General features: G+C 39.4%; 3 protein-coding genes across 6 annotated transcripts; all 3 read left to right on the forward strand.

Moving 5' to 3' along the window:
* Nucleotides 1-4,386: 4,386 nt before the first annotated feature.
* On the forward strand, nucleotides 4,387-45,131 carry rapgef4a (Rap guanine nucleotide exchange factor 4a). 4 transcript variants are annotated; one of them, XM_031743184.2, is made up of 31 exons: nucleotides 4,387-4,582; nucleotides 9,207-9,349; nucleotides 9,444-9,532; nucleotides 10,051-10,197; nucleotides 25,176-25,248; nucleotides 28,234-28,295; nucleotides 29,265-29,315; nucleotides 29,389-29,495; nucleotides 31,035-31,156; nucleotides 31,255-31,438; nucleotides 31,518-31,602; nucleotides 32,093-32,153; nucleotides 32,290-32,366; nucleotides 32,484-32,630; nucleotides 33,633-33,748; nucleotides 34,667-34,752; nucleotides 35,123-35,201; nucleotides 35,326-35,476; nucleotides 36,358-36,446; nucleotides 36,600-36,630; nucleotides 36,722-36,800; nucleotides 38,371-38,517; nucleotides 41,620-41,717; nucleotides 41,945-42,070; nucleotides 42,207-42,385; nucleotides 42,462-42,552; nucleotides 42,638-42,688; nucleotides 42,791-42,878; nucleotides 42,997-43,061; nucleotides 43,170-43,224; nucleotides 44,443-45,131. In XM_031743184.2, the coding sequence occupies exons 1-31, from the start codon at nucleotides 4,515-4,517 to the stop codon at nucleotides 44,568-44,570; spliced, it is 3,075 nt and encodes a 1,024-aa protein (XP_031599044.1). In that variant the 5' UTR covers nucleotides 4,387-4,514; the 3' UTR covers nucleotides 44,571-45,131. The 4 variants fall into 4 exon arrangements, with proteins under 4 accessions (XP_031599044.1, XP_039456496.1, XP_039456497.1 ...); XM_039600562.1 differs by lacking the exons at nucleotides 4,387-4,582; nucleotides 9,207-9,349; nucleotides 9,444-9,532; nucleotides 10,051-10,197 and adding an exon at nucleotides 11,130-11,288; XM_039600563.1 differs by lacking the exons at nucleotides 4,387-4,582; nucleotides 9,207-9,349; nucleotides 9,444-9,532; nucleotides 10,051-10,197 and adding an exon at nucleotides 11,642-11,815.
* A 2,572-nt stretch (nucleotides 45,132-47,703) lies between these two features.
* zak (sterile alpha motif and leucine zipper containing kinase AZK) lies at nucleotides 47,704-77,208 on the forward strand. Its single transcript, XM_031743177.2, has 21 exons — nucleotides 47,704-47,777; nucleotides 50,032-50,249; nucleotides 51,710-51,899; nucleotides 54,122-54,209; nucleotides 57,962-58,063; nucleotides 59,595-59,660; nucleotides 59,751-59,779; nucleotides 60,654-60,791; nucleotides 64,910-64,996; nucleotides 65,900-65,974; nucleotides 66,051-66,157; nucleotides 68,169-68,304; nucleotides 72,938-72,982; nucleotides 73,077-73,107; nucleotides 73,220-73,359; nucleotides 73,467-73,529; nucleotides 73,614-73,703; nucleotides 75,564-75,680; nucleotides 75,821-75,895; nucleotides 75,997-76,147; nucleotides 76,243-77,208. Exons 3-21 carry the CDS (start codon nucleotides 51,741-51,743, stop codon nucleotides 76,956-76,958), a joined length of 2,415 nt encoding a protein of 804 aa, XP_031599037.1. The 5' UTR covers nucleotides 47,704-47,777; nucleotides 50,032-50,249; nucleotides 51,710-51,740; the 3' UTR covers nucleotides 76,959-77,208.
* A 734-nt stretch (nucleotides 77,209-77,942) lies between these two features.
* cdca7a (cell division cycle associated 7a) lies at nucleotides 77,943-81,763 on the forward strand. Its single transcript, XM_031743310.2, has 10 exons — nucleotides 77,943-78,095; nucleotides 78,802-78,942; nucleotides 79,027-79,149; nucleotides 79,237-79,440; nucleotides 79,520-79,591; nucleotides 79,676-79,867; nucleotides 79,976-80,104; nucleotides 80,208-80,357; nucleotides 80,440-80,576; nucleotides 80,667-81,763. Exons 1-10 carry the CDS (start codon nucleotides 77,961-77,963, stop codon nucleotides 80,698-80,700), a joined length of 1,317 nt encoding a protein of 438 aa, XP_031599170.2. The 5' UTR covers nucleotides 77,943-77,960; the 3' UTR covers nucleotides 80,701-81,763.
* The last annotated feature ends 35,958 nt before the right edge of the window (nucleotides 81,764-117,721 follow it).

The raw sequence follows: 117,721 nt of genomic DNA on the forward strand, positions 1-117,721 counted from the left end.
TGTTCAGTAAAAATTAAATAAATAAATAAATAAATAAATATAAGCCTGTAACTTAGGTACCAAGGTATCTGAGCATCAGGTGAAAAGAAAAGAAAATAATTACAGAGGTACACAAATGGTTTTCTTTACAATATTGACAGCACAGACGGTATCGCTGCACCGAGGCTTGGTATTTCTTTCTATGAGGTACTTTGTTGCCAGGGTAACTGAAGTAAAGCAATGGGCTTTTTATTATGTGGCTTGTCATAACAAAGCCCAATTTTCTCATGGCTATTATGAAAATGTTCCCACTTTGATATGTTGGAAATGTCATCCACTATACAGGGATGAGAGGCATGCTGCAGTCAGTTAAAACAGCCATGTGTACTCAGACAGTTTGCTTCAGTGTTTTGGACTTGACTGTATACAGTCTGTAATTGATCAGGTCCACAATCTATAGGAAAAAAAAAGATTTTGTTGCCATTTTGCATCTTTACACCATCACAGTGATTTTAAATCAGACAATTAAAACGTGATTTAAGTGCAGAATTTCAGCTTAAATTAAAGGGGTTTAACTTAAACCGTTTAGGTGGTAGCCATTTCTATGCACAGACCTCCATTGACAGACCCCCAAAATTACACAAATATTAAATAAATAAGGGATTGTTTTAAATACATGTCCTAACATTTCCAGTCAATGACTGCGTGAAGTCCAGAATCTATGGATTTCACTAAATGTTGTGTTTCCTCCCTTGAAATGCTCCATTAGGCCTTTTGTAAAGCCACCTTTGGATGCTGCTTGTTTGTGGGTGTCTTTGCATTTTGTGTTAAATGTCTGAACAGCATGCTCCATTGGGTTAGATCAGGTGACTGCTATTGCTATTGGTTTATTTTTGCATCACTTTGGATCTCATATTGAAGATGCCAGTGGAAAACTGAACAACAGGTCTCACCTAACCATGGAGCTGCTTTTCAGTCAATTTTCCAACTAATTTTGGTCTTCTGAAAATGGGGGAACTCTGAAAATAAAGTCTGTAAAAACCTATAAATCAAAACTGAAAGTTTGCACTTCAATCACATCTTGATTGTTTGATTTTAAATAATCTGTGGTGGTTCACAGAAGCAAAACTACAAAAGCTGCATCACTGTCTAAATACTTATGAACATTAATGTGATTACGACCAATCACAGGTCACCCCTATGCCCTCCACCTCACCTTTGCAACAGTATCCTTCAGCAGAGAAGTGCCACTTTGTGCTGACTCACCTCATTCAAGCAACAAAGCTGCTTCTATTTACAGCTCTCGGTGTAAGTTCAACAGCTCTAAAAATGAAATGACTGTAAAATTCAAAGCAACAGTTTGATCATAACACGAACACTGGGACATACTGATATATGAGACTGCACTGATTTTACCTGCATGTGCCTAAAAATTGCAATAGCAGAAACTGACCCCCATTGCTGAAAAAAATAATGAGTGACCGCACTGTAAAATGTAATATTGTGTTTAATTAAAAATATTAAATAGGCTGAACTCAATTTTTATCAATTTGTTATTAGAACTCAATTTAAATAAGTTACCAGTACTTTTTTATGCAAAAACGCTGATAAACTCCATTTATTTAAGTTGTCTTAACTTAGAAAAACTAAGTAAGCTGGAAGTTTTGCTTCTCAGTGCGGAAGGATGAAAGATGTGTTTTGAAAATGCCACGTGACTACCGTCCTCCTCCCTCTCGGATCAGTCCGCATGTTCACGGTGCATTTTTTTATGGAATATGTTGAGCAAACCTGGAGAAGCGTCAGCTCAAGATATTATTGTTGTCATTGCTGTGGATCTTTACCTGATACACTGACTTGGTGAGTAAATGTTTACTCTTATTCAAGCTGATTTTGTGGCTTCTCTTAGTTAGCACCAGGTTTAAAATCTTGCTAGCTAGTTAGCGTTAGCCTAGCGTTGCTGCTGCCGCTGTGCTCATGTTACTTAAAAATTAACACCACAGCCTTAAAAACCTTACATAAAACTATGTGGTGAAATTTTCTGTTGATTGTTTGAAATAAATAAGTGAGATAAGAGCCCAGACAAAATTCTTCGGGAGGTGCAGCCGTTAGGGGTGGGGTAGGTGTGGATGTGGGGGGTGGATAACAGAGCGCTCCGAAAACGTGGAAGCACTTTTGCAAATATGTGATATTTTGATAAATTAAGTAGATATTTGAGCATTACATAGCTACATTGTCGCCTGAAAATATCTTAAAAGGTTATTTTGTGAACCAGAAAGGGTAGTCTGGGGGAAAGGAGGATCGCATTTGTCGGCCACGGTTGTCGGAGCCTGTGCGTACTTGTAAGCGCGGCAATGGCGGAGGAGCGCGGCTGAAAAACTTATTACTTTTTCTGGGTCACAAAATAAACTTTTGGGCTCACGTTTTCGGAGACGTCTGTTTTTTTTTTTTTTTTTTCATGCTTTGTGGCAGCTTTAGAACATCTGTTGCGTCTATTAATGTCAAATCTAGCCTTTATTTAACAACATAAGCAAACTCTATGTTACAATGATTGCACAGCCATTAAGGATCAAATCAGTTTCTGAAAAATGTTCTGTTTTTTCTCCCTCTGCTTGCTTCTTACTGTCTTTGAGGCTCGGGACCAGCACTCCTGCTGTTGGACAGAAAGACATCAGTAAGTATTTTGGTTTTCCAATATATTAGCAACTGTCAGTGACATTTATATTAATCAGGCTGAACTTTAATCATACTTTAGATCAGCCTGTTTTACTTATTGTTTTATTTGTGCTTTGGTTTGGGGAAGTTGTTTCTTTACTGATCTTTTCCTGTCTTCTGTTATTAGACTTGAGATATGACTGCACTGTGCTGTTGCTGGTGACTCCAGTTAATTCTACAAGACATGCTGTGTAAGTAAACAAACAACAACAGTTTGGTCTGCATTTCTTGAAAGATCACATCCCCCAAACTTAGTTTAGAGGGTCTACACTGTATATAGTGAAGTCTGCAAGTTTCTGTTTTGTGCCCAAAATCATTTTGCACATCATTAGAATGAAAGTTATTGGCCATGTTTGCATAGCCCTTTTTTAAAATGATGCTTTCATGACATTATTGTGTGTTGGGTGGTGGTCAGGGCTATGCAGACTGACAAGTGGGACATTGAATGTCACCTCTCCGGTGGGGAGGGAGCCTGAGATCGTCTAAATTGGAGTCTGTTCTATACCAAATGCAGAAAAAAATGTTTTAAGAAAGCAATTAAGTTCATGTTCCAAAAAATCTGATTGTTTGCTTGCAGGACACCAGGAGAGATGAGTCCTCCGTCACAGATGGTGTGGTCAGTGAAGATGGTCGCCTGCAGGTTCAAGCTCATTGCATCTCCAACCCACATCCACTGCCACTGTACTTAAGGGAAGTTAAAGACTTTCTTCTGCACCTACATTTGGATCACCTCGATCCATGACAGTCATTCAGGCAGTAATGCCTGGACTGGAAACAAGCATCCTTAAAATAATACAACATTCCAGCTCCTGTGTTGGAATGGAAAACAAATGTGTTGTTTAAATTAGAGACTGCACTTGTGACAGAACAATAAATATTTTATTTTGATTATATAAGTAATGTAAGTACAGAACAAACTTGTGGTAGGCGTAAACTTATTTTCAGAATAATTACATCTGAGACTTTGTTTCATTGTAAGATTATAATTGTTTGTTGTTCAGCAGAACAGTGTCCAGTATGTTGGCTGTTATACTTTGTTGTGTTTGAAAATAAAAGTTGGGCTGATTTTAACATCATTACAAAAAGTGTTGTTAATTATTTTTAATCATATTCAGGTTACCACAAATTGTTTTTTCATTTAGTTGAACTTAACATGTTTGTCAGTAGGTAAACAATTAGTATTGTACAGTCAGAGATATCAAGTTATTGTTAATACTGCAGACTTGCAACGTATAAGTTGTCCTAACAGTCGTCTTAAGTAAGCTTTACTTAGTTTTTTTGAGGCAACGAGTTTCCATAATTTTTTTGAGTTCTGGGAACTTACAAGGCTGTACAGTGTACTCAAAATGAGTAAGTTGCCCTAACTTGGTCATCTTACGTAAACTTGATCCAATTTTTTTGAGTTCTGGGAACAAATGAGCTTGTACAGAGTACTCAAAATAAATAAGTTGTCCTAACTTAGTCATTTTTAGCTAAGCTTTACTCAATTTTTTTGAGGCAACGAGTTTCCATAATTTTTTTGAGTTCTGGGAACTAATTAGATTTTACAGTGCGAGCTCTGTTTTTCCCTCAGCCACATCTCTGCTGAAAACTGTTGCCGTCCTCAGTTTGAGATTTTCTTTCATAACAACCTAGCTTTTCACTATGGCTGCATAAAACCCGTCAGTGTGGGCTGTTTTTCGTCCACGCTGCTCCCGCCCAGGTAAGCAGGGACAGCGAGGACTGTCAGGAGTGAGTGAGTGAAGGCAGATGAAGCGCTGCTGTCGTTGGTCCAGCCCTCTCCTCCGCATTAGCAGCAGCAGCAGCAGCAGCAGGATCGCAAGATGGTAGCAGCGCACACTTCTTCACATTCCTCGGAATCTGCCGAGTGGATGATTTGTCTGGATAAGAGGTATTTACTTTATACCATTTCCCCCGACCCATCTCAGGCTAGTGTAAGAGCGATGAATTAACGAGGAAATAACGCGATTTGGATTTTATCCTGTAAGGAACTTGGGCGTTGTGTTTCAGTGGCTGCATTTAAACATTCAAATAAACGGAATTAGGACGTCGTGAGTCCGATCACAGCTTGAGTTAGTGCATCCCTGGACGCGCCAAGGTTACCGTTCCTACAGCCTCTGACCTCACTGTTGGCTAAAGGAGTCACGCACTGTGATCCACTTAGCTGTAGAGTTGGGGAAAGCAAAGGCATCAGCTTCAGACTGGGATTTATTAATTATGTCAAATTACTTGCCAATTACTTGGCTCTATGATGCATTCTACTTGCTTCAATTGCTCACTATCTCGGATTATTGTAATAATCAACAGGAAACTGCTTTCTGTGACTACTGGAAGATCAAAGATCAAATACTGATATCATTATAATAAGACATTAAAAGATATTTAATATGTGTCATGGATAGTTAGTTATAATGTATAGCACTTTGTTATTTGAGAGAAATTTGTTCTGCAACTTTTGGCGTGAGCAGTAATGAAATTGCTGAATGCAGGTGGGCATAGAGGATTATTGTAAGGGTGGCCAAGCTATGACCATTAACTATATTGGAGTGCTACAGCTAGCAAAAAGCTTTTTCCTGCTTGGCATGATGCTGCAGGAAAAACAGTCAACTTTTCAATCTTGTGCTCTTTTGACTTGATTATGCAAACATGGCAGCCATGTACAAGTATTACTGAGGACTCATATAAAGTACTGCTTCTTTCTGCTGCTCCCTTATTCACAAACAGTCGCCACAGCAGGTAACTCTGCGTGTTTAACCTCATAGATTTTTTTGACTCTTTCTATCTTCTGCTGGATCAAACAGGGATCTTTCACTTGTTAGGTGAATGTGTTAACCTCTACACTATGAAGTCAGAAAAACTGCAGCCAGGCTGGCTTCACCATTTGTTGTGTTGATGGTTTTGTCAGAGAGGTGTGGCCCTTTAGTCTGTTTTGGCCACGGCCACCCCGACCACCCCATGGTTCTGCCCCTGCTATCAGAAGAGAATAAAGCAGCTGTGTTAAGGACCTGCAATGTTAGATTTTCATGATCTATCTATCTATCTATCTATCTATCTATCTATCTATCTATCTATCTATCTATCTATCTATCTATCTATCTATCTATCTATCTATCTATCTATCTATCTATCTATCTATCTATCTATCTATCTATCTATCTATCTATCTATCTATCTATCTATCTATCTATCTATCTATCTATCTATCTATCTATCTATCTATCTATCTATCTATCTATCTATCTATCTATCTATCTATCTATCTATCTATCTATCTATCTATCTATCTGTCTTTTAATTCTTCCTGCATGTTTTTTTTACATTCTTTTTTACATTTACATGCTTAAACAGTTTGGCCAATATGCAAGTATATACTGGATGCAGCTCAGGTGTTAGTGGGTTGCTTACTATTGATCCACAGGATGATGACAATAAGGGGTGCAGCATATATCAAAAGGTCCAAAGTACAACAGCTACACACAGCAAAGTGACGCAGGGTGCCAGACGTGTTTACACAGTAATATCCTCCGCTTGCTTGTAGAAGCCACCTGTGTCCCTCAAGTCAAATGGTTCTTGGGTGACTCACCTTTTCCAAACAGCAAACAGCATCCATGAGTCACCCTATCATTCATTTGACACTTTTACATTGAAATTCAGTGGATGATAGACATCTAAGTTTATCCAAACTGTTTGACTATTTGACAGTTTGGAAAAGACTGGTGAATACGAAAAGCAGTTGTTTCATTTCCTTAGCTAAGCTCACAGAAAGATTACATCTCGCTCATCAATATGCCCATTATTTGACATCTCAGGTTGGATTACTTGTCATTAGGTTCATCATTGTTTGCATTGTACAAACTGTAACAAGCTTGCATGATGAAAATAATCGGTTCTCACTTGCACGTCAAACTGGCACTTTCTGCTTTTTTTCTGTTCTTTCTGTTTTTTTCATCTAGGTCAGTTTTCAAACAGACACTGGCTTTGAAAGTCAGGCTCCCACACATCTCGCTCTTTCTCTCAGTCTCTCTTTCTCTTGCCTTGTCCTGATTATGATAATGCAGGGTAGAAAAACAGAATACATTCAAAGTGGCTGCACTGCTGAACATAGGGTCTTATCAAGGAGTACGTACAATTATAGAGGCATAATGTGAGGTTAAAGGTTTCCAGGGAATACATGATGAAAAGTCTTTTATTTTGCAAGCTGTTACTCAGTGTATTGTAAAACTATAGAGCAGTGCATTTTTAAAAAACAAAAGCACAAAGGTTGTTTCCATCTTTGAATTATTGATAATGTTTGGTTTCACTTTTTTAAAAAGCTGGACCTTGTTTCAAAGGTGATGTAAGCTGCAGTTCATCCACCCACAAGTTACATCAGAGACTCTGGACTGAGTGTAACAAAAGTGAGACAGGCACAGAACAGAGAGGTAAAAATTCAGTGCAGGGATTAGTGCAATAACAAATGATATACAGAAACAAATAGTCTCAGTTTGAACATGTCATTAAAAATGGAGCAAGAGTCAAAACTGGGTCAGGCTTTTCAATTCAAATAAAAGGACAAAAGAAATTTTTACTCTGTCTGTGCAACTTTGGAAATAAAACCTTTCTTATTGCTGCAATGCAACTCACGAATGCAGCAGCCATGCACACTGGGAAATTGACAGTTATTGTTTGAGAGGAACGAAATTATTGGTTCAACAAAAATCTGACTGTAGTGTAAACAAATTGTTCTAACTGAGACAGATGCGAGAGATCGTCTCAAACAAAATTTGGTGTGCTTTTATTAAAGAGGACATATTCTGTTAATTGCTGTATTTTTATTCCGGGACTCAGTTAAAGTAGGTTTGCATGATCCACAGCTCAAAATAACCCATATTTACAATACCATGCAAGAGTCTTGAGACTTTCTTTTAATTTTTAAGGTGCTCTTGAGCAATGTTCTCCAACATCCAAACAAGATCTTTCAAGAAACCTGGAAAACTATTCCCAAAGACTACTTAATGAGGCTGTATTGAAGAATAAAGGTGGTCATACCAAATATTGACTTTCAAGTTTGTTAAATAGCAGTACAGTGTGAGAATTTAATGGTGTCTTCTGCAGAGCCTCATATTTCAGAGTTCCAAGTAAACTTTACTTAAAAAAAGGTTCAGTTGCTTTGAATGATGCGGGCTCTGCAGCTCTGCAGTCAGCTTTTCATGTAGATTTTTAGTTAAGATAAGATAAGATAAGATAAGATAATTCTTTATTGTCATTGCACAGTCATACATAGTACAGTAGTACAATGAAATTGGAAAAACTGTCCTACGTCGGTACTACATATAACACAACACGACACGATATGACACATCACAACGCAACACAAACAACACAACACAGTATATTAACTTAGAAATAAAAAAGAAGAATAAGTGTTATGTGTATTGCACACTGTTATTATTGCACATTAATTATTATTGCACCTTGTTATAAATATAAATATTACTATTGTTATTGTTTTAAACATTGTTACCTCCCCCTAAAAAAAGTCCAGGCAGGTAGCCAATCAGGTCAGCTATTTGCATTGATTAGGGCTATTGCCCTGTTGTAAAAGCTGTCCTTGAGTCTGTTTGTTCGGGACCTCAGCAGCCTGAACCTCCTGCCAGACGGCAGCAGCTTAAACACCCGGTGTCCTGGGTGTGTACAGTCTCGTAGGATGCTGCGTGCCCTCTTGAGACAGCGAGTGCTGTACAGGTCCTTCAGGGAGGGAAGAGGATGTCCAATGATTTTTGGGCCATATTGATGACCCTCTGGAGTGCCTTTCTGTGTGCTGTGGTGCAGCTGGAGAACCATACACCGATGCAATATGTCAGCACACTTTCAATGGAGCAGCGGTAGAAGACGGTCAGCAGCTCCTTCTTCAGGTCCATTTTTCTGAGGATTCTCAGAAAGTGGAGACGCTGTTGGGCCTTCTTTAAGACCGCAGAGGTGTTAGAGCTCCATTGGAGGTCTGTGTCTATGTGCACACCCAGAAACTTGAAACTGGAGACCCTTTCCACGCACTCCCGTTGATGCTGACAGGCTGCAGCTCGGACTTCCTCCTTCTGAAGTCAACTACCAGTTCTTTTGTCTTGGTGGTATTGAGGTCCAGGTTGTTATCTACACACCAATCTGACAGCCTCTGAACTTCAGCTCTGTACTCCGTCTCATCTCCCCCTGAGATGAGCCCCACCACGGTGGTATCATCTGCAAACTTGATGACTGCGTTGTCTGGGTGGGTACTAACACAGTCATGTGTGTACAGAGTGTACAGTAGGGGACTCAGTACACAGCCTTGTGGAGAGCCGGTGTTGAGGCTGAGGGCTGAGGAAAGATGAGGCCCCACTCTAACTCTCTGTACACGGTCTGACAGGAAGTCTCTGATCCAGCGGCAGGTGGTAGAAGGAAGTCCGATTTCCAGCAGTTTAACTATTAGTCTGTCCGGGAGTATCGTATTGAAAGTATCGTATTAACTGTACATCATGCTGTTCTTTTTATTTCTCCAGACCAGCAGAGCGCTCGGGGGCAGATGTTGACATAATCCTGGCACGGCTGAAAAATGTGAAGGCCTTTGAGAGATTTCACCCCAGTTTGCTGCAGCAGATATGCCTGTGCGGATTTTACGAGTGCTTGGAGAAAGGCATCACCTGTAGGTGAAAATGCGAGCTCTGAAACTAATCTGAGGACAAGACGGTGCATCCATTTTTATTTTATTTTCTCAAACTGTTTTTTTTTTTTTTCAGTATTTCGACAAGGAGATATTGGCACGTGCTGGTATGCTGTTCTCTCAGGTTCACTGGATGTAAAGGTGTCCGAGACATCAAGTTATCAGGTATAATTTCACAAGAATTACATAAAACCCCAGATTAAAATGAAGGCTGATGAAGTAATTGATAATTAGAAGAAATTGCTCTCTTCTTTCATGCGTATCACACAAGATCACACTCATCTTAATCAATCTTAGCTAAATACACTAATGCTCCAAATTTGCACCCAAACCTGAATTACTCTTTCTGTGAAGATCTCGGTAATTTTGTAAGCAAAGCTCCACCTAAAATTCATCACACTTGAAAAATAAAAGTTAGATGAGGGAAAATTACTGACTATTTGTTAACACTGGAACTTTGCACACCTTGTCTGGGTGCTTATTGGAGTGATATGTTTGTATCTTGTTGAGTGTATGGAGTGCTCAGGAGTTCTCCTTTAACCTTTGAGAGTTGTACGATCAGCATAAATTCATTTGCTAAGAATATTACATTTGAACTTCACAGCATTCTAGTTGAAAGTTTTTAATCCCAATGAAGGAATGATCTATGAGGAATGTGTGTGATGTTGGTGTATCTCATGTAGGATGCTGTTACTATATGCACACTGGGGACGGGAACGGCCTTTGGGGAGTCAATCCTGGATAACACTCCCCGACATGCTACCATCATTACACGGGAATTCAGTGAGCTCCTACGCATCGAGCAGAGGGAGTTCAGGTCTCTGTGGGAGGTATGTGCCTCATTTTGCTCCATCTATACTTGTGGCAGAATACAGAAATTATCTGGGTCATTACGATTTGTGGCACATCTCAGACATCAAAGTCTCAGAGTAAGGTTTGAAAATGCTATGGAATAAATGTGTCCATAGGAACTAACTTCTCTCATTTTAGTGATAAACAGAAAATTCAGACCGCTTTTGATCGTTTGAAGACAAAGCAGCGCCTTATCAGCTGTGTGGGTAGCTCAAAGGCAGCACACGCTGCTTTCCAGTTATCATTTAATTTGTGAGTAACTGAGGGGGCTGCTTAAAGTCAGAGAACAGCCACCTGTCCTAGCCTGTTCTTGTTGCAGCTGAAATGTTAAATCTGAAAACTGTGACGAATTGAGCTGAGCGCTCTCCAGAGCGTAGGTGGTGCATAACCAGAGTGTTATACACCACCTGTGGATCAGTGAAGGTTGGGTTATGAATTTATTGTTGGGCCTCTGGAGGAAAAATCTGTCCAATTCTTTTACTGTAACCTTCTGCTAGTGCTCCGTCTGATTTTGACTTGTGAGTGGTTGGTTTATCCCTTTTGACCACTAGATGGAAGTGTAGCTCTGAGGAGAAACTCTCTCTCCAGCCTTGTGTTTTCACTCACACTAGCATCATTTCAGCAGTCATTCAGTGTAAGTATAAAACTGGGCATTAACATTCAGTATTAATAAAAATAAAATGTTTAAATACTTGTAAGAAATGACTTTGTTGTGTAAATTAAAGACAAACATAATGTTTATGGACCGCTTCAGTCAGAAATATCTCACTCATCTTTCTGTCTCCTGCTGCTGTGGGCTGGTGGGTGCCGTGCTGTGTAGAAGTTCCTCTCGTCTCTCACCTCCCCCTCAACTGGGCTGGGTTCCTGAGAGAGAGACAGCCCATTTCCTTTGGGACCAAAGGGCATCGGCGGGTTAAGTTATGGGCTGTGTGTCTGTTCCAGCACACTGGCCATCAGAAGCTGTGTGTGGCTGGATACTTTAATTTGGCTGTGTGTATGCCGTGGATCACGTGGAAGTTCAACGGGGATACACATTTCACCTCTGCCCCCGGGCGACCTCTTCAGTTCGGTTCGTCTCAAATTAGATTTTCCAGCTTCTGTGTCTGGTGTCCAGATTGTCTTATCTCACTCTTGGATCTTTCTGGTCTTGTTTGTTACTTAATATAAAGACTCACTGCAAAGTGATGGTGAAGATGCTGTTTGGCGCATGAAGATAAACAGATACTATTTTTTCGAGGCTTCTGATTTTTTAAAATTAATGAGTGTCTATATTTGGAAAGAGTTTCCCACAGCTCCAGTTTCAAACTCAGGTTTAAGTTCAAGGTTTGTGAAGGGCGTCACACCCACGATAGATACATTCCTTAGATAATGGCACTGAAATGCTTTCTGCTCAACCTTGGTCCTCTTTGTTGCTTGTGTGACGGTCCATTTTTGTATTTTCTAACTAATAATATTACAGTATAAGTGTTTAAATCTAACTTTAAGACTTGGGCTTGTAAGTATTATTTTGCAGCATCACAGGTACAGCTGTTAAAAGGCAAGGATCTTACCAGGCACTTTTCTAAGTCCTCCAGTGCTCGTTATGGTTTTAATGTGGTAAGTTTGCATATGTAATTTTGAGGCTTTTTGAAATTTTCTCAAGGTAATTGGTATTTTTGTGTAGGAAAAAATGCATAATGGGTAGTTTAAAGTTGAAGCTCTCTAAATGAGATATGTCCTACGCTGAGATGTCTCCCGTCCTTGCAGTGTTTCTTGTACAGAACTTCATCTAAAAAAAAGAAAAGAGATTTACAGCATTAGCATCAATACATGGATCTTCTATTGTTAGATGTGCTGAGTTAGCCAGCCTGTACCTGAGCAGCACTGCGGTCAAAATTCACACAATCGAGACAGATAATCATTTCAGTATTTTGCACTTTGTTGGTGATGCAAACAGCTCACCAGAATGTTCTTCCAGGTGTTTGTGCTTATTTTTTCTGCCTAGTTTTACTGCAGTGCTGAACGATTGTTTAAGGTGTATCTTGTTACTGGTGGCATCAGACATCAGACTGTGTGAGCCACTTCTGATGTGCTGTGGTGACTCTAAGTTTCCTGCCTGTCTTGATGGTTGCTTTTGCAGATAAAGCTTAGCTGCTTCACAGGGTCTTAATTTAAGCTGAATTGCATTCTGCGGTGCATGATGAATGTTAAGCTGCATGAGGTCAGTGTTCTTACTGCTTTCAGCCCCTGAAAGATTGGGTGAAAAGAAGAATACAGCTTGATTACAGCTAATGTAAGGAGATGGGAAAAGAGTGATGCTAAAGGAAATATATTACCTGCTCCGGTCTGAGCCAAAGGAAGCATTTAAACAAAGCTACACGCCTCCTCCTTCACCACCACCTCCTCCACCACCTCCTCCTCCCTACAACACAGAACTGTCCCCTTGCCTTTGGCCAAGCAGTCTTAGAAAATGTGAATGTGAAAATGCAAGAGTGAGAACAACACTAGCTTTATTTATGATTATACTTGTGAATAATTCAGTGTATTTTTTGATGTAGGTGTTTCAGTTTTCTGTATGGAATTACACATAAATAAAACAATTACAGAGAGGTGACAAATTGGATAAACCTAACATAGTAAATGCATTTAGGAAAATACTTTGACATGCCTTAGCATGTTGATTCTTCAAGTCTCCGGAAGTCACTTGGAGTTATAAAGGACACTCACCATTCACCATTTTTCCATTAGAAGTGGAAAAATTCTTTAATTCTTTGTGGAATAGATTCAACAGGGTGCTGGAAACATTCTTCAGAGATTCTGGTCCATATTGACATGATAGCATCACAAGGTTACATCAGCTTTGTTGGCTTAACATCTACCATTACATGGCACGTTATCCTGCCCAAAAACCACTCATACAAGGCATAATGGATCCATGCTTTCATGTTGTTTACACCAAATTTTTACCCTGCCACCCACTTCAGCAGAACTCGACACAGTGTGCCAATTTTGGCTTCAGTTGTCTGTTTACAGCTGACAGGTGTGGCACCTGGTATGGTCTTCTGCTGCTGTGGCTCATCTGCTTCAGTGTTTCATGTGTTGAACATTCAGGGATGCTCCTCTGTATCCCTTCGTTGTAATGATTCGTTGTTTGTATTACTCTTGCCTTCGTCTCAGCTTGAAGCAATCCGTCCATTCTTCTCTAACCTCTGATATCAACAAGAGTTCTCCTAGAGAACTGCTGCTCAGTGACTGGATATTTTCTCTCTTTCAGACCATTCTCTGTAAATCTTAGAGATTGTTGTGAAGGAAAAGAAGATCAGCAGTTTCTGAAACTCTCAGACCAAGTCGTCTAGGACCAACAACTGTGACACGTTTAGTGTCACTTGACCCACCTTTCGCCCCCATCCTTGACCATGTCTACATTCGCAAATCTAATGAGTTGCCTCCAAATTTGAAAGTTGCAGTAAGGAGCAGTTGAACAGATATACCTAATAAAGTGGCTGGTAAATATATATTATCTCAATTGGTGTTTTGATCATGGTTGTCTTGTGAAATGGTCTTTCAGATGATGATAAATTACGTCAACATTTGGTCCACAGGGGGTCAAAGGTTCAGGTTTTGTCACCAGTCCATATAAATAAATATGTTTTCTACACAGAGCTGATGTTAACAAGACACTTTGCTCCATATTTGTTCCTTAAAATGTTGTATGTCTTGGTGTATGACAGCTATGCATACTAAAGCCTGAGCGCTCATGCATGCAATTTTAATATTTATGTTCTTATGCTGAATCGTCCGAGCACCGAGAGCGCCTTTCATGTAGCTCGGCACGTGACAGAAGCTGTCCGTGTGCTTGTTTGTTTAACACAGCAGACATGAGCCAAGCTCAGCACACACAGGGAGGCTGACTGAAGCTTAGATGGCCTGGTCATCAGCTTACTCTTTACTTTGTTTCCTGCTTCCGATGGCCACTGTGATTGAAACAACACAATAGTGATTTGTGCTTGTTGGGTGGCAAGGCGGCTCTATTACAATCACATCAGCCTGCGGCAGCCCGGACGGGAGGCTTTATTATCTTCTATCAGATCTGACAAAGGGAGTTTTATAGGCATGTGTACACTCCACGTATAGTATATTGAGTAACATGGAATTACAGATGCTTATATCTGTAGTGTTTTCATGCTTGGGGCAGGACTGTTGGTCGCTGAGCCTAGCAGGGAGGTTGGTATGTCAGTATCATCTGTCTATAGAAGCAACCCGGTGTGCAGCCCGTGGAAAACAGTGATGAATAGGAAGTGGCAGGGATGCAACATGCCCTCTAGGGTCTGAGGACTGGGTAAGGGGGAGGTTGGAAAAATGAGGCCACATATATCCTCTGATAGGAGCAGTCGGCGGATACGTGCAACGAAAGGGCAGGAAGATTGTATCAAAATCGTATAATTGCCTTATCTCCGCCCAGAGTTGTTACATCATCATAAGCCTGCAACATGAACTTCTGTAAAATAAAACAGCACCCGTGAAGCTACAGCTGCCCTTGCTGATTTTTATAATCCTATTCAGCCAGACTAGAAGAATTGCTCCATGGATAGCAATGTGGCTGACTGACTCATCACAGTCATTGTGTCAAGAGGATGAACCCTGTTGACTTTGTTGACACACGTTTATTTATTTTTACGGCAAAAAGATTTGTACAGCCTTGCAATAATTCAGGAGCTGTCTGTTGTTATGTTTCTTGTGAAGTTTGGAGATCATTATATAGACTCACAACTATGATAACACTGCCGGCATGGCTGCTTATTTTTATTAATTCACGAAAACAGAGCCAGATTGCACGGCAGATTAATGCAACCAGTGTCCCCAAACTCAGTTAAGCTTGCAAGTTAAAGCACATAGTCATGCAGATGAAATTTGTGACATGAGGGGAAAATAAGGAAGATGACATATCTTCTTCTTCCACTGTCTTTAGTAGCTACAAAATATAATTAATGCTCGCCTGTTCAGTACAAGCCTGTATTAATTCAAATTCAAGATTGTCAAATCAAAATATGATTTCATTTGCAAAATTCTCTTGAAGTTGTTGCAGAATCTAAGCCCCTTTTTGTTCTCTCGGCTGGATGTGACAGGCTGTCAGATTTGACAGTGACACACACACCTACACCTGTGTGATCAGTGTTTCAGCACCTTCTCTCATTAGTAATCCCCTTTTTCTTCCTATATCAATAGCTGTGGAAACTGAATAACTATTTAAAATTGTAGGTATTTTCATATTGTCTTATGTTGAGAAATTAGAATGTAAATGACAAAATACTTAATAAATAAGTAAAGTGACTCTCAGTTGTCTTTGATGGATTAAGAGAGATAAGACATGTGATGTAGCAATTAATAATTAAAATATTTTTAAAATAAAAATAAACATCTGTTAGATGACACTTGGTGTAGTATTTTGTTTTCTGGCTTCTTTTACTTTCTACTTTTTCACTGTGCTGATGATATATTCTTTGTATACACTCCCTGGCCATGTCATTAGTTATACCTTGCTTCATTAGTTAATGGGGACTCTCTTTTACCTTCAGAAGTGCTTTAAATATTTGTAGCATAGATTCATCAAAGTGCTGGAAACATTCTTCAGAGATTTTGATCTATATTGGCATCATAGCATCACACAGTTGCTGCAGATTTGTCATTTGCACAATTTGAATACAGATAACTCTATGTCGTGTTTGCGTCAATCAATCTCAGCTATCCTGTAGGCTCAAAATGTGCCCTAAAGAATATAAGGCAGGATGGATCTGTGCTTCGATGTTGTTCATGACAAATTCTGACCAAACCCTACAGGAGACATCCCAGATTGGGAGCTTCTAAAAATACGATTTAAACTTCAGCAGGTCATCTTAACCGTGTTTTTGAGTTTCTGCCATGTGGTTGACTGATCAGATATTTGTGTTAATGAGTAATTGAGCAGGTGTATCTAATGAAGTGGCCAGTGAGCATATACGTTAAACACTTAATAGTGTGAATAATGACCTCCAGGAATTCAATACGGCTGTCTTGTGGCTCTGATAAGTAACAAAGTCAGAGATAAGATTCAGATTTTCTCTGTTCTTGAAAGGGACATTAGACATCAGTGTTAATGTTTATAGGGTTTAATGGACAATTGATAATGAATTTAAATCTTTATGTATCTCTACTACCGGAAATATGAAGTTAGTATTGGGTTATTTTGATAAGTTACACCGGGAAATACACAAAACAACATTTTGTTTCCTTTTTGAAAAAACACAACACAACTGATTGGTTCGGTGTCTGTGCTGCACAATTTTTATGTACTTCTTCAGCCTTTTATAAGAAACACATAAGTTCTGGAAATGCAATAAAAACAACTCAACAACAACCATAAAAAGCCAGAATACAAAAATGTGTGGTGTTTTAACTCTGTTTTAACTGCATAAAGCTGTAGTTTTATGACACAGCGCAGCTGTACTGAATCATATTCTGTTTAAAGATTGGCACAATTTTTCAGTGGAAAATTAAAGTGCACTAAACTGGAAACACCGAACTATTTTATAGTACTTAGTATTGGGTGTAGCTCAGCAGCCTATGCTACTACTTCAACATGTACTAGCTATGTATTTTTAATTAAAGTTTTTCTTCTATATTGTGTTCATAGATTCTTGGTATTCTACAGTATTTTTCAATTATTTCACTGTTTAATTTCTTAATATTGATCAAGCAAAGATTGAAGTATATTGAAATATATACTTCAGTATATACTGGGAGATATCAAGCACCTGACAAACTAGAAGCAGGGTGGTACTTTTCCAGGTATAACACAACATAATGTGCAAAGCCACAAGACTTTTTCTGTCTTCAGACCCAAACATCCAAATATCCATTTTTAGACTTTACTTGAAATTAAAATCAAACCACAATTCGGCTTTGATTGGCACATCTGCAGTTCATTGCAGTCAGTTTTATCTTCCTGATCATTAGTCTTCACATCCTGACTGTGACTGGCCTCACTTCGCTTTTGCTCTTGCTTTATGAAGGTGGCCATGCTGAAAATGAGCAGTATTGTGTGAATAGATAAGCTTGAGCTTGTGACAGAGAGAGGGAGAGAGAGGGAGAGAGGGAGAGATTGAGCATGCTCTCCCGTGTGCTCAGTGACTGGAGTTGAGTAATCACCTAGCAACTGCTGCTCAGAAGAAGTCAGCAGCTGACTGGCACACTGCTGAGCTCTCCGGCTGACACGGTCTGCTCGCACTGCTCTGAGAGCAGTTTGAGGGCGTTGCTGGATCCTGCTGGACCATGCTGACTGTGACCTGCGACTGACTGCGTGATACCCTGGAAATCTTAAAATCGGACATACATGCTTGGAGTGTTTGCCAACATCTGGACTAAGAGAGCGTTGCGAAGCTTTCAGTAGCAAGCTGCATGGGACTCTGGTAGCATCTTTAGGTAACATTTTGCAAAACTTTCCAGCAATCAAATTGATTTGTTGCATTTGAAACAAATAGTAGAAAAAATGCTTCATAGAAATTTATCTTTCTAGTTGCAGGATAGTTACCTTGTAATTACCAGGGCAAATTTAGATATATGAGGATAACCTGAATGTTCAGTTTAAAAGTTGAAATTTACTTTTTTCAGTCCTGCCTCATGGTTTGAATTTAGTTTGGAAGAAAATCTATTACTGCAGAAATGAAGCTCTTGGGAGGGTCTTCCCTAAATTGTTTCCCTTTAACTCAAAGCATCCCTATAAATGTTCAGAATAACGGCTGAATACTTTCAGAACAGTTTGCACTACATTTGCTTATGTAATCTCTCGTGAATTATTCAAAATACAGTCGTGCATTCATGCACGGTGATGCTCACAACGCAGTAACGTACTCAAGCGTGAAAAACCGTGAAGGAACTTGAACTGAGACTGCACTGAGATGACTCGGTTAATAGCTTCACTGATCTGCTGTTATGACATAGATAATGCAAAACTTATCTGTCATCTCTTTAAAGTATACCAGCTTTGTGCATCAGTTGCTTATTTTGCAATTTTCATATCACAGTGAGAGTTTTTTCAGTTGTTTAATGTGTATGGAAAAACATAAAATGACATATCATAAGAGAAGAGGGTTAAGAGATGTATAAGAGCACATCCAGGCTTATTCATTTGATCTTTCAGATGCCACAATACTTACACGCTCCTAGCTAACGTGACGCTTATAGCATTACGTGGCTCGTCTGTCAGTTTGAACCGTGTTTTTGGATGGTTGTGACCTTTTCTGGTTGAATCCTTCCTAAGAAATTAAGATGAGCAAACGGAACTGAAAATTTTGGCTCTTTAAAAAAAAGTCAGACTGTCAATGTTTCTTACTGCACAACAAGCAATCACCAAGGATGATATTAGATATTACACTTACACAAAATAACAAAAAAATAAAAGTAGTGATCCTCTCTGAGAGATTATGATGCAAAATTAATTTAAAAATCTTGACTTCACTATTGTTAATCTGTGGCATCGCTCAGAAGTGCAAGATTACCTTTTCTGTTGAAATTTGGTCACTTTTAATCTCTATAGAGTGAAGGTGGAAAATGAAGTGTGCAAACATTACATTTGAACCTTTTGTTTTCAGAAATTTCAAGAACATTGTTTTTTATTATTTATAATTCTTTGAACTTTATCATCTGTTCTGGGTTCAGCTTTGAAGATGCTACTTCAAATGAGTAAATTAATATTTTTAAAGCATGTTTATACCTCATTTCTATACTTCAGGTTGAAAAGGGGACATTTTTAAGCTGCTCTTGAACTCTTTAGATCTATTATCTATAGTTCTGCTTTTACTCCGAGCTTTCGACTCCAACAATTCAATTCAATTCAATTCAATTCAATTCAATTCAATTCAATTCAATTCAATTCAATTCAATTCAATTCAATTTTATTTATATAGCGCCAAATCACAACAAAAGTCGCCTCAAGGCGCTTCATAGGTACAACAATGAGCTCTTTCTCATTGTAATTTGTGAAGTATTTATGAAATACAGAGTTTTTGCACAAAGGTAAAAGCCAAACTTAACAGTAAGTAAAATGCAATTGTAAAAATGAATAGAAAAAAATGGATGAAAAAAATATTCCCATGTTGAATTTACACCACAGTGTCTTGGATGAAAGTCCTTATTACACCATGTTTGATTTTTATGTCCAAAACTGTAAATAATTGTAAATAATAATTTCATGACTGTGTTGGTCTGATCTACTATCAGTTTAAACAGCACCATCCTTAGTTTTGAAGTATTTGTAAAACTACTGATCTGCTTTAAGTTCATGAATTTAGTCATGGAAATAACACAGTCATTCATTTGGATAAAGGGTTGAATCAAAAACTGTGGGCTGACTAATTCATTGTGCTTGCTGACTTAATGACAAACTGTGAAGGATAATTTGATTTGCATATCTTATTTGGTCTTTCTAATTGATGCTTTGCACATTATGCTGTCAGAATCAGCTCAAGTACAAGTGTGGATGTTATTTTCTGAGCTGCCTGTGAGTCCTAATACGGACTCTGTGTTAAAAACTTGAACCAGTACATTCTCCCTTTCTAAAGATACTTTCACACAACCATCATCAGGGTTCACAGAAAATGGACTTAAAAGACAAAAACATCCAGTGAGCAGCTATTCTCTGGGTAAAAATGCCTTGGTGATGTCACAGCTCAAAGGCGAATTGATAAACTGCTTACAGCTGTTATAACACTTGCCAGCAACACTGGTTACAACCAGCGTATGCAGAACATCATCTCTGAAAGCACAACACATTAAACCATGAAGCAGGAGTACGTCAGTAGAAAACCAGACCAGGGTGCCGCTCCAGTCAGCTAAGAACAGGAAACTAAGGTTACAGTTCATACAAGGTTACCAAACTTGGACCTTAGAAGATTAGAAAAACATTTCTGCGACAACATTTGGATAGTTTGATCATAATTTGTTATAAACAACATGAAAGGTGGTTCATGTTCATGTTGTGGTGTAATTGCTGTGGATAGTGTAGTGCTGTATGCGCCCCTGAGTGCCAATCAAGCATCATTTAAAGGCCAAAGCCTACCTGAGTATTGTTAGTGACCAAGTTGTCACAGTTGAAAAATTTCTGGATCCAAGTTACCTACCAAAGTTAAGAACTTTAATTATAATAAATGGTCAAAAAGGCTGATTCTAAGTTGGCTCTAAACTCAGTATTAGGAGTAAGGTAACGTCTGAGAGGCACAGTTAGACCTGGCAGGTATGGCTGAATAGGGTTACTGCGAGTTTGGTGAGTTTGATGAGTCTGGCAGACCACAGAGCAGCAGATGCTGTTGCTATTTTATTGAGAAATAAATATCTGAATTAGCATTTGAGAGGAGCATTCCAGGCACATTTAGACATCTTAATAAACAAGCCTCATAAAATGTTAGTGCGTAATGTCAGAAATGACTTTTGTGCCAAATCTACTTATCAAAGTAATTGTAGTATAGCTGTAGTTTTAACCAGTCTAGCTGATCTGCGAGCTGATTTGATGCTCTAATAATCTTCTAATCTGGATGAAAGCGATAAAGGCCAGTGAGTGACTAATCAGACTGATTCATTTTAGTTAAGCAGCAGTTTGACATTTCAGGAAGTACGCCTCGACGAGATTGTTGCCTCTCTAATGTCTGGCTTATAAATGCTAATTTTCTCCAGAAGATACCGACTAGATTGTTTTATGTTGTGTGTTTATACATTAAAAATATAACTGTCTAACTATTCGTTTAACTTGTTACAAAGGAATAAGAAATGTCAATTTTGAATGTTCCCTTTGCAGTATGGTAAACAAATCTGCATGAAGCTTTACTATTTCTTAAAAGAGCGTAAACATGAGAGTATGGATTTATAAAAGCAAAACCACAACTAACTGTTATCACTATTTGATGCATTTACAAAAAAGAAAAAATACATTTATTAAATAAAAGAAAATAATATACATTTTGAACTAATTTTCTCATCTGAGACTTTTATGAAAAAATGAATATGTTTTTCATTTAATATACCATCAAAACAGAAGAAACTGAGTGAAGAATGATGATAAAAAAATGGCATCCAAGTGAGAAACTTCTTTTTTAATGACTTAAAAGATTTTATTATTACATGCCTGATGTTTTAAAATAAAATAAACACAGTTTTTATACAGGCAAAAGGTTAGACAGTCCTGAGGTTACAGTGAGCTGGTATTAAAACAATTCCCTACGGAAAATATTGTGTTGTGTGTCACAAGAGTCAGAGACGTCATTACGAATAAAATGGAAACTGATTGCTTTTTACACACCTGACAGCGGTCCTAATCCCCCTCGAAAACAACGCTCCCATCCCGCCTGCTGCATTCAGTCCCTCAGGGAGCAGGGCTTTATTGGCTCAGAGGGATTGAGTTCATTTGTTCATGCGTGCCTCAGTGTAAGTGCTCCTCCCTAATCCTAAATCCTTTAATTGTCAGCTGAGATTGATAGAATTGGTGGACTCTGACTGAATTACTGCTTTTGTATTGATTAATTAAAAATGAAATATCTTGTTTCGCATGTTCACAGCAGGCACATTATCAAAATCAGAGCTTGGAGACCTTATATCTTTCAGTATCTTGGTGAGCAACAAGTCAAGTTACAACCTGAGGCCACTGAGGTATATCTACATGGCTTGAGGAAAAAGGTTGTGTGCCACTGAGGGATTGCTTAAGTGATTAACTGACTTCAGAGTGCAGAATTGAGTTTAAAGCATGACCTCTGAGTACGCTGCCATCAGGGGAACAAAGGGCTCTAGAGTTCTTGCCTTCATTCAGTCTCCACTGACCAGAAGATAGGATGGTAGGGAGAATTGGTCTGGCACTAAGTGGTCCTCAATCAGCTTTTTATTGACCTAGTACGCAGTGGCTACAGCACATAATCAGTTTTTGTTCGTCTTTCACCCCATATTAATCTTGAGTTGCAAATCTACTTAGCAAATTCCTATTAAGAAAATATAATTTTGCTGTATTGGAGTGACATATAAACATGGATTATAGTGAGTGACTCTGGGAGCTGGATTGTGTGTGTAAGAAATAAGAAAATCAGCTATAAAATATATAAGATGTTCCACAAAAAAATTGTCAAGAACTTTAGGAAAATGGTGTTCTCTAGGAAAAACTAAAATGGGCATCCAAATATATTTTAAATTATGATATTGCATTAGTTTGCAATCCTAGCAGATTATCTGATGTTTCAGCCGATATTTATGTATGCAGATCTCGTTATTTAAGCTTCTTCTCTTCTAAATATAGAGTGACAAAGTTTAAAATACGATAACAAATGCACACTCACTCAGTGCTTTATTAGTTGTACCTTTTTAATACCAGTTTCAACCCAATTTTGTCTTCAGAAATGCTTTTTTGTGGCACAGCAAAGAAACATTCCTCAGAGATTTTCAGATATGCAGATTTTTCAGCTGCATGTTCATGATGAGAATCCACCACATCCCAAAGGTGCTCTATTGAAGCTCCGCTGACTATGGAGGTGACTCGCATACAGTAAAATCATTGTCATATTCAAAAATAAAGCCTGAGTTAATCTGAATTTTGTGGCACATTAACCTGGTGCAAGCAGCCATCAGAAGGTATACACTGGGGCGATCGTGGCTCAAGAGTTGGGAGTTCGCCTTGTAATCGGAAGGTTACCGGTTCGAGCCCCGGCTCGGACAGTCTCGGTCGTTGTGTCCTTGGGCAAGACACTTCACCCGTTGCCTACTGGTGGTGGTCAGAGGGCCCGGTGGCGCCAGTGTCCGGCAGCCTCGCCTCTGTCAGTGCGCCCCAGGGTGGCTGTGGCTACAACGTAGCTTGCCATCACCAGTGTGTGAATGGGTGAATGACTGGATATGTAAAGTGCTTTGGGGTCCTTAGGGACCAGAAAAGCGCTATATAAATACAGGCCATTTACCATTTACTGTGTATGGACCTGGTGTGGTCTTCTGCTGTACTTTCAGAGATGCTCTTCTGCATACCTTACATGTTAAAAATAGTTATTTGAATTACTGTTGCCTTCCTATCAGTTCAAAGCAGAACTGTTGCTCACTGGATCTTTTCTCTTTTTAGACTATTATCTGTAAAGTCTAGAGGTGGTTGTGTGGGAAAATCCCAGCAGATCAGCAGTTTCTGGAGTTTCAGTCCGTCTTGCACCAACAATCACGGCATGTGCAAAGTTCCTTAAATCCCCTTTCTTCCCCATTGCAATGCTCAGATCGTACTTTAGCTGGTCACCTTGACCATGTCTACATGCCTAAATGCATTGAGCTGCTGCTGTGTGACTGGTTGATTTGGATTAATGAGGAGCTGAACAGGCATACCTAAGTGTACACTATTAAAAGCTAGTTGTCCGTACCATCTAACTATACTTTACTTCCAAAGCTGGCTGAACACAATTTGTGCAGTAATATGCTGCTAGGAAAACAGTGTTAGTTTAAAAACCACATAAATAATTTGGAATTAAATGGGGAAGGTGGTATTCTATGGGCAGGTGACCAGTCTTTTTAGTGTTTTTTATTCCTGAATTTTAAAAAAACTGTCTCGCTGGTTACTGTTGGAGTGTCCTATTAGTGCTCCGGTGTCATAAACATTGCATTTGTAAGTGCATGGGTGCAGTATGATGTTCATTATGTAATATCTGTGCTGCCTCAGGACACAATTATGGTACGAGGGAAGTACACTTGTATTGTCTTGCTGTGCTTGTTCTGTAGTTGGAACAGCATTAATGGACATGTACTTGCTGGCAAAAAGAAATATGCAACATACAGGAGGTATTTGTATGGTGTTTTCCCCTATTTCTAATAATTATGCACTGAACCGTTTTTACATTTGCATGTTAGGACTAAGATAGGACTAATAAGAATGAAATATCATCAGACACCCGAAATTGACTTTTTTTTTATCCACACAGCCTAGAGACAAGTGATGACAGTGGGGGTGATTTCTATTCCTCTTGTGCTGCCTTTGTTAGATGACACATTAATGAGAGGCAGAGACGGGAAATGCTGGAAAAGAGGGAGATAAAGAACGTGGAAACAAAGACATTTAAGAAGTATAGATTTTTGAGTCCTAGAGTGATTCCTGAGACACATTTAAGTATTTTTCCAGTTATTGTGATCTTTTTGCTGCCATAGATCATCAGCCACCTTGACGAGTCAGAAGCAGCTAAATAAAGGCCATCGAGAGTATATTTTAATTTCAGTTTTGGTGTAATAATGATGGATTGACTGCACCTGTATGCATTTATTTGATTCCTTTTGATACATAAGCTGCTGCAGTGAAAAGTGATACGGTTCAGTTTTAGCTATTTATCAATCAAATTGCCTATAGTGTCATTGCATCGCTTTGGGCACCACCATTAGCAGCATCACCTCACAGCTGGGTTCAAATCCACGAACCAGTGGGAGCCTTTCTGTGTAAAGTTTGTGGGTTCTCCGTGTATCTGTGTGGGCTCTCTCCAGGTACTCTGACGTCTTTCCACCGTCCAAGAACATGCACAGAGTGAATGGTTGCTTTTCTGTCTGCATTAACCCTATCATAGACTAACAACCTGTCCTTGCGTTTTGCCCTGTGACAACTGGGATAGGCTCCGTCCTAACTGTGATCCTGAATTGGATAAGCAGAAGAAAAGCCAATCGTTAATAAAGAAAGTTGACTTAAATAGAGGAGGGAAGTGAGCTAAAACTGATTCTTTCAGACAGTGGATGCAGGGACGAACTCAAAGCCCAGTATCAGCTAAATAAGAATGATTTTTAGCTTCAAATCATGCAAAGCTTCACTAGTAGCTCCAAAATGCAGTAAAAATGGGCATAGATACACTGTACTGATTCCTGTTAGCATGTCTGTAACCTGGTTATATTTTTGTGCAATTTATTTTACATTAAACATTATTTTATTTATAAGTATAACTGGTATGTGCTTTTATTTTTATAGAAATATCATCACTGTATGGCTGGACTACTCGCCCCACCCTATGGTGTCATGGAAAGCGGTTGTAACGCGGACAGTAAGTGACCTCGTTTGGACCTAACAACTATATATTTCATTCCTAACTTTGTCAGTTATTATTAGCAGCCTAGCTTTGATAAAATGATAAAACATTTTTGTGGCAGACGGTGTAGAGAGACAGGAAATTTAGAGAAAGGGCAGCTCCGTTTCGCTAAATGAAATGGAGCAAGAGTACAGGCAGAAAAAAAGTACTCACTGCTGATGTGCTTCCTAATTGCTCGGCTGTCATGCCGTCCTCAAGTTGATTCAGTTTACTTCAGTGTTAGTATGTTGATTGTCTTCAAAGTTTATCAAGATGAAGAAGAAATTCTTCATTTTACAGTAAATGGCTCCTCTGACTTTATAAATGTTTTTACAAACAACCAATTTTTCTGCTCCTACGAATAAAAAGGATCTATTATTGTATTTCTTTCTGACTAACTCCATTACTGTTGGAACCTTCCTCTGGCATTGTGTCGAGGCTGATACTATCATTTCTGCTTTTCTGTTGCAACCTAACTCGATATTGACTTTGCTCTGCTCAAACAGAGCACTTAACTTGCTTCAAAGTCACGTATCATAAAAATGATGAACTGCAGTCCATAAATCCACAGTCTGCTGGTTTACCAACACTGGGGTCACTGTCTGTTGTTATGTATTTTTAATGATGATGGACATATTTTAAAGAAAATGCTTTTTAAAGATTTTCCTGTAAAGAACTCCCAGCCTCAAACTTACAGTCCCTAAAGCTAGGATTTGATTAACTACTGTAGCTTTTAAAAGTGGATGTGGCTTTTTGGTTGCTGCATGCTTTGCTGCAGCAATATATGAGCTGGGGTTTGAGTATTTTTGCAGCATAGAGTTGAGTACTGAGGGGTTTTACAGCCTGAACTCGATGCACGGATGCAGAAATACATAAGTCACACAAGCACCGGCGGCTCGAGGCTGAAGCACTCTCCTGTGCAGAGGCTCAGCCGCTTTGTTACTGTCACAGCAAATCAAATGAATTAAACATGTTTTAAACTGTTTTCTTACAGTGCACTTTTAAATCACTTTGTTATTAACAGGTCCGCATTGTTTCCTTCACTCCAGTCATGCACTCCACCTAAGCATGCATTTGTTTTGCCACTACAATCGAAAATATTTCTGCTCAGAAACAGCATTTTTCTTTCCTGGCAAATGACCAATACTTGGTTTAACTTTCACTTTACTCTACATTCCTGGATGAGTAAATGCAATGGCATGACAGCTTTGCAAACAAAATGATGGGCAGATGTGTTAACTTCTGTAAACATGGACAAATTCTATACAAACACATAACATGAAAAATATAATTCATACTCAAGCCGTGCAAGGATGGTACGTGTCTTTAATGTTAGTATGAAATGCAATGACCCTCTCTGCTGCTGAAGCTTTCAATAAAATGCAGAAATCCTCCGGGCTGAACCACGTATACAGTAGGTTATATAAGATGTTTGTGCTTTCAGTGTCTTTCACTCTTTTTTGCACTTGTGGTGAGGAGAACTTTGGGGAAATTTATTTTTTTAAGGATTAATATTAAACAGAAACCATGATGCCAACTGTAAAAGCAACTTTGTATGGAGTTTGTTCACAAAACGTTAGGATGTAAACATTTTTCCATCCTGTACGAAAAGTTAGTTTACTCTTATTTTTATTTTTATTTTCATTTTCGACATTTATTTACACGATGACTGTAGAGCAGAAAAAATGTAGAAAAATATTTAAACAAATTTAGGCATGTAGATATTTTCTAGACGTCTTTGAACATGGTTTGGTTGTTGGTTCTAGACAGGCTGGTTGGAGTATTTCAGAAGTGGCAGAAACTACACAACCTACACTATTGATTTACAGATAATGGTCAGTAGAAGACCTCTTGTTGAAGCCAAAAGTCAGAGAAACATGGCCAGACTGCTTCAAGCTGATTTAAAGGCAAGAGTAACTCAATAAACCATTTGTTACAACCAAGGTTTGCATAAGAGCAAACTCTGAATGTGTAACACATTGAACACAGAAGCAGATGGGCTGCGGCGGCAGAAGACCACAATGGTGCCACTCCTGTCAGCTGAGAACAGAAAACTGAAGCTCCAGTTTGCACAGTGTCACCAAGACTAAAAAAAATGCTTTCTACTCTGCAGAGTCTCGATTTCTGTGGCTACATCTGAAAAGTAAGATCTGAATTTGGCACAAGCCACATGAGGTTGATGCTGACCATCTCCATCCTTTAATGACCACAGAGTACCAGTCTTCTTATGGCTGCCTCCAGCTGGATAACACGTCACGTGTCGAAGCTCAAACTGGTTTCTTGAGTTCACTGCACTTGAACGGCCTGGGGAGAGTCACATCAAAGATGTGCAGCCGAGAAATCTGCAGCAACTGTGTGACGCTATCGTGTCAATATGAGCCAAAATCAGCACCTTGTTGAATGTATGCCATGAAGAATTAAGGCACTTCTGAAGTCAGGGTGGTCCAACAAAAAGAAATAGTATAAAGAAAGTAAAGTAATGCAGGCCAACATGGTTTGACATTCAAACCACTGACAGTTATTCTACAGAGTCTATGGAGGAACCTAATTATTCAGCATAAAAAAATGACCATTGAATATTCTAAGGAGCTTGGAAAGAAAAGTGTCTGGACTTCTTTAAGTTGCTTGAAGACGTTTCACCTCAGTCACCTCCACCTGAGAACCTTCACAGACACCATTGGATATTCAGGATACAATTTTTAATTAAATAATCCTAACAGAACATGTACAGTATTTTTAACTTTTTTTTGTTGTTTTGCATAAAAAGTGTTTTCAAGGTTTAATTGATTTTTGTTATAGTAAATTCGATTCCCCTGTAAAGCTTCTTGTGTGTGTGTTTTAATTATAACTTTAGCAGACATTTCAGTGATTATAAAGTCTTTTTTTCTCTCCAGCTTTACAGGATCTTTACAGATCCTTCATGACTATTTTAACATACATCCTCTGTTTTTTTCCCACCAGGGCTGCCTGACAAAGAGAACATAAGCAACAACTCGTTTGTTGTCTCCAAACCTCTGAATAAGGTAATTCCTCTGTCTCTATTTAGTATGAAACCTTTTCATTTTATGAGGCCGCAAGAGCATCCTGTACTGTTGCTCACCTCCTCAGTAGGGCACAGAAATAAGTGTGGAATGTGAAGTTTGTTTAAAGTTGGTCTAAATATAAACACAGTGACTGGATTTCTCGTCTCCATCCAGAACAGTTCCTGTCCCCTCTCCTGCTGTCATTTCCTGACCACTGAGTTGATAACGCTGCACTACAGCAGATTTATGGAGCTACGTGCGTTGTTCACTTATGGAGTTTAGCCACATCACAATCGTCCTCTTACATAAAAAGAGAAACTGAAAGTGTGCATTCTTGTTATGTAACCAACAAAGACAGAATTAATTTACTTTAACATATATAAATAAGCCCAGTTTCTTTGGCAACTGAGTGGTCTAATGTCTTGTAAATAAATGATGAGGCTTTACAGCTTTCACATAAATGCATGACTTGCACTGCTCTCTGAAGCATTCAGAATGCATTTTAAATGTCAAAGTCCTGCAGCCCACCCCATGGCCATCCTCAGCTGGAAAAATCAAAAACAACAACAACAACAACAAAAGCACTCCCATACTGTAATTCACAGTATCTGTGTCCCATTAAAGCAACTAAATGCATCAGTCAAGACTCTGCTAACGGAACAGTATGGAAAGAAATAAAAATCAAATTTGAATGCAATAAAATCATAATGTCAGATGTGAGTCATGCAGTAGCAGCGAGGATGACATCCTGTGGCCCCACAGTGAGAGGAAAAACATCAGACCGGACTTGTCTCTCTGACACATTGTTTCTTCCCCGATGTCTTTTATTGCAAATTACTGGACTTTTTTGTTCTTCGGCGAACCCTCAGTGATGCCATCAGTAGATCCTGAGTTTTAGTGTCATGCATGAGACATTTTATTTCACCTCCTCTCATTTTTTTTTTTTTTATGTTTCACTTTATTTTGCAGAAGTCATTCATTGAAAGTCCAGCCAAACCCCACCCTAAATGCTTTTCTCAGGTAGTAAACACAATCACTGCACTCAGTCAGACTCCACAGTGTGCTGAGATTTAACTGAAATTCTACCGGGCAGGTCCCCTCTGAGAAGATCCTCCATGCAGGGCAGATTCTCCGGAACGCCATCCTCTGCAGGGCGCCTCACATGATCAGAGACAGGAAGTACCATTTGAAGACGTACAGGTTAGTTCAATAAAGAGAGATCGTTAGACAGAAATGAACATGATTTATTGATGCAGAGAATTTAGATAGAGGTATTTGGTGGTTAGACTTCAACACAAGCCCAGCGGTGATAGGGAATAGAGCAGGACCCCCCGCAGTCTAGATGGTGGTGGTGGAGATGAAGAACTGAGCCTGAGTGATGAGAGGCGTGATGTGGAGGAACTGGGTTGAGCTTGGGTTCTGCAAAGAAGAATGACAGAAGATTTAAAGTACGCAGTGTGAATTAGCCTGAAGAAGGCCGAGAGAAAGATGATTGGACTAGACCAGTGATGTCACAAACAGCTTGACAACATGGGAAAGTGGAAGTGATGTGAAGCTTAGATTTAGCTGGCAACACCTGGGAACAGAAAAATGTGAGACCCCTTATTGAACTTATGCATAAGCTTCATTTGGCACCCTTTTCTTTTAATGGAAACACTCAAGCAAAGTGTATTTATTAATTTTTTTTCTATTTTTATCACTCTGTAAAAGCAAAAAAAGCAGTTGAAGAACATTAAGGATTTATAAGAGTATCCAACATCAAAAACTGGGATGTGTGGGATGAACTTTGGCCAATGTCAGATGGTTTAGTATGGTGTTGTGCCTGAGTAGAGCTGACAGCTATTGGACTGAGGAGCCTCACCAGGTAATGTCCAGAAAAGATCAGGGTTGTTGTGCAGGTGTGAAAACACTTTATGGTAGAATCTCGAAACTCTAATCTGCATTGTAACCAGAGGAGCATAGATGAAAACCCAGCCAGTGGGTGGCCATGGGTTCTCTCCGGGTACTCGAGCTTCCTCCCACAGTCCCACAGTTATTTTGGTGATACTAAATAGCCCATAGGTGGGAGAGTGAGTGTGAATAGTTGTTTTTCTCTCTGTGTTAGCCCCATGATAGACTGCCAACCTGCCTCTCCCCTCAGTAACAGCTAGGATAGGCTCCACCACATGTTCTGGAGCTTATTTTGGACTGACAGGTGCAAAAAGGGCAGTAAACACACTTTTTGCTTCTACTGCTTCAGAGTAAATGGCAGCCAGGTAGATTTATCCAGTGAAAATAGAGGAGCATTAAATATTAAAAGAACCAGATATATCTCTTCAAAGCTAAAAGGTGAGTATATATCATTAGTGGATTCAAAGAAATGATAATGTTGCACTGTGTTTGCCTGATGCATAAATGTAAAGGTTCACCATGTCCTAGTTTTGCGTTTATAGTTTGTTGTCAATCATCAGTTATATTTATTTTAATAAATCTTCATAATTTTGTTTGTTATGAAGACATTAAATGTATTCACATAATATTCAGTTTTATTTACCACATCTTTCAGTACAAGCTGTAGACAGCGGCTGAATATAAAAGCTCTTTTATAGCAAAGCCCTGTTTGCACTTCAAGAGAATAAAATATAAGAGCAGAAAATCATGAAAAAGGAAATCAGTTCATAAAACACAGAACGAACAGAAAATCAAAGTGATCTTTCGTACAGGCTTGCAGGAGCTCATATAGGCATCTGTCTTTCCTAGGCGGTGCTGTGTGGGGACAGAACTGGTTGACTGGCAATTGCAGCAGAGCTCATGCGTCCACTCTCGCGTTCAGGCTGTAGGCATGTGGCAGGTGCTGCTGGAAGAAGGTGTTCTCAACCACGGTGAGGCTCTCCGTGATGTTTGTCTGCACGTGTGCAGCGCGCGATCCAGTGATTTTAAATTGAATGCCCGCTGTCTGTACTGTGTTTCTGTGATGCAGTGGACCAGGAGCTGAGCTTCCAGGACAAGTACCTTTTTTACCGCTTTCTGGACGATGAACAGGAGGATGCCAGTTTCCCCACTGAAGACGAAAGAAGGGAGAGCCAAGAGGAGCTACAGGATACCTTGCTGCTTCTCTCGCAGATCGGGCCTGATGCCCATCTGAGGATGATCCTGAGAAAACCGTAAGAATCTGAAGCAGAAATCAGTAAAGGAATAAAAAGGGTGATTGTTTCATGACTTCTTTCATCTTCTGTCTTTTAGTCCATCTGAAAGGACAGCAGATGATTTGGAGATCATTTATGAGGAGTTGCTTCATATTAAGGCCTTGTCACACCTCTCCACCACTGTGAGTACAGTTTACCTGCATTATGTGACCATATTATTCCTTCTCTTAATACACAGATTGAAATTACGTCTTTCTCCTGGTGAAAAACATCATATTTGGCTCATTAGACCTTTTGTGAAGAAAAATGATGCAAACATGAAAACTTGCTTTATCTATTAAACACTTACTCACTGATCCTGTCCAAGAACACTTTGACATACACGCCGGATAAGCAAGGCAACGAATATGTACCGCATAGCTTCGGGGGGGATTATTCTACAACTAAAATCATCCATTTGTCTTGCTGCTCGGATTCAGTCTAACCAAAAAACAAGATATGTGATGTGAGGACTGCTGTGCATTTCACTCACATTCAGTTTTAAAGGAATCTTTTAAACACCTGTGCTGCATTGACTAGCAGGAATATTAAGCTTTGCACACATACAGCATGCCTTTACTGTTATTTTGGCTGCTTTCTGTTAATGTTGATCCTCCTGATCTGCTTGTGCAGGTAAAGAGAGAGCTGGCCGGTGTGCTGATCTTTGAGTCCCATGCAAAGGCAGGAACAGTATGTAAGTAATCTGATAAAATGAGTAATGTGTAATAGATGCATTGTTAATGCTGATTAATGATTGAATTTGCTCAGCACACAATCAGTATTAATTCAACAAGGACAGCCTATATGAAATCAAATCTTCTCTCCCTTAGTGTTCAATCAGGGCGAGGAGGGCACATCCTGGTACATCATTTTAAAGGGCTCAGTCAATGTTGTCATCTATGGAAAAGTAGGTATTTTTCCCCATGAAATCATGTGACTTCTAGAGACATCAAACTGATTATACTGCTCTGACCGGGACGTTGATTCGTCACCCAGTAACTGATCAGTATGCTGTCCTGGACAGGGTGTTGTTTGCACTCTTCATGAAGGAGACGACTTTGGGAAGCTGGCTCTTGTCAACGACGCCCCCCGTGCCGCCTCCATTGTCCTGCGAGAGGACAACTGTCATTTCCTGAGAGTCGACAAGGAGGACTTTAACAGGATTTTGAGGGTTAGTGTCTGTTTAAAGCCGTCTCATTAACAATGAAAAAGCACCAACACCCTCTGTTGGCAAAAATGTAGTAATGCATCCATAAAAGTTATTTAATGCATCTTTTGTGATTGTATTCCAGTCCCTTGCACCCACTAGCTCAATCATCCCACTAAATATGAAATATGTTGATAATGACCTCTTTTACTGATTTGAGGTTAATTAGGTGTGGATGTAAACTTGCGTTGTGGAAGCTAACATCTGGGAGCTCTGACACCGTCATAGATTTCCTGCTTGAAATAGAATATAGGAGATTTTTTTTTAGATTAACTACATAGTGATGGTCCAGCAGATCTAAATGTGTTGAAATTACACATGTAGTGACTGATTTTCCAACCATCTGATAATGCTGTAGTAGTGTTGGAAAACTGAGTGACATCACATGTTTTTATAACAATTTTTATTAAAGTGATTAAACATGTGATTGATTTACAGAATATCATATTTAGGCTGCATTTGCTTCTTTGGACCACATTAAATGTATTAAACATGCAATTAAAAATGCTTATACACAACCAATTAAAAAAAAATTGTACTGAAATTTAGCCAGAAATACAGTATCTGTTATTATAGATAGTTATGCATGCTTATTGCATGGCTCAAAATAGTGCAATGATGGTTCTGTATATGAAATGAATAAAATAGGGAATGGATAGTAAGAATAATAATAAGAAAAAAAATTAATTAAAAAGCATATATTTATAGTAAAATATCCAAATATGTATAAAAATTTAAAATATCATATAATAACTGCTGTTTTAAATTTCTAAAGAAGAACATTTTCAGGTAGCTGATTATGTACTGGCAAACACATTTCTACTGTTTAACGCTGTTTAAATGTGACCTGTGGCAGGTGACCTGGGTCGATCAGGTCACATGACTTTATAAACTGAAACAACATTTTCATAGGTCAGTGGTAGGCATAGTAAATGCATTATTGTGTTTGTGTTTGTTTGTATGAAGGATGTGGAAGCCAACACTGTGCGATTGAAGGAGCACGGTCAGGACGTTCTGGTGTTAGAGAAGAGCCTCAGCAGCGGTCGAACATCTGTCCAGGGATCCTCTTCTTCCCATTACAAGTAAATGTGCCCACCACTAATGCATGTATAATGCAGAGCTGCACTTTCTGGCAGTTGTCTGTTAAACTTGTATCCTTAACTTTCTTCACGTTACAATATAAATTAAGTTGCTGCTTTTATTTAACAGCAAAGAAAAGTTGATACTTAAAACTATTTAAAATTGTTTCAGCCATCCTTTTTCTTTGAAGTAGTAAGTATGAACTTTTAAAAAATATATTTGTTCAATCACACGACTGTCCCAGGTTTCTGCACGAGTGATACTTTCATGGTCACTTTTGAGTTTGTGATTACATTTGTGAACAATAGGAAAAATGCTGGACGCTAACAGTCAGTGTGACCAGCAGATAACATGCAGGCAGCACACACACAGCAATCCTGTGAGCTGCAGCCAACAAGCATTATCTTAATAGAGGCATCTGTCACTGCAGCACAGTTGCTAGAGAGACATATTAATGGTTATGATGGCCTTGCTCCTAGGGGGAAAAGAAGACCTGGCAAGTCACAATTACTTGTTCAGGGTCGCCCTCTAATCAACTCCACTCCTCAAACGTAAGAGTGTCAAGACTGTGTTCTCCCCCATGAGTGGGGAAGACACGGCGTTGCTTGTGTAGCTCCCTCTTGCCATGCTGTTATCAAGTAATGAAAACAACCGAGGCTGGATTGTGTTGATTCTCCTTCACGTAGAAGATGCCCCCTCATTTTTCTTTTCTCCCCTCGGCTTTTCTCGTGGCACTTAGCCCAGACTCCCCTTCATCTTCAGCTGGCCAAGAACACTGATTGTAAATAGGATTGTTATCAAATGAAGCAATCACAGACACACGTTGAAGGAACAGTCGAGGGCCATAGCTGTGTCATCAAGCATTAAGAGCCAGTGTTTCTTGATTAGTGAAGGGTGTGTTTTATTCTGTTTTCCTGCAGATACAACGTAATGGCTGGGACGCCGGAGAAGATTTTGGAGCACCTCCTTGAAATGATGCGATTGGATTCTCAATTCACAGAGTCAGGTACTGCTCACCATGACACATCCCATGTGTTGAATTAGTGCCATCTAACACGGGCTGTCGATACGACGATCATTTATTGTGGAGAGTTTTCACCTATGCAATATTCTCCTCCGCCCTCGTCGGCTCCGTTTCTCTCCTCTGTCCTCTGCCGACTGTTCTGCACTGACCTGTTTGTTCTTGCCTATAATTAGCCACACATCACAGGGCTGATCTAATTACTCTCGCTTGCGTGGATACATATGGTTTTCATTCGTCGGCAGAGGTGACACAGACGGGGCCACGAGGATCAAGGCCCGATGCCACTCTTTGATGCTCTCTTTCACCGGCTACACAGGTGTTTGACATAAGCGTCTTTCTTTTTTTGTTACAGACTCAGCCTTAGATGACTTTGTGCTCATGCACTGTGTCTTCATACCTAACAGTCAGCTGTGTCCGGTGTTGATGTCCCAATATCCTTTCAGCATTATGTTCCCTAATGTTTTTAAATGTTCTTTACCACTCCTGTGAACCTGAAAAAATAGAGCTCACTGCTTTGCTGCAGCTACATTGTTTTAATCTTTAACTGCTGTGCAGCTACCATGCCCAGGCCTCGCAGGGATCTGAACAGGAGAAGCTAGACTACACGCTTAACAACAAGCGCAGGGTGATCCGGCTGGTGATGCACTGGGCTGCTGTACATGGGGATCACCTGCAGGAAGAGGATGTCTCAGTGGTCTTTCTGGAGGTCAGCCTAAACATATTTAAGGTTGTTCTAACCACTGATATAGGTATAGAATAGTCACAACAGCAGAACCGTCTGCAGCTCTGACCAAGACTTGTTCCAGTGTTTCAGATGTGTTCCTAATCAGTTTGGAAAGTTGGGAATTTGGAGTGTAGGTTTGTGATTTTTTTTGAGCCATTCGTGGGCAGTTTATTGAAGTGGGATCATCTTGCTGAGGTAAAATGCTGCTGTTAGGACGTGCCATGGAGAGATATGTGAGTGAAAGACCTAATGTTTTCCAGCAGAAAGAGTTGTAAGAGATGATCAGTGTTATCCATTTCACCTCTCAGTTAATACTGAGAATGTTGTGGCGAATCAATATGCTTTACTTAAAAACAATTAATTGTTCATAATCCTCTTAGATTCTTTGATTCTTGATAATGATAAGATTTTGAAATGTTTTAATAAAGCGAAAGCTCCACACCACTAACCATAACTAATAAATTTATAGAAAATCAGATGTATGTGTGAGTGCCACTCTTTTGTTTCACGGCTGATATTAATTATTTACAACTGTAAACACATACCTTTACAGTTATCCAAGGTGTTTGCACCTTCTGCTAAGTTTGATTGCACTCTCTCCTCACTATAAATAAACAGACACATATCAGAAAATCAAAATCACTGAATCTGCAATTTTAAATGTGCATTTATTATAGATGTGAGCATTAGAATAAAAAAACTCTTATTAAATGAAAGGAATTATGATTCTCGATGATATGCTAACTTAATGTGATGTGGTGCTTGAGAAAAACTCAAGAAAAACTTTGTAAAAGTATGTTAAAATGAGTTTTAATTAGTTCTTCTGAATCATTGTTTCGCTCAGAGCTTGCTGTGTTTTGCAGGAGTTTTTCATGGCAGTATCTAATGATGCCAAAGCCTTTCCAGCCCTCAGGGATCAACTAACAGAACTGGAAAGAATTGTAAAACGCAAGTAAGTCGGCGCTTTGTTTTTTTGTTTTTAGGTTTTGATATGGGTGAAAGGTGCTGTATGTGGTTAGTGCTGAGAATTTAAAGGAGCAATGTCCTTTAGATAATGTTCAAACTTAACTAAAGATTCATCAATTGTTTTTTTTTTATTCTTCAGTGCTGAAGATGCCAGATCCTCACAGAAAAAGGTATAAGACTGACTCTTTTGGTTCCAAATTAAAGTTCGTGTTTTTTCAAATGTCTGTGAACCTAAACTGTGAACCTGAAATTCCCACACAGCACAAAGTCCTGCTGCGGCATTTCAGTATGGGAGAGGAGAAGCTTCAGAAACGTCAGCCCATCAGGAGTAACGATGAAAGTGAGTTGTGGAGGAGCATCCACTTTCCGGTGATCATAAACATAGATAGCTGGGCTGCTGTCTGTCACATTCAGCCATCTATTTCAAACTCTTTATCATGCAGTGACAGCGATAGTCAATATTTTGCAACACCCTGACGTTCGCTACTCATAAAGGATGTTTTCTGTTAAAGTATGATGATTTGGTACCGCTTGTTCTTCAGGTCATCTCTCCAATCTCCAAAAGACACACTGAAAATTGTTCTTAGTTTGTTTTTTGTTCTTTGTACTGATTTAAATAATTTGTTTAGGGACAGCTCAGTGGTGCAGTGATTAGCGCTGTCACCTCGCTCAGCTGGAGCCTTTCTGTGCAGAATATGCATGTGTGGGTGCTCCAGTTTCCTCCCACAGTCCAAAGAGATGCTTGTTAGGTTAATTGGTGATTTTAAATTGGTTGTACATGAGGATGTGAGAGGTTGTGGGTGTCTCTCTCTCTCTATCTCTGTGGTAGCTGTGCTAATTTGGATAAATGTTTTGGTCTCTTTAAGGCCATTTAGTGATTACAACATGCAGAGTTTTCCAGGTAAAGAATGTTTGTCAGATGTAGCAGTAAATTTTTCTTTGCCTTTCAAATATTTTGTGTAGAATTAAACATGGCAGTTTCAGTCTTTCACTTTTACTTTCCACAATCACATGGAGAAAGGAGCAGTTTGTGGCAATGAAAGATTAAAAATTACAAATGATTACTTGGTTGCATTGGTTAGGCTGATGATGTTACTAATGTCCCTCAATTGGCTGCAAAATCATAGATGGAAAATTCTATCATACTAACTGATGCTTATGTGAAGTTATGTGTCCCAGCATGCAGCCATGACTTAAACATGGTGGAACTCTTGTAATTTGTCCACTTTAATGCAACACAGTAAATATTTGCATGCCTGTAATCTAGAAGATGCATTTGATAGTCATGTTGAGTGGGCCTCTCCTACCTTCTAGGCACTGAGCCATCGCCCGGGCTTCCCCTTCAAAAGTTATGCCTTTGGCTAATACATATAAATGAGTATATTTTCTCCCCCTGACTTATTTTACTACCAAAACAGTATGCACAGAAAAATGTAAAGTACTGACACATTTATGGAAGATATTTTTTCTTCCTGCCACATTTCTTATCTCCTGACACTTGCACATTAATCTGACTAGTACATGCCCATTCTAAAGTTCTGTTTGCGATGCCCATGCTGTTGGCTAACTCATACACTCAATCAAGTGAAAAAATTAGAGGTGGTAGATTTTTATATGTAAAAAAACTGGATTTAAAAAAAAACGTGTTACATTATGTTTGCTACATAATGGGGTCATAACATGTGGCATAGATAAGAGCCTTCAGGGGCCTAAGATTTACCGCTGCTGCTGAACTGCTAAAAGGAGTTTGCATGCAATAAGACAAACAAATACACACCTACACACAGAGATAAAACTAGAGATCTAGAGTATTACATTGACATCTTGCCTTTACCTCTTCCTTGCTAGTTTACCATGCCATCATTCCTTCTTGTTTACAGTCTTATTTTTCTTCTGATTCATTCCTTCAGTCCTGTTCAAAGTCTACTGCTGTGACCACACCTACACCACAATCCGGGTCCCTGTAGCCGCTTCAGTCAGGGAGGTCATCGGTGCTGTGGCGGACAAGCTGGGGTCAGCGGAGGACCTGCTCCTGGTCAGCCTCAGTTCAGCAGGAGGTGAGAGCAACGGCAGTTACTTGTCAAATGATTGGAGATGACAAACAGTAGAACTAAAGCCGGGTGGTGTATTAAGTCTTTCTGGATGATGTGCGACCTTTTGCTATGAGTTTGGGGACGGTAATAGGCTGCTTTAGTAGGTGCTAAAGAATGGCCTTTAAGTGGCCCAAGAAATAACCTGAGCTCAGTTTTCCTCATTACATTCAACAGAAAGCTGTTGGTTCTAGTGGCTGCTCTTTACTGTACTGATATTTGTGTTTGCCAGAAAGTATTAATGCAGCTCTGCCTTCCTCTGTACTTGACCTGGACTTTCCTTACCAGTGGCAAGTCAACAAAGCTGAGGCTGCTCTTATTTGGAGTGGATTATCACAAGGCTCATAAAGAGCATCCAGAAAGTTTTCTGGATCCTAAAATTGATATATTTATTTTTATAGTCACAAATGTACACATAGTTATCCACAATGAAAAAGCAAAGCAGGTTTTGAAGTTGTTGATCTCTGGTGCCTGTGCAACTGTGTCGAATCCACTGATAATAAAGTAAAGATACAAAAGGACTTACAACTGTATTAGAATGAAAAATAAAACTATGAGGTAGAGAGAGATGTCGTCGAGGAACAGATCCAGCAAAGGACACAAGAAAAATTCTGCTGCATTGAAAGTACCCATGAGTGCAACATCCTCTATTATTCCTAAATGCTGGATTTAAAAAAATAATTCCGAACAATGTGTGGATGAAACTAGGCATCATGTCATTAATACCATCTCTGCAGTCAAAAACAGTGCTGCGGGGTTGTTTTCCTGCAGAGCATTGAGACTGGTCGGCATCAAGTAAACTTTCTTCCAGGCCACTCAGGCTGGTAAAAGAACAATATCAAAGAAATACAAAAGCTCCTTTGGTCTCATTTATAAACTGTGCCTGCTAAAAAATTCTCTTCCCCACGCATAAAATTATATTTATGAAGGATGAATTTTGGAATAAATCAGACTTTTTTGAAGGTGAGCCAAGATTTTAAAAAACATGACAGGACTTATCATAAAAGAAAACAGACTATTCCTAGCAAACCTACCTATATTAAAATGAACTATTTATTATTCACAAACCTCACTGCAAATGTACTATCTAATTGTATCAGCCCTGTCATTAATATTAATAATATTTGTAGCCAGTGTTGGTGCTAAAATCACTGGAGCCTTGCATAATGATCTGCTTTTTCTCTCTGAACCGATGTGCTTTGTGCTTCTTTTTGTTTGTAGTCTGTTTATTTTTACCTCTGCCAGAGTCCTTTGGTATGAACTTTACAGCTCAACCTGCATTACTTTCTTATTCTTCAGTAGCCTTTCTTCTCTTTGATAGTTCAGTACTGAGACCAAAGACACCTTTTTTTGTTTTGTTTTCGCCGTGTCTCTGGTTAGGCAAAATGCACACCTTCCCTTGTTTAGTAAATGGATGAAGATGAGAAAAAAATAAGAGGTACATGTGGTAAATTTTAGGTTGACGCTTATAAAAGTCTTTGTGTTAGAGCTGCTTCATAAATCTAATGAAAAGAATGTGTATGCACTTTTCGTCCTTTGTGCATACACAAAGTTGTAGTCATGAGTTTGAATGATTATTGTGCATCTGATCTGTAAACTTAAACCCAACAGTGCATCTGGTGAGACCTAAAAGCAGCACTAATGATCTGCAATCAGGCTGGTTGAGTTTGAATATTTCTGCCAAGAAAAATCTGGGCATGACTTTCAAAGAAAGACAGCCAGGTTTATGGGATCAGGTTTGTTAAGTTTGTAGGAACATGTCTGCAGGCTATTGCTGCTGCCAGAGTGTTTAAAGGTGTTTTAACCAAGTAAGCTAGCAAGTATGATGTTAGTCTCTTATTGGTAATGCATTTGGATAACACTTCATGAAATATTGTGTCTAGATATATAAAAACAAATAAATAAATAAGCATAATTTATCTGAATTTCAGGACCAGGAGCACACCTCATACATGCACCTTCCGGTTCTTTGTCTATTTGTAATATAGAGAGGGCCGGTACTACAAGCTGTTCTCGTTTCCATGCTTCACGCTCTCTCCCTTTTTCAGTTCATTCACCTCTCATAAGAACCTGCTTACAGTCCTGTCTGAGGCCTTCCCCAAACCGCAGCCTCAATTCATGCTCATGCCATCTGTTCCCAAAGTTTCAAAGCGTGACTTCAATTCAAATTAGTAGTGCCAATTTGCAACAATAGTTACACTGTAAGGTAAAGTCCCTAGAATATTAGAAAGAAGAGCGTTTGGCAACGGTGGGGAAGAAAAACGTCCTTTTAACAGCAAGAGACCTCTAGCAGATGCAGCCTCAGGGAGGGGCAGCCATCTATTATGACCAGGTGAGGGTGAGAGGAAAAAGAGGAGAGGGATTCAGGAAGAATGGACACTAGAACACAGCCATAATTTAATATAATAATTACTAATGTTGGCTTGGACCTTTAAATGAAATTGTGGTCTATAAACATATGCAGAGTAGTGCATGAAAAAGAAATCCTCAGTGCATCATGCAAAGTCCACAGCAGTCTAACCCTATTGCACTTTAACTAAAGGATGGTCAAGGGTCCAAATGTATGCAGTGTTTTCTAAAAGTATTTTGTAGTATGTTATGTTATCAAATACACTACAGCAAAACTGAGGCTTTAATCACCTGGATATTTTTTTTTTTTTTTTTAAAAAGCATATGCAGACAAAGACAGGTTATTGTGGTTGTTTGATACTACACACTGCAGCAAATATCTAATGTCAGCATGGTAACATGTTTGCACAGAAAATACTATTTGATTTCTGTAGTTTATACATGCCAGTTAATTCTGATGGTATTAATTCTTTCATTATTTAGACAAATGTTTAAAAAAGAATTGGAGGAAATGTTTTGGGATCACATAAGGTGTGGAAAATGTCAAGAAAATCTCATCCTCATGCTAAAAGTAGAAAAAGGTAACAACTAAATAGGGCACTGGGCACCTGCATGCCTAGTCTAAAATTATTATTTTTGAGTCTGAGTGAAAACGGTAGACAAATGGATGTTTTCCATTCATTTTTTTAACCTTTGTGTGTTATGGTCTTCCTTTTACAGAGAAAACCATCTTTAAGCCCAATGATGTGTCGGTGTTCTCCACACTCAGCATTAATGGACGGCTGTTTGTGTGTCGGAGGGACCAGTTGGATTCTTTGGTGTGTTTCAAATTACATTTACATGAGCAACTCCCATATTAACATGTAGATCAGCTGCAGCTCCAACCCCAGCTGTACACTATATCAATATCACCCAACACGTCATGTTTATGAACTCTTCTACACTCCCAACCAGTTGGCATCAAATTGATAGAAATGACAGTAGTTACCTAATTCAGTTTTCAGTCTCTGTTTTATAAATGTAATGTGTTTTTCATGCTTTGCAGACCCCTTTACCTGAGCAGGAGGGTCCCTCTACAGGATCACTGGCCAGCTTTGAGTTAATGAGCTCTAAGGACGTGGCTTACCACATGACTTCCTATGACTGGGAACTTTTCCACTGTGTGCATGAGGTATTCAACAGCAACTGAGTCTGATTAGAAGAGCTAATCTTTCTTTTACTTCTTTTATTTATTGACATGAAATATTCAGTTACTTTACTTGCTTATTTTACATGAAAATCAGTTGTTTTTCTTCTGCATCTTGCAGCTTGAACTCATCTATCACACATTTGGGAGACAATATGTGAAGAAAACCACTGTGAACCTGGACCTGTTCCTGAGGAGGTTCAATGAAATTCAGTTTTGGGTGATCACTGAGATGTGTTTGTGTCCTCAGCTGAGCAAGCGAGTACAGCTCCTTAAGAAGTTTATCAAGATTGCTGCCCAGTATGTGGATTTCTTGTTATAGTTCAGTTTGTAGTTTGGTTTATTTGCCACACTAATTTCATGTTTCCTGTTAAAGCTGCAAGGAGTACAGAAATCTGAATGCCTTCTTTGCTATCATCATGGGCCTAAGTAACCCAGCTGTTTGCAGACTGAGTCAGACCTGGGAGGTGTGTATTTGTGCATTGTCTGTCTTTGGAAAACTATTAATTACTTAACTGCAAGCAAACTTTTGTCTGGTGTTTTTGTTCGCAGAAACTTCCCAGTAAATTCAAGAAGTTTTATGTGGAATTTGAAAACTTGATGGTAAGCTCCAAAGTCAAAATTTAAGATGAGCCACCTGATCAGAGTAAAATATGAGGTTAGTGTCCAGACTGTGATTGATCCACAGCATAACTGTCTCCACAGGATCCGTCCAGGAACCACAGGGCATACCGGCTAACAGTAGCCAAACTGGAACCTCCCATCATTCCTTTCATGCCGCTGCTGATCAAAGGTTAGGCCAATTTATTGGATGACAGTTTATCATTTTGGCCTGTAGACCACAATTGTTTCCCTGCTGAATTGCTTCAACAGCTTTAACACTTTCCAATTGGTCCTTTTGTTTTTTCTAGACATGACATTTACTCATGAGGGCAACAAAACATTTATCGACAGTTTGGTCAATTTTGAGAAAATGGTGAGGCTCTGCTGTGCAGATTATTGTCCATGAGTTGGTGTGAATCTTTTTTGTTCTTCTCAGCTAATTGGCGATATTTGTTGCTGATCATTGCTTTTTGTCTTGCAGCGGATGATAGCTAACACGGTGAAAATAGTGAGATACTGTAGAAGCCAGAGATTCAGTAAGTTGGTTTTTTTTCAAATGTACTAATTTCACATATGTCACACTTAATACAGTGGTCCCTTGCTATAACGCGGTTCACCTTTCGTGGCCTCGCTGTTTCTCAGATTTTCTTGGGTGCAATTTTCCATTTTTTTTTTAATTTATTTATTTTTTTTTACAGCGTCCTGATTGGCTGTAGACCATTGTCAGTCAATCTCGTGCCGTGTCTCCTGTACAGTACAGAATGCGTTCAGCTTGTCAAATTTACATAAATCTTCAATCGCTAGAAGTGTGACTCTGAAGTGCTGTACTGTATGTTTGTAAGTTTTCTCCCCAACAAACATAACAATGTCGATGAAACGTTTTGCACTGTCAAAGGAACCTGGGGGTGCCTTTGGTTTCATTCTTTAATGACTTATTTTTCCACGAAGGTTTGAACTTTGAGAGTGTTTAAACAAGAGAGAAAAGTGTGAAAATGTTCATGCCTGTCTGAGAAAAGTGTATAAAGTGTGTAGTCAGGGGTTTTACAGCCTTAAAACATCTATAATAATTGTAAAAAATAAAGTTACTTGGCAGATTTCACCTATGGCGGGTTATTTTTGGAACGTAACTCCTGCGATAAACGAGGGAGCACTGTACAACAAAAGGACACTTGATAAAATTAAACATAAAAAAATAAATAAACAAAATATATTTTGGAAGCACAATATCAAAAAACTGTATGATGAAGAAACAACAATAAAAGACTTTATGTCCTGTTAATTTGATGTCTATTAGATACATCTTAGAATAAACCTGTAAGCTGGAATAGAGCTAATAGAAGAGGCCATGCTCCAAGAAAGCACATTGGGAGAAATTCTGACAATGCAACTAGCTTCCCATAATTTTAATTTCTTATTTCCAAAATAAAAAACAATATTCTCACAATGAGTTGAGAAAAGTACCCATTTTGACTGACTGACAGCAAGCTGTGATATTGATCTTTTGAAGTTTAATTGGAGTATAATATTGGTATCTCTGAACCTTTAACATCTATATTTGATCATTTATCCAGCTGTTTCCCATTAATCCCTTCATATTGATTGCCCATACAGCTTAGATGAACTCAATCAGCAGAAATATTTTTTAAAAAAAAGCACAAATATTTTAGGTTCCTGCCTGATTTTGCTATATGATGAACTTACAAATTTTTCTTGCATTTTTTTCCTGACACTGCCCATCTTTTCATTGAAATCAGGTCCAGAGTCACCACTGCCAAGCAAGAACCACCCTGACGTTTGGACTTATATTCGTCAGCTTAACGTGATCGATAACCAAAGGATGCTTACTCAGCTCTCTCATGGACTTGAGCCCCGCAGGTCTTGAAATCCACTCAGGGACAGAAACATTACACGAAGACGCTACTCCATGACGTGATGTGCGCTCGCTTGGGATGAGTTTACTTAGTACAGGATTGAGGACCCGATGTTGTATCAGAAAATGAGATATTGTTTCAGAAGCCTGCCTTGTTAAGCTTTTTCTTACAGTAATTTGTGATATTTTAGCAGTAATTGTTGGCGGGTGAAGTACCTCCTCGTATCATTGTCGTGCAGATATCACAGCAAACAGCATGAAGGAATGAATGATGTTTGGAGGGATCTCATTCATCAAACTGTGTAAGATTTTAGATGTAAACGCTATATGATGCTGACGCTTACAGGTCTCAATATTCCTGATATTCAGTTGTTTCGTATATTTTGTATCAGACAATATTTATACATATTTAAGTTTTTAAGACTCTTGTGTTGTAAATTGTATACAGATATTTATTTTGACAAGCATGCAGAGGATTATGATTGTTTTACTTTTTATTCATGTGAGCACATTTCTCTTTAAAGCCTGAGATATCATAAGTGTCTGAAAACCTTTTTGTGCGCTCTAAATAATAAAAACTTTTAGATGTATTTGTTCAACTTTATATTTATTACTTTATAAAGACAGTTTGAACAGTATACTGTCAGTGTATAAGATGGAAATCAACCAAGACAACTCATGAAATGTTTGCTTACATCTTATTGAATTAGAGCACTAAACCTCAGAGCAGCAGCAGCAACAGCAGCAGAACAGGTCAGCTGATCACAGTCTGTACATTATGAAAATCCACTGGAACACACAATAGAAAAGACTGTGAGCTGTGATTATTTTCATCCCGATTATCATCCCGACTGCACTCATTTTCCTGTTTCGATGTGGAAGCAAAGTCACCCTCTACAATGTAGGCAACTATTTTTTAAAGATTCTCCTTCTTTTTCTCCGCTCATGTTCTACACAAGTGATTCAATTCATTAGAAGTAAAATTTAGAGTGAAATAAAATTTGGATTCCCATGCATTAATATAATTTTATTCTATTAATATAGCACAACGTTCTGTTCACTTTGCACAAAAGTAGCTGATAGAAATGTCCTCTAAAAAGCTACTTTTTACATCCTTACTTAGAATACATTTCAAAGCCAGTACTTTTTCCACTTTTACTTGAGTAAAGAAGTGAAATCAATACTTTTAACTAGTATTTTTTTTAACAAAAATGTCTGTACTTCTACTTAAGTACGAATATCTGTAATTTTGCCACCTCTACTTAACACTAGCCTATGAATCATTTAAGCATAAAACTCATTCAAGCATAAGTCAAGGGATGAATCACCGTTGTATCTACATAACAGACAAATTAGCAAAGAACAATTTTTAAGTTCTTTAGGAACTTTGTTACTAGCAGCCTGTCACAAAACTTGTTCCCAAATCAATCTGTTGGACCTACAAAAATAATAAACATAGCACAGTCTGAAAAACAAAATTGTGTTTTTGCACCAACGAGGTGATTCTCAAACAGCTGTTAGCTAAAAACTTATCTTGACATGCTATGTAAAAAAATATTAAGGAAAATGGATTAGGACTAAAGAAGTGGGAGACCCACAAACTATCTATAGTATTTGAAAGTCATGACTTTAAGAAACAAGGGGAAAAAAAGAAAAAAGACCTGACAGGACCTGAGACATGCATCTGGCTCTTCAGCTGATCCATCAACATGCCTGGAGAACTATGGCTGCTCATTAAAGCCTCATTAGAAATGATCTCAGTGGAAAGGTGGCTGTCAAGGAGTCCTTCTTAAGAAAGTGAAACATGAAGAAAAGGCTGAGTATGCCAAATTACAGAAGAATCGTACTGAAAAAAATCTGTGGCAACAAGTCTTATGGAGTAATGAATCCAACTACGGAGGAGGTCAGGAGAGTGGTGCGTGCTGTGAGTGTCTGCAGCCATTTGTAAAACATGGTGGAAGCGCTGCAATAATTTCTAGCTTCATTTCAGCCAGTGGTGTTGGACCTCTTGTCAAAAATAATGGAAATATGAACACAAATGTACCATCAGAGTTTGATCCACCATGCAATACCATCTGGACACTTTTCTGATTGGCTTCATTTTTCAGCATGACAATCATCCCAAAAGGCCTATGCAGTAAAAAAACAAAACAAAATCCAAAAGAGACACGGATAACAAAACAACGGAGTATTATCACTCATGGATTGGCCTCCCCAGACCCTGAAGCTCAACATCACTGAAGCAACATGGGATCTTAACAGAGAACAGAACAAAAGTCAGCCAAAGAAGAGCTTTGAATGGGCGTCAAGAAGTGTCCATATTCCCAAAGACTACCTAAAGAAATTACAAGATGTTTACCTAAGAGAGTTCAGGCTGTGTTGAAGAATAAAGGTGGTCATACCAGAGAGTGACTTTCAAGCTAATTTCAATGGTATAAAGAAATAAAACAAAAATATAAAGAAATGAGGAGTGGCAGACTGCTTTCTATCTTGTAAATCAGGTTCTGCTTTAAGAAATAGCAGTTTATTAGTGCTGCTGAACCTCTAGTGTAGATTTGTTTAGTTAAGCTGGTTTCATAAAGGATTTCTTCTGAAAGCTTAAGCTGAAAATATTTGGGGCAGCAAGAAGGAATTAAATGTAAATTAATTCTTATCTCAGGTTTAGCTTTGAGTGATTTGGCGTGTCTGATCAAACATTAATCATCATCACTTCCATTCATTTCTAGAAGTGCATTAAACATTTTTATTGTTGACTTATACTGTTGACCTGTGAATTGTGTCAACACTGAAGCAGATGGTTGCTTTATATTTTCCATTCGCCACTACATGAGGAAAGAATGAGTCACTGACAGCTTTTAAGTTTGCAGAAATGTATTGCCTAGATTTAATATGCGATGAAAAGAGAATCAGTGAATCTGATATCTCACAGTGTTTCTGACGTCACAGTGGAGATTGAAGAAGTACTCATATTCTTCCTCCTAAAGCAGGGGTGTCGAACTCCAGGCCTTGGGGGTGTCCTGCATGTTTTAGATCTCACCCTGGGTTAACACACCTGAATCAAATGATTAGTTCATTTTCAGCCCTCTGCAGAACTTCAAAACATGTTGAGGAGGTCATTTAGCCATTTAAATCAGCTGTGTTGGATCAAGAACATATCTAAAACCTGCTGATGTAGCTGGCCAAAGGTTTCCTGATGGTAAACACTTATAGACAGTTGGGGTATGTAATAAATCACAACTTTGAACTCATCTGATATTTTGTTTATAAAGTCTCGATTTGGAGCAACATTAGTTCTTGTGGAGTCAAAAGTAAATTGAAGTGAATGAAAAATTGTTTTATATAAATTGTACAATATTCTTAAATGCTTTATTAAGCTGAAAAATGCTGTTGAAGGGTTTTTGAGTGATATATTTCTATATTAGTTCATATAGATGGTACAGTACATTTGAATGATTCCTTTGCTTTACGTGGTCTTATTGATTAAGAAATCCACATTGTCGTGAGTTTACATGGATTAAATGAGTCGTTGGTGATCTTATTGATTTCCCACCAAGCTTCCTGAGTTGCTGAAATGATGAAGGTCTTACAGCAATTATGTTTTTTGATGGATTGGGACATGAGTATAGGTCTTTAATAGAGAGAAATCCACAGAATGACTTTTCGATTTCAAGTCAAGGATCTTGTTGCATATCTGAATATATCAATTTTATTATGTCGTGTCATCACCAAAAGAGAAAAAAAAAATCTAACAATCCAATGAAAAGATTTAACACTGCACACTGATCTAAACTTTTGCACATTTACAAATACATCTGAGAACATCTGTGATGAACAACTGCATGCTGCAGCTAATCCAAGATAACATTATGCACAGATCACATATTAACAATTGTAGAATGTACCTCGTGGGCTTCACGGATACAAATGTCCCCAAATTTCTAGCAAATTTCCACTTTCCAGATTTCTGAGTCACAGCTTTGCACTGCGCTCACCTTTTTGCCTTCTATCAGTCGTCTTCACCTATAATAACAACCAAACCCCTCAAAAAAACCCACTTAAACAAAAAATCAGGAGAAAGTTGACAAATCTCAATTTTCTGTCGCCATGCTTCTAAACTATCACCCAGTGGAATGAATCTCAGCTAAAAAACAAACATCCATGCATTTACTTAACCGTTTATCCCAGCTGTCTTGGCACAAATGGCATCTTACGCAACAGACAGGTTGCCAGTCGATCACAGGGCTACCACACACTCTTGTACAGTTAACCTAACATGTATGTCTTTGGACTGTGGGTGGAAACTGGTGCATCCAGAGATACCCCACCCAACCAAAGGGACAACCCCATTAAAAAAGGCCCCACCTAGGCTGACCAGGAGGTTTCATTTCAGAACCTGGTTGCTGTTAGAAGTCACACACCTCATCAACCCTTAACTTTCTTGACAGTGGCAATGCAGAAGTCTTTGGGTGTAGCCTGGGTTTAATTGCTAATTGTGTATACCTGACAAGGTGTTGACAAAGACATTTCTGAGATTGGGTTTGGACTGTCAATGCCTTTTAGAGCATTTAGAGTGGTCTCATCCAGATAATGTCTTTTTCAGGGAAAGCCTTCCATATTTCAGTGAGACAATGCTAAACTACACACTTTTATTACAACAGCATGGCTTCATATTAGAAGAGTGTGGTTGCTGAACTGGCCTACCAGACCTTTCTACAACTCTAAACATTTGGCATATGATGGCATGAAAAGCACGACAAAGAAGACCCAGAACAATTAAGCAGCTAGAATCTTATATAAGGCAAGGACGGGACATTCTCTCATAAAAGTCCAGCTGATCGCTCTTTTCAGATGTTCATAGGCTATTGTCTTGATGCATGCTCAATCATCCAGGTAAGTAAATCCCAAAAGGTTGATTCTGATCATCTGGATGTAGTGTTTTCAATGGGAGAAAGGTTTCGTCACTCATCTAAGTTCATAGGCTATTGTTATACGAAGAGGACATACTGTGCATTAGTAAGCACGACCCTGTCCAAACCTTTTTGAAATGTGTTGCTGCCTAAAAATGGCCTTATTTTTACCTGAAAATTGTAATATTCTAATTAGAAACATTTTATATGATTTCTGTTATTCTATTGTGCATAAAATATGAGTTTCTGAAACTTCAGATCATCACATTATTTTTCATTTACATTTTACAGAATTAAAAAAGTAATTACAGTTTTAAAATACATTTTTAAACATTTTTTACAGAATCAAATTAATTAAAACTACTTTGTTTTTAGTGTACCACTGAGCTGCCCAGTAAGAGCTTGTTAATGAAAAAGAAATAACCACACATGACGTGTGTCCTTTAAGATAAGCATGCTCAGAATAACTCTCTGTCTGGGAAACTAAGTTTAAGAAAAGCATGTCTGTCTGCTGCCTTTTTCAACTACACCTCTAACTTGTAGGCTTTCGTGCTTGTGTCCAACAGGGGGAGCTGTTGCCATCAGTATCACCAGCTGGATTCTGTCCAGTTCAGCAGGCTGAAAGTTGTGCAACCAGTGAAACCACACTGGATCGGGGAAATCAAGCGACGTCACGTGAGATTTCCCGGAACTATCCTTTCTTTCACAAAGTTTGTCTTGTGCCCGGTGCTACCTGCGTGGAGGAAGAGCCGCTCCGGAGTGCCAGCCTTCACACTGAATGTCGGTATGTGTGTTTCGATAATGTTCACCAGTTATCCAATTAGTCTCAATGAGCAGTTTCGACATAGGCTCACTGTCCAGCAGATTAAATATAATGCGAGTCTTGTTTGATATTAAACACAGATTCGTGCAGATGTGTTGATGCAGGCTGTTGAGTGTGGCGTGTTGCATTAATATAAGACTGCTATAAACATGTAACAATAACAAAGTAATACCGCTTTAACTTTACTCATAATTTTGCTCATACTGTATCTAGTTGTTGTTGAATGTTTTGAGCGGTGATTTAACCCTCACACAGGTATTATCTGCATCTCATACACAGCATAGTAACTGAGTAGTGGTTAGATTGGTTAAGATTGTAACATCTGCATATAACCACACTTTTAGCTGTGAAGATGTGACACAAAAGCTGACCTCGCTGTCTCAGTGATTAATTCATCATTTAGTTGAGATTACAGTGACTACCTGTGGTTTGACATATGGCTGTCAGGCCTTGTTGCGGCGCTTGCAGTCGTGTTTGCTATTAAGGGAGAACCTGGCAGCAGTGACTGCAGGAGTACTCCCGTATCCCTGTAACCCTGGCTTCTTGAGTGGTCAGACAATACTTGGGGGGCTGGTCCACTGAGCAAATTGCTGCCAGGCTAAGTATAGCATGAATACAAGTAAATCAGCAGAGAGCAATGGCTCCCCTCTGTGACAATGGTGGCATTTCCCGTTGTGATGGATAGTAATCCCAATGAGGACCCAGGTAACAGCCTTTTAAAAGCCATAATTGCTCAGCTGTAAATGGGAAACCTATGAACAATAGCAATGCTATAATTTCCTGTAATGATGGAATTATTTCTTTACAAGATGCTTTTATGTCGCTACAGACAAACAAAAGGATATGATAATAAATCTGTGTGGTGTCCGGTTTGGAAGCATTATACCACTAACCCTGGCTTACACACACATCATCATGTTTGGCCTCAACACAAGCAAGAAGAGTGCTTTTTTTTTTTTGTTAAATAGAGAAAGAGAATATGTGGATCTCTCAAGGTGTTTTTGTCTTGAAACAAAAGCAGCTTTTATTGTCACAATTGTATGATCTCCCAGCTTGTGTTCCTACTTGAACCAAACCTGCTGGAGTAATCTGCGACTTTAGCTGCATGATCCCAGCATACCAGACATGCCTTTGTCCTTATACAAGCAGAGTCTGGACCCTGAGCCCATTGCTTACTGGTACTGATGAAGAGGACTGTATGTGTAAAAGAGGAAGAGACAGGGGATGGTAGTTTAAAATGAGCGATATCACCCTGCTATGCTCAATCAACCAATGGCAAAGCAGCCTCAAACCTGCAGCCACACTCACAAATGGTGTCTCACAGTGAAGCTTCGCTTTGATGGATTAAGTTTGTTTTACACAGAGGATTTTGTTGTGAACCTGACTTCCTTCATTTCCTGTAATCCCCCTCGCTCTTTTAGGAGCTGACTTGGAACTGAGTGCCATTATGAGATGATGTCTCCCAGCTCGTCTTTCGTGCAAGTCAAGTTCGATGACATCCACTTCTTCGAAAACTGTGGTGGCGGCAGCTTCGGAAGTGTGTACCGGGCCAAGTGGATTTCCCAGGACAAAGAGGTGGCGGTGAAAAAACTGCTCAAGATTGAAAATGAGGTAAGACTCTTAATTACCTGGATCTTTTTTTTTTTCATATATTTTTAATTGTCAGCGTAGTAATCATTTTAATTGCTATCCCATTTAGCAAGATCTGGTGACTTCTGTACCCATCACTCATGGTCATTATACTCCCCCTCTCTGAGCAGTGTGCTACGAAAGAAACATTATTGCCAAATGAAAGAATGTATTTGGCCCAATTACAGCAAAGGCTGCTCCTGAAGTCTCTTTGAAAGCACAGGCCCATTGTCTTAAAGACAAAACAGAATTATCTTTGAAATCTTTTCAGGGAAATCGTATTATGTATGTCGGCCTGTGATCGGATGTTCAGAAAATTGTTCATTGTTTCTTTTATGAAATTGTAAAAGATCACAGATATCCATTCAACTTCACTCAAGTGTTGGGGAGATGATTGTTCAATGGGAATAATAATGTAATCCTTGCACATTGAACCAGATGTTCCTTTAATTATAGTGTTTGGTTACGATTAAATGAGATCGTTTTATCAGGTTTCTGTTCATTCAAAAAAAAAAAAAAATGGTTACACATTAACCTTTCTGGGCCACGATTATGCATTGATACGTCTTTGTATACACTCCAGAAGACTCCATAGGACGAAGAATCTTTGAAAAACTCATTGGCGTCCAGTCAGGGTGTGAGATGCATGCCACTGAGTTCTGTAAAAGTCTGAAAAAGTCAAAGTCTGCTTTGAATTTTCCCGTTGGGGCATCAGGATAACCAGCAAGTTCTCATTCCTGCTTTTTATTAAATTCTTTTTTGTGAATTCACAAATGGCGACTCCTTCAATGATCCACTTTAAGTTAACTGGGTTCTAAATGGATTGCAGTAGATCTTATACAAGCACTCATGTCTAGGTTAGGGTGGTGGAGCTTTTATAATCAATTTGAGGAAGTATTCTATGCAGTTATCAGGTCATAATTTTAACTTTCATACTTTGGGTTACTTTGTGGCTTGCTGCTAATAACAGTCATGTGAAAAAGAAAGTTCTCACAGGACTCTGTGCAGTCCTTTGAATAACAAAGCATTAATTCCATAGGAATTAAGAGGTAAACAGCAGCCAGGTGCTGTTTTTCAAATGCACTTAACAAAATAATCATCAGGAAGTATGATCAACTCTATAAAGTTAGAAGTTTTCACAGTTTGCTTGTTTGGGGCATTCAGTGATATGCCACAATCTTTCCAGGACCAGATGTCCCAGTGAAATTACCCCGAAGTCAGATCATGCAATGCTCTGACAAAAAGCAAAAAACCCAAGAGCTGCATTTCAGACTTACAGACCACAGTTAGCATGTTAAATCTCAAAGTTCGTGAAAGCACAATTCGAAAAAATCTGAACAAGTATGGCTTTTTGGAAGGATCGTCGGGAGAAACCTTTTGCCTAAAAAGAACATGGTAGCACAGCTTAGGCTTGTACGGTTGTATCTGAACAAACCACAAGACTTCTGGGACTATTTTTGACAGAGAAGATGTTTGGTAAGGTACGTATGATGAAATAGAGTATATCAGCATGAACACCTCATACCAACTGTCATGCATGGTAGTGGGAGGGGTGATTTTCTAGGTTTGGTTTGCAGCTACAGAAAATGAGCACCTTGAAGTCACTGAGTTGATCTTGAACTTCTCTGAATACCAAAGTATTCTAGAGTCAAACGTCAATAAAGTTGGGCCATGCAACAGGACAACAGCAAAGGAAAGAATGAAGGTGTTGCAATGTCCAAGTCAAAGTCCAAACCTCAACAGCAGACTTGTCGAGAAGTGTGGTGATATGAAAGACTGATGAAGTCATACAGAAAGTGATTATTTTAAGCTATTGCTCTGAAAGTTGGTTCTGCAAGGTATTTCATCATGAGGTATAGTAGTCAAATAGCTTGTTCTTAAAGGAGTGTAGTTATCTGTAGCATAGTAAATCTGCTATAAGGAAAGTGTACTCAGTGCATGCACGGTATGTGCAATTCTGCTAAGTATGTACATGCTGAATAGAGTGTGAATGTTGTCATTTCCTGAGACTTAAATTAACGGTTGGTAAAGGCGATTTAAAAATAAAATATTACTTCACACACACTGAAATCATGTGTGTACTAAATTATAGATCCAGACTTCATTTATTTAAACTCTAACGCAAATAAGGCTTCTATTTTCTCTTCTATTCTCATGAAAATTCCAAATGGTCTTATCTTCTTGTGTCTGTGTTCACTGGTCAGGCTGAAATCCTCAGTGTCCTCAGCCACCGCAACATCATCCAGTTTTACGGTGCGATTGTCGAGGCTCCCAACTATGGAATTGTCACCGGTAAGTTTATAAATAATGATGCATATTTACAGCAAAGAAACCTCAGTGAAAAACAGCATACAACAGAGCCACCAGATAACGTCATGATAGAAAAGGCAGCAGCCAAATCTGTTCGCATCAGTTGCTCAATGGAGCAGAAGTTTCTATGGAAGTGTGAGTGAATGCCAGAGGCCTCAGGAAGTGCACACATTCATACAGTAGTTGCGTGAGCCTGGTTTCAGTTTTTGTCTAGGTCAAAGCCTGAAAAGAATAAAGCCTCATATGCTTGTGTAGCTGTGAACTGTTGTAAACAAGGGGCCCATCATGCTCGCATCTATCAGGGAATCCTGCAGAAAGTCATTTAAATCGAGCCACAGCTCAAAAATGTGTTTAACATATTGTTCAACCTTCACTGTAGAATGGTGTATATGGAGTTTGACTGTTAAATGTGCCTAATGGTGTCGCTCAGTATTGGTAGAAAGGATGCTATTATAGGCTTGTAATGTAGTTACTCATTCTATATTAAAGATTAAACTTCGCTTTGCTTCTTGTGGTGAACTGACAGCTAGAGTTTTGGTTTAATTGTGCTACTATGAAAAAAATGCCCATGACATTCAGAATTGCTGCATGTTTGGAAATCCTGGTTCTTCCCTTCATCCATCATCTTTCCAATATGTTGTCCTTGCTTTGACAGCTCACTCTCTGTTTAGGAAACAGTAAAAAAAAACAATGAATGAATGAGTGAAACACCCTGACTCACAACAAACATAAGGCATCAAATATAAGATCTTTGTTCTTCTGAAGAGGAAAAATGATAAAGCAGTAGTTTACATGAGTCTCCACTAAATACTTAAAATTGCTTTGAAAGTAAAGCCATGGCTCTATTTAATAAGTGTGCGGCATTACAAACAAGTGGGAGAGACATGGTAACAGATTGTGGTTTTCTGTATTTACCTTTATAGAAATGTTTTGCAAGGGCGTTGCATTTCCTCTGCAGTTTGTAGATAAACTGGTAGCATTCTCAGTTAAACAATATCTAATAATGAAAACATGTCAGAGAGATTCATAATAATCTTTGTTGTCCTGGAAATGAAATTGAATCTTTAGCCATGGCTGAAGACCAGGCCAACTAATATTATGATATAAAAGGAAAGTTAGGAAAAACAAAATAATACAACAAATTATTTTACAAAAAGTAAAAAAACAAAAAACAAAAAATTCAAAGTGATTATTTTTATGTGAAGTTGTATGAAGTTAAATCCGAAGTGGTAGAAATGTATTTGAGAGGATTTACACTTTATGTTCACACTTTTAACGTTTGTTGACATATGAGAGAACAAGAGGTAGTTAAATGAAAAAAAGATAAAAATAAAACAGTAAAACACAATTATTCTTGATCAACTTCAACTGAAAAATAGATCCATCATTGTCAGCACCAGAAACAATTGTTCTCTAGAGGCTACATTTTATTGTGGAGTACCTCAGGGTTCCATCGTGGGTCCCATCTTGTTCTCTCTGTACGTGTTTCCCCTGCGTCAAATGACCCATAAAAATAACACAATATCGCCTTTCGGTCTTATGCTGACGATACTCAACTGTACCTCACATGCTTTGAATACAGTGTTACATGAACTGGATGGCACAGAATGTCCATGAATGAGGTTAAAACAGAAGTTTTAAACAGGACAACGCTTCTGTTTAAAAGAGAAGCGTTGTCCTGTTTTTTGTAAAGTTTTTTGTCTTTCTTTGTTCTATGTCAAGCCACATGCTAAAAATTTGGGTATCTTTAAGTTTGACAACAGCTTTTTACATCTCCAGCTTTTTCTTTCTCAGAGAGATCTTGAGATTGTCGTTCATGCACTCATTTCTACTACTACCTTAGTTCTGCTGGACACTGAGGACTTTCTCAAAGCAATCAGAAAGGAAAGCAAATTTCTTTAAATAGCTTAGATTATTTCATGCGAAACGAATCTCTTTCACCCATGCAAAACCTTCCTGTCATTAAACGCTGCAAGCCACTTTCCACCGTCCCTTATTTACAAGGCATTGCCACAGCAGGTAGCTTTGCATGTTTGATGTGGCAGAATTTTTGTCCTGGATTCCCTTCCTGATGAAAATCCAGGATCGAACCGGGATCTTTTGTGTGTTAGGTGAAGGTGTAACTTACTACACTATGGAGTTAGTAAAATGTTATTACTTAAATTATTTTGTGTAGCACAGTTATGTAAAGCCAAGTCCATACTTTCAGTGTAATTATTTATCTGTAGACGTTATCTAAGTGTTCTAAGTGTCTCTCTTATAGAAGTGTAGAAAGACCTTTGATATTCTTAAAGATGTGCTCTTTCACACAAGGATATTTGGCTGCATCAGAAAGAAAACTGAGATGATTATGAAAAGAGTAATCAGGCTTAACCACATTTTGTAAAATGTTATTCATTTGCCATTTTCTATGTAATAGTGGTAAAAAAGAAAAAGCACAAAGAATCAGAAATCAAATCAAAGTTTAGTGGAAAAACGATCAGTGCACTCTACTCCTTTGCAGCCTCGGTTGTACTTCAGAGCTCCGAGAGGGAAGGTTTTGTTGTCAAGGAGTAGGTTGTGGTCTCTATTTAATAAGGCAGAATCTAATTAGCAGCAGATAGAGGGAAAAAAAACGTTTGCCGTGCTCACATTCATCATCTCTGTTATGGCTGTGTTGACACACAGCATCAGTTCCCTCTTTCTCGCAGCCACTATCTACAACCTATCTGAGAAACCTGATTGTCTCTGTTGACCTGCAGGAGTTTAACAATAACCGCCGTCACTCAGCGGCTTCATAAACCTGATGAATTATAGGAGAGTATTGTTTCAGGGTTAAAGTACATTTGCCAGTTACAGTCATTTTAAGGTGTTTTTTTTTTCCTTCCACTGATTAAGACTCTGCCGTGACACTACGCTAAACTGAAAGTGGATTTTACATTGAAGCTTGCACAGATTATCTAAGGAATGTGGATGGGTGCAAAGTGCAAAAGGAGACACGTATTCGCAGATGAACTAGCTACATGATGTCTCACACATGAGTTTGCTTGTCCATTTTCATTCAGTTTTTGTTGTGTCAAAGTCAAAAAGCAAACAAAAAAAGGTCAACAGGAAACTCTGGCTCATAATAATAATAAAAGTCCTCGGTGTATTTTATGGTCGTTAATTATGTTCCTATCTCGGTGCTTGTGCATGTTTACAGTATTGTGTTGGGATACGATGGGGTTATTGCGCACAAATGGAGGGTCCCTGCTGTTTAGCTGGTGCTTGTTTATCTCTGTTGAAGGACTTTACTTCACAAGATTGCCGCTGTCTACACACAGTAAAGCTTAAAGTTTATGTTCCTGTTTCAACCATCTTTGATTCATCATAGTTGTCTTTTAGTGTTGTCAGCGGTCTTGTGAAGGAGATTTCGCAAAAGTCCACAGAATTTGCAAGTTTCATACATTTCTAATGGCCCATTAGAAATGCACGAATCCTTTGACAAGAGAGCACGAGCAACTTTGTGTTGTAGAAGTTTAACAGCCATGTCCGGAGGGGACAAGAGAGCTCGTTATGACTGGTGCTCACCCACAGCGTCAAGCCGTAGCAATCTTGCGAGACACTATGAGTGGTGTGGCCGAATATCCAATTTGTTTTTGCATAACACCATCACATACTGCACTCATATGCATGCTGTAATACTGGTTTTGCCACTGTAACATCATTCATTTTTATTCATTAAGCAGCAGTATAAAGTTTTCATGTTTCCTCAGAATATGCAAGCGGCGGCTCACTGTATGATTACCTGTCCAGTGATGTCAGTGAGGAGATGGATATGGGGCAGATCATGACATGGGCTGCAGAGATCGCCAAAGGTAAACTTCAGATGTATCTTATTAGTAAATAACAGCTGAAATGTTGTGAGATTGATTGATGAACTTAAAAGCTTAATTCTTACTTAAGGACGGTAGTAATGTTTTTATTTCATTTTATTTTATTTATTTGACAGTTATTAAAAAAACAGGGTTAGCTCCATAGAATTTCTGACCAATTCTTAGAAATGCAGCTTATAGAATAAAATGAGGTATATTGAAAAATAAAGAGACACGCAATTTAACACCAAAAGTTGTAAAATGATTACTGATATTAGAAGTTTTTTCTTAGCTTGTTGTAAACCAGTCATACAGTAAATAGATCTACTGCATTAGCAGCAGTCTTGCAGTTCAGTTTTGTAGTGATCTGCTTGAGCTGTGTAGTCATCCTTCATGGAAATATGAAGGAAATGAGTCAACAAGGCTGCAGGTTGCTCAAAAGAGCTCCATGCCTCATTGCTCATTGCTGATATACAACAGGCATGTGACATTGTCATTTAAAGCATGCATTATCTTCTCATCAGAGCAACTACAAACCTAATTTCCCCAAAATTCGTGACGCTGTGTAAAATGTAAATAAAAACAGAATGCAGTGGTTTGCAAATCTCATAAACACATATTTTATTCAGGGTGGAACAAAGAAAACACCGGATGTTTAAACAGAAAATGTGCCATTTTAAGGAAAGTATTAGCTCATTTTGTATTTGATGTCAGAAAGACGTCACAGAACAGTTGGGACAGAGCCATGTTTACTACTCTGCACTATCCTCTCTTCCTTTAACAACACTCTGTAAACATCTGGGGACTGAGGAGACCAGCTGCTGGATTTTTCCAATAGCAGCATTATCCTGTTTTTGACTGATATCAGGTTCTAGCTGCTCGACAGTCCTGGGTCTCATCGTGTCGTATTTTTTTAAATTTCATGATGTGGCAGATATTTCAGTTGGGGAAAGTTATGGACTTCAGCAAACGGGCTTTTCTCTATGAAGCCATACTGTTGTAATAGCTGCAGTATGCCTTTTAGTATTGTCTTATTAATATATACAAGATGTCATATGGGTGAGAGCATATGTTGCTCTAAAACCTGTATATACCTTTCAGCATTGATGGTTCTTGTCCAGATGTGCAAGCTGTCAATTTCATAGACGGCAGTGCACAACCACACCATCAGAGATGTAGGTTTTTAGATGAGGCACTGACATTCCTCCTCATCTTTAGTCATCTTCAGTTTTGTTTTCCAAAAATAAATTCATTTTTTTAATTTCAAATTTGGATTTATCTGACCACAGAACAGTTTTCCACTTTGCCTCAGTCCATTTTAAATGCCCTTTGACCTAAAAAAAAGACGGTAGTGTTAATGTTAATGCAGTTCTGCCTGAGGTCATGAAAATCTAAATATGGTTTCAAGGGATTTGCATATCTTTGCGTTCCCCTTTTTATTTATGTGTCCCAATGCTCGTGTTATTAGGATTGTAGTTTCCAAATGAGTTTTTAGTAATGTCCCTCTGAAAATTTGTCTTTATTTCTGCTTCAGGAATGCACTATTTACATTCAGAAGCTCCTGTTAAGGTGATCCACAGGGACCTGAAGTCCAGGAATGGTAACTGACCATGGCATGAGTTTACCAAATTTATGTTCTTAAATATTTTAAGTAAACATCTGCATTTACTGACTTTTTTTTCTCTTTCAGTTGTTTTATCTGCAGAGAAAGTTCTCAAAGTAAGTTTTTTTTATATAACCTATGAACTTAAATCTAATCTCAGATGATCATAAAATAATGTAAAACAATCCAAATTCTGTAATCATAAAATCTGGTCCTTCCCAGCCACCTTGAAACACCTCCAGCCACTTTTGAAGGACAGTTATTTTGAAACAATATTCAAACAAACTTTAATGAGGTGAAAAAAAAGTGTTTGATTTGAATTCAGGATTCTTGTGTCTCACTGCTACATACTCAACCTGCTCTTTGATGTGATGGCCCTTTTAGCTGAAGGATTCATGTTCTATTTCAGTTTTAAAAGAAATATGAAATATAAAACATGAAATCCTCATTTGATATTTTCAGCAGTGTACGGACACAAGAGGGCAGTGACTAACTTGGCATGTTCAAGAAATCAGGGACAGAGTTACGGTGTCCCTTGCTATAGGTGGATTAGATTGAGAGAAAGGAGATCCTCTTTGCCGATCTGCTGCTGACCGGTGACCAGTTTCTCTCTGATAAGACTTAGATAGATAGACACAGCACCAAAGTTGATAGTAATTGAGTTGGTACAGTATGTGATCGGTTTAAGAGTCCTGCAAAGTTCATCCACCTGTAAATCTGCTGAAACCTTATGTCATATATGTCAGTACTTTGAGGCTTTTTCTGCATCATAGAGACACATTTAATTTGCCCGTGACTCCACAGTGACTGAAACATTCGATGACTCCGGGACTAACTTATATGATTGCAGTGCTGTAGATTTGTTGCATCAACACCAGATGAATCTAAATCTGCATGCTGCTATGATTGCTATATTTTAAGTGTGAAACAAGGTTTATGAATGACAGGCTACTCTGGATACCCAAATAAACATTATTATTATTTCTACAGATCTGTGATTTTGGGGCATCTAAGTTTGTCACCCACACAACGCACATGTCCTTGGTTGGTACGTTTCCCTGGATGGCTCCGGAGGTGATCCAGAGCCTGCCTGTATCTGAGACCTGTGACACCTTCTCCTACGGAGTAGTAAGTGGCAAAAATGAACCTGAGTTGAAACACACACACACAAATTGTAGAAGATCCTGACTTTAACTAATTGAATTACATGTAAATTTTCCCTTGTAGTTTTGTTACACAAGTACAGTGTAAAATGCTAAATTCAAAGGAACCTGGTGAAATTAAATATACTTGAGTGGTATACGCTCACTTTATTCAGAGCACATTTTCCTTAATGACTAATTAGTTGAATAAATAAAGCATCATTGCTTCATATTTATGGAGGGTGAAGATTTTTTTTTTATTGCATTTTCATAGATCTGATGTTTACTTTTTGTCCTCAGGGCAACATAAAGATCTTTAGGGGTGTCATAAAAACATCGTGTATGACTTAGCTCATTTGGACACAAAATATACCATCTGTTTCCTGTTGTGTTTTATGATAGAAATATAGTTATGCACGCTTTAAACATCTAAACAATTTCATAATAATATACTTCTTCTATGTCAGTGCCAAAAATATTTGGAATCTTAGCCCTTTGATTTTTATTTTTTATGTTTCCATTTTTAAAAAAATGGAATCGTTTTGTCTGGTTTTCTTTAGTCTGAGTTTTGCCATTTTAAATCTAAACCCTGTGAAGCTGGAGCTGGTGCCATTTTTCTGTATAGTTACCATTTATTCGCCTCTATTCTAAGGTTAATAGAAAAGTCTTAGTGTTCGTGTCCCTTTGCCCTCCCTTAACGCATAACCTCCTCTGAGTTAATACAGTTAAAGTTTATCACTTGCAGTCTCTGACTGTTTGAACAGACCTGCTTTCTCTTCCTGTCCTGCTCACCTAGCAGCTAGCCTCTCCCATACAGAGCAGCATAGTCATTCAGAGGACAATTTACTTACTTCTACATTAAAATCATGCTTCCTGCCTGGGTTTAACAAGACAGGAGCGGTTGGGTAATAGCAACACATTTATCCACAAGTATTGCTTTAGAGATCCTAGAGGTTTGGAGTGTCGCTATTAATCCTGAGCTGACTCATTCCTTTTGATGTGTCATGAAAGACGTCAGACTGAACGTAACGCTAACATTGCACGCACACAATTTGTGTTGCACTAATGGTGTTACGTCTTTTTAATGTGACCTTCTTGTATTTGTTGAATGCTGCCTGTGTGTTTGTAGCTTGTCTCAACCTGTTATGTGGCCACTTCTTCTCACTGTGACGAGTTTAGATCATAAAAGGGCCATTGGGGCGATTGTGGCTCAAGAGTTGGGCGTTTGCCTTATAATCAGAAGGTTGCCGGTTCGAGCCCCCGCTTGGACAGTCTTGGTCGTTGTGTCCTTGGGCAAGACACTTCAACCGTTGCTGCCTACTGGTGGTGGTCAGAGGGCCCAGTGGTGCCAGTGTTCGGCAGCCTCGCCTCTGTCAGTGTGTCCCAGGGTGGCTGTGGCTACAATGTAGCTTGCCATCACCAGTGTGTGAATGAATGGGTGGATGAAAAAGATGTAAAGCGCTTTGGGGTCCTTAGGGACTAGTAAAGCGCTATACAAATACAGGCCATTTACCATTTAAACCTGTTTTTTTGTCCATTCGGTAACTCCAAATGGTATCATAATTAAAGTTAAGTTATTAATAAGCTTCTTATAGGAACCAAAGACCAAACAGATAAATTTACTGAACATGAGCGATTTTTGGCAAACTAAACTTTTTAGGAGCTATCATGAGTGATTCTACAGATGCTGCAAGATTACTTTTTTCATCATGAAATAACAGCAGTGGGTTGATGATGAGTTGATACTCCCAGAAACACAAAACACTACAGACTCATGGACTGACCCCGGTTTTTGAAAAGGGAAACAAATGAGGAAGTGTTGATTCCAGAAAGTTTATTCACTTCATCCAGATGTTTCTTCAGTGGAAGAAACATTTCATCACTCATCCAAGTGACTTCTTCCATCTCAGCTGACTGCAGATTTCCCTGAACTTATAGCAAGTACAGCTGCATAAGGATCTGTTTATAAGTCACTTGGATGAGTGATGAAATGTTTTCTCACGTCAACAGCGTTGCATCCAGGTAAAATGGATCAACTTTCTGGGATTGAAAAAGTACTTTAAACCTGCATTCTTGCTGGGTGACTCCTGTGGTTGCAAAAAGAAGTGTGATTTTATAGAAGGCTTTGGTCAAATAACTACTTCTTCCTTACTTTTATGACCTCTCAAAGAGTTTGTGGTTTCATTCACCAGTTAAAGGATTTACTAAATTCTGGTCCCCATTTGAGTCAAAAAGGATTATGAAGAAGGTTGTGCTTCATACTGCGCCTGCTTTTGGTACCTAATTCAAATCCATCTCTCACTCAACACTAACAGAGTCAGCCTAACAGAGAAGTTGGGATATCTCTAATGAGTGATGTCACAGTGGCTATATCCATTTTTTCTGTCAACTACTGTCAAGTGGGCAGTGTGGAGACCTAAGTTTATGAATGCAAGAATGAGGCGATGTAGGATCTTCAAATTGATACCATAGTAGTATCTACTCAAAATCTTGGATGAGTTACAATCTCGGTGACCTTGACCTCAAGGTCAGAGGTTAAGTTTTCTGAAAATCAAGGCCACATAGGATTTTGAAATTTACACAATAGGTGTGTCTACCAGGAGGCTGAGGGGTATTTTCCTCGTATATTTATGTACTGTATGATTATATTTTATAAAGAGTAAGTGTAAAGAAAATAACAAATACCAGCACTCTTTCAAAGAGATGAGTAATTAGACAGTATATCAAAACTGATGACAGATTTAGGCAGAATCAGTGCTTAAAGGATGCCATTGTGGACACGTATAACAGAGGTCCTTCACAACAGGAGTCACTTAGACTTTGCAGAAAGTTTCTTTTTCCTTCTTTTTTTCCAAATCTGTAAAGTTGAGTAAGAATCCATTGGCTCATAGAGCAGGTCAAGGCCATTTCATTGGAGCTTTGTACCGCCTGCTAGATTTCTGTTATTTCTCATTCAGTCTTGTGGTAAATAATATAATCAAAACCATTGAAAATGTGTTCATTATTGTACCTCAAAGATCACAGAAGTGAATAATTCACCAGGAAGTGCAGCTAAAAGCCTGAGGTCAAGAAGTTGGAGCCAATTTATGTTATTTTTTCTTTTTTTTCTCTTTTTTTTAGAGGAAACATATGATTGGCAGGCTTTTTATTTCAATCTAAAAATAAGATTTTATCAAATAGAACGAACGCAGTCGACCAAATAGCACTAAAATCTCTCAAGAGGAAAAAAACAAAAAACAAAATCAGGCAACCGGTCCCGTTGATGTTTTTCATTTGAACATTTCTTCTCTTTGCTTAAGTGGAAAAAAAAAACAGCATTTGCGACCTTTGCAGGATTACAGCCCCTTAGAAACTTAGTGTTGAGAGTAATTTGGAAGTAGTTTCACTATGGAATCGCTTATCGGTTGCCCCAAAGTTGTTTCGAAAGTTGCTTTCACTCTTATACAAGAGTGAGTTACTCTGGTAAAATTCAAACGCATTAATTAAAATCATTTTTCCTTGGATCTATGTAGGATTTTACAATCTGCTGTTGGTAAAATTATCTCAGCAGCCGTGAGTTTCTCTCTCAGACGCCTGCACGTTCATCTGATTCCTGGAGTCAAATACATACATGTAATTAGACACAGCTGTCAAGAAGCATACATTTAGGAATGTGGTATACATATACAGTGTTACTCTTTGATGTTTGAAAGCGGCGCTCCTCCACCTTTTCATTATGTGGTTTTTAAGATGTTGACACAGGTGATTATTTCTGACACTAGTGAAGCCCAGCTGAAAAGAAGCTGACTTATGAGGGGAGTACTTCAGTGGCCCAACAGCATTTAAATCTTACGTGATTCTTTTTCGATGTTTTTAATGTTTCGTGTGGTCTCCAAGGGAACTGCATAAATGTTTTTAGTGTTTCATTTGTATGCTATGAATACACATGCTATATAAACAGACAGTATTGATATATTTAAGATATTTCTGTGTAATCCAACCATGCGGTGAAGGATAACAGCAGCAGATCCATGCTTATCACGGCTCATGTGTACATTCACACATGTAGTGTGCTGTTGTGTAATTTTATAACACTGTTACCTGACTCTTTACCTTCTGTGACAGGTGCTTTGGGAAATGCTCACCCGTGAGATACCATTCAAAGGTCTGGAAGGATTACAAGTGGCCTGGCTTGTGGTTGAGAAGAATGAGGTATTTTACTGCATGATTACATGAATGCAATTCTGAACAGAGGACTGAAACTGCCATATAAAATATATATAAATAAATAAATGAAAAAGTAAATAAATGACTTATCGAACAAATCAATAATCCACTAATTACACCAGAATAATATTAGAAGTTTAATTAATTTATAACATTATACTTGTTTTAATTTCCTCTTGTGTTTAATTACCTTTGCATTAATAACCCTTTTCCAAATTACAAAAAACAAAAAGGTCAATCTTGATGTATGCCAAACTGAAACGTGCTAACAACAACAACAAGTAATAATCAGCACGTAATTAATCATTACTGGGCTTAATTTTTGGCTAGATTAGCTAAGCGCCTCTGGATTTCGGGGACCCCCATTTGCGACAGTGGGCTGCAGGCTTTTAGATGCGTTTTCCCTCGTATGGTGGGTGTCGGAAGCATTATGGCAGCGGCGACTTGTACCCTACAGTATTCAGGCAGTGCACACACTGAATCAGCTGCAATTGGTGCAACATTTTGGCAGTATAACAGGGTGTTTTGCCATATTTTGTCAGGACTGAATGCAGGCCTGGCCACTGCTGTGGGGAGCAAGGCATGATGGAGATTAGGCAGTAGGTGAAAAGTTGACGAAAATGATACAGTTTGAATGAGTCTTGGCCTCATTCACATAATGATGCAAGTTTTTCTCAGTAAAATGGTCACAAGTGTATTTATGTGTATCTTTATTTTTTGATTATGGCAGTTGTGATCCTTCATATAGAGCAATAATTAAATGCTTGACAAATAGGAGACCCTTTGGGACAAATGCAGTCTAACAGACACAAGAATGGTATTGAGCTTCTTATCTAAGTTAGCATATTAAGGTTCCTTTAAAGCTGTTCTTTCCTCTACTTGTTTTAGAGGCTAACCATCCCCAGTGGCTGTCCTTCCAGCTTTGCTGAGCTCATGAAAAAGTGTTGGGCAACAGAACCAAAAGTAAGTTGCACAAGCATGCAAATATGAAACCGATATATGAATTATATACACTGCTAATGGTTTTATGTTCATTTAGGAGCGACCAATGTTCAAGCAGATCCTCTCTACTTTAGAGTCCATGTCTAATGACAGCCAGCTTCCTCAACAGTGCAACTCTTTCCTTCACAACAAGGCTGAATGGAGGTAATGTGATCAGCTATTCTTCAAACCCAGTAAATGTATTTATAACTGTCTTTTTTTCGCCGGTATACTGCCTCAGTGTAGGGAGATGTGCGACTGTTTTCAAAGAATGATGTGGAAATGTAGCTGACGGGGGCCGTGAAATACAAAAAAGGACTTGAGATCATGCATATAGATCTTTAATAATCACACTGATAGCTACATAAAGACATAAAAACCCCCCAAAGAATCATCCATCTGGATATACTTCCTCTCTTTACCCATAAGACCCTAAAAATAATCACCATCTTTTTCAAGTAGAAGTGTTTAATTGGCCTGTATGAGCAGCTGGAGGTTTGGTGATGTTCGGCACAGCCTGAGTCTCAGCTGTTACTTTATTCTCTGTCTGCCTCTCCCCGGGCCTTGTCTGAGCTTGGAGTTTTTTTTCCTCAGAAGTTGTGTTGCTGTTATTGTGTCCAGGCAGCCATCTGCAGGTGGAGCAGGTTGAAGTAAATCTCTGCTTAAAAACAGAAAGCGTGTTTTGCCCCAAGAAGTTAGATCCTGCAACATTAGAAAGCTCAAAGTGAAAGATGACACCTCCCGTCGTAAATAAGGGATGTTGAGAAACTTGTTGTACCTGTTTCTATTTTCGCAGGTATCTGTGTTACCAAGAAAAGCCCAAGTAGTTCTATTTTTATAGATGCTATTTTTGGCTCTTTCCTTGATAATATTTAACTTAAATTGAAAGATTTTGAGTTTCATCTTAAGGTTCATATTCTTTCCTGTTTTTGCTGTATGGTTACATTTGTCACATTTACATAATGGACCTGAAGTGCTCATGTTAATTAAAAATGAATGCATTCTCCCTTCCAAGTACAGTAACTTAAAAATACAATAACTTGGCTGCTGGATAATACCAGTATGTAACTGGTGTATGCAGCTGAGATGTGGGGCTGGAAGCTGACACATGTGGTCGATTCCTTCATTGCTAGGATTCATACGCTGATTATTGCAGTTTTTTTTCTATAAAAGGTTTTTATCTGTTTAGAATGCTCACTGAGCAGGAAGGGTCAGGGCAATGCCAAATGTAGAGGCCTGTCAGTACAGCGGGAGGCCGTAGAGCCGTAGAGTGAAGGAAGTGGGTGGAGGAACTGGAGGACTGGGAGGAGTAAGTCATGGCCTTCCTGCCTGGGCTGCATTTGTTTATGAAAAGAGTGTGGGAGTTTTAGCGGGCCTGAAGTTCAGCATGGCTTTCTGCGATACATTGCGCAGCCCCACCTGCTGGGCAAAACAAATCCCAACATGCTTTGTCCTGCACTTGGTATTTAAAGTGTCGGCGTAACGCGTAATCACCTCCTGAGTGCAGGGCTTTATTTTGGATTCATTTTAATGTTGTGTCACTGGATGCTGTCCTAAAACTCTCACTGTCTTATTTGTGGTTATATTCTTTATTTTTCCCACTCTACAAATCCCCTCAAAGACCAAAAGCTACAGTGGAATGATTCTTCCCACAAGTTTCAGTAAAGTCAGACTGATATATTGAGATTGCCACTGGATTTCTCTTTTGTTCCCTAAACGTCCTTCTGAAATGTGATTTGTCAGTAGAACTTGGAGTATAAACGGAAACCAGAAAACTTTCCATACCTAATAATTTTATCCCTTGTTTGTGGTTGCTGTGAGTTATACACATATTTAAGAAAAGAAAAAAGAAAACCTGGATTATTATTGAGCCACATGTTACACCTTCGTTTATTCCTTCAAACACATACCTTGTCCTGCTGTCATGAATGGTCACCAACTGAATGTAGTCCCAGATCCATTGCATGTTTGATCACTGCTTTACAGAGGTTTGTTAAAAACTACAGGACAGATGTTTTGGGAAATTATGTAAGGCGTGAGCTTAGACTGAGTGGTGCAGGCTGTAGGGAAGCCAGAAAATAAAGAGATGTGGTTTTAAAAAAAGAAAAATGTTGGCTTTGGTCTTTATAAGAAAAATCCTTAAATGTTAACAGTTTTCTCCTGCTGTATGATGAAGGTGTGAGATTGAAGCTACACTTGAGAGACTTAAGAAGCTGGAGAGAGACCTGAGCACTAAAGAGCAGGAGCTGAAGGAGCGTGAGCGGCGACTAAAGATGTGGGAGCGCAAACTCATCGAACAGTCCAACAGTCCGGTGAGTTCCTCATTATCCCCTCTTCACTTTGGTCCACCTTCACCTTCAGGACAGCTGCATCACTTTGTCAAGTGGTCACAGCAGCAGCACGTCGACTCTGCGCTGTTGTTCACGTTCGCGTTTTCATGTAGAGGCCTATTTTCTGAGTTACCTTCTGAAGTCCCCTCAACCTTTTTCTGGGGTGAAAGGAAAGCAGTGAAATGAAAATAAACAGCATGAAATGAGAAGGAAAGTAGAAGAGTATGAAACAGAGTTGTGAACATTTGCATCGCGACAATAAAAAATTACTATTAGATTGTAAGCATCCAGCCTCTGACGTGACAGTCACAGCTTTAATTCTATTCCTTTTTTTTGCCATGTAGGAAATGGAATCCTAATCCATCCCTAACATCCAATGCAAAACGATTTAGGGCTCAACTAATAATCATTTATTAGTGATCGAAGCCTTCCACCACTTGGCTACGCCTAGAAATTCTGAAAATTATGAACATAATCGGCAACAAAGGGCAGTCCTTCGGGGAATCCAACACCCACCGGGAACGAGTCCGACTTATTGCTGGCTATGCGGACCAAGCCCTAGCAACAGTTGTATAAGGATCGAACGGCCCGTAGCAACGGGACACGGTCAAATGCTTTCTCCAAGTCCACAAAACAAATGTAGACTGGTTGGGCAAACTCCAATGCACCCTCAAGTATCCTCAAGAGCATAAAAACCTGGTCCAGTGTTTTTTGTGAATGATACCTAGTCATTTGTCTCAACATATATATGGCCATGCGTCAGAATCATGCACAGGTTAGATACCTGGAAGCTGTCACTCCCACATAGACAACTCACAATTTCTTTAAGAAGTCAGTTGAGCCTTTGAATAAACTGCATTAAATGTGCTTCCTTTCTATGTGCTCTGTCATTCTGCTGTCCTGTTAACTTCACTTTAACATTTGGCTTCTTAAATGATTTTATTAAGGGTTCATGCTACGTCCAAATGGACAGAATCAACTTTTTGGGGTTTTAGGGTTCACATTGTTGATTTTTCTCATTTTACCTTTTTCTTTATTATTTACTTCTATGTCTCTTCTTTTCTATCCTCTCTTCTTGTCTTTTTCCCCGGTGTCCCTGCTTTTGACGTCGTCCTGCCTCTCAGCTGTTCTTACCTCTAAAGATAAGTACTAATTCGTGCTTTCAGTCTGTGATGGAAGAGTCAAATAATTCACAGATGTCTTCTCATATCACAACCTCTGGTAATGAGTACGTGAGTCTGCAGTCTGTCATAAAAGACTTGAGGCTTTCTTGGCTGGCCTGTCCTGCACTCTAACATGCAGGTCAACACGTGAGTCGAGCAGAACTCCTCCAGGTCTGTGAGCTGTGTCAACATGACAGTGGAAATGGGACACTTCCTGTGGTCTGATGACACTAAATGAACCCTTCAAGTGTTTGGTATTGTTCCACCTGCATCCATCACATAGTGTGATCTCACTGAATACAATAAATAAATAATTATTTGATACCCAGTTGAATTTGCATATTTTCTCGCTTACAAAGAAATGAACAGTCTCTAATTTGTATGGTAGCTTCATTTTAATGGAAAGAAAAAAAAAAGACATATTACACAAACATTATAAATTGATCTGCTAATTGAGTGAAATATTTATTCATCTCCTACAACCCAGAATTCTGGCACCTATAGATTGGGTGTATGCCCATTTGACATGTTGACAATCAATCAACCAATTAATGAATTACAGGTACTCCTGATCTCAACTTGTTATGTATATAAAGCACACCTGTCCACCACCACTGGCAAGACCAAAGAGCTTTCAAAGAGACAAGATTGCAGACCTGCAGAAGGCTGGAAATGGCTAAAGACCATATGCAAGAAGTGAGAAGTGGCGAGACGGGGACAGTTATTGGTGCAAAGAAATATAAAATGACCATCACTTGCCCTCAATCTGGAGCTCCATGCGAGGTCTTTCCTCCTGGAGGATGATCACAAGAAAGCTGGTGGATCAGCCCAAAACTTAACAGGAGGAGCTTGTTAATGATATGAAGGCAGTTGGGACCACAGGGGCAAATGGACAGGACTGTGTACCGTAAAATCTTAGATGAGAACCTCCTTCCCTCGAGGAGAATACGGAAGATGGGTCATGAATGGGTCTTCCAGCATGACACTTACCCAAAACTGCCAAGGCAAAAAGGAGTGGCTAAAGATGAAGCCAATTAAGGTAACAAGAAATGTTATGGGTTTTTCCAACAGGGTACCAAGTCATGTTTTGCTTGGTAAATACTAATAATCAAATACTTATTTTAGTTAATGACATGCAAATCAGTTTATAACTTTTATGTAATTCGTTGATTTTTGATTGATATTCAGTTTCTCTCCATTAAAATAAAACTACCATATAAACTAAAAACTGTTCATTTCTTTGTAAGTGAGCAAACTTACAAATTCAGCAGGGGATCAAATAATTACATCCCCCACTGTATATTACTGGTGTTGTGAAAGCACTAATATGAACAGCTTGTTAAGTTACATTATTAATTATTCGACAATTATTTCATTAATCATTACTTTGTCACACCATAAAAGAGCATTTATTCTGCTTTATAAGCTGTGTTCATGATGTATTTCCACCACATACGGCGCAGGAACTCGGTCACAATTATAGAACATATTTGAAGCCCTCCACCTGTGGATATTATGGATGTAATTTGCCGTATGCCTAATGTTCTGGATGTATAGTGCCATGCTGTGAAGAAAGAGCCATGTGAGCCAGTTGCCTAGAGAAGGCCAGGCTTTTATGATGAAGTGACATTTTGCTGACATTAAGATTGGCCAATTTGTTCTGGTTGTGGTGGAGTGCAGTTGTTGAGACACAGTCTCTTACCAGGATAAGAAAGTACATGTTTTTTCCTCTGAGTGACCCAGGTTCAAAACAGTAGGAGAGGGACTTTGCTGTGTGGCTGTCAGCTTCATTCTCTCATTTTACTTTTGAAAACAGGTTTCTTCCTAAGGCCTCCAAAAAAAAGATGAATTTTCAGCCAAAGAATTTACATTTTAGAGCTTAACAAAGTAACATCTTTCTATAGACGCCACGCTGTATTTATCCACACAGAATCACGTCTCAAGAGCTGCTCTTTACAGTACAGAAAATCATATTAGCATTAGTGTTCACTTAGGTATTATGCCTCTTCTGGGGGAAGGACATGCTTCCTTGAGCATAGCCCATTAAATTGTCCCCTTCGCTTGTTATAATCAGTCAGTCTCATGAGGATGTAATCCTCTGTATTCCTCTGTTGTTGCTTGTTAGCTTCTTGCCATGAGCTAATAATCCTGTTCAAACATTGCCTATCCTCTTGTGCCATCAACTCCTAGACATATTACACTAGACATAACAATCAGCATTTTGTGTTTTTCCATGTGAAAACTTCTTATTTCCTTTATTTTCCATTATAATAGTGAAACTTCTTCATCTGATTTATTTTCCTGTTAACAGATGATTTTCTTTTTACTTTCTCCTAATCTGCCTCGGCTGTATTTCATTACTTTCCACATCTGAACAATTAGTGACTAAAAAAACAAATGTTTTGCCATTAAAATGATATTGGTTACATTTCTATAGCTAGTATTAATAAACGTAATGTTAACAGAGCATGGCTTTTAGTGTATTCATAAAAAAAAGTAAAATATGCATTTTCTGTGGCCATTTTTCAATCTTTTGTTGAGACATTAACTATATGCTTCTTTATAAGTATATCCATGGCCTGACTACCCATCATCCACTTAGTCCACATGGGGGCACAATTGTGTGAATTAAACCCAACTCGAAGTCCTTTTCTCCTGCATGTTGCACATATAAATCTTAAAACACAAAGACTGTATCCCCCATTTCAAATTTTTAGATTTAACCACACTTGCCAATGACGTGCCACACAAGCATGGCTGCTCATTTGTGAGATACAATATGGCTTTTGAAAAGTGATGTTAAGTCACTCCAGTGAGACTCTGGCATTGGCTTAGTGTTTCCGAATCTGTTTACTTCTGAACTGCATTACAGGAGGAGGCGGAAAACCGCTGCAGGGCTGAGTGGCTTTATGAGGCAGCAGCCCGCGCTATAATGTATGCCAGCGACTGTCGACTGAGCCCGGCATTTAGTTCATAATCCGAGCTGTTACAGGATGTCGTGGGAAGAAGACAGTGAATGGGGGATTACTCATTCATTTAGACGTATTTTCTCCAATTTCCCATTGCATTATTTCTGTCATTACACACCAGTCTCATAATCACAATGATGAAATCTTTATTTTGGCTGGCAAGTTTCTGCCTGATTGCATTTAATGAGCAATAAATGATTTTTTTTTCATTCAAATAGATCACATTAGATCAGTCAGATGGGCATTTCTGTTTGATATAGTCCATTAGGGCTACATCCAGTCTTCTTAATCACAAAGCACAATAACTGAAAAAGTAATGGTTTCAAAGATGTGGAGAAAAATATGGATATTTTCCATTTTAATAATATTTACTAAAGTGTTGTGAGTTTTACTTTGGAGTTCTGGCCTTTTTTAGATGGACACATGATGTCTATATCCAACCACATTCTGTTGTTTTGGATTAAATTTGTCTTGTCTTCGCAGTTGCTCCCCACGTTGGACATATATACCTGGACAGAGGAGCATGTGGTTGGTATCAGTGTGTTTTTACTTACAGCCATTTAGATTGTGATACAGTCACGATTGCTATTAAAACTATTAAATCATTATTTTATTCCTTCAGTATTTCTGGATGCAGCAAATATTTGGTGCAGGTTTGTTCATTTACTTTCTAAACAGTTCAGATCATCTTAAATCAAATGTTTTCAGTTTCGCATTCTTCATTTTTTCCGCACTCGTTTCAATGTTTGGTTGTGTCTTTGCCAGGAGACAGCGCATGTGACATGCAGCTTTACGCCGATCTGTTTAAAGAAAACCACATCACCGGACGGAGGCTGCTGCTGCTCACAGAAACCGACATGCGGGACATGGGGGTCAAGTCCAAAGGTCACGTCATGCACCTTAAGGCAAGACACGGTTAACCATTAACCGAAAACATTTATGGGATATCGGCAGAGCTCTCTGATATTTGGCTCTGCGGTGAATTCAAAGGGAATTTTTCTTGTTTTTCCAGTGTGAGATCGAAAAGCTAACTAATGATTACCTCGGGTTCGTCCACTTCCCGCCACTGCTGAAGGTATCTTCATCCGTTAGATGTGTTACGTTTTTATTTTCATGCACCTTTTGGGGCTTATGTTTATGTGCTTTTTTCCTCCCCAAGGATGAACTAGAAAAGGAGGTGGAGCAGAGTAAAACTGTAAATCTGGAGCTGGTGTTTGGGTACCACTGGAAACCAGGAACAGGAAAGTCTGTAAGTTTGTCAGGAAACACATTCTAACACTGACTCCAACATATTTTGCAGCTGTGAGCAAGCGATGAAACAAAAAAAAAAAAAAAGGAATATCACAAAGAAATGTTGTCTGCTTTGAGCGTTTTTGGCATAATTGATACTTTCTAAGGAGATATAGAGACATGCGATTGAATCGGCCCACTACAACTGAAGCTGTTTGTTCTGAGGATTCGTGATGGCGGCTGTTATGCTGACCATTCAAGGCATCACTAGACATGTATTAAACCAGACAAATAAACATTTCAGGCTCAGCCATGTACCACATCCACCTCGACTTGCTCACAGCCCTTTGTTAGGGTCTCAAACTGTGGAGAAAGGGTGGCTCTTCACTTGCTGTTTGAATTTAATCAAAAATAGCCCATTTAGCCAGAAGTCATTTTCTTTTAAAAGGCAAACGTTATTTAATCTTTCAGCTGTTCATTGTCCCATCATAAATAGTCCTCTTTCAGTGTGTTCGGCAGGGCTGAAACGAGCCTGCTAATTGCCTCCCATTTCTTCTGACATGTGGTGGTTTAGTGGGTAGAAAACACAGCAGGGAGAAGGAAACAGGAGGCTGAGAAAATGAGAGCTAATTATTTTCCCCTGCCTGGTGTCAGGTTCCGTGTCAGCCTTGTTTTTACAAACTGGAAGGTTTTTTGCACTAAATAAAACAAACCCGCACTGCATTTTTTTCTTCGCCCCTCTTTGCTGGCGATGTCATGGAAGCAGCTGCACTTCTCAAAGACAAAATGAGGGCCTGCGATTGTGCGGCCACCATCTGACAGCCACTGAGGGTCCCCTACTAATGAGGATATCACCGTGCAGCCAAGTGAAAGGTGCTGAATTATGTATGAGTTGTCATTAGACGCACTCGGGTCCTAGGCATCATTACCAGACATTGTTTCTGCTGGAGTGATTAGACTAGCATAGACCTGGGAGCCCCGGTGCGACCGTCCAGGCCCGACACCAGGCCAGCGTTGGGCCACTGGTGTGTTTCTGAGCCAGAGGCTTGCTCAAGCTTCCCCCCTTTGAGTCATTTCCAGCCCCCGGGGACGATGAAGGAGAGGGCGAAGGCTCCTCAGACGAGTGTGTTAGTGCCACTCCTCTGATGTCTTTCTCTGTGATCACTACACAATGGATTGGCCTGTGCCATGAACCCTGTGTGGTTAAGCAGTGACCTGTAGCTTCCTGGCAGCTTTTAGGGATTGGCGAAATCATTACGTGCGTCGTCAGCATTCAGTATGCAGAAGAAGAGGGCTGGGGAACCGCTTCGATTTGTGCCTCCCCAGTTTGATGTGTGTCTCTCTGCAGCAGTCCATGAGGAGAAAAAAAAAAGGTTTTATCAACTAAAATCAGACAGTTTCCTGCTCCAAAAAATTAATCCTGGATTCCGAAAAAAGCCTAAATGTTTGGAATTTAGAATAGCAGCATGAAAATATTTGCTGCTGATTTTTGTTTCTGTTTCTCTGTTAGAGTAATTTAATGAAATGTGCCGAATATGAGGTATATTTATGTAGAGAACCTAATTCCATAAGGATCAGTCTTTTAACTTAGGTTTGCATTGCTGTAGACATTACATGCAAACTGCATTTTACATGTATACTCTGTCTTTTCTCCCCTTTGGTCTGCGAGCAGTTTATTTAAAGTTTTATTTCATACTTATCTGTCTTCACCCATAATGTGAGGCTTTCTGGCCACTGTCATTCAACTACCTGTAGGTTGTGCTGTTGGTTTATATACAAGATTTACCAAGTTCTCCACACAGATGAGTGAAATTAAAAACTTTTACATGTATTGTCGCTGAGACCTACATTATCTGACCGGCAATTATTTTATTTCAAGGACTGCAAATGGAAAATGTACATGGAACTCGACGGCGATGAAGTCGCTATAACCTACATCAAAGATGTCATCTTTAACGCCAACAGACAAGACGTTGAAATCCTGCGGATGACTAAGGTGCCGTCAGAAACGCATTTCTGTAACACACCTAATTGTTTTAAATGTTTTGATCGGTGCATTTTAACCTGACGCATTGTGGTGGTTGCAATTGTCTATTTTTTTGTTTTTTTCAAACAAAATAATGCTATTCAATGCAGCCACCTTTTGTGATGGACAAATGGATCACTGGGCTACAGGAGAACCAGAGAGTGGACTATACGGTCAATTATGAGGTGGGTCATTTTAGCAGCTGCAGTTTGAAAATGCATCACACAGGCAGTCACGCACAATCATGTTTAACAACGTACATTAAATATCACTACTTTCACTTCAGAATGATGTCAAGTCTCCCAAGTCCACCAGACACAGCTGCTCGATGACATGGAGCGTCAATGGTGGACGAGACGAGATCAAGACTGTGGAGCTCGTCATTGAAACAGCCCCAGCTAGCACAGACTGGAACCTCAAGGACAGATCAAACCGTGGTAAATATTTATTATTTATTCATATGGTTTTTTTTCAGAAAAAAAAAAAATCTTCATATAGGAGGTGTGTATGAGGTACGTGTCTTCTGTTTTAGATATTGATCCAAAGTGGATGTACAACGTAAGACAGAAGCAGATGATAGCCCAGAAATCCCAGCCGACGACCGCTGCTCACACTGCCTTCAGGAGCTCTGATGCTCGCACTCTGCCTCAGTTCCTGTCTGCACATGAAAGACATGTGTCTTCTTATGCTGCAGCTGTGCGCCGCTCTCCAAACCGCGTCAACTCTTCTCACTGGGCCGACTCACGCAGCTCCTCGCCAACTGCCAGCCTGGGGGGCAAACTCTCAACACTCTATCTGGGGTCAAAGGGCAGCAGTCCCTCCAGCACTACGTCAGAGAGCACCTCAGACAGAGAGCGCCCGCTCAGTGCAGGGGCAGTGCATAACTATCGCAGAAACAGCAACACGGGCAATACATTTACTGTGGGTGGGGTGCAGGGTTGGGGTAATACAGGGAGTAGTAGTAGAGGTGGACATGCTCATAATAAAGGTGGCAAAACCCCCCGACATCCAGGGAGACCGCCGTCCAACAGTTACAGTGCCAGACCACAGAGCCGCACACCATCGATACCGGGTTTATTGTCTGTGACACAAAATGCCAGTGAGGAAAAAGAGGGGTCCAAAAGCAGTGACGGAGGGTGGATCAAAGTGGAGCGTCATAAGAGATTACCACGGCAGGACAATAAACAAGTCAGAGGTCGACCGAGGAGAGGGGGCAGGGGAGGGCGCGGTGGTGGTGGAAGAACTTAATGTAGGCCACACAAGAACTGAACATGTTACACACTGAAAAGGTTTTACACATGGATTATGTCTGCTCACATGACATAATAATTAGTAACTGGGATTTGTATTTAATAAAAATGAGCTTATTTGTTCACATATTTTTAAAAACGACAGTGTAGTCTGTGATTTTTGCAGATGACATTCAAAACCGTGGTTTGCATTGAAAATATGATGCTATTTATCCCTCCTAAAAATAAAGATTTAAATTTAAACTACATTCCTGCCTCATCAATTCTATTGTGTGAGTTTTTTTTTAACATATAATAATTCAGAAGTGCAAAGTTTTATTTGACCTGATTTGCCTCACCCCACCCCATTATTCCCTTTGATGTATAAGCAATCATGCCCACTTCCTGTTGTTTACAGCCATTCTTTTGTCTTATCGCACTTTCACAGCAGTCTGCAGGGTAGCACTCTTTGAAATTTAACTTAATTCAGTTAAATTCTCTCTTTTTTTTTTTATCTCAATCCCACATTTGCCAACAAATCTATCCAATCTATCCTATTTGGCAACAAAAACCCATATAAATTCCAACATAAATATTTATATGTATAAATACAAATCAGGTTTCATAAATTGTATTTAATCTCCTGGCTTCTAACTTAAGAGTGGATGCTGAACTTTGGTCTGAACATGAAATAACCTTGCAGAAAAAAAGGGGGGGAAAAAATCTGGTCTGTTTGTGAAGTTGGAAAAGAGTCAACATTTTACCCGCCTTGTATGCAAATAGCTCTGTAAAAAAATTCGCGCCGCGGTAAAGGCCGTGGAAGACACATACCTCAAATGATTCATTAATTCATTAGTTTTTTAAGTCTGGCGGTTCACAAAAATAAAAACACACTTCAAGCAATCATAAAAGCTTGTTTAAGAGTTTGGCTTCTTGTGCTTTCCAGAAAATTTGCCCTGTTACTTAAAAAACGTGTGGCTGCATTTTATGCAGCTTTCAGGACTTTGCGTTGGCGCGGGAAATGAACGGAGTGTGGACTGTGTGCAGCTGCAGGTCCTGCTTTGTTCGCTGCAGAGCTGCTGCACGGATTGGATCTGTTTCTGTACGTGTGCGACGAGTTTTAAAAGAAAAAAAAATGCCTCTCACTCGCTCCAAGGTAAGAAAAACCCCCTGAAGGTTTTAATAAAATTGCTTCCTTTATAATTTATAGTGCTTTTATTAACTTTTTGAGTGGATGATATACTTTTTTGAACAAATTATCTTAGTTAAGTTGGACTGTAAACACAAACTTTCCTTTATCCTTATAGTCCGTGTTTATTGTTGGCGTTGGCGAAAAAAAATGAACTGAAACGCAACATATACGGCGGAATGAACGTTTTTATTGCACACATCCACGTTTTTTTTAATGCAGATCAATCATGACCCAGTTGTCTGCCTTTGCTAGCTTTATAGTCAGGTCAGGGGTGTGTCCCATAAAACTGCAGCTCAAACATTAATGAAAAGCCCATCGAAAGAATTAACTGGGAAACACTTGATTTTTACCTAAATAATTAAGTAAAATCTTAACTGTGAAAGTGGTTTTAAGCCGTTTTTTTCTTTACTTTTTTTTTTTTTTTTTTAAAGAACCTCGGTCTGGTTTTTGGACCTCAGCTTGGGCTTCAGAGACTTTTCTTTCTGTTGCTCAGTTTTCATATGAAGCTCCACCATTTCTTCTTTTGAGGCTTTGCAAGGAAGTCTCGGTGGTTTTGTTAGCTTCTTCATTGAGGAGAGCAGTAAATCACGTGGCTCTATAGGCCCTCCTGAGTTTTGAGCAGTTGTGCTCCTGTACCTGGTCTCTAAATGCTCTTGCTGTTCTTTTGTAGAAACTGGCCGCCCAGTCTCCATCCACCAGGATGAGCTTGAGGAGCTTCCGCAGCGTCCCGCTAGTCCCCATTGAGACTTCCTCCTCTTCTTCTGATGACAGTTGCGACAGTTTTGGCTCCGATGGAGGCTATGCAAATATGGTAATGATAAAATGTCAATGAAATATTTAGGCTAAATGCTATTTTGTGTGAACAGTATGAAACTAATCCTCGTGTCCGTTGTAGAGGAACAACTTGAGACAGACGAGGAGAACAGTGGAGAAGCGAAAAGTGTTTGAGGCTACCTCGGAGGAGGACACGTGCAGCGGGTTTGAGGAGAATGTGATCAGCAGTCGGATAAAAGCCATGGTAAGGTCTGCGCAAAGCAAAACGGAACTGAACATCTCCACAAAGCAAAAGCGTTTCCTCTAAATTAATGTTTATATTTTTGTTTAGAAAGTAGATGCTGAACCCCCGAGACGTGGCCGCAAGTCCAACACCCTGAAGGTTGCCTTAAGTTTCCCCACCAAAAAGACTGGCATGAAGAGGCCTGCATCCGAACCACTGCCTCAGCCTAAAGTGCGAGACTCTGACTCGGAGGATGAAGAGGAGAACTTCATGAGCAAAAGAGCCCTGAATATTAAGGAGAACAAAGAAATGGTAAAATTGGTTACATTCAATTCACTTTGTAAACTGACCGTGGTTTGGCCTTAATTACTTATGGCGACTTGATTTACAGCTTGCAAAGCTCATGGCAGAACTGAACAAAGTGCCTGGGCTCTTTCCTGGAAGGCGGATGTCGTTAACTACGGTACCGAAGATAAACAAATCATCTGTTTTATTTTTACCTTGCCAATTGGTTCTCTATACTATATTAACATTTGCACGTCTTCAGCCCCGACAGGCACCTCGGCGGTCCATGGGAACCCCGGGATCCTGCAGGAGAAACCCAGAGCGTTCGTCTCGGCCCCACACACGGTCCCGCTCCCTGGTGGACGGACCTCCCAGCCCACCTCCAGAGGAAGAGCTTGACGACAAGTTCAGCCTGGTTCGCAAAAGTCGCTACTATGAGGAAGTTGATGAACCTGTAAGTCAGATTGGACCGTTAATCGTTTTTAAACAGCTCTAGACTCGCTTAAAAGACATAATAGCACACTAATTAACTTTTTTTTAAAAAAAACAAATTCATGTGCAGCCCCGTCGCCGATCCTTCACTGGATGCAAGGCCATCCCCCATGTAGTGAGGCCTGTGGAGGACATCACAGAGATGGAGCTGCAGCGCATCTGCCACAATGTGCGAGAGAAAGTCTACAACAGCTCCACTGTAGGTCTTTGATTCACTCAGAATCTGAAAACATTTGAGCAGTTTAAAAAAAAACAAAAAAAAAACACTCCAACTCTGCTTCACAAACCTCCTTTCTTTTCAGGGAACCACTTGCCACCAGTGCCGCCAGAAGACAGTCGACACCAAAACTAACTGCCGTAATCCAGAGTGCGTGGGTGTCAGGGGTCAGTTCTGCGGCCCGTGTCTCCGTAACCGCTACGGAGAAGAGGTCCGAGATGCTCTGCTGAATCCGGTAAGTTTGCAAACATCCGACTGCGTTCTGTGTATGTAAGCGTTGAATGTGTGACTCATTTCATTCTCATTGTTCCGGGTAGGAGTGGGAGTGCCCACCATGCAGAGGGATCTGTAACTGCAGCTTCTGCCGGGCCCGAGAAGGCCGCTGTGCGACGGGAGTGTTGGTGTACCTGGCCAAATACCACGGCTTTGACAATGTGCACGCCTACCTGAAAAGGTGACTAGCACATTTGTCTTAAAACCTTTATCTCAGTATATTATGGGTAAGGTTATTAACAGATTTTTTTTTTTTTTTTTCCCTCTGCAGCTTGAGAAAGGAGCTGGAAGAAAGCAGCGAGTGAAACGTGAATGAGAAGCAGCTTCTGCACCTGACTGACTTGCTCTGTGACCACTTTTTACACACACAGCCATCACGATGTTCATAGCTTTGAAGCGTTGTAGCGCGTTGCATTTATTCCGCTGGTTAATCTGACACTTCATTGACAGAAGAAAGGCTGTTTCTCTTCTGCGCATTTTTCTTGTCTGTTCTCAAGAACTGAGCTTTACATTAAGGCTAGTTGTTTGTAAGCGAGGGTTGAACGAAACACGCTTTTAAAAATCTGCAATCTTAACTTTGTAGGATGTAAGAATCATCTTAATGTACATATGGCTTGAATGTAAAGTCTGTTTTTATAGCTGAATCATCATACTTGCTGCAGAAAGGCTTGTTTAGATGATCTGCTGTGTTTTACATTGTTTTAAATGTAATGATTTTTATACTGCCCTCATTGACTGCCCCCCAGTTGCAAATTTATGTTTCTCACCTCTTTTTTTTTTTTTTTAAAAGATGTTTGCTTGGGATGGCCTGTAGGAATGGTCCAGTGATGTGCATGCTGTGAGTGGGAGGGGGGTGCAGCTGGGAAAAAAACCTAGAGGAACTGTGAGATATACTACAGCGCCTGGTTAAATATCCTTCATTAGATAACTGTCGCTAATGGTGTGGAAACAATTAGCACACTCTAATGGGAATCTCATACCTGTAAATCATTTTATCCTGTTAAAGCACATTCTCGCTCTGCTCCAGTCTCTTTGGCTCATTTTCTGCCTTACGCAGTTAAGTAGGAATGGTTGAAGGTGCAGTAGAGTTATGGCCTGCATTTTCTGTTCAGAAGTGATACTCGTATGCACAATGAGATGAAATTAACCTTTGTGCAGTTCGTCTTTGAAATGTACTTCATTTGACCTGGAAATACTCTAATTGTATGATACTGTTTGACAAAGAATAAAAAAAGGTTGGAGTTTCCTCACTGTAGGTGGAGGTTATCTTACTGCTGCTTGGTTATAAGGCTCTGTACACCTTTGGTGATGCTTGCTTTGTTCATTGGGTTCGCTGTACAGTTTCAATAAAGTGTTGATCTCTGCAAAGTGCTGTCAGTGTTTTGACATGACCATCACTCAGTCCACGACAATGGCAGCTGTATTTACTCTTGATATACTCGAGGTGGGGGGGGATTCTGTGTGATTGCAGTGACGTAAAAGGCAAATACACTATACTGGCAAAAGTATTCACTCACCCATCCAAATTACTGAATTCAGGTGTTTCAATCACTTCCATGGCCACGGGTGTTTTTAAGAAAAAGGAAAAAAAAAAAAAAAAAAAATCAAGCAACCAGGCTGCTTCTTCAAACATTTGTGAAGGAATGGGTCACTCTCAGGAGCTCAGTGAACTTAAGCATGGTACCGTGAGAGGATGCCACCTGTGCAACAAGTCCAGTCATGAGATTTCCTCACTACTAAATATTCCATTGTCAACTTGCAATAAAGTCGAAGCGATTGGGAACAACAGCAAAATTAGTGACAAAGTGGTAGGCCACCTAAGACCACAGAGCAGGATCAGCAAATGCTGAGCCACATAGTGCACAGAGGTCGGCAACTTTCTGCAGGGTCAATCGCTAAAGTTCTCCGAACTTCACATGGTCTTCATACCGGCTAAAGAACGGTGTGTAAAGAGCTTCATGGAATGACTTTCCATCGCCGAGGGCTGAGTCCGAGTCTGGGTTTAGCAGTTACCAGGAGAATGGTTCTTGTTTGACTGCAATTGTAAAAAGTGTCAAGTTTGGTGGAGGGGGGTTGTTTTTCAGGAGTTAGTTGCAGTGAAAGAAATTAAATGCTTCACCATACCAAGACATTTTAGACAATTTCATGCTCCCGACCTTGTAGGAACAGTTTGGGCAAGGCCTCTTTTTCCAACATGACTCGGACTCCATAGAGATATGGATGAGCGATATTGGTGTGGAAGAACTTGACTGGTCTGAACAGAGTCCTGACCTCAACCTGAAAGAACACCTTTGGGATGAATTAGAGCAGAGACTGCGAGCCAGGCCTTGTCTTCCAACATCAGTGTCTGACCTCACCAATGTACCCCTGGAAGAATGGTCAAAAATTTCTATGAACGCACTCCTAAATCTTGTGTAAAGCATTCTCAGAAGATTTTAAGCTGTTATAGCTGCATAGAGTGGGCTGACATCATATTAAACCCTATTGATTAAGAATGGGACATCACTTTTGTCACCTAGCATGATGTTAGCTAGGTGTCATCAGGGTTTATGGTAAGCTGGAATTCCTTCACACAGAGTAAAACATTTAACAAGGCAGACACCATTCTTCAGGGCTGTCACAACCACTGCACTGTGAGGGGGGTGTAGGTTGTCATTCATCTGCCGGCACAAGCTTGAATGGGTCTGATAATCACCATTTACACCAACCGTGCTGCATTAAAGGCACCACACAAGTCAAAATACAAATAAAAGTGGTTTTGCTGATCTGGTGAAGTGTAAGGAAAGCATCCAGTGTGCCTTCAGTCTAATATTTTTTTCATGCTCACAATCAGGATTGTCACAAACAATTCTTTTCATTATCAGTTTTCTGGTTAATAGTCTGAAATCCTAAAATATAGATTTCACTTCTCTAAAGCTCAGGGACTCTGACTTTGAGTCCAACATTTTTAGCTCAGAACTGGAGAACAGTTGGCATTTTTATGTGATAAAAGCCCAAAACGGCTTTTCCCTAAATTCCACTCATTATTATTAGACTAAATAAGGATGCACATTAAATTAGTGCAAAAACAAAGATACAAAATGCTGAATTGATATTAATACTGTAATTTTAAATAACCAATATTTTTGTATTTAATTAATCCCACTTCATTACCCAGAGCACAGAAAATCCTCATAATAACAAATACCTGTCCACTTTGAAGTTTTTAAGCTCTTCGTCACACAATTTCTATATATTGAACCGTTCCTCCAAATTGATGTGGTATAATGATGGTAAATATCATCCTGATTGCCAGTACCAATCAATAATGGGATATATTTATACTTATAAATTATTTTAATACAATTATTTATTTTACAAAAATGAACTCAATCATTTTTGATGATTGAGTATCTTATAAAATCATCTTTACCAACAACAACTTGAAGTAATCATTTCTCAAGCTTCCACCACGGCATTTCAGTTGGATTCAAGTCTGGAGTTTGGGCCACTGAAACACATGTAGATGAGATTTTCAGCTGTGATTGGGATCATTGTCCTTTTGCATCACCCAGTTTCAGCCAAGCTTTAGCTTTCAAATAGGCGCTCTTATATTTGACTCTAGAATATTTTTTATGCAGAGGAGTTCATGGTCGACTCGACGACTATAAGGTGCCCGGGTCCCATGGCTGGAAAATAAGCCCAAATCATGGTTCCTCTACCACCATGGCTAACACAGTGTTTGGTTTTCTCTGAACTTGGCCAACTTCTTCACTTTGGTAGTGTGTCTAAAAGGATTTTGTTCCAAATGTTTTGCGGTTTGTTCAGATACAAACCTTGCTCAGCCATGCTGCCATATTGTTTTGAGAGAGATGAGGCTCTCTCCTGGCAGTTCTTCCGAAGAAGCCATACTTTTTCAGTCTTCTTGTGATTGTACTGTCGTGAACTTTGACATTTAACAAGCTAACTGCGGCCTGCAGAGTCTGAGATGTAGCTCTTAGGTTTTTTGCAGTTTCTCTGAGCTTTGCATGGTCTGACCTTGACATGAATTTAATGGGACGTCCACTCCTTGGAAGATTGGCAACTGCCTTTAATGTTTTCCACTCGTGAATAATCTTTCTCACTGTAGAATGATGGACTTCAAATTGCTTGGAAATGGCCTTATAACCCTTCCCAGATTGATGGGCACCAACAATTGCTTCTCTAAGATCATCGCTGATGTTTTTCCTCCTTGGTATTGTGCTAACGCACACCTGAATGCTCCAGATCAACAAACCACCAAAACATATGCTTTATGGAGCTTTATGCTCACATTTACAGGTGATCAAATGCATTTGATTAGCAGCACCTGGCTGCTACTTACCCTCTTAAATACAATCGAAGCAGTAAAAGTGTACTTAGTTGTTCACACTGCGCATTTTCTGCTTAGTTTTTGTTAAATAAATAATGAAAATGCCAGGTGTTAATACGCACCTGAGGTTGTATTTAAAGAATTTTAGAAGCTGCTGAGGACCAGATGATTTTTAAATTATTCCGGATATAGACAACCTTCGAATTGAAACATGATATACTTTTCTTTTCACATGACTGTATGTGCCGTACGGAGGTTAGAAGGCTTTGTGGTGTTGCAGCAGAACAAATTTAAGCTTTTCCGTGTTGTTGTTTATCAGTAAGTTTGTTACAGCTGACCTTCACTGTTGTTGCCTTGGCCCATCTGTCTAGTCCCTCATTACTGCCCACATCGTCACTGCTCTGCATCCTGCCATTTGTTGAAGCGAAATGTACACAAGAGAGGAGAACTAAAAATAAATAACATTAGCTATACCCATACAATGCATGCAGAAGGCTGAAAAAAGAATGCGGTGATCTCTCAGCACAGCTGCAGAGTCTTAATTTTCTGCAGATCACTGCCTGCTCGACATCATCCAGGATTTATGCCTGAATTCAATTCATCATGCAGGTCAGTATGGTGGCTTCAGACCAGTCCATACACACGGAGTGCAGACAATCTAATCAATAATCTAGATAATAATCAAAAATCTGCTCATAAGAAATATGATGTACAGTAGAGATAATTAATCTATGCTATGTACCATTTATGTTTCTGTATAATTTAAAGAAATATTAATACCACCTGCTGTGAATAAATAAATAGTGAACTGTTGTACAGAAAATCACCGTGTCATGTTACTCCTGATTTGTATGAGGAACGTCAGTCCTGAGGTTTCTTTGAGTGAGGAATAATATAATCAGTGGCCTCTTCAGAGGAGCTAATGCATCCCCACAGCATGACAGTGTTTGCATCAGCAGTCTAGAGGAAAATGTATACATTCAACAGCACACATACTCATCTCTATATGTATTTCCTCTAAAGTTAAAACCATCTCAATGAGGGTTGCTTGCTCCAGTTTGAGCCTCTCATGAATATCATTGCATTGAAGCCAGAGAGATGAAAATCAATCTCTATGAGAAATATTTTCATTAAAAAATTATTTTAAAGAACTGGGTGATCTAATTAATATCCTTCCAATGTCTGCATAATTAATGTGTTTCTAAGGCCAACAGCTTAAATTAGCAGAATGTAGAAAATGGGGGAAAACCAAGACAGAGTATAAAGAATTATTTGCAATGCTCTGGGTGAATGTTAATTGAAACCGGTTGAGGACTGTAGTGTGATGAATGCAAACAATAAGAAAAACACTTAACTTGCTGAGGAGGAGGAGAGAGGTAAAAGATGAGAGATCTGCTAAGCTAACCAGCTGCTGGCTCCTGCTGCATGTTTGCAGCACAGACATGAGGGTGATATCTTCTTCTTCTTTCGGCTGCTCCCTTCAGGGGTCACCCCAGCGGATCATCCTGCCTCCTTCTCACCCTGTCCCTAGAATCCTCTTCTGTCACACAAACCCTCTGCATGTTCACATCCATGAATCTTCTCTGTGGTCTTCTTCTTTACCTCCTGCCCTGCAGCTCCATCTTCAACATCCTCCAACATAACCCTCCTCAGCACATGTCCAAACCGTCTGAGCCTAACTGGCTCCAAACTGCTCAACCTGATCTGTCCCTCCGAATGTACTCATTCCTAATCTTGTCCATCCTCCCAATGAAAATCTTCAACTCTGCCACCTCTAGCTCAGTCTCCTGTGATTTTGTCAGTGCCACTATCTCTAAACCATTCTCACTACCACTGGTCTTTGGTAACACGGTGAAGGGATTGCTTTAAGGTTAAAAAATCGCTATTGTAAAAGACCACCATTATTTGATTAAAGCTGTTGGACCATGTGATGGTATTTTAGTCACACTTTAGGCAGACTGTGTGTGTAAAAATGACTTAAATAACACTAGCTCATAATAATTCTGTCAACTTACAAACTTGTAATCTTCTCTCATTTCTAATTAAGCCTGTGAGTCTGGTGTTTCTTAATTAATAATTAGAAAATAATCATCATATCCTCACACTTTTAAAGCGTGCATTATTATACATATAGCTACCAATACAACATCTCTTCTCTTCACCCCCCCCCCCTTTTTTGCCTCCAAAAGGAACATTTCAAAAACTATTATTAGTATAATAAAGATGCACTTGAAAATACTAGTCCTGTATTAAATACCAATGATCATCCACTTTGGGGTGATGAATATTTAGGGAAGTAATTGTTTACAACGCTCAAGCATTGAGCTGATCTGGTAATCAGGCTATGAAATACAATATTTATTCATTAGAGCAGATTTAATGAGGCCTTGCGGCGCTAATTATGAAAACCAGTGTAGCAGTAAATGAGTAGCGCACGGTGGTGTCGGGGCTGCTGCAGGGTACCTGTAAGGAGGGACTAGGGGTTGAAGTGCCCTGAGTGCCATGGCACAGTGAACAGCAACACACAGCCCTGACTGTGACCGTCCAGCCCACAGCAATACATCACCGGACCTGCAGACAGGTCGCAGATGGGCTCCACATCCCTGCATGCCCTGCTCCTCCACCTCCAGGTATTAAGGCTGGAATCCCCAAAAGCATCTTAATGCCCAAATCATCTCTTCTATTGCACGTCAACAGACACAATGGCGGTGTAAAAAACTCAGTACAGTGGCTTTTAAATATTGCTTGTTTTGATGTACTTCCAGCGATAAAGCCAGAACAGGTGGAGCGCTTATTCTGCAGTTACTATTTGTATGCAGGTCTGGAGATATGTGCAGTGTTGGGGAGTAACGGAATACATGTACCGCCGTTACGTATTCAGAATACAAAATATGAGTAACTGTATTCCGTTACAGTTACCGTTTAAAAAGGTGGTATTCAGAATACAGTTACTTTGTTGAAATAAATGGAATACACGGCGGTACTTCCCTGTTTCATATTGTCGCGGGTCAGGATTATTTGGGTTTGTTTGACAGCTACGTAATGTTGTTCCAGGCGGCAGCGTTACGGTTGCCATGGTTACAGGGTGACGCGCTCTCTCTCTGCGTGTTTCCTGGGTGAGAGAGCGCTTTTTTGTTGTTGTTGTTGTTGTGCTAAGCTAAAAGGCAGAATGCTACAGGCATGGCCCTAAAGAATGTAGCCTGATGGGCAGTGTAGTCCGTGCTGCAGGGAGAATGGACTACCATACCCGTTATGTGTCTGTGAGCGAGGGAGGAGAGAAAGGAAAAGTCCGAGCTGTCACGGAGCAAAAACGGGAGCTGGAAGCATGTAAATATAATAATAACCACTGCAGCCAAGAAGAGTGCCTGACGAGCCCATTTGTAAGTAAGCTATTAAGACTCAACTGTACACCGTGTTCGTGTTTTCCTCCGGAAAAAATAAGTTCCGTTGGAGCAGCCTTTCAACGCCTCTCTCTGTCTCCCGCAAGCAAAGTTGACCCAGACAAAGTAAAGCTAGTTTTCGGCTACCAGCCCGACAGGGAACCGGACGTATTAGCCAGAGGTCCCTTTACTACGTTTCGTACTACGTACCTTCAGTAACAGTAATAAATCACAGCAATAGGACATTCATGTAGTTGTAAACAGCATGATAATATATTAAGTATTCCAAAGTATTCAGAATACGTTACTCTCATTGAGTAACGTAACGGAATACGTTACAGAATACATTTTGGGGCATGTATTCAGTATTCTGTAGTGGAATACATTTTAAAAGTAACCTTCCCAACACTGGATATGTGGTAGGATTTCACAGCATAATATGGGTTTTGATTGACTGATATTTTCATTATGGCTGCAGGGTAGCGTGAAGACTGTTAATTTGCTTGAGAGTCCTGCAGGTCTATGGTGATTGTAGCAGAGCCAGAAGAAAAGCTGAATAAATGAAACTCACAGGGCACAATCACAATCTGTGGGTCAAAATCAACTGATTAATTATAATTTAGAATCAATCTGTCAGGCCTCTGTAATAAACACCCTTTCAGGCTTGCTGCTTAATAACCAGCTTTACATGGTACAAATGTAACATGGTACACTGTGGTACACCATGTAAAGCTAAGTCCTTACTGTGAATATGCTAATTAAATACTTACATGTTTCCCATGATAAATCGAGACAAAACAATAAGACGTGAAACAGGAGTTACACCGGGCGCTCCTACTATTTGACGCCGCTCAGCAAGAAGACTTTCCACACAAGAGTCACCCACTGGCTCTGACCTCTACATCCTGTAAAGTATAGTGAGGAGAGTGCTGTTAAATGCATAGTGAGCGACTCTGGGGTGGCAGGAGGCTTATGACATGTTCCTTTCCCTCCTGTTCCAGCCTAGAAAGTGATGGAAACAGCAGTTTGGTCCAGGTGTCAGGGACATTATCAAAGAAAAGGGCTGCCTGCAGTTGCTCCATCTCACAGGAAATTGCCAACTCACCCTAACAAAGGAAGGCATAAGTGCACTTGCTGCTGCCTTCAAGGGGAGCGTGATAAGATGACATTATAAATACAGAATTGTTCATGGAGGTGGAGGGATAGCCACATCAGGCAGCTGAACTTGACAATTCAGTTTTTCATGTACACTTCCAAAGCCCGTACGGGTTTATGTAAAACAAAATCTGCCTCTTATCCACCTTTGACTGCAATTGCGAATGTTAATAATTTAAGGTAGTTGAGAGTGGAGCGTTGCAAAGTTTGCAGCTTCACTTCCAGGATAAACTGACGAGACAAAAAAAAACTAATGACAGAAAGAACATTTAAATGGGGGAAATCCTTTCATGTATATTGTTTATATAGCAGATGCACCATTACTGCAAGTATACAGGTAAGTGTACAGTCTGCTTTAAAAGGTAAAGATGGATTTACAGGATAGTGTCTGCACATTTAACAAATGGACAATTAATTAAAGGAATTTATATCACGTTCTTCACGTTTTCCTTGCAGTTATCACTAAGGCACTGTCAAATATATTTTTTTAAAATATCAGTAATGATCTAAAAATAGACACTCATGATCTCACAGCGTGTCTGGTAAATAATGTGCTGTACGCTGTCATGTAACGCTGCTGCTCTTCATCATGTGAAGGAGTTCAGTCCCTAGATGCATCGTTCTCCATGGCACCTGAAGGGGGAGCTCTAATACAGGTAACTCGGTGCACTTGGGCTGTCTTCAACTTTCAGAAAGTCTTTAGGAGTCGAGAAGAAAGTGGAAGGACCATCAGAGCTTTATCCGAAAAAAACGACACCCGAGACGTGTGTGCTGCTCCGCAAAGTCTTATTGTACGAGACGGAAATTCACTCAATTTTGAGCCTTTGAGGAAAAAGTAGCGAGGGGTTGTGAGTCTTTGCATCCGGTGGATCACAGCTGAATATTCAGCCTTTTGACAGGAAGACCATGAATTTGTCTGTGTACAATGTTCTGAAGCTTTACATAAAAAAATAAAAAAATCTAAAGGAGCTGAAGTAGGGTAAGGTGGTGGTGGGGTAATTATGACCAGGGGAACACAAGGCTGTAATCTGTAAATCTATTCTTACCCTAAGTAAGAACTGGTACATTGGATTGATTTTATTGAGATCATACATTATAAATGGGGCATGGAGGAGCTTACAGCCTTGAGATGGTGGTGCTCACGTGCTTCATTAATTTTTACTTCATTAACTCTCTCCTTCAGACCCTTCATTGGAGAATTCATTGCTGGTCATGAATCCGGGCTACAGGCAAATGGACAAGCCTGGGCTGACTTTCAGTGGAGTGGATACAGTGAGTAAGGCTGTCAAAACAAATCAGTAACACATGAAACATACATAATCTCAGATCAGTCTGTGGAACTTGTGTCTTTACATTTAAAAAACATGTTCATAGGGGATGTAACGTTTTATTGCACTCACAATAAGATGAAGTGCTGAATCAGTAACAGTCATTACAGCTGCAGAAAACAGAAAGCAAAAAAAACATTAAAAAACATGGAAACAAAACTTCTTTCTGGAGTGTTTCTTAATATCGAGGATGTAAAATTCTGCTATCGACAGCGAGGCATTTTCACACAATTATCCGCGTCACTCTTGCCGTTTTCTCAGAATGCATCAGTGACTGGTTAAAATCCAGCCTGATAATTACAGACCCTCATCCTCAGATAGCTGCTGTATTTTCACTGCAGTGTGTTTACTTACTCCCGTGGCTGCAAGGTGCTTTTTGTTTCACAGCGAGGAATTCAAAATTTCCCTTGGGCCCTTTAGAATGGACCATTTGTTTAATATTATAGCCTTAAACCCAACAATATCAATCAGTCATGAAAGCACCTATGCATGCTGCTATGCCCTGCGTCACCATTAACTCCAGACAAGTGACGCTGGATTGCAAGGCGAGCGGAGGGAGGGTGTCGGGAGGTAAAGAGGGATAAATGGATGGTGTTGGTTTGCTTTTTCCCCCCCACCCTCTAAACCACCCTACCCTACCCAACTTTTTTTTAAAGTGATTGACCATTTCTGTAACAGTACACTTTGTGTGTGTTGTAATGGGGAAAAAATGAAGACTGCATGCAGAACTCCTGAGAAAAGTTGGAGTACAACTTACTTTTTATTTGATGTTTGATGTGAGAAACTGTGAACTAGAGTTGGACAAGTTGTGGTAAACTTTGTTTGGGGTTTAAAAACAGAACCAATAATCATCCATAATTATAATACAGCTTAAAATGTTCTCCCTCTGTAAAATAATCCAGACCCTCTAGAGAGTACATCAGTCTTCTTTCTAAGCGACACCTCCAAAACAAGACTTTTTGTGCACTGACAGGTTCAGATTTCTACATCACAACAGTGCAAACTGTGTGCTGGCTCACGTTTAAGAATATCAAACAATATATGCTTAGTTATAAGTGTGCAAATTAAGCTCTCAGCAGAGAAGTATATAAAAAGGCCTTCTTGTGCGAAGGTCTGCACATCATTCTGCACCGCAAGTGTCAGTCATCCCGAAATGCAACCCTATCCCTAACCCTAAACAAAAACAGAGTGTCTTTAATAACATTATAGCTCCCAGTTTCAAAAGAAACTAATATTTTAAGCATAATAAAATTTGAGGTTTTCCAAATATTGCATTTTTATGTGGTTGAGTGCATCATAGATTCTTGCTTGGAAGCAGTGAAGTTGTTCATGCCTTGGACTTGTTGTCAAACTCTTCCCTCGCTGAGCATGAGAACAACTCACATCAGTGAGCGGGCGCTAAGTGCTTCTCCTTTGAGGCAGTCTAAACTTCTTAACATTTCAAATCTGTCACGACAGCTGTCCCGGAGAACATTTGTGAGATCTGTTTCACCACACATGTTGAAATGATGATTCCCTCATTACATTTGCCATCAAATAATATCTCCAAAGCTAACAGTTGACAAAATCCAGTAAAAACATGCAGGGCGAGCTCTTAAAGGAAGAATTAATGGGAGCCAAAGAAAAACAGCTCTTAGACAATTAGCACCAGAGACCACTCTGTAATCTTAAGATTATTTTCACCACTTAAAAGCAGTACACATGGTTTGCATTGTGGCAGGGCAGAATGAACAACACTTGAGTGGATTTGATTTGGTCTCCCTAATCTGCATTTCCTTTAACATGCCTTTCTTCTGTTCCAAAATGTCAGCGTTGATCAACTCCAGCTGGAACAAGTCAGTGTCTGTCATCCCAGTTGCAAAATCTTTGAGATTTTTCCCAAGAGGACAGAATGAAGTGTTTTGGTTTGTAGCTGACGCTATGCAGATTCAACACTCAGTCAGTTGGTTTTGTTTATTCCTCGAGACGGAGACTCATTCCCAAAGACTTTAGGAGTATTTTTTATTTAAATCAAAACTCCACAGTCTCCTACAGTCTTTCGCAGGCTGGCACAAGGATATCACAAATATCCTCATATATAGAGATGTCTTGTTGATGACCCAAAAACTGTTCTATTCTCTCTGTATGAAATTGTGAGTTAGAATAGAGTGAAATTAATCTACAATTCATTTTTCTGGAGAACAGCCCCCAAGGCGCTCCCAAGGACCCTCGGGGGTACCCAGACCTGACTTTCAGAACCAATACATTGGATCTGGTTAACAGAAACATCCCAAAGCTATGTTCATTTAAATAACACAATGTATTTTGCGGATAAAAAAAAAAACTGTAATTGCAAAATCAGAAATTTAACCCTGGGGGTGGTTGCTTAACCAAACATGCTTTGGCTGGTTAGGCTTAGTCACAGAGGAAATGTCTGGCACGCAGATTGAATTTGTTCTCTCTAAAGTCAAAGGCAGGAAAACAATTAAGTGTCTGCCGCACATTTCACAGTGTACCACTTGACACAGTTTTTCACATCACTGGGGCAATTGTCTGCAGAGAGCGCCGAGACAAAGCCATTACTTTCAATGTCTCAAAAAGATGGCATTGTTATTTTCTGATTTTGAAACATTTCAATTAAGCCACTGATGGATATAATAAACATAATGGCGTGAGACTTGAACTGTTTTCTCGTGTCCAGTCGTGTCCGGTTTTTAGGAGTTACTGCTATTAAACCTGAGGTACATCAGAGGGAGCTTTGGTCTCAGAGGTGGGTTTTGTGTGTGTGTGCGCGCGCGCGCGTGTGTCCCCTTCCCCTCCTCAAACCTCGTCTTTCATTCAACGTCTAGTCCTTTCAAAACAAGGTGAAGTTCAGCAAAGTTTCTCTGCAGAGATGATCAAACAGTCACATCACTAATGGCGATGGGTGACAGGGCCAGTGAATACAGATCAGCTTTAATTGTGGTGGGTCTTACTGCCACTGTCTGTCAATCTGAGCCTTTGAATTGGTGAAAATTTGCTCTGTTCATTCTGTTAAATGATGTATCCAATTAAATGCTTTAGAATTCATGATCTTCAGTCAAGGTTAAATGAAAGCAGTTACTCCTGTCAGTAAGGTGATTAAAAGCTGCCTACATCAGGCACATTTTGTGCAAAAATTTAAATTTGGGACTAAAGCATGAATCTTTATTCATTATGTGCAGTCCTGCTCTATAAATGTCCAGCACGGTCGCTCTTAATCACCTTGTTCATTTTAAATCTCACTTTAGTCCTTTTTTTTCTATTAAAAGGCATCCTGGTATTCAAATCACAGTGTTTTACATATTCTGATTAAACTGAACTTTCTCAACAGCAAACACACGTTTCAAAAAAGACCTTTCTGTTGTTTAGCCCGAACATTTGTGCTTGTTATGCCAAAAAAGAGAGAGAGAAGGCTTTAACCTTTCAAAACAGTTTTTAATAGCGGGCCAGATTAACAATGCAGTAAAACATTTATCCTATTACCTTTTTTAACTATGATTAAATGGATACTGGAAATCCTGCTTGGCAAAACAAAGAAAAAGGATTTTTTGACAATTGACATTAAAATGAACAAGTGCACAAGAGCAAGGAAATTAATTTTCTTTCTGCAAGATGAATGTTGTACCAGGTTATTAATGAGCATATAATGTGCTTGTGCAAGTAAGTTTTCTGTGCCTTCGTGATAAATGTGATGATGAAGGTGAAGAGCATGTTGACTAATGAGTATTGTCCAGGGATCTGATCTCGGTGCCCTCTTGGGGGGATAGAAGCCACTGTCTGAATTTCACACATCACATGATGTTAATACCCCCAAGGTCCAGCAGTCAAGCTGCTTGTTAGAGAACTGGCTCTGTCGATGCTACAGCCACCTAGGCTCGGGTTAGGGTGCAGGTCTTGAGATGCAATTAAAAGTCAGGTACTAACTGCTTCTTTTAGTAGTGTATTTGATTTGAAATAACACAAACTTAAACTGCGCCTGTGGCGACTAATGAACAAAATAACATTTGAACTGAAGTTTTGTGCAACGTTTGACTCATTCGTCCAGTATTTGGGGTAATAATAAGTCAGTAAGCACTCACATATGTATTCGCAGACGTCCAAATAAAGACACAAATTAAAGAGACTTTAAAAAGAAATGCACATGACTCATTTAAATATAACAAAAGATCTGAAACTTTTTTTGTTTTTTTGTTTGTTTTACATGTTGTGTCCGTAATGCACGTGCAATCTCAGTTCACATAAATCAAGAATTATTATAGGGTATCTTCATCTGTGCATAGCTGGTTTATGCATGAACGAACCACAAGATGCTAAAGTTGAAAGCCCCCAGAAAGATGTCAAGTTGGCAAAGAGTGGTTCAACTTTCTGTAAAAGTTACAAGGGAGAAAGAATGCCGCAGGAGCGGCAGATAAACTTTAAAGGGGAGCAAAATAAAACCTTCAGTGTATGCACTGAGTCCTATAGATGCATAATGGGACGTGGGCCTGAGGGCCAAGATGCACATTTGAATGACTGCCAAATACATAAACTAGGCTCACTCAGGGGCTCGTGTTGAATAAAGAAGGCTGTGGATTACATCAAATCTCTTCTCAAACCGCTACTCCTGCACGCCACTCCCAGTGTAGAGACCATTTAAACTCTAGAAGGGGCCAAACATCAGCAGTTGGTCTCCTTTAAACAAGCCTGACTAAAGTAGAAAAATAAATAAAGCCTCCGGCGCTCTACTTTAATGTATTCAATTAACTGGGGTCCCTCTAGAGAACTCCAGCGCACACTTGGATAAAGAGAGAGCATATCGCCTGGAGATGAATACGCTGAATGCACTCATTCTGAAGACCATGATTGGAAATCTTCCTCAACAGGTTCTTACTTAATTAAACTTCCCTTCATATGACTTTCTGTCGCTTTCGAGGGAAAATTGGGAGAGGCATATTCAAAGCCATGCAGGGAAACTTTGTTCACTATTGCATGTTGTTTACAGGGCAATTCGGGGGACTTGTAGAGCCCTGTGATAACCTCCACCATCTCTGTGGAAAGTCAACTCAGCCTGAAAGAACAGAGAAGTATATAAAATCTCCAGTTCAATCATAGACAATTATGTGGTGAAATGAAAGAAATTCAGCAGCCGTCAAGTCTGAGTGGGAGGGATAATTATCTGGCAGTCATTACTGCTCCCATTATAGCATTTACCGACATTCATATACTGTATGAACATACTGCACTTGTTGGAAACATGTAAGTTGAAAATAATCACACCAGCCTTTCCTTCAGACTATATGAAACCCTGGTGAGAAATAGGCTATAACATGTTCATCATGTCCTTGAGTGAATGATGTATGTTAGTGTGAAATTTATCTAATTATCTCAAATATGTCTCGTGAGAATCCATTCAGCATCCCTTTGTACCTTATTTTCCCTCTGCAGCCCCATTGTGCAGCAAAGCCCCAACAGTGTTCTCTATCTATTAAAATCAATCTCTCATCACATCGCCTACATCCACCATTTGCCGCACTTTTTCCATAACAAATCAACTTAATCAAGCTCATTAAGTGCCATTATTAGCTATTTATTGTTATCTCCCTCAATGTAGCGCTGACAGGTCCACCCCGCCCACGCGTGTCCCCCTGATACCGGGACCTTTGCTTGTCACAGCGGCTCTGCACTCAGTTCTAATTGGCCTCAATTGTGTTGTTCTTGCAAGAAAAGAGGGAAAAAAAAGGAGAGATGCGACATCAGTCGAATCCACAAGTTCCACATTTATATAAGTATCTCTTCACTGCAACCTATTCTTCAATAAAAGAAAAAAAATCCTGTGAGGATTTGGGGAAAAAAAGCATTAAGTTTGAAAGATATTTTCATTAAAGAGCTGCGTATTTGGGGCAAGGCTGTGTAAAATAGGCATGGAGAAGGTGCCCCAGATTTCTTTTGTGTTTAAGTGTGGTGTTAAACACTGTGGGCGCTCCTTAATGCAGCATGGCGAATGTATTTCCACAGCTGTCAGAGTGATGGACAGAGGGGCGAGTCTCTCCACTGCAACGACATGCTCCTACCTGCACACAATAAACCTGCAGGATGGCAGAAAGAGAGAGAGAGAGGGAGAGAGAGAGGAGAGGGGATATACGTGTGTTATACTGTGGAGGAGGTGGAGGAGGTGGAGGTTGCGGGGAAGTTCGTCCCATCGCAGGAGTTATTAAGTTTGTCTCTCGGACACACTTGGTTTCACCAGGGTGCTCGTCCCTCATTCATAATAGATGCTAATCTGTTCAGGGCTGACTGATGACAGAGCTTCCTGCCCTTCATAGAATTAGTCCCCAGCTTTATCAAAGGACCCAAACTGCCTGCTAATTAGACTCATTTCCTCCAGCATGAATTATTTATTTCCATTGTAACTGATCAGAGGCGATTGTGACGCATCACGCAGCCACCAGTTTTCACACAGATGCGCATGCCACCACAAGTTCTCAAACTCGCGGCTCAGTGTATGGGGTTTAATGTCAGGAGGGATTGGCTCAGCTGCTTCCTCGGTAAATAACGGGGGATTTTCAGAGGAGTTTAAATGACACAATACAAAGGAATGCCTTATTTACATCGACAAATAATGCACATCAGTGTTTCAGCATAAACTTCAGGAAAAAGTCTGTCTTAGAAGAATACTTACATAGACACCAGAGTTACTACTAAGTTTACATTTTATACTGTGATTTAACACATTTTTGAGGTACTTGTTTTTGACTCAGTTCTTTAAATTTAAGGTATAACTTCCCTCCAACATGTGTACAAATTAAAGATACAAAATGCAATTCCAAATAAATGCATAATAATAAATGAAGATGCATTTCTATTGATTAAATGAAAACTTTAAGGATCCCCTGGGGGAAATTTAAAACATATACAGCAGCATCTAAAGTTGCTTTTACTCTTATAAATGTTACTGTTCATACATTTTTACATCTTTGGGTGATTCACTTTCTGAATTGTTTGTAATGAAAGTAGAAGATCTATGCACTTCTTACACCTTACATCTTCAGAGGCCCCTTTAATGCTATTTCAGTATAAGTGATGAGGACCAAGTGCACTCTGTGGAAAATTCTACCAAATGATATTAAATTTAACCAAATTAAATGGGTATATTCTGAAGAGCTGTGCCTTTAATTTAAGGTTAATTCTTATATTTAGTCTTTATGTGTGTCGGCAAGAAAACACTGTCCAGGGAGACAGAAATATGGACACAGATGGAAAATGACATGCTTCTAATCTTCATGTGGACTATGCGAAGACATCAGTCTGTATTTTAACTGACAAACACTACACAATTTGCAAATGCACATTTTCTATAGCAACTCTATGTTTCTCCACAGTGAAGGCTCATAGATATATTCTATAAGTTCTATTCTCCTCATCAAAACATTCGCTCCCTAATTACATCTACTTAAGCAATTTTGCGAGGGGGGGTGGCGGGGTGTTGTGCTTAATTGCATTACTATCTGGAAGGCAGAAATATGCAGAGCGAAAAAAACATATAGCAACGTGAGGGAGCTGCTAATTAGTCAGATATTTGTTATGCATTACCAAATAGCACATTACACCCCACACAGATAGAAGGCTAAAGAGAGTGAGGCTTCTGTTCTTCAGACTGTAATCAAACAAAGACAGATGTACAGATAAACACTAGAGGGAAAGTTTGAGATGATTGTTCATCTGCTCGCTCTGTGCACGGAGCCGATTTCTTCTCGAGACGAAAAATCTCCAACCACAATACCTACTGATAAGGTTAATAAAAACAGTCCAAGTATTACAATAGCACGGAAAGTGTAACAGCTGAAATATTCATGATGGAGCATTGTACTGCATTTCAAAAGCTTATATTTACAAATCAGCCCAATACAATGTGCTGCAGAAGGCTGCCATTTTCTCTCCCAGCAAGGGTCAATGCGCAATAAGGCTCAGTTTTATCTCACAATTTCAAAGTTTATTCAGACTTTGAAGCAGTCTTTAAAAAAAATCCCTCTACAATAACACTTAAAATGCCCTTTTGGTTGCCATTTTCACACGAACAATAGGAAATTATGTCGAGGCAAGGGAGAAAAAAAATCTTTTTTCTAATGAACACCACCTTTAGTGATTGCAAATAATTGCGTTAAGTGGCTTATTTGCCTTAGGTCGGGGAGGGTGACTCCTGTATAACTAATATAAGGATCTGAACCCTCACCCTCACTGATGAGGTCTATTCACAGCTCGGCTGCCCTGTGCCCCCTCCCAGCTCCTTATGCTCCAACATGATGAGGAGTGTGATGTCAAAGTTTCAAATCAATGATTTTACAAAGCGATACTGTTATGTAGCTGCGAACAACAACAGCTGTTTCTGTCCTCGGCATGGAGGAGGACAGTGGGAGTTAAAAGACACACCAGAAACCGCAAAATATGGAGAGATTACTAAACTTACAGCAGCATAGACTTTAAATCGCTGATAGTGTCTGAAAAACATGTGTAAGATACCTTAAAAGTAAGTATTTGAATACTTATTTATCAGTTTCACTTCATTAGATTTATCAGGTAGATGCAGCAGGCTTCTTTTAAGGTAACCTCTGTATGATAAATGCCTTTAATGCTTTTACATTTTCCTTACTTAAAGGTTAGATAAATCCTCAAATAACCTTCCCAATGCTGCACTTTTACTTGTAACTCACCTTTTAAAGAGACTGAGACATTTCACATCAAACTAAATTGTTTTTGCATTGTGGTAGAAAATAACACATTTTAAAAAATGAGGCATGTTGTGTAAAAGCTTATTTCCACCTGTGAACATTTTTTTTTGTGATGCCGTAATTCAAAATTTGTGTTATCATCTCAAATTTAAACTGAACAACTCAAAATTTTAATTTACTTTAGGTTCAAATTTTGAGATTTTCAGTAGTAGAAACAAGCTAACATAGTAATCTTTGCAGGAATGAGCAGGTTACTCAAAACATTCACAAAACCTTTTTCTAAATGTACATTTTTCTCCCTACGGTTTTCTTTCCTCTGAACTGCACCTGCCAACTGTGTATCTGGGCCGAAGGAAGTGTGCATCTAACCGTGATGAGAAGCTCCTGCTTGAGATAGGATGTAAACACTTGTGGCATCCCTTCTGGCTACACGCTCCCTTTAGCTGTCAGGTGTAATTTGGTAGACACAAAATACAACTTTCTCTTTTTCAGCTGAATTTTTGGAAAGACAATGAGAAAAATGTTATTTATCTCTTGTTTAGGAAATTGTTTTGTTACAGCGGTTGAAATGGATGATAATAATAATACTAACAATCAATGTTCCCTCTAATTTTTCATGTGTCTGAGCGAACACACAAACTCCCTGAGCGGTCCCTTGGACCACTGTGAGCGACATCAGACGTGTGCACTGTGGTCACGCCAGCATCTAATCCATCCAAGTTACATGGTTTATTAAAATAATCAAATTACAGCATTTACATTTATGTTTGACTACTTTTAATTAACTGCTTTAGCCCACTTACAATGAAAATTTAAAAAATCTTGTTCTTGACCTGTGTAGTATGTTAACACTATTGGAAGTAAAAATAACTTGAACTCCAATTTTGAAAACACAACTTTCTTTCTTTTCTTTTCTTTTTTTTTTTCATAAAGCTCTGACTTGTATTATGAGTATGAGTCTGTGGTCTGGGAGAGTCCTGTAACTCTCTGTCTGCCAAATACAGTATATAATGACCAATGTTGGGCAATTAATTACTACTTCAAAAAAGTAACTCAGTTTGGCAAACAAAGTTTTTTGCAGCTATTTTTTTTTTTTAATGCAGCCAAGGCGTTTTTAAATAAACATTTCAAACTATTTACAGAACAATCAGCTGTTCTGCATCAAATCTGATGCCACACAAATTATTTGTGCCACTCCAAAAAATCATTTCTGTCCACTATGAGATAAAGGAGAACAACAGCCTGATACCTGCAGGCCTGACAACAGGAGATGTATCATTCCTGTAACACCTGTAACATTCAGCAGCCGCCTCATTGTTCTGACACACCAACAAAACTACTGACTACACTACACACTAACTACACAAGATTTGCGCTAAACGTCTCAAATCTCTCACATATCAAAAGCACCGCCGTCACTCCTAAAACTTCCCCGTTTCTTAACAACTAGATGCCACGTTGCCATATCATTTTTTTGATTGGTCGACACGGTACTTTTTTCGACCAATAGGAAAGGGTGGGGGGTTTTTTGGTTTTGTTTTTGCTCACAGGTGGAGAGTGCTTTCGAGCGTTTTCCTTTTTACCGTTTCTTCCCGCAGTAAATATAAACAACGATAGTATTCAGGAAGAAAAGCAAACATTGCATATATTTTTATCATAACTCTGGTTTTACGTGGCCTATCAACACAATTTAAAAATTGGTATAAAGTCCACATTTTTTCCGTCAATTGTTCCGTCTGTCCTGCTCACATCTCCAATGGTTGTACACGTTGTCATTAATGTGGCTTCACTGCACATCAGCCACGCCGCTTTGCTAGCTAAAACACCGGTGTCGGCACATAAGGACGCTGTCATAGCCTGTCAACGACGTTGACTGGCTGCGTATATACGAATGTGAATCGCATTATTGGCTGGACTATAGGATAAGGTGGCATCGTTCTAATCCCATACAGGAGCAGCCAGTCACTTACTGACTAACACTGCAAAACAGAATTGTTAAAGTTTTAATTTTAATTTCAATTCAGGTTAATTTTTTTTGTGCGCAGAGACCGTGCCAGCAGTGCGCAACGTGCGCAGCTTAGAGGGAACATTGCTAACAATGATAATAATACTAATAATAATATAATCTGGCAGATGATTATCTGCCACGCAGGTGTATTGTATTACATAAAAGTGAAAAGCTTTGATATGAAAACTTTCCAGGGTCTGTCTTCTGGCTTTATTATGTTCCAGAGGAGGCAGACATCACAATATTTCCAAATATTACACCAAAGCATAGCAGACAGTTAAATGAGGCTATAAACCAAATGGAACACATTTAGACTAACAGTACCTTAGATTTTGGTGTGAACTGTTCCTTTAAATATACATGTATACCCAACATGTTATAAAATGTTTTCATAGAATAACCTTAAGAGTTATTTTGTTCTTACAATGGCAGTGTTAACCCCTCGTCTGTGTTCTTGTGGAATTAAACTCATATATTTTCCACTCCGGCCTTATGCCCAACTTGAAAATAGTTTTTACAATTCCTAATAAAGAGAGCATATTACAACATAACCTTAAATTTCACATTTTCCTTCTACTATCATCTTATCTGAGCAATTTAAACCTGATCTTCAAGCAGTTCTTGGAAATAAATATGTTATTTACAGACATGCAAGGCTAAACAACAAAACTTAATGTGTTTTGTTTCAGCACTGACCCTTCCTGTTTGCCTGGGCCAGGTTACGGTTTACCTTTTAGGATAAAAAAATATGCCTTCATGGATTATTAGCAGTGTCCTGGCTGACGGTGGAAAACAAAAATATAGAAATGACTGCACACATTGTCCTCCATTTGAAAAGAGATACCCAGGGAAATCATGAAGAGAACAAAAAAACAAAAAAAATTCAGGATGCTGCTATAATTACGTTAGGGTATCCAGTACTCTCTCATGGAATATATCAGTGGCCACCATGTCTGAGGTCTGACCCACAGTAGCTGCAGAAATCTCAAGCAAACAAGGGACAAGAAATGTTCCTCCCATCATGGACGGCTAAAACAATTCCTTCATAAGAAAAGAAAACCCTGCAGAAACTGACCACCTCGACAGGGAAGACACAGAAGGCTTCCAGTCAACTAGTAAAAAGTAATCTATACTATTTATGATTTATAAACAAATACAGTGTAAAGTATCTGGCATTTTTTTGTGCTTAAATGTACTCTGTAAGTATGGCTTTGTTTTCACAGGCACAGAAAGTTTGACTTTCACCAAAACAGCACACAAAGAAAGCCACAATTTAGCACTTTTAAAAATAAAAGTCATAATTATCAGAATGGGGGGGAAAAAGTGATTTTTGGTGCTAGATGGATGGGTCTGAGCATTTTGGAAACTGCTGATCTACTGAGATTTTCCTGGACAACCATTTCTAGGGTTTTACAGAGAATGGTCCAGAGACTCAAATAACCACTTATTGCAACCAAGGTATGGAGAAGAGCATCTCTGAATGCAAAACATGTTGAATCTTAAAGCAGATGGCCTACAGCAGCAGAAGACCACAGCAGGTTTGAGCTCAGGCTATGATTTGCCTGAGCTCATCAAAAATAAATTCAATAAGACGAGAAAAAAATGGGTAGAATCAGGAGAAAGCGCCGTGTCACAAAGCTCAGATCATCTCAAACTGGTTTTTTGAACATGACAGTGAGTTGACTGTGCTCAAATGGCCTCCACAGTCACCAGAAATCAATAAAATAGAGAACCCGAGGGATGTGCTGGGACGGGAGAGTCACATCATGCAAATGTGTGATGCTATCAAGTCGATATGGATGAAAATCTGAGGAATTTGATGAATTACGGCATTTCTGAAGAACAAAAAGAGGGCCAACCCTAGTAGTAGCAGCAAGGTGTACATTCACAAAAGTTTTTGGTTTTCTGCTTGTGGAGTGAAACTGTGGAGCAGATTTTATATAGTTGTAAAAACAAGATAAGATGATAATAATTTGTATTTTATGTAGTGTAATACATACATATACATGCATATGTAGTGCATGTGTTATGCATTATTAGAAATTTGCCCCATGTAGTTATTAAGGTTTGTATAAGTAAGGAGGCCGGATAAATAATAACTGATAACTGATGGAGAAATCTGGGATTAAATAAGCGTGCACTTCACCTTATTCTTTTTAATATGTCAGCTGAATGAGAATAAGTGGAGCGATACTGGAATGCTTTATTTTGTACAGCATGACTTTCTGTATATTGAAATACAATAAAAAAATTAAGTAATTAATTAAATTAAATTAATAGAATATTTAAATCAGTTAAAAGATGATCCACCCACAGTAGATTACTACAAATCCTGTGTGTGGGTAGGGGGTTCACCTTAAAAGGCTTAAAATCCTGTATGCCTTTCCCCCCTGTATGTTCATTATATTTAGTCTTGATTAATTTTTGGAGAAATGGAGAACAAAGTGCTTCCTGTAAGTAATTACATACAGCATATACATTTATACATTTGTGATTGCATTTCTCTTGCTGCTCTCTGTGTGTATAAAATAAAATACTTTTAAAACTAAGGATCAAACAAGCAGAAGGTCATTACACTGAAAACAAATAATACATTTTTAAATTTTAACAGTGTTTCATTAAGCATGACGTATCCATGATGAAAGATTAACCTTAGTGTTGAATAAACTTTATTGGTCTTTCTCAGTATTGTGTTAGATTGGCCAAACCAAAACCTGCTGGAATATTTAATGGGAGCTTAAATATAAAGCACTATTAAGCTCCGCTGCTCTTTACATTTATAGTCTAGCTGGATTATCCAAGATCTAAATAACACATTTTGGCCTCTGTGGTGCCATACTGGGCTCATCTTGACTGGAATATATAAGAGAATATTTGCTTTCTTATACACACATGAGTGACTTTCAGCTTGACACAGTTAAATTTCATATATTGCAGCGCTTTTGAACCCAATCTAGTGAGCAAACTTTCAAACAATGATGATTTAATTTTGGATTTAACTGGTCTTAAATAGTTACAGAGCTTTGCAACCCATCGAATAACGCTTTAAAAGAATTCCTCGCAATGAAGGGGATGTTTTATGATAATGTATTAGTTAATTGACACAAACTTACCATGATTAGACAACAGAGTAAGCTGTCTAAGTTGATTAATATAATGAATAGTGAAGGGTGCAGGGAGGAGGAAAGTTTTGCAGTTCATGCACAGTTCATATAGCCTCTGTAGGAGCCAACACTTAGCCTATTAGGTCTAACGCTTAAGCAGCACGCAATTAAATGTCTCCACGCAAAATGAGCACTCAGGCCATGTTTAATGGGCAGAGAGCTAATAAAGGTTGGACTGAGTGACAGGAGAGGTGACTCACCTTACAGTAGAAGCATAAATGTGTTGCAAAGACAAAGAGGAGGGCTGGTGGTCACCTGTATGGACTCAATCATCAACATCCTGCACGGAGCCATAGTGAAGAGGATAAAAATAAACAGCTTACATACTGAAAGCTGTAGAAAATACGTGCACACAAGCTGCTCTGCTGTTATGAATGTCATATTTGCTTTACTTGTAGCTATTTCCTCAGTAATAATATAGGCAAAGAGACAACATGACACATGACACATGAAGCTTTGAGTCGATGCCTCGCTTTTAATGGAGAAAGATGAAAATATCAATACCAGCTCATTTACAAATACATTTTCTTGCCCAGTTACTTATAGCTAATTGATTTTAACAGCTGCACAGGAGACGGAGCAAGAAATCAATTAAAGGGCCAAGTTAAGTGACTGCATGACAGCTCGTATCGAAGACAATTCAGCAAAGTGTAATCTGGAAAGACAATAATCCAGAGAGAACCGACAGGAGGAGTGAATATTACCTGCCCACCGCCACAACAGCAATACCAAGCTGTCTGGCGAGAAAACATGAGATGAGGTGGAATAAATTTTTCTGGTAAATGTTATTACAAACAATATGCCTGGGTGAAAAGGAAAGAGGGAAGAGCAATCTGCGCAGACTGACCATCCTGCGAACCGTTTATCAGCTTGAAATGCTATTTCATGCATTAATACTCCACGGACCGCATTCCCCCCAACACTTTCTGTACAAAAGCCTCCGATTTATGATTACCAGTCGACTAAGCAATAGGCTGCGGCCCCCGCCGATACACCACTTCCTTTTACTTCCCTCGCCGTGAGCTCGTCTCAGGGCCCCTGCAGGTTCAGAGACAAGGCTGTCAGGATAATGTGATCAAGGTGGATGCAGGCTGAGAGAAGCTAAATTGTGGCTGGGGGGGGATGACATTCTTTGATTTTTAACCATTACAGAGTTTTCATAGAGCTGCAGTCAATTTATTTTATTTATTCTAATGAAGAGCATTAGGAGTGCCATAGTGTGCTGCACTGCACATTGATCGCCTCGTTAATCACACTTTGCAGACACTCGCAAATCAAGTTCTAACAGCAAGCACTGAATCAAGTGCAATGAAGCATAAGCTCCTTCACAATTTATGATCTTTCAAATTGCATCTTTTCAACCATTAAATTGCAAGATACCATAAATTTTTATCCCCTCTTCTTCAGTCCTGCTATCGATTCTGTCGTGTGAAAAATAGAAGAGTAGTAAATTCAGGCAGTTAGACAAAATTTAAGCCTTGTCTTCAGAAAGGAAACTGAATGGCACGAGGAAGGCTGTTAATTTGCCATTGAGAACAAATATCAGGAGTGATAAAAATTTAAAAGTCCAACAGGGGCTTCAGAGACGTGGCTCAGATGGGCTTCAGTCCTCTGCAACCTTGAGCTCTTTTACTTCACTACCTCTCAAATGCCAGTGCACCTTCAGGGTCTTTTACCGACCATTTTTTAAGATTAGGTACCTGATGTGGTGCAGAATTAGAATTAAAGCCTCACCATGAAAATGACCGGATCTCCTCTTTTTCTGTGGCAGACAGTCACAGATCCTGAAACTTTTAAAGAAAATGCAAGAAAGAATTGCACGGAGGCGAGGATACGAGGATGGGCATTTTGTAAATGTTACAATATCGCATCCAGTACAAATAGTTGACTTTCTTTTCTCTTTCCTGCAGGAAGCAGTGAGGTTTGAATATATTTATAAAAAAAAAAATCCCCCCCAAAAAACTCTGAAATTCTGTACTTAAGAGTAGCCATTACATTTAACCTGCAAAAATCCCAAATGGTTCTTACCTGCCCCATACTGTTCTCAGAAAATGGCATAATTGTTCTCAGATTGCATTTCACTCACACCAAGCTGTAAGGAACACTTGTCAAACAATACAGTCAAATTAGTTCTCTGTGATTGAGCATGTTGAGGATCTATCCAGTACATTATATATCTAGGAAAAGAAACAGAAGTACCATGAAAGAGTCTCAATTACTGTGATAAAGTAAAGGAGAGGCAAGAAAACCAGCCAGTGGCTTCCAAAAGTGAAGGGTTAACCTCTTCACATCTGTACAGGGACCAACTCTCAAGTTATGATTAGAACGAGTGCCTGCTGTTACATGTGGCATGAAAATAACAATGCCTGCATCACGAGGCTGTGTCTCGGAAAAGTTGTAAATTAGATACGCGTGAATGTCTTATTTCTTTTCAAGTCTAAATCATGTTAAAGCGGAAAGGCAGCTTAATTATGGAAGTACGTAAATATCTTAATGCGGATGAGTGCTTCCACTAAAGATGACATGACATTTCTGTGACTCTTTAGTGGAAAAGAAAGTCTTCACTAACCTCAGTGCAGAGGAGAAAGCGGGGGCAGCGTTAATCATAAAGCACTGTAACAGACAACTGCTCTGAAAAGGTGACCAGTGAGACTGCAGCGGCATGGCAGACAGGCGTGGAAGATGATACTGCTCCAGTCGCTTCCATGGGAGGTGCTGCCCGACTCAGACAGCACACAAAATCCTGAGCAAAGTAGAGCTGGTCAGGCAGAGAGTGTTTTTGACACAGACACTCCCCAAGGGAAGGCAAATCAGCAGAGGAAATAGCACGTAAGGAAAACAAACCATAAGAAAAGGCATAAAAGCTCACAAACATTGGATTGATCAGACAATTACAACCCATCTGGCTTGTTAAACTCAATCTGCTATCGCACACAGGCTCGCAGTTTAGCTTTTTCCATTTGGACTGTTCCCAGATCTGCCGGCAAGTGAAATGTGAAGACATATGTCTGGTGATATTCTATATTTTTCTTCGTGCAAACAATTCCCCAAATCAAAAGTGACTTAAGCTTATTATGAGAGTGGAAGCAACAAAGACTGTACTTTATGTAGGCTGGAGATTTTCAGTGAGAAAGTGTTATTTTACAAATCTAGTCTTAGAGTGTTAAGCATTTTGTACACTGGAACTTTAAATGTGTGACAAAAGAAACATAGTCAGGGGAGTTACTGAAGTCACCGGTAAACCAAACCCACCACAGAAAGATAAATCTGTCACTACAGAGTCCAGACAGTTCTCCTGGTGTCTTTTCACAATACATAAATAAATTAAAAGAAATTAAAGGTTTAGTCATATTTTAAGTGGTGAACTATGGGGCTAAAAAATGAAGCCAACTCTGAAGCATCAAAGGCCCAAAAGTGAATCAATCCCCATAGACTCAAAACTAGACCTGAAATAATCATTTCTGATACAGCCTAGCACTGAAAAATGATTTTAATATTCATAGCTTATATCCACACTTCATGACAACTGTATGAGAATGAATTTTTTTATATAACCATTAAGGCTCCCACATTACTGGGCTTCTGCTCGGCTACTCTAAGTTGCTAAACTGGACCATTTCACCTGCGTTGGCCAATTTTGAAGCATTATTAATGCAATTATCTAACAAATATTACAGCTATCTTGGTTGTAATAACAAAAGTCACCACCAAAAAGGCTATGCTTAGGTTGTGGTCAGGTAAATCCTGTAAATGTTTTATGTGCATGCTACTCCGTTTTTAGCAGGTATCTATGTCTGTATAATGCACTGATACCATTTATGGATGCATCTTGCTAACTGTGACACGTGACTATATCCTTCTTTTATTTACAGTCAATAGTTTTAAGAACATTTGCCAAAAGCTACAGAGCCCAGCCGTCATCTCAAAAGTAAGGATGTACATTTGTTTTGCTTCATTCTTATCAATTTTTCTCAATTTGATAAGGATAATAAAAATCTTTATTATTTCCAGACTCATTCTTCAACCTACAAACACCCACATTTCAAATGTAAACACGGAGAGTATGGCATGCTACACATTTGAGCTAAAACATGACAAAGCAAACGCCGCCATTGACATCTAATTTGGCAACCCGTGACTAAGGGATCGCCTGACGTGCAGTGCTGCTCTGCAGTCACAGCTCAACTGTACAATACACCACATTACACATTCCTCTTGTGATGACTCGAATAGATTGCTGGACCAAAACACAGTCTGACTCTATAGGCAAGCACACATCAACAAGCACACAATAGTGCACTCAAAAAGACACTTTCACCAGCCCAACAATGGGAGATGCTATGGGGTATGACAACTTCTTGTGAACAACAAAATGCTGCCTGACAAGCTTTCAAGGGATGGTTGAGCTCTGGCAGATTACAGAGATCTTTATCTTTTCATAAAATGGAGTGCAGCATTTAAGTGCCAATGACTGAGAAGACAATCTGAATTGTAAAGTGTGCCACAGCCATTACATGGAGATGTAGGGCCAGTAATGGTGAGCGTAATAGTGTGATGACAGTTTCACTGCACAGTGACATTCTCCAGGGCATTGTCATCATCCCTGACAGGTAATATGGTCCCACTGGGAATTGCGTATGCCTTACAGTTGGATTTTCTTCTTTCGTAAACACCCATCTTTACTTACAGCTTCATCAAACCCCAGAACTCGCACTGACTTTTCAATATAGCTGCGGGTCTGAGTGAGGTAATTAGATGTTAATGTGAAATAATGGAATCATAGCGGGCTGTTACATAGGGAGAAATGCAGACCTGGGCCATGATCTCGGAGTGAAAAGCACAATTGCTTAAAAATCAAAACATGCTGTCAGCGGCTCACCTAAGCAGCAGAAAATGCCCCGACTTTGGAATACATTACAATGGTAATTGCTCTGACAAAATTACCTTGTCTAAGATGAGCTCGACCAGACATCTGAGACATGCATGTCGATTGGCTCAATTTCATGATCATTGGGAAGCTGAAATCAAGGCCTTTATGTGCGAGAAATTCAACGAGGAAATTGACATAAACATCTCATCTGAGACATTAGGCTGAATGGAAGAGAGCGCTTCATTTTCACGAGGCATTGTTACAAATCTATTTAAGGTGAAGCTGTATTCTCCTGGTGTAAAGTGTCAACTTCATATAGAGATGCTGTGCATCCCTTATTAACTTGATATTCCTGTTTATAAATCAGACGCGCTGCTCTCTGTCGAGGTGAAATCACCCTTTTTTTGTATACATATAGAACTCCTTTAGTGCAACGTTTACTTTGCACAGCTGGATGTCAGCTTTCTCTTTTCACAGCTGCATTAGATACCAAAACCTGTGCTTTTGCCTCTTTAAGAGTAACAACAAAGGAGGCTGAACAACAGAGATGACTTAATAAACAAAAACACAGCGTCATTCATGGACTCCACCTTTGATTGTTGGTTGTGTCTCCTTCCGTCTGGGCTTTTCCTCGCACGTATCAGGACAAGGGAGCGTTAAAATGTTCCCTGTGTCTGTGATCTGATGAGGATCACCTTCATCCATTTGAAAGGTGATTTCCGAGCAAAATTGTTTCTCCGAACACATGCTGCTTGAGCCGAGAGCACATTTTTCCAGCATGTTAACAAACATGTAATTTCCATAAACACGTCCAGTAATTGACAGCTTGATTTGGGCTCTGCCAGGAAAGCTGACAGACACTTCTTGGCTGCTTTAATGCAGACAGCACAGGCTTAAGGCCTCACCAGGCTGTAATGAGCTTCTCAGGGCTTTGTCTGGATTAGACCCCCAAACACAAACAAAATGTCACCCAAATCCCATCCAACATTCTTCATCTTGTTAGATTATGCCACGTGCTGCAATTTGAAATTAGCTTCAATTAATAAAAAAATTAAAGTAAAAAATTATCAAAAATAAGATTTTAACATGAAAAGTCAAGCCATAAGCAGGTTTCTGTGGATCTCAGTGAGCTAAAGATGTTTTTTAGGTAGGAAAATTATGCAGGTAAGAGTTTATCTATAACAAAAACATATCATAGCAGGTAAGCATATGAGATATGCATGCTTATGTTAGGTTAGTGTGGTTTATAAGTCATCCAATCATGTAATTTTGTTGTGAAGATATAAAAAATATTGTCAAAAACAAATATAAAGCATGCCAATATGTTACCACTTGAGTTACGGCTTACTTTAGGGAACAACAGAAGGCAGATTAGGAATTTTTAGTCTATTTTTTAATATTTTTATGCACGCAATGTTGCACAACACACCTCTTCTCACGCTTTTGGGTTATTTGGTGGAGTCAACATTAAACCCTGTAGTATCTCCAGACTGCTTGAACATCAGCAGCACATTCAGGTCTATTCTCCTCATAAAAAGCTGTGGTTCAAGAGCAGCACAGAGATGATGGTGAGCACAAGAGGAAAAATGGAGTCTGATAAATCTGTATTGAACAGTGTGTGAAGGATGTTAATACATATTAATGGTGACAGGAATATTTGCAAGTGAATACACTGGTAAAGGGGATTAAACATAACTCTCCATAGAAGGGGAGGTATCATCACTCCCATTCTGGCGTGGGACTCGGCCGTATCAGATTCATCCCCATGCACATTGCCAGCAAACACTAAGCCCTTATCTCTCCACTGGGCCTCTCCGGAGAGTTTACAATTTCTCGCTTCGCTGGAGCCTGAGCTGAGCTTGTTACTGGCACAAAGGCTGAGAGGTGGCCTGGTTGAGAGCACAAAGCCGCCCCCACCTCTGGACAGACACATTTCCCTCAGATAACGGACGACTTGTTGGACAGCGGCACTACACTGTCCCTATACATTAGTATGACAGCCACACATCCTCCGCACACGGGGACTCACAACAAAGTTAAAGTTAAATAAATAACTAAATAAATGTCACTGAAAGCTCCTTATTAATGAGACGTGTCAGAGGTGGTAGAGGGACATGAACTCAGCAGATGTGGTCTCGGTCCCAGGGAGACACTTTACCTTCCCGCCATGGGCGCTATTCTCTGAGGGCATGAGCATCACAGACAACGTCCCATTTGCTACTCCGCTGATTACATTAGGTCCCGAGGGGATTGTTGAGCAGAACACAGGCTTGAAATTTAGGGCAAATGTGCCTTTTAACCACATCAAAATCCATGTTCAGTCATTTTTAGGCAAATGAATCTATTTCAACTCTTCTGGGTAACATCCATAAACATTTTCAGTCCTTTTCCAACCCTTTAAAACCACATGCACTGCTATAAATGTCAAAAGATTTCTTTTTGGAAAAAAAACCCCCCAAACAAAAACAAGGTAATGATATCCTGGGTTGATCCTTTTGACAGTTTAAATACTGCACCAATTAATACAAAGTTGTCAAAAATAAACTAAACAAGAAACAACTGTGATGTCGTAAAGAAAATTTGCTCAGCTAAAGAAATTTAAAGAAGAAAAAACATATTAACTTGTGAGAAAAAAAACTTTACAGTAGAACACAAAACTAAAACACATGAAAATAACTAAATAAGTGCTGTTTTCTTGAAATATGTCATCTCTCTTTGAGAACAAGCCTCAGTGACACATGAAAAAAAAGGGAAAAATGGTAAATTATTCATGTGTAACTAAACCAGAAAATATTGCCATCGTCTGAGCATAAAAGTACACTCCAGTTTGCAGCTGATTAATAACCTGGAGATTCAAAAGACAAAAAATATTCCGCACCTAATCAGCCTCCTCGCGACTGCCGATGAGGTAACCCAAATCTCCTCTTACTGATGACACCTCAAGTTCAAATGTTGATACTGTAATTTCACCATTTTTGTTTACAGATACTGATTACGCCGTTACATAAAAACAGAAAAGCCCCGAAGTCGAGCAACAGTAAATGGAAGTGTTTACCCTCAACGGGATGCACAGAGACCCTCGAATCCAGTGTGGGTTATAAGACAAAGCTAAATGTGTCGATAAGGCTCTGTGTAGCGCATTGCTAAATAAAGAACTGCATGTGGCCTTGCTTCACAGCTGAAGGGACGATGACAGCAGAAAAACTGCAAGTTATTTCACTGTATTCTGCAACAGAAGAAAGTGCCAACACGGTTTCAGTAGATTTTACGTTGACAAGTAATATTGGATTGCTGCTTGTCTTACAGTAGGTCTCCCAGTCATGGCAATTTCAGCAGACATGTTGCTGAGACAGCTCCGGCATTGTTTTCTGGGACACAGTGAAATTCTATTTTCAGTTTTACTTGGTGCAGTAATTATCTGCATTGTTGATGAGAATAAAGAAAATAAAGTGCATGAATATGTGCCGGTCAATTGGATTCTGTCAGTTCAAGCAGAATTGGGTACACAAGCGAGCAGCTTGCCAGCTTGTAATAACGATGGTGTTTGCGTGGAACAATTTCCCCTCTAAAACAGCTCATCAACAGCAGAGAGAGTCTGTCACCCAGGGTACGGAGTGACAAGTCTTCTGCATCTCCGTCTGTTATTAACATGTCTCTTACGACAAGCTCAATTATCTGACACTGCCCGCAATTTCCATTCCTTTTTCTGGCACAATGTAAAGTTCCTCTCCTTCATTTTCGAAGCTGGTCGTTTTGGATCCGGCAAATACTGATATAAGACATGTGTGGGAGGAGGAAGTGAAAACCGAGAGAAAAACATCTGCAAGTCAGAGCAAAGTTGCTGCAGGCTTTGAGGCCTTGATAATTTCGGATATTTGTCATTCAAAAAATGTGAAATATTTTTAATACGGTAAAGTGACTGGCTAGTTTCTATATAATAGTGACTTTTACATCTTTTCATGTCTTCTTACATCTTAGTTAACTGCCCAGAGAGCAGAAACAAAACCTTTTATAAAGTACAAACTACCGACTGAATTTATTTAACAAAGCCAGACAGTGTAAATTTAATGGATACGTTGAAATCATGAATTTAGACGTGACTCTTTCAGTATTGCTTTGTTTTTAGACTTTAATGATGTGTGTTCTTGTTTTCAGCATTTATGTGTTAAAGACCTGTAGACCACCATGTATGGGATTCCTGAAAATTCACCTTCAGGGTGTCAAAATACTGAATGTTGCAAGATGCAGCGCAAGGAGTGAAAGGATATATCTGAAAAGACAGGAAACTGAGTTCACGGTACATACAATATTATGTTACATTATCTTTTATGGCGATTACAGCATGAATACCAAAATAACTATGTAATGGCACTCAACAGTCATAAACTGTAAAACCTATATTCTGGACTTTCCCGTGATAGTTTTAACAGTAAGAAGCTGCTGTTGTGGATTAGAGTGGTGACACTGTAAAATTATAGCTTAATGCTGTCAAATGTAGCCGTCAGTACCTTACTGTAATTTATCAGACACATTTCTGAAAACAACCTGTGTGAGAGAATTCTCCAAATATTTAAACAGTAAATGAATATTGCTGTTTTTATCTCAAAAGCTTTGTGAAATCGGGGGAACCTACTAAATCTTTTCAAAAGTCCTCAGAAGAAGAAAAAAGAAAGAAAGAAAATGAAAACTTAAACATCTGCAATTCAGATGGAGAGAACTACCTGCTGATTAATATCACGATACAGGATGGAAAACACCTCTGCAGTCACTAAGTAGACCCGCCGTGAGATCAGTTTTCGACAAACCTGCGAGGAAAGACTTGCGTCTCTGCAGTTGTTTGTTCTGTCCACATTAGTCTTAATGTAACTACTGTTAAAGCACGAAGAAGTTGTCATAATTGTTGATTAGTCCCGATTTCAGACGGCGTTGTAATCAGTAAGCTGTACGTGCGTGATGTCTGTGACCTCCACAGTTTTGATTCCTCCTCTGTCTGTAGTGTAGCTATATATTTAAATGCAGAACAATTTCAAAAGGATTGCACTAATGAAAAATACAAATTAAGTTAAAGGTGCTTTCTAACAGCAAGTCTTGATTAAGTAACTAATGCAGGAGCTTGTTCCGTTTCTGATTCACTTTAATGAACCATTCAAACAGCTTTTTTCTCGGAACTGCCTAATGATTATTTTCAGACTGTACAATCTCGCAATCACTTTGAATAACCCAACTAAAATAGAGGATGAATGCCATTCAAATGACTAACCTCATATTCTTCATATTTTGACACAGAGAGAATATGGGCAGACGTCTTTCACAACCTTTTTTTCCTTAAGATTTTTCCCTTTTGGAAAGCGTCTTCTTCAATCGAAAAAGTTCAAGTCAGATCATAGCTTGTAACTGGGGCCTGTTCTGGAAATGTTATGTTTTAGTGCGGACCCCAAAACGCTTGCCAGAGGTTACCGTACTGCTTCGAAACTAAAAGCTAGACTACCGCTCTTCCACTCATATACGGGGGGAAGCGTGTAAAAAAAAAAAAAGTGAAAATGTTCCACCAAAGTGAAATATCGCTGTAAGTGGGAGTGTCTGGGTTGCTGCGGGGGAACGTTAGAGGAAGTGGTAATGATGACAGCTCTAACTCAGTGCAGGTGCAGTAAAGCATGGCAGGTTGGTCAATTGCCCAGAACCCATTACTTCTCCCTGGAGACCAACCTTGTAATGTGCTAGGTACCTTCTGTAAAGGATTGACCCATTGTCAACAGAGAAATCTCTCAGGTTTTACATAAAGACACAAGAGTACCCCGCAAGGTTATTCAGGCAGGTTATGAGTGTATTACGTGTGCGAGCGCGCTGTTTGCAAACATTACATATTATGCAAGAAAATACCCCGAAATAATGGTTTGCTTCATCATTAGACCAGTTAAATGCCTTCTTTGTACAGAGAACAATAGAGCACTAAAAGCTACCGACAGCATGTTCTCTCTTTGTTGCTGGAAAGGTTTAATATTGGCCTGTTGAGCTCTAGGAGACACTTTGCATGTTGCCAGTGAATGTAACATTCATATTGCTCCGCTCTCTCGCTGTGAGTGCCTTTACAGGAGCTCTAAACATTTGTGACTGCGCTGGAGATGGGAATAGGATGACCTTGGGTGTCAGATACATCTCTGTTCCTGTGTCATCTTCAGACAGCCACTGTTTGACCACTATCTACTAGATGCATTCTATCCGACACTTGTAACAATAGTGTAAATGGGACGAAAATTGAGCTCACCTTAAAGGCGGACTTCAGTCCTCTTGAAGGCTGAAAGCCCTGGATGAGCCCAGTGCCCAGTGGCAGCTCAGAGTCCTTGTTTTGCTCCCTGAGACGTGTGTAATCAGAGAGAAAGTCCAGCACAGATTACAGTCTTCAATCAGTCAGTGAGGAAAATGATATGTACATCATTGTCTCTGCCGCACATCCCAGGCACTGTCAGCCTGCATGCATATTACCTGTGTCAAAGCTGCCAGGGACATGACGAGAGAAACTGAGAGCCATCACAGAGCCGCCACTCAGGGGGGGTGTCTGGTCTCTGAGCGCAGCAGCCAGATTCAGTCTCCATGGGGACTCTGCTCTGACCTCTGGGATGTTGTTGACACCATTTAATGTACATTTTCAGATACAAAACGTCTCCTTTCATGTCGGAAATTGTTTTCAATGGTCCGGAGGCCAGCTCTTGTCACAGAAAGAAAATACTCAGCGCACACTTGCAGTGTTTCTTTATCTTTCTTTTTTTTCCTCCCCTCGACTCGGGAAAGTTGAAGCTGTTTGACCTTGAGGTCCACAATAAAGAGAGTTATTTCATACAGAGTGAAAACTATATGACTGCTGTGAGGAAAGGCTAAAAATTATCCCTGCTAATCTTCTCATAGATCTCTAACGTTATCTTATGCAATTGTCTCCACACTAAAAACAGACTCATACTGTGTGTGAGTACAAAGAATGGCATAATGTGGGAAATTTCAAATGGAGGTCTTGCATTGTTGTTGATTCAATTTTCTCAGCTGGATTTGCAAAAAAACCCACCCAAAAACATACATTGAATAAATGCGAAACTGCGGGAGAGCGAAATTTCACAATAAAGATAGCAAAGACAGATCCGATCTGAACTCCACCCTCTTGAAACAGAACATACCCAGACCATAATTTTCCCGAGACAAGAGTGTTAAATTTGTCGCTGTGAAGGGCACCTCTGCATAGAAGGATGATGGAAGACGATTTGCAGCCACACGCACACACCTTACTCCTCTACCTGGTGTACATCTATAATGTTATCATCAATAATGGCCAAAAAACACACGCACGCAAACAAAATCAAATCCACAAGCATGCAACTACTAGTCTTGGCCACCAGGTTTACATAATAGCCCCCCTGTCCCACACCAGGTATCTGTTCACCTTGACAAGTCCAGACCTTAAAGCAATGTCAACACAAGCACTTTCTAGCTCGGCGATTCTGTTTGTCTCTTCTGGTCCTGCTGGGGCTCCGGAGGGAGGTCACCAAATAGTCTCTGAAGTTAAAAAAAAAAGACACTGACCTTCTGCTAAATTGGCCACATTCAGAAGACAGCGAATATCAGGTTATTGAGTTGATCCATGCTGTGTTTCCTTGCCTGGGGAAAATGATCTGCGCTATTGTCTGCCTTCTGCAGTTGATCAAGGGCAAGAATGTGTCAGGAATGTTGAAACGGGAGGCACTTTAAAAAAACATACTTTCAAATGTCCTCCTAATGGTTAAAGAGAAAAACAACATAAGTACCCCGCTGTAAACAAAATATTAAGCAGCATGGTAAGTGCTTTTCACTTATGAAGAGGCTTGCAGTTCATATCTAAGCAAAAATTAAATAAAGGCTTTATGCTTTAAATTGTGTGAAATGTTTTGAGCGGGGGGGAAAAAAGGACACATTGTAAATGAATGCAGCTGCAGAACCCCAACAATTCATTGCACTGTACTTTCAAGTTGTTGATTCCTTGAGAAAGGCAAATAATAGTCATTTTGCAAAATTGCAGGCCTATCCTTCAACAACTGGGGAAAACAGTTAAAATTGGGCACGGATAGGGAAGAAGCAGCCCTCTCACTGAAGTATTTCGTATATTTGGGACAGCATAATGAAATAAGTCATTTCTGCCAACAGTTCACATTACCTCCCAATGGTTAAGAACCATAATCCCAATATCATTTTGAATTCTATCACACATACAGTTGGAAATGTTATTGCATGATTACAGTGTTCCTTTCCCTCTGCACAGTTATTGTATTTATGCATTTTGCACATGAATTGGAAGAGAAGTTGAGCACCATGTACAATTACACTGCTATTCAAAAACAGAGTTAAAAGAACCAAATCTATTTGG

The sequence above is a fragment of the Oreochromis aureus genome, linkage group 16, assembly GCF_013358895.1.
Source record: "Oreochromis aureus strain Israel breed Guangdong linkage group 16, ZZ_aureus, whole genome shotgun sequence".
In the NCBI taxonomy this organism is placed as follows: Eukaryota; Metazoa; Chordata; class Actinopteri; order Cichliformes; family Cichlidae; genus Oreochromis; species Oreochromis aureus.

Bases quoted from the DNA above. Each gene is read 5' to 3' on its own strand.
- rapgef4a (XM_031743184.2), top strand. From the start codon at position 4,515: ATGGTAGCAGCGCACACTTCTTCACATTCCTCGGAATCTGCCGAGTGG. The intron at 34,753-35,122 runs GTACTGCTCACC...TTTTTGTTACAG, and splicing joins TTCTCAATTCACAGAGTCAG to ACTCAGCCTTAGATGACTTT. The intron at 36,801-38,370 runs GTGAGTTGTGGA...TCATTCCTTCAG, and splicing joins CATCAGGAGTAACGATGAAA to TCCTGTTCAAAGTCTACTGC.
- zak (XM_031743177.2), top strand. From the start codon at position 51,741: ATGATGTCTCCCAGCTCGTCTTTCGTGCAAGTCAAGTTCGATGACATC. The intron at 75,681-75,820 runs GTGCCGTCAGAA...TATTCAATGCAG, and splicing joins AAATCCTGCGGATGACTAAG to CCACCTTTTGTGATGGACAA. The intron at 76,148-76,242 runs GTAAATATTTAT...CTTCTGTTTTAG, and splicing joins CAAGGACAGATCAAACCGTG to ATATTGATCCAAAGTGGATG.
- cdca7a (XM_031743310.2), top strand. From the start codon at position 77,961: ATGAACGGAGTGTGGACTGTGTGCAGCTGCAGGTCCTGCTTTGTTCGC. The intron at 79,150-79,236 runs GTAAGGTCTGCG...ATTTTTGTTTAG, and splicing joins GCAGTCGGATAAAAGCCATG to AAAGTAGATGCTGAACCCCC. The intron at 79,868-79,975 runs GTAAGTCAGATT...ATTCATGTGCAG, and splicing joins ATGAGGAAGTTGATGAACCT to CCCCGTCGCCGATCCTTCAC.